This window comes from Artibeus jamaicensis, unplaced genomic scaffold, assembly GCF_021234435.1.
Source record: "Artibeus jamaicensis isolate MK-2021 breed Jamaican fruit bat unplaced genomic scaffold, CSHL_Jam_final contig_387, whole genome shotgun sequence".
Classification (NCBI taxonomy): domain Eukaryota; kingdom Metazoa; phylum Chordata; class Mammalia; order Chiroptera; family Phyllostomidae; genus Artibeus; species Artibeus jamaicensis.
The window spans coordinates 10,328,763-10,472,941 of NW_026521812.1; the positions used below are offsets into that span (position 1 = coordinate 10,328,763).

Consider the following 144,179-nt stretch of genomic DNA (forward strand, 5'->3'; position numbering starts at 1 on the left):
ACCTTCAGTTAGCATTTTCCTGCAAAGGAATAAAAAACAAAGTCTTAATTTTTTTTTCTTAAGGCCATTTTGCAAGAATTCCAGTATATGACCACTTAAGCATTCATCTACATACCAGAAAATAATAATTCTTTCCTTCCTTCCTCCTTCCTTCCTTCCTCCCTCCCTCCCTTCCCTTTTATGTGTATCTCTTCCTTCAACAATATTAACCAAGAATAATTATATGTTTACCATGGTGTTATCTACACAGATAATTCCAAAAGTAGACTTAACAATTACATCACAATTATTCCATTAAAGGGTTTCATAAAATAGTATGGTAGTAGATTGTAAACATACATTTTTACAGAAAATTAAGTTCAGAAAATTGAACACTTTTGATTCAGAATTATTTAATAACTTCATTAGAATGAATGACTGACTGTAAGCCTAGTTATCAATACCTAAGGGCCAAAACTTTTCCTCTGTCTTTGAGGATATGTTTTGAACTCCAAGTGATCATGATAAATTGAAAATATGTTCAGATGGAAAGTAGGAGTAATGAGAAAAAAATTACATGCTAATTTAGAAATGGAAAAATACACTATACAAATAAAAGTATTGAGAATGACTTTGTATGTGAAAGAATGAGAGAAAAATATAACCCAGTCTTGGACTCAAAGGAAAATAAAATGATGGTTATGGCAATGTAGAATAATGATTTTTCAGGGCAGCAGAATAGGCTGTAGGATCCTGAAGTTTAATTCTTCCTTGACACTCACACACAATATTACTAAAGTGCACTACTCAGCAGGGATACATCCATTGAAAGAACCATTGAAGCTTATAGGAAAGTCACAGGTATGTTTGCATTTGTCATATTAAAATTAGTAAGTCTCTTGGAAAAGACTGTCAAAGGGCCCTTAGTTGTATTCATAGCATGACTCCAAACATCATTTTCCACTTCCACTGAGAATGGACTCAAGGAACAAACCGATGGGGAAAGCAAATGGGTGAAGGAAACAGGCAAAAAATGAAAGCTACCTCTCCGGTTTGAGATGATATCAGATTCTCATCCTTCTAAAATGTTGGCAGTGCAGTCCTTCCTAGAAATAGGGAAGAACAAAAACCAAAACACTGACTTGAAAAATCTAATTAACAAGCAGACAGCTTCTCAGGAACTGCAAAAGCATACTATATTTCTCTTTTGACTAGAAAGTATCAGTATATATGACTTATTTACAGATAACATAGAGGCTTATAAAGTATATGAAGGGGAACTTTGTTCTATGTATTCACAGGTTTTATAATCTGCCTTACATCAGAAAGGATTTTAAGTGGCTTACAAGGATTCTGGGAAGATGGCAGTGGTAAAAGCACACTGTTTAAATGTTCTTGAATCATCTCTTAAAGAACAGGCAGGACAACTATGAGAACCAACCCAAAAACCCACAGGCAACACATGCAGCAAACTAGGGAACAAGGTATCCCCAGTAAAGCCAACAATATGAGGAACCAGAGGATCCACAATTACAAGTCTCAAGTGCAATTATCCTTAGCACAGAAGGAAGCAGAGAGAAGTCAGCAGGGCATCTGGCAGCCCTGGCAAACAGGAGAACCCCAATGACCTCTCAAAGGAGCTTCCACAGCCATCTTAGAGAATGGCTTAGGCTAGAGGGTTTCACCAAAGCTCCTCTCTGGGACAAAGAACGAATGTGGAAGACTCACGCTTCCTGACTTCACAAGTTAACAGAAAATGATAGTAATCATGACAGCACAATAATGGGATAAAAGGATATACCACGATGAGAAGAGATGGGTGGGCTGAAAATCTAATTTGGTCATGCAGGGGCAACACAAATGAGAAAACAAAGTCCAGATTAAGCGTCATGAAAATAAAACGAGGAAGTACAGGACTCATTAAAGTAGAAAAAATATCCAAAATTACCACCACCATTCCAAAAATACTGGAAAACCCATTTTTTCTCAAAAATTATCATCAGAAAAAAATATCAAGAGTTGAATCCTATAGAAGTTAATGAAATGAGAGAGAGAGAGAAAGAGAGGGACACAAAATAATATCCCTAAAAATATCAAAAGACACAAAAAGACTGAAAGTATAATCTAATATTTAGAAGCAACCTAAATAAAGTAAAAAAGTAATAGAACATGTAGAGAATAAAAAATAGAATTAGGAGAAACTAAAAAATGAGGTGATTGAAGAAAAGAAAAATTTGAAAAGAAAGGTGACAGAACTTAGGTAAGACTTAGAAAAGAAAAAATGATGCAATTGTAAGACTAAATAGAAAGAATGCCAGAGCAAGTAAATACAACAGTTAGTATCTTTCAAGAAATCAGATGACTTAACAAACTAGAAATAGAAAGGAACTTCCTCAGTCTGATGAAAGGGATCTATGAAAAACTCACAACTAACATCACAGTTAATGGTGAAAGACTGAAAGATTTTCCCCTAAAATGAAAAACAAGACAAGGATATCCACTTTCACTACTTCTACTCAACATTAAATTGGAAGGTCCAGCCAGGGCAATTAGGCAATACAATGAACTAAAAGGCAGCTAGACTGGAAATGAAGTAAAACTATCTCTACTTGCAAATGACACGATCTTGTGTACAGAAAACCCTAAAGAATCAATTAAAAAACATTAGAATTAATAAACAAGTATAGCAAAATTGTATAATACAAATCAACATACAAAACAAATTTTATTTCTGTACAATACATGTGCAATGGACAATGTAAGTGAAAATGAAATTAAGAAAACTCAATTTACCATAGCATGAAAACAACATTATACTTAGGAATAAATTTAATAAAAATAGTTCAAATTGTATACTCTGAAAACTACAGAATATTTGCAAAAGAAATTAAAGACTACATAAATCAAAACCCCAGCTGGCTTCTTTGCAAAAATTGACAAGCTGATTCTGATATCCACAGGGTAGTTCAAGTAACTCAGAATAGGGTCAGAGGAACCGCTTGAAAAAGAACAAATATGGAATTTACCGCCAAGATGGAGGCATAGGTGGACACACTGTGCCTCCTCCCACAACCAAAATAAGGACAACAACAATTTAGAAACAAAATAATAACCATAACTGACAGAAAATTGAACTGTATGGAAGTCAGAAAGCCCAGGAGTTGAAATAGACACATTCATCCAGACCAGTAGGCAGGGTGGAGTTCGGTGGCCAAGCAGAGAGGGGTTGAGGCACAGGAAGCGGTGACGTGGGGTGTGCAAGACCACAGCAGGTGGACCCTGGGTGCACAGGTGTAGGCTAGCAGACCCCAGGCATGAGGCGGCCATGGGCAGACCCAGAAATTTGGCAATTGTGAAGCGAGGCACTGTGCAAGGTGGCTGGTTGACCAGGTGGTCCCACATTCACATGAAGATAAACCAGGTGAAACTGAGGAGTGAGACAGACCTCACAACCCAGCGCTGGGAAATAAAGCCTCAAAACACCGATTGAAAACACCTGTGGGGGTTGATGCATAGGGAGAGACCCCCAACCTCACAGGAGAGTTTGTTGGAGGGACGCACAGGGTCCCAGAATGTACACAAGCCCACCCACCTGGGAACCAGCATCAGAAAGGCCTAATTTACTTGTGGGAAATGGCAGAAAGGACTGAAATCTGACAGAGAGCAGAGCAAGTGTCATTGTTCCCTCTCGGACCCCGCCCCCAAATACAGCACCACAACCCAGCAACTTGTTTGCCCCACCTTGGTGAACACCTAAGGCTCCGCCCCTCATACATACCAGGTGACCAGACTCCCCCCCAAAAAATGACCCAAACAGAACAGATCAAAGCTCTACAGCAAATATAATTAAGTGACAAAGAGATAGCCAACCTATCAGATGCACAGTTCAAAGCACTGGTGATCAGGATGCTCACAGAATTGGTTGAATTTGGTCACAAATTAGATGAAAAAATGAAGGCTACACTAAGTGAAATGAAGGAAAATGCACAGGGAACCAATAGTGATGGTAAGAAAACTGGAACTGAAATCAACGGAGTGGACCAGAAGGAAGTAAGAAACCACCAAACAGAAAAGAATGAAGAAACAAGAATTCAAAAAAATGAGGAGATTCTTAGGAATCTCCAGGACATCTTTAAACATGCCAACATCCGAATTATAGGTGTACCAGAAGGGGAAGAGGAAGAGCAACAAATGGGAAACTTATTTGCATTAATAATAAAGGAGAACTTCCCCAATCTGGCAAAGGAAATAGATTTTCAGGAAATCCGGGAAGCTCAGAGAGTTCCAAAGAAGTTGGACCCAAGAAGGAACACACAAGGCACATCATAATTATATTAGCCAAGATTAAAATGAAGGAGAGGATCCTAGAAGCAGCAAGAGATAAGGGGACAGTCACCTACAAAGGAGTTCCCATCAGACTGTCAACTGATTTCTCAAAAGACACCTTACAGGCAAGAAGGGGCTGGAAAGAAGTATTCGAGTCATGAAAGGCAAGGACCTACATCCAAGATTGCTCTATCCAGCAAAGCTTTCATTCAGAATGGAAGGGCAGAAAAAGTGCTTCTCAGATAAGATCAAGTTCACGGAGTTCATCATCACCAAGCTCTTATTTTAGGAAATGTTAAAGCAACTTATCTAAAAAGAAGAAGATAAAAAACATGTATAGTAAAATGACAGCAAACTCACAATTATTAACAACCACACCTAAAACAAAAGCAAACTAAGCTGACAGCTAGAACAAGAGTGGAGACACAGAAAAGGAGATCACATGGAGGGATAGCAACAGGGGAGTGGGAGGAAGAGAAGGGGGAAGAAGGTACAGAGAATAAGTAGCATAAATGGTAGATAGAAAATAGACAGGGGGAGGGCAAGAGTAGTGTGGGAAATATAGAAGCTAAAAAACTTAAAACACATGGACATGAACTAAAGGGGGAGAATGTGGGTGGGAGAGGGTGTGCAGGGTGGAGGGGAATGAAGGGGGGAGAATGGGACAACTGTAATAGCATAATAAATAAAATATATTTAATGGAAAAAGAAAGAACAAATATGGAAATAGAACAAATATGGAAGACTCATACTTCCTGATTTCACAACTTAACAGAAAATGATAGTAATCATGACAGCACAATAATGGTATAAGAGAATATAGAAAGTCATAATATGAGTCAATAGAATAGAATAAAGAGTCCAGTAATAAACTCTCTCACTGACAATTAATTGATTTTCAAAAAGTTATCAAGACAATTCAATGGGGGGAAGAATAGGTTTTCAACAAGTGATTTTGGGAAATTAGATAACTAGATACCTACTTTGTAAAAGAATAAAGTTGGATATTTCTCTCACCCAATAGAGAGAATTTAACTCAACATTGATCAAAGATCTATTTATAAGAGTTAAAAGTATAAAACTCTTAGAAGAAAGCAGGCATAAATCTTGAAGACCTTGGATTAAGCAATGATTTCTTAGATATGATGCCAAAGGCACAAGCATCAAAATAAAAAGATAAATTGGACTTCATCAAAATTAAATCTTTTGTACTTCAAATTAAATCTTTTGATACTATCAAAAAAGTGAAGACAACCCACAGATAAAAGAAAATATTTGCAAATCACATACCTCATAAGAAACTTGTATCTAAAATGTATAAAAAAATTTTCCAGCTCAATACAGAAAGACAACCCAATTAAAAAAGGACAAAAGATCTGAGTAAACATTTTTCCAAAGATATACAAATGGCCAATAAACACAAGAAAAGTTGCACAACATCAGTAGCCATCAGGGAAATAAAAGTCAAAACCACAATGGCATACCACATTTACTAAGACTGAGATCATCAGAAAGACAGATAATAACAAGTGTTAGTGAGGATGTGGAGAAATCAGAACCACATACACTCATAGGAATGTAAAATGGTGCAGCCACTTTTGAACGCAGTCTGATGGCTTCTTAAAAGGCTTCACTGATTCATCATGTGAACCAGCAGTTCTACTCCTAGGCATACCTGCCAGAATAACAAAATTGTATGTCTACACAAAACTGCTATACAAATGTTTACAGTAGCATTATGCATAATAGACAAAATGCAGTCAACCCCAATGTCATCCAATTGATGAAGGGGTGGATTAATAAAATGTGATATATCCTTGCAGTGGAATATTATTCAGCAACAAAAACAAATGTTGTAGTGGCTGATACACACTATGACTTGAATGAACCTTGAAAACATCATGCTGTGTGAAAGAAACCAAAGTCAAAGGACCACATATTTTATGATTCAATTGACATAAAATGTCCCCAATAAGCAAATCTGTAGAAACAGAGAGTAGATTAATAGTTCCCTAAGGGTTGGGGGGCATAAGAAAAATGGGGACTGATGACTAATCAGTAAGAGGTTTCTTCTGAGGATGATAAAATGTTTCAAAATGGATTGTGATGGTGATCACAGGAGTCTGTAAATATGTTACAAACCTTCGAATATACATTTTAACTCAATGGATTTATGGCATATAAATTATATTTTAATAATGCTAGTATAAAATATTTTTAATTAGATTTTAAAAAGGAATTTTAAAATTAAAAATGAAATGAAAACATAAAAACAGACTCAAAGTGATAGAAATGAAAGGCAAGCAGGTAGGAGCCCAGAGGGGAAAAGGAGTCAAAGTAATGGCATAAGACAAATGCTAAAATATGTAATTCAGTAAAACCTTCTGGAGAAAAAGAAAGTTGAAATGATATATTGAATCACCAGCATTGATAATTATTATTGACTTAAAGAAAAATATCTGAACCCAAGTCACCTACAGAAATAAAAATGACAGTAGATGATATTTAGAAGGGACATGCAAGGGCCTCCTTAGAGGTTAATAATATCCTATCTCCAAAGTTTGGTCATGGAAATACAGGTATTTGTGCTGTTGTTCATCCTTATGCCCTTGAAATATAATAGAAATATTCTATTGTGTGTTCAATATTTACTAAAAGCAATTAGGTTGACTAGCACTGTAACGCAGCAACTAATAAGTGCCTAATAAAGCACCTAGACAAAGTGGGGAAGAATTACTCTCTGATGAGGGTGTGAGCTGTTAAGCTGAGTAACACAGTACTATCTAACAAGTGTTAGCTCTTATATTCAACAGGCACTATCTAAAGTACTTTACATTCATTAGTTAATTTGACCCCCTGGTCAACTCTTTGAGGTAGAGACTATTATCAATGTTTTTCCCCATTTGGTAGATGACAAACCCAAGGTACAAGTAACTTATCTAAAGTTTGCACAGTGAGTTAGTGACAGAGCTGGAATTTTAATCCAGGCAGCCTGGCTTTAGAGTCGATGCCCTTAATTAATAATGCTTCACCCTCTGTGGATTTGCTTAGGCAGGGGTGGCAGTGAGGTGATGTAAGAAAGGTGGGAGCCACGCCAGCTATTCACAAGGACAATAGGGGGAAGGTCAGTCAACCTTTGGGATTAGTTGAAAGGCTAAATCAGGACCAGATTCAGAAATGCCATGAATGCCATGCAAAAAGTGCTGGTTTTTTCCTTTTAGTCAGCGGTAGGTAGTGAACATCTCTGAGCAAACAAGTAATAAACACAAAGTCATGTTTACAAAACGATAATCATAAACTGAGCTGGAAAATTGGGTAAAGGACTAAATGAAGGCAGAAGATCTATTTGGAGACTTTGAGGGGAAGTCAATGAATTTAAAAGAGATGACTTTGAATCAGGAGCCAGAACCCTCAAACACTATTTTTTTCTTTTCTTTTTTGAAATTACATTTATTGAGGTGACATTGGTGACCAAGATTATACAGGTTTTAAGTATACATTTCTATGATACATGATATATTGCACTATGATCAAATACTATTTTTGAGCACAATGCTGAGCAGTTCCCAGGGGAATTTGTGCACAGAGAACCAGTGCCCCCCCCAAAACCATGTCCTTTATAATACAACAGAGTCTTGATCGCTAATGCCTGAGATCTGCTGTCTGAAGACGGATGGATTAGGTGAAGAACTCTGTCTACCTGAGTAGAGTCAGGACCAGAGTTCAACCAAAAAGTGTCAAGAAAACTCTTAACTCTTAACCCTTCATAGCCGACCATCGTTATCATGAGACAGGAGCAGTCTGAGAAGGGTAGCCCGGGTAGGCGAGAGCAAGCTGCTTCGCCAGCAGAGGCCCCAGAGTAATATCTTTAGAAATGGGTTTAACATACGCTTTGCTGCTACAAACCCACCCTGGGGACCAGGCCACACCAACTCCTCATGGACAGGAGTTGGGGAGAGAAGGGCTCCTAGCGCCAATGAGGGTGGTGGATACGGGAGCAGAAAGGAAGGCCTTGACATGAGATCATGATGACTGCTTCTGAGGTGAAGGAGAGAACCCCTCAAAACGAGAGCGTTGAGCCAAAAGAATGAGAATAATGGTACTGAGAGAACTGCGAGAACTGGAAAGGAGTGCTTTCTCTGAGCTGACTACTGTGTTTGCTTCTTTTCAGACATCACGGTCTAGAAAAGCTCACAAAACATAAACAAAATGCCCGATTCCTGCTGTACCACCCTGAAGGCTTCAGTGAAGGCAAATAACTCAATACGCAACTTTCCCTACAAGTCCGTGTTTCTTTTCCTTAAAGAGATTTTCCTGAAGGGGGTGTACCTATAATCTACTTATGTTCCTTTTTAGAAGGTATAACAGGAAATTATAAGGGTTTCTTAATAGAAACAATAGCTTCTACTTCCTAAATACTTACCATGTTCTGAACTTTATGTTAAGCACCTCATACACATTAGAGCAACGAATGCTCACAACAGCACAGTGAAGACTATTATTGTCCTCATTTTGTTAAGGATGAAATGCAGACACTGAGGAGTTAAAAGGTTTAAAAACTTGTCCCAAAATACATAGCTAGCAAATGGCCAATCACACTTCCAACACGGGTCTCGCTTTCACATGCCTTATCCATGGTTACAGATGGTACTCCCCCTGCCTTTGATTTCACTTCTCTGGCATCTGTCATTCTCCTGCTTTCACCCACAGGGGCTGCTAAGGTGGTCACTACAAGATTCCAGATGTCCCTTCATGTAGATCCTAACACTGGTTGCTTAACTGAATTGCTAATCAATCAGTTTAGTCAGTGCTCTTAAGTCCTTTTTTAAATCATGAAGCCAATTAAACACCTACTGTGCGTCAAGCCCACCACTCTGCTGAAGAAACTAAAAAGTGGGGCTTTGCTGGGAGGAAAAGGATATAAGGAGACTTTATAAATGGTAATGGGGAAAAATACAGTAAAGATTAAATTTTAAAAAATAAAAACAGGGATTTTCTATGTCCACAGTTTTTCATCTGTGGAGAGGCACCCTTGAGAAATAAAGTATAGCATTCCAAGATCATACAAGAACATCACTATGCAGAATGCCAGTTAGACCCTTATTACAGCACAATTCTATTCTGTGGTTTCCAACTTGAGTCCAGATTGGAGAAAAGGCTGCAACGAGCATCCAAAATGATAGGAAAAGCTGGGACAATAATCTAATGTAAATTCTTCCCACTGCAAAAGACAGATAATTGAGATTCTTTTTCAGAACTGATCAGATAAAACAACTATATTTTATTGACTCATTCAGTTATTTCCTTTCCCAAATAGTTATCTAGGCCTTAGAACTACAGGTATCATTGCTTCAATTATCTGCTTTGCTGTAGCAGTAGAAAATTAGAATGAGAAAAACATTTCAGACTGAAATCTGAAAATTCACAGACCTGGGTAACCTCAGCCTGAACATGGAACGAAGTACAGCAGGTCCTAGAATAATGTTGTTTTGTTCCATGTCATTATAATTTGATGCAAAACCAAAATTTGATTTCTGGCTGGGGCCACTGTCTGTATGGAGTTGGCATGTTCTCCCCACGTCCGTGTTGATTTTGTTCTGGGGCCTGCAGTTTCTCCCACGACCCAAAGGTGTACACATGAGGTGCGTTAGTATGTCTCCATTGTCCCACTCGGAGTGAGTGTGGGCATGTGTGAGTGCACCCTGCAGCGGAAGGGCGTTCTGTCCAGGTCTGGGTACCTGGGATGAGCTGCTGGGATGGATTCCAGCCACCAGTGACCCTGAACTAGGATGAGGAGGCTGGAAAATAATGATTTCACTTGTTTTCATTAACTTTTCTGAAATGCATGTATAGTGCACATTTACTTCAATGTTTGATATTAGAAGTGTTTTGGGGTCTGATTAAGAACTTTGATGACCTTCTTGTGACTGGAAATAAGCTACAGGAACCTAACTCTTGTTTGTATCAATTAGCTCATGGTAAAATGGGTTTTGTTGTACGTCATTTCCTAAGAAGTGGCAGTTTCCAAGAACCTCTCTGCAACATTAAATGAGGATTTACTATAATTCAGTAAGTCCTCATGTGGAGCAGAGGCGGGTGGCCACTGTTTTCCACTCACGAGGAGCTCGGTGGAGAGAGGCAGCGGGATCCTGGAGCGCAGCGGCTGCTCAAATCCAGGCTCGGGGGAGGACCTCCTGGTCCACAGTAACCAGGTCCCTTTCCAACAAGTGCAATGCAGCAAAGGGTAACTCTTGGTGAAGGTCGTCTCTTGTATAAAGTCTTTAAAACCCAAGGATTTACAATAGTTTAGATTTAGAGATAACATTTCTTGTAATATTTCTCGAAGGGGAGCCCGTTGTGTTCTGGCTCTCCCTTGGCCCTAAGCTGTTTTTCCCTCTTGAAAATCTGCCACTATTATTTAGCCACTATTTTTGCCACTATTATTCCATGCTTTGTGATCTCAAGAGGTGAAACTCACATTCCAAAAGGGGATTTCAGAGCTAAGTGCTGCTAAGCTCCAAGAAGCAGAGAGAAAAAGAGAGAGTGATTTCTTAAAACCCTCCCCATTTTTCTTTCCAGCTTTACCAGCTTTATCTTACAATCACATCACTTAATTTTGGGGAAGAATGCAGAATACCATATCATGAATGCTCGCTCAGACCCCTAACAATAAAAATATTGAAAGTGATGAGGTAAATAACGTACTTGGGGAGGTAGAGACTTAGAAGTAATCTCAACAGTGCACATCTGCTTAGTCTCCACTCATATAACGTTGAAAAGATTCTCACACTACATCATCAGGAGAATGTATCTTGTGATAGTGCCCACTTAATAGAGAATCTATCATTATTCAGATGCATCACTGAATGAAATTTACATCCTACTGTCATAAATCCCACTGCAGCTCTCAAATCATACACAGAGAAATCCTCTGTGTATTGAAATGTACAACACGTTTTTGCATGCTTGGTAGAACACAGAAGCATTTTGTTTTACAAATACAACATGATGGTTTTTATGGGGGAAGTGAAGAATAATTTATCTAGTGGGGGAGGAATGTGATTAGCTTGAATACAGAGTATTGGAAGGACAATAGTCCCGTTACAGGAAAAAAATAAGATTCCATTTTGAATACCAAAAATTAAAATAGCGTCCCCCAGTGAAATCGTGAATTCTCATGGTTGTTATCTCTCTCTCTCTCTCTCTCTCTCTCTCTCAGCAGAAACTATGTGATGAGATACTAAGGGAATATATCAATCATAACATTTGTCAAGCATCCACTGCACGCTCTGCACAGTATTAAATATTATCACTCTTTACAATGCTTCCATACCAGTCTGTACAGCCAAACTCTCTGCGTACCCCTCAACATGCCTGCCCCAGCCTCCTCTGGGGCCTGTACGTGATCTCCAGTGCTGGCATTTTCAGAAGAGGCCAGGGTAGGGCCTGAGAAGATTGGAAATAGGGCCATTTCCAATTTTCCTGCTCCATTTGGGCCACTGAGCAGGAAAAGCCAGGGTCCCTGATAGCTGGATGATGGGTCAATGACCACAGGCTCCAGGGAAATGTGTCCCTTGAACCTGCATTCTCCAGTGCTAGGCCTAGAGGCCAGGACAGGGACTTCTAAAATGTGGAGCCCAGGGCAACCCCACACACCCATCCACCTCTTGCCTTTGTCTGAGGCTACTGCCGTCAACCCGGGTTAACTCTGCTTACGCTCTTGACGAAACAAAACAGCTCCATAGAACACAGTGGGCATTCAACAATTGCTGGCTGAATGAGTGACTGCATGGGAGATTCATTATCTGACCTCTTAGATGTTTATAGGAAAAGATTTGCATATTATCTCTGGAATAAAATTGAAAAAAAAAACTGGAGCTACAGTAGTATCAGAGCTCTGAGCATCGCTGGTTTTCATAGCTGCGACATTTGGTTTGACTTTTCCTGAGGAGCCCTTGTGGCTTAGCTGTCAGTCAAGGCCCTTGTTCCCCAGTGCACAGGATCCAGTTTGCTGGATTCTCCCCCACAGTTCAGGACTCAGCATTCAGCACATGCTAATACATCTCAAACAAGCTGGAGATTATACTTGGGTAACAGGAGAGGAATAACCCCAGGCTATGTTGCTCAGCCTATTTTATACTTTTAGGGATGGATCAAGACGAAAGCAAAGGAACTGAAAGTCAATCTAATCAGCATCAAAGTTTGTCCCAGTAGAACCTTCTGGTAACAAGTTAAGGTGTCATCCATTTGTATTGCCCTTAAGTAAAGTAACCTTCAGAGTAAGGGAGGTGGAAATTTGAGTCTTTTTACAACAAGAGGAAGTTTTTTTAAAAAATACATTTTCTCTTTTCCAATTACAAAAAAATTGTATATACTCTCAGGGAATAATTTTGAAACTGTGGAAATGTATACTGAAAAATCAACCATAATGCCACCTCCCAAGACAATGACAATGAGCATTTTACTGCACTTTTGCAGGCTAAAATCATCTCCAGCTACTCAGTCCTCTTTTCACTTAACATTTAAATAAGTATTCTCTCAAATTATTAAGAATCTCTGGATTCATTCATCAATTTTGATAGCTACATGGTATCCCATTATGCAGATTTACTTTGGGTGAACAGTTTACTTACGAATTAATTCTATTGTTCTCATTGGGGGGGTTTCCTGTTGTTTATTTTTGCTTTTATATTTGCCTTGATGCATAATATTGTGTTTATTTTCTTATTTTGCCTTTAATATAATATTAAAATATTAGAATACGTGCACACGTAGAATTTATTTTGAGAACCAGGCTCCGAATGGTGCGGCTCAGCTGGGCATCGTCCAGCAAACTGAAAGGTCCAGGTGGATTCTGGCCAGAGCACCTTCCGGGGTCATGGGTTGGTTCCTGGTACGAGAGGCAAGCAATCAATGTCTCTCTCTCACATTGATGTTTCTCTCCCTTTCTTCTTCCCTTCCCCTTTCTCTGAAAAATGTTTAAAAGTAAAATAAAATAAAAACAAGTAGGATAACTGGGCTCCTAAATTGCTATTACTAAGGTTCTAAATTGCTTTCTAAAACTGGTTCTTATTTGAACAGCATATTCTTATCCCACCAGCATGAAGTGCTACAGCTTGTTTGAGAATTTGGTGTCTGATGCATAAATATGGCATCTCGCTATTGTTATTTATACTTATAAGGGAAGCAATTCTGAATAAATGGAATTATGCCACATTTCTCATTCCAGTATATTAAAAGATCATTTTATCTAGTTGTTAAATCTTTGAGGTTACTTGTTCTTAAACATTTTCTTTTACTTACTGCTATTTTTAAAATCAGAGTTGGAAATGCCCTTCACTTGGTCCACAGAAAGGGCAGACTTTTGGATGCATAATCAAAATTTAAAATTGACTTTAAATGATTTCATTTTATACCTGCAAACTCTATTTTTGTACCACAAATTCAATCTCTTAAGAACCACAGTGGCTGCCAGTACTAGCTGGAGTTATTGCCTCTTCTCTTAGAAGCTTATCTCAATTTATCTTTTTACATTTATGACATTTCTTTTTTTATTACACTTTTCATTCCCTAAAGTACTGCATGCCATAAGCTTGTTTTTCAAAACTCAAATATTTTGGCAGACGTCAACGAGGATTTTACATTACCATTCAGGCTTGTTGTACTTAAAAACAAACAAAAAAAAAAAGAAAAAGAAAACAGGTATGAGGATTACCAGTTTAAAGGGAGACTCGCTTGCTAGAACAACATCCACACACCAACTTCAGCAGGATGTGGGATTTCTGCCACTGACTTCTTTCCATTCATGGTCTCACTTGTGAACAGTAGAAGCAAAAGGAGCTGGTTGGTGGTCTGTGCCCGTCCAGCCAATGCTGGGAAACTGTCAGGATTATAATACCCCTTTGTTGGTTGGCTTGGCAGCGATGCCAAGAGCTGAATGGGCCACAGAGACTGAACTAGTTATGATGACCGCTGGGTCCTCTTGAACCACCAGAAGCCCGCCCGCCCCCCTCACCGCCCAGCCACCCTGGGATGACGGCACGGAAGTGGAGATGCTCAGAGTCCTCCCACCGACATTCCGCACCCAGTGGGCTAATAGAAAATTTTGACTTTCTGATAATCGATCTAATTCAGTAGGAGTACCAATCTCACTTGAAACTTGCAAAAAAGAAAGAAGATAAACAAGAGAGAAAGTAAATCATGGAAGCGTGATGATGTGTCAATCTCTTTACTGAAATTACATGGCAATTGTTAGGGGTGAGAGTAAAGAATTAAAAAGTAAACTCAGAATGAAACAGAAAAAGAGGCTCTATGATGACATCTATGGGGAAAGTCTGATCGGAGCAATTTGGATCAAAATTATTTTTATGTTTTTTTTTGTCACATCAAATCTGCCAGAACTCCAATTTTCAGATTTAGATGCAGCCCCCAATAACAGGGAAGGAAACTGAAGATTATGAAGCAAAGCAGGAAAAAAGATTGCTAAACAAACATTGTGTTGTTTTCTAACAGCTTTCTTCTAACCCAGACTCCTGGTTTTATTTAAGAAGCCCATAGCCTTTGAAAACACACAGGGTCTTTTCAATAGCAAAAGATCAAATGATGTTAATCAGGCAGTGGGCCCTAATCCTTTAATGCAGCTGTCTCTTTACATCATAAACATTGCAGCTATATAAACTGGAGTGATTTTTATCTCAGTTTGTCCTTTCTTCCTCCTCCCTCTCTTTCTCTCTCCCTTCACCCCCCTACCCTTCCTTAAATCTTAACTTTTGCCAATCTGTACAGAATATGCTTTCTTATACCTCCTTTCTAACCCCAACCAAGAAACAATTAGTTGTGCCTTAGAAGGAAGACAAGAAAACGGGGCAGTAAGTACAGCCCCTGCTCCCTTCCCTGTCCCTGCTCCTCACACTTCGGGTTGATCATCGCAGACTGTGCTCTCTGGTGGAGAGCTCACATCTCCTAGGCTCTGGGTGAAGCTCAGGCTTCTCCCTGCTCCTCATCTGCAATTGCTTTACCCTGATGGAATGAGTTCCACTTCCACAGATGGAAATGCATGTACAGCTGCTAGCAACAAGTTTTTTTCTGAGCCAATCTTTTCCTCAAAACTGCGGTAACCACAGTTGGAATTCTGAATTTAGGCATGTTTAGCCTAAAGAACAAATGGTTGAGGTGGGCCAAAGGGTATGTGACAGTTAGTTGTCTTTAGATACTTGACTTCTTGTCCTGTTGAAGTGGGATTGGACTTCTACAGAAATATAGAACCGCGAGAGCGGTGATTTCTAAAAGGGGAGTGGCAGTCTCACTTGGGAATTTCAGGGACAACCTCCTTTTCCACCGAGATGCTAATGTGCCCCCTGCAGAGTGCCGTTGCTATCCACGGGGGTGTGCCTATTTCTTAAGCATGTTAGAATGGAAAAAACTGAGAAGTTGCCACATCGGACTACAGATTCCATGTGATCAACCGTGCGCAGATAATTCCCTAACTTTTTATTCCTAAAGCCTAATGAGGACCGACATGTGGCAGATGCTAAATTTTCCTTCTGTAAGTGTTGCTTTATGGATGAATTACAGAAAAACACTTCAGGGAAGCAAATCTCATTTTAGTCTAAATAGAATGATCCAATAAGAAACTCTGTCCAAGGTGGGCTCCACGAGAAACAGTGAGCTCTCCATTCTAGGAGGAGTTCAAGCATAAGCTGGGGCCCTGCTCTACATGCTGGAGACTGGACCAGATCTATGAGGTTGTCAGACAGGCAGCCAATTTGGCCCCAGGTCTAAGGAAAAATTCCAACATTTTCTACTTCATGACCATGAAGAAAGAGATTCATTACTTAAAAGGGTGTAAAAAGATGCACCCTGTAATATCATCAGTTTAAACCTTGCTTTCTGGAAGTTGTGTTAAATTTGAACCACCATTTATTAAATCTCAAGTTTTTAATTTCTATTTATAAATCTTTGGGTTTTTTTTTATTGTTGAGAATGACATTTGTATCTGAAAATCTCCCACAACGTGGTCTTCTTCTCTATACGAATGCCGGCACACCTTAGTCCAGAGCTCTGGCTTCCAGGTCCTGAAAGCCAATTTGTTTTACCTGCAGGACCAAAGTCTATGCCTACCTCTTTGCCACATTAATTTGGAGCCCAAAGAGTGGTGCATAAGAGAATTTCAACATTTCTGGAAACACTGGAAATCCTTTAGCATATTCTCCTTCTCCCCCGCTCCCTCTTCTCCTTCCCCTTCTCCTTCTCTTCCTCATTCTCCTTTTAATTCTGAATGAAGTTTCTCATGCAAGGGAATGTGGTACTCCGTAATCACTTCTTTGCTACCCGTTCATTCCACATTCATTTACACTGAACACGTGTGGCCCACGAAGGGAAGTAATAACGTGTTAAGCCCCAGGCCCAACCTTCGAGTTTGCTGTGATGATCTTTTGGCAAAGAGCGCCACCTCTCGTCAGGAAGCCCTGTGGCCTCTGTGGGCCCAGGGGGCAGGGACAAGGTGAATGACGGATCGCCGGCGTTTTTTTACCTTGCAGGCAATGACTTCTTCACCGACAGCAGAGTTCCTGAGCTTGGACAGCATGCTTGTTCCGGTGGGAGCACACAGAGGTGGGTCACTCTGCGTTCTGCAAATGAAACCCAAGTGTTCTTTGTCGACATTTTTTCACTATCTAAGAAATTAATTTTAAAAGAGAGTAATGGAAAATCCTTAATCTTCTCGGTCCGGAGCATTCTTAAATTTTTTGGATCTTCTACTGAAGAAAACATGTCTCTGAACTCGTTCAAATTAAACATTCTTCTCTGGCATTTTAGGGGTGATGGAAGTCTTCGTGGCTCCTCCGGTTACAGGTGAGCAACCCGGGGTCCAGAGTGATGTCATATCCCCACGCCTGCTGACTCCACACCCACCGACTGCTCCCCTCAAGGCCCCATCCCTTGGACAACCTCCCCCAACTTCTGCAGCGTAGACGGCCCTGGAAAGATTGGGACTGTAAGAAAACTCATTGTGAGATCTTAGGCTGTGTCTGAATAGAACTTTTATCTTTATATTTTTATTAGGCTCTGTTTTGATAAAACATAAATATCTCTATTCATAACACATGAAACATGCTCATTCTAAATAGAGTTATATAATTCACTACATGTCTCTAAAATTACTCATGTAAAATTTTTTTAAAAAGTATTTGATGTGTGTGGTATTCTTCTCTTATAGGGAATTTTAAGTGATTTGAAATATATAATTGTATATATTATTCGATCACACAGCTTTTCCTAAATAGCACACTTGATTTTTAACAGAGCCTTTTGGAGATAATGTATTCTGAGTGCCAAGGGAGGAAATTTTACCTTAAAATATATTATCTGCTATAAAGGGATGTTCTTATTGCAGGAGAAAGTCGATAGGCTAAGAACAAGAACTTTGGATTCAAGCACAGTGTCTGCCACTTAGTAGTTCTCTGACTTAACCCAAGTCACCAAACTCTCCTGGTGAAGGGGGGTGTGTGTGTGTGTGTGTGTGTAAGAGAGAGAGAAAGAGATCAGGGTGAAGGTAGGGGAGAGAGTAGGAAGGAAAGCTAAACTGCCTTTCTCATTGGATTCTTGCTCTCAAATCCAGCAATATCCTTGTAAGTTCTTTGAAACTTATAATCAAATTTAAGTCAGTATTACAATGGCCAGAGCATTTGCTCACTGCCATGAAGCATGCTAAATGGACACAGTGTGTTTAAAGGTTAACAGCTGGGCTCTTTGATCTGCCAACTTGGACGGAATCCCAGCTTTACCACTCACTAGCTGTGCGCCCTCTGGAGAGTTGTTGATCCTGTCTGAGCTCGCCATCCTGAGGGGGTGCCAATCTAGTACACATCTCATGGGGTTGTGTTAAGATTAAGTACAGTAGTAAATGCAAGCCACCTACTGGGATGTCCAGCCCACAGCAAACGCACACACAGACACATTAGTTTGTCTTAGTATTATGAGAGTCCTGCCGTTCATATGGTTCTGTGGGGTAAATAACATGGGAGATGGAGTTTCTTAGCCCTTAAAATATTTTACTTGGGTTATGTAGTATAAAGCTCTAGCTGAGATGTCACTTCAAAGGACATAGAACAAATTCAAGTGTCATAAAACAAAATCATTGACAGTAAGGATTTATAAGTATGAGGGTAAACCCAAGAATATATGCTTTTTATTCTGCCCTCCTTACTCTCACCTTCAGAACTAGAACCATGTCTCCTACAGAAGAATTCTACTCCAAGAAAAGAACTGACTATTTAACTAGTGTTCCCAATTATCTCAAACCCTTTATAAATTTTATGGGCTTATAAATAAGTCATATACATGAGGTTTCTCTGAAAAAAGTCCAGCCATTGTTAATATAATGAGAACGGTTTGCACAACATCAGTGTAACCCTGGCAGCCAAGGAGAGTGGACTGGAATGCACATGTGTAACAATGATGATCGCACTGTACTAGTCAGTGAAGGTGGGAGTTGCAGTTTAGTGCGCAGGTGTGCTGTGTGTCTGTTGCATTCGAAGTGACCGAGCAAGTAGAGCAATGAATCTGCATCAATTTTTGCATTGAGCTTAAACATTCCTCTGATGATTCAGAAGGCCGCAGCTATGGGCCACCGGTTACTGACAGTTTTATCACGACAATGCACAGTCTTGCATCACATCTCATGCAGTTTTTTTGGTGAAACATCAAATCACCCAGGTGACTCAGCACCTCCCTCCCGCCCCCGCCCAGCCCAGATTTGGCACTCTGTGACTTCTGGCTTTTCCCAAAACTAAAATCACCTTTGAAAGGGAAGCGATATAAGCCCATCAATGAGATTCAGGGAAATACCACAGGGCAGCTGATGGTGACTGGATCCGTGTGAGGTCCTAAGATGCCTACTTTAAAGGGGTGTCATTGTCCTATGTACAGTGTTTCTTGTGTCTTGTATCTTCTTCTGTCAATGCCTCTATTTTTCATACTATATGGCTGGATACCTTCCGGACAGACTTCATGTGTGTTTTTTCTTTATTTACAAATGATTTGTACTCTAATTCCTCCATTTTATTCTACTTTCTCTTTTAGATTGCAACCATCACAAAGGATACACTTTTTGCTTTTTTCTCACGATGCCCAATATTCAAGTTCCATGGATGCCCCAAAGATTATTAAGGCCTTGGATTCATGTCCTGCCTCTGTTACCTACTTGTTGAGTGACCTTGGGAAAGTTGCCTCGGTCCTCTGAAGTTCCGTTTCTTCGCTCATAAAATGAAGGCAGACTTGCAGAGTCCCCATGGGTTTTGGAAGTTATGCCTGGAAAGCCCTTGACACATAACACATATTGTTAAAATCAGTATTTCTCTCCTTTACGTTATCTCGTGATTATTACCACTATGATGGCTGTCGTCTGCATGTCTATCCTTGGGTATCGGTCCAGATTCCAAGGACTGAACAAAACACCGGCAAAAAGAAACAAAAATCCTGGGAAGTGTGGTGAGAGCAGAAAGTTTTTGCTAAGCTCTAATCAGTGAACCTGTCTCCAGGCCAAGAGGCTGACACCGAACAGGCTTTATTTATCAAGCTGATGAGAGAGAGGAGAACTCTGGTGAGATGGTGCCACCTAGTGGTAGTCTCCCAGCACTACAGGCAGTGACTGTGCTAAAAGAACCGCCCAGGGACCTTCAATTCTGATTTCACTGAGAAGGTGGGGATGCACTGCTTGTTCCCACACCTTTCTCTCTCCCTGTCCCCAGCAGAGCTGTGGACAACACTCTCATATCTGTTCAGCATCCCTTTACTAGTTTGTAACTTCCATATGAGTCGTTACAGTCTCTCTGTTCTCATAACTTAGCTCGCTAGCAAAGAGTCGGAAGTCAACTAAAATATTAATCAATCACAAAGCAAAAAAAAGATCCTTCTTGGCATTTGCAGGTAAAACTTTGGCCTTAATCTGCATTCAGAATCCTTTCCCCACCTGACAAGAAGGGAGACCATGCTCACCTTTAATTATGAAAGTTAAAAAGAACGTGTGATGATAGCGCCCCCTGCAATTACTTACCGACAATAACCTTTATCACAGTGACATTAGTAGGTGAGGCATCCGGCAGGGCTCTGGCCACATTCGGTCCTGAACCCCCACGAAGAGTGAGTGAGCACATTTGATTGCTCTTATGTTATTCATTCACTCACTTATGGTAGAATCTATGAAAAAAAGAGCGTTGCCAACAGGGGAAAATCTAATATCCAATTATAAACCAGTGTCTCCTCCACCTGTGAGGAAATCTTGCTTTGAAGGTTAGAATTTTAGAATCAGAAGGGACTTTAAAAATTAGATGGCCCAGCTCCTTTTATCGATGGCGCTACATTTACCTAACTCATGTTTTTGTGATATTTGTGTTTTAACCTTGATGGCCGTGTTAGGTTTTGTTGTAGAATAGTCTGGCTCTATGGATAAGTTCGGCTGTAAAACACCTTCTACAGTGTGTCATTTATTGGGAGAGAACGGGCCTGGAAGAGAATTAGAAACAGCTGAAGGCACATCCAGGCCCTTTGCTGATCCTGTCTGAGAGGCAGTTTAAAAGCTCAGACAAAGGGGAAAAAGAAAGGACAGAACAGAGGCTGCTGCTGTGGTTCTGGTGGGGGAGGGGCCCAGCCTCAGGACGGGGAGGGGCCACCTGGCAGTTTAACACACGTGATCCTCACTCCCTGCGGCCCGTGCCTCACCTGGGCACGGGAGAAGAGAGGAACGGGTGCGATCCGATCCTGAGCATCTTTGCTTTACAGAAATGCCACGGCCCTTGGGCCAACAGTGTCTCTTCAGTGGAAGATGGGAAACATCTTCCAAATAGACTGTTTTTGTTCATTAAATTAATTTTTTTGAGCTTCCGATTTGTGCCACTCTTCAAGCATCCTGATGGCTCACGCCTCTTCGCTTTGAGCAAGGTGGTTCTGTCTCTAAAATTGGTCTCCTTCCTTACTGCACCAGGCTGCAAGGCCGGACCCTGAGTACCAGCTACACAGTGGCTTGCTTAGCTCTCCCTCTCACCTGGCTCTGCCACTCCCCTCCAAGCCCCGTGGTGGAATCCCTACAAACTGCATAGCTGCTACTTCCCTGCCGGCACAGCTCCTTCTACACCCTTCCAAATCCCATGGCTGAATACCTCATGGCTGTCGGGCCTTCATTTTTAAATCCTGACCCCACACCTCCTGTGTGACCTCACCTGCAACTCCTCCCACAATGAGCTACATTTTCCAGTCCTCCTGTATTGCTTATATTTATTTGGCTGCCATCCCCGGTCAGGGCAAGAGTGACTCAGTGATCCAGGGGGAATCTCTCCCTGGCTACCTCATGATTCAGGATAGATATATCCTGAGAGCCACATCTTTTCACTCAGGGAAGTAGCACAAACTATTAACATAGCTATTAAACTAGCAACCAGCTTGCCATAGGTATGCAAAGTATCTTAAGCCATGTCATCTGCTTCCCTCATTCCCCCAACCATGAGCTGTGAGGGTTTATTCTCTGACTCCCCATTATGGTGGTATGGCTACTGGCAAATACATAAGCCACGGAGTTACGAAGTTTACATTCTGACACAGCACCTGAATAGGTATACAACCCTGGGCAACTTATTAACCCTTTCTGAGCCCTTTTTTCACCTGCAAAAAGCAGATAATGATATTCAGAAAGTTGCGCAAATTAGAATAACATGGTAGAGGTCCTGGTAAAGTGCCTGGCACCAGTGAGGTGTTCTTTAAAGAAAGGCATCATTGTTGCCATCGAATTCCCTGATACCTCTCACAAGCCCTCCCTTCTGTGGGATGGCCAACTGTCCTGTGCTTTTTGTGCAGCCAAGCTCTGCAGGTTATTATCTGCCCTTATGTCTATGTTGTCCTGGTGTTCATGTCTGTTGCTACCACTTGAAATACCCATCACTTGCTGCCTTTGTCTTTTGCCATTCCTCTCTTCTGTTTGTTTCCTCTCCTCCTTCCAACTTCCTCTATAACTCCTGGCTTGAATGCTGATGTGCTTTGCCTTTCATGACTTTTATAAGACACTGAAATGGCTCTATTTCTTCTCCACATCAAACTAAGAGACCATTAATCGCCAAGTGACATCCTGGACCAAGTCCAATCAGTGTTTTGGTTTGGTGGCTTTAATGCTGGATGTTCTAGGTCAGCACTTTTTCTTTCTTTTTAAAAAATTTTATTTACTTTATATTTTGAGTTTATTTAATTTAAATTATATATGTATTATATGATATTTATTTATTATATATAATATATAATAAAATATATTTATTATATGTTTATTGTATATATATTTAATTTAAATTTTATTTACTTTATATTTTGAGTTTATTTAATTGTTGTTCAAGTACAGTTTTCTGCCTTTTACTCCCATCCCAGCCCACCTCCCATGCTCCCCACCTGCCTCCCATTTCCACCCCCCTTAGTTTTTGTCCATGTGTCCTTTATACTTGTTCCTGTAAACCCTTCCCTTTTTCTTGACTATTGGACACACTTTTACTTTTCTCCCACACTTTGATTCTCTAATCCTCCAAGTGCCATACCGTTCCCAATATATGACATTACTGGAAGCCTGGGCTCTGGTGCAACCATGGTGTTACTGTAAAACCTATGGGTTTACTCTGTAATGGTTAAGAAAGTGCTGCTTAGCAATAGCACTTCCTTTAGTTAGAAGTGAAGAAAAATAGTTCCAATGATTAGAAGCTGCATATTACCCATATTTTTCCTAATTCTCTTTTTCACGTGACATTCTACACGTATATTAGTTAACTTGGCTGCTGTTTAACAAGAGTAACTATTTTTCTTTGTTTTAAAGAAAAGTGCTTCCGCTGAGTTTGTGCCATAGTTTCATTTCTTTTTCTGCATTTGGAGAAGGACTCTGCCACCAGGCCTAAGGTGCCTGATGGGCGACCAGGCAGCGGCTCCCAGCAGCAGGTGTCAAGGTCCCCTGTGAAGTCCACCTGCAGTCCCTGTCCTGTTCCTGGCACGTGCTGAAGAGGGCCAAGGCGTGTCTTTGGTCACACTAGAGAGGTAAAAGCAAAGGTCTATCCCATATGACAAGGATGGGGTGACAAGTAGCTAAAAATCCTTGTGCAATTAAGAAAATCTTTAGTGTTGAAGATGGTCATCTGTGGAGAAGAATTGAGGGCTTAGCCAAAAATTTGTGGATTAGAATTGACCTTCAAACAATACAGGGCTTAGGGCACCAACAACCCCTCCTTCCTGCCGGCTCAGGTGAAAATCTGAGTTTAAATTTTGACTCCCCCAAGACTTAACTATTAACAGCCTGCTGTTGACTGGAAACCTTATCAATAACATAAACAGTCAATAAGCACACATTTTGTATATTCTGTATATTATATACATTTTTACAAGAGAGTAAGATAGAAAAAAGAAAATGTTATTAAGAAAATCAGCCCTGGCTGGTGTGGCTCAGTGGATTGAGCACGGGCCTGTGAAGCAAGGGATCGCGGTTTGATTCCCAGTCAGGGCACATGCCTGGGTTGCAGGCCAGTTCCCAGTGGGGGACGCATGAGAGGCAACCACACATTGATGTTTCTCTCCCACTCCCCTTCCCTTCCCCTCTCTCTGAAAATAAATTTTAAAAAATAAAAATAATTAAAAAAAAAGAAAATCACGAGAAATAAAAAAATACTTTTACTGTAGTTACTGAAAAAATCAGTGTACAAGTGGACATGTGTTATTCAAACCCACGTTGTTCAAGGGTCAACTGCACTTACTCAGATAATAATTTAAAACAGAACTCGACACCGTCTTCATACAGGAAGAGCCTTCCACTCTAATCTGGCTGCGCCAGAGGTGACTTCAACCACCAATTAATGGCACTTGGCTTGGAGCCACACTACTGTCTGCCTCCCAGGTTACCTGGAAAGAAGGCACATCTTTCCCGGCAATGCCTCTGGCGTTGCCCTGAGCCAGCACTGGCTTTGTTTACTCTGCCGCTGCTCATTTCAGCAGAAAGGCCCCAGCAGCTCTTCAGTTAACGGCTGGCTTTATGGGGAGACTGGAGCACCCTGACTTTTCTGCTGCCCTGCAATACTGCATCCCCGGCAAGAAAGTGGCCAAACAGAACAAAGCCCAGTCACTTTCCCCTGGACAAACATTCCTTTTGTAACATTCTTTTGTTCCCAGATTTACTGTCTTACATTTGTCTTCTCCGAGCAGAATTGCTGCGCTGTAACCCAGTTACATCCATGATCAAAGCCCTCCTCAAGTTCCCCTCATCTTTCCAGAATGTCCATCAGAGCCAAGCCCAGGAATCTTTTCTTTTTTTAAAAGACGGGTTATGGCATGAAAATTGTATGTTTCCTTTACTACATCGCTCATTTTAATATAAACATAACAAAACTTCTAGGCTGATTATAATTCATCAGCATTGTAAGGAATTTAATTGTAAACACTTCCTTTTTGGATAAATAAAGTGTGGCTTTTTACACTCAGCACTAGTGAACTTTTACACCAGATAATTCTTTGCCATGGGAGGTTGTCTTGGGATTTGTAGGACTTCCAGCAGCAGCCCTGGCCCCTGCCCACTAGGTGTGCACACACGTACACTTTGTGACAACAAAAACATCCCCAAACATTGCTAAATTTTCCCTCAGGGCAAAATCCCCCTGAGCTTGAGAACCACTGATGCGGACCAATTGCTAACCTTTTCATTTATGAAGACACAGCAGGCAGAAGCACTATTTCTTCCTGAGATGTCTTCAGGGGTTTACTGTTTAGTTGGTTCCTTAAGTATATTCATTAATGTTTTCTGGGGAAATTGTCTCAGATTGATCCACCGTTTTCTATTCTCTTGCCCAATTCTTTGAATATAACTTTAGACAATCTACTTCATACAATCAATCAGTTTAATTTCGTGATGATAATTTAATCTCAAGTGAGTAGCGATAGTGGGCTGGAGAGCAGCGGGGTGCCATAGGAAGAAAGATTTGCATGCACACCAACCAGAGCTTCATTTCGATGGAAACTTAGGCCAGTTCCTCAGCGTCTGGGCAACACGGTTTTCTAATCTGAAATGTGGGGTTATTAAGCTTTAGAGGGATGTTGGGAGAGTTAAAATGAGGAGAGATGGTAACAGTATGTCTCCCCAACAGAGGCTCACTAGGCGATAGTCCTGTTTGTTTCGAACACCAAGGCCAAAGCTCTGTGAGCTCTGCCACAGCCGCACATCCAAGCAGCTTCTGCAGCAGCGAGAGGGTTTGCTCCTTTTCTGGTCGGAGATCTCTTCAAGGATCTAGTAAACGGAGAAATCCTCATAACCTACACAATTTGTAGACAGTTTTAGAATACTCACAGACACCCCTGAAGTACAGCTTGGTCCCGAGTGAGGGATCTTTCCAATGAAAGTCTTCTCATTTCATCTTTTCTTTCAGTGGACGCCAGCGAGTGGTGCCAAATCGTTTTCCCTGGGCATTGCTTCGAACTGGCACCTCCTTCTGTGGGAAGAAATGGATTCCCATTTCCCCTAATGGTAGTGGTCAGCCAACAGGTCCTGGAAATAAATCATTGGTTTGGAGGGCAAAGGGCCTTGCCAGTTTCAGTTCTTCAGGAAAGAAAAAGGTGACGAGAGTAGCTGGTAAAAAGGAGCCAAGTGGTCCAATCTGATTAGTCACTGTGTTCGTTTCCTATGGCTTCTGTAACACATTACTGTAACTATACTAGCTTCACATAGCGCAAGTTTACTGTCGGTCAGTTCTGGAGGTAAGGCATCTAACATGGGTCTCACTGGGCCAAACTTGAGGTGCTGGCCAGGCTGCATTGCTTTTTGGAGGACTGAGTGGGGGCATCCAATTTTCCTGCCTTCCCCACCTCAGGGAAACCACCTGCACTCCTTGGCTCATGACCTCCTTCCATCTCCAAAGCCAGTGATGGCCAGGTGACTCTTTCTCTCCTGGTAGCACTCACACCAACTCTTCTGCCGCCCTCCGCTACCTCCCAAGCCCTTCGAGATTACTTTTGGCTAGTCTGAGTAATCCAAGATAATCCTCTTTTAAATTCAGTTGATTAGCAAATTTGATCCCATCTGTTACCACTCTCCTTTGCCTTGTAATGTAACGTATTCACAGACTCTGAAGATTGGCACATGGGGCTTTCTTGGGGGACCGTTATTCTGTGCACTGCATCTGACTTCTTCTTGGTATTTTTGACGACAAGGTAGGAATAAGCCCTGTTAACAAGACTTGATGAACATTTACAGTTAAGAAAAGCAACAAGTTGGCAGTAATTTTTGAACTATCAGTATACGCATGCACTTTTGGATAATAACATCCCCTCAAAAAATCTCTATCTTTAAAATAGGACCCTTCGATAGTTACATATACCCAATTCATATTTTTTCTCAGCAACTTAATGTCTTCAAACTCCTGATAACTTAGGCACCTGAAGAAATTCCTTATATTTCATTACTCAAAGTTAAGACAACTCATGTATTTTGTAAAGGAAGTTACAAATAACAAGTACAGATACCCCTGAGGATTAAATAAAGCTTCCATGATTAAGAAAGAGCTTAAAGAAAATTAAGGCACTGTTGGCAAAAAAAGGGGGACAAATCACTCAGAACACATGAGAGGTCACACCGCATGTTCACTGTCTGGCTTGCGGTCCCATTGCTCCATGACATCATCTCTAGAATGTTCCTCATTATATTCCTTTGCAAGTCAAATATCCTCATCTTTCTTATTCTACTGGATCTTTCATTTGTTTGTTTTCCTCCAGGGGACCTGACTACTTGTCTCTGATTCTTCCTTTATTTAGCACCACCTACCACCATAAAAATAGCTTCCAGTCCATCATGCTAACGGTTTTTAATACATGCTCCTCTGTCCTTGACATTCGGTTATTTAGTCATATTTAATCCTGTTGCTGTACCACTCTTCAAAGCAATTATTTTATGCTTTCTCCTCTCTGCTTAATCCTTCAATGCCTCCTCCCCCGACTCCCAAATACTCTGGTCTCCTCCCCTTCTAAGAGCGTGGTCAGTTTGTACGCCACAGCCCCCTTTTGAAGTTACCTGTGGCAGGATTACTTATCCTGGCCAGTGACATGTAGAAGGGTTACAGCACTTCCAGGGACAGCTTTCAGAAGGCAGGGGCCAGTTCTTTTTTTCAGTCACATCAACGGAGGAGCACAAAGAGTCACCTAGCTCCTTGGGTGAGGTCAGAGGCGCATCCTCAGCTGACCAGCACTAGACATTCAACCTTCAATGGGCTGAACCACTGAGAGACAGAGATTGCTTGTTACTACAACACAGCTTAGTCTACACTTGGCTTTTTCTTCGGTGAAAAAATAGAAGCAATCAGAAGAGAAATCTACAATCTCCAACAACCACATCTACCGTTAATTAGTCAGCATATATTCTTCCTTCCTTCTGTATTATGGGTGAATTCTCCAGGTTCCTAAGGCCAATATTTCATCTTGTACACTGGATTGTATCTTTTTTTATTTACTAAAAGCCATCATTCCAGCATTTTTCTTTTCTGTCTCTTTATCATCAGTTCTTCCCTCTTGACTAGATCCCTCTATCAGTTAATAAATATACCATGCTATCTTCTGTCTTAAAAAAATTCTCTCCTCCAGTAGCCCCACCCATTTTAAATGAGTTGCAATACTTACTCTCATTTTCTCTGGAACCAATTGGGGATCTGCTTGCCCAACTAAAACTGAATCTTCTCTCGTCAAGGTCACCAATGACATTGAATTAGCTAACTTAGGTAGTCAAATCTCAGTCTTTATCTGATATGACTTAGTTGGCCATATTCCTTCCTTCTTGAAATATTTTCCTCATTTGACTTCCAAGACACAACTATCTCTTAGTCCTCTTCCTATCTCACTGGCTGCTTATTCTTGGTCTCCCCCACCCTGAATGTTGGGTTACCCCAGGGCTTAGGCCTTAGATAGCTTTTCTTCTTTGTCCATACTTTTTCTCACCTGGTGGTCTCATTCAGGTTCATGGTTTTACCAACCATCTTCCTTTTTTCTTTTTCCCACTTATTTTTGCATTCATTGGTTGATTCTTCTATGGGCCCTGACTGGGGCTTGAACCTGCAACCTTGGAATATGGGGATGGCATTCTAACCAACTGGTCCCCCCAGTCAGGGCCCCATCTCACCTGCTAACGACACACAATTTTTACCTTTCTCCTGACCTCCAGATTATATCTTTATCAGGATCTGGAAGAGGCATCTCGACATGTCCTGAACTAAACTTCCGGTTCCTACCTTCCCCCACAGCCTGCTCTTCCTGCCTTTTTCTCTAGTTCAGTAAATAGCAACTCCATGTATCCGGTTGGTCAGGCCAAAATTTGTGGAGTCATCCTTGACTCTTCTCTTTCTCTCATTTCCTATGTCCAATCTGTCACAAGCCCTGTTAGTCCTGCCTTTGAGTCCTACCCAAAATGCAACACCTCAGCACCCCCACTGCTGTCACCCTGGACCAAACCGAAACCATCTCTCCGAAGTACTGTTTCAATAGTCTCTGATGGGCCTCCCTACTGCGTCCCTGCCCCTGAGTACTTCCGTATGCTTGTTCACTAAGTACCTTTAAAAATTGTTACCATTGTTGATAGAATTAAGACACATGGTCAAGACAGACCGTGACTTTGGGGGTCAGACAGCTTTTGGGGGGTTAGGAGATTCTTCAGTACTTGAGGCGTTAAGGGAAGCAGTGATTACATTCTGGGATTGTCTTCACTCTCCAGCTCATTTGTGTTGATCTCCTAAGTCCTTGGCTATGGGCTAACTCCAGAGTCCTACTGGTACTTGGGTCATTCCTAATTAATGTCTCCTTTTCGAAGGACTTTCCTAGTGCCTCTGTCCAAAGGTTTATAGTTTGTCCATCTTTAGGTAGAGTTCCTTGTCTTTTCTCCAACTAGACTCTGAGTTATTAAAAGGCAAGCGTTTGGCAAAATATGGCTTAGTCTTCCTCCTCCTCCTTCAAACCCCGCCCGGCCCCTGGAACTGTGCCGATCCGTGTAAAAGTTTGATGGAGTTCCTTACATGGAGTTTAGCAAGTGATGAATACATGTATGTGCCAAGGGCTGTGTCTGCTCCTGGGAGCAGCCACCTACGACAGGAAGGTGGAAGACAGGACAGAGGGTCTGGGTTGAGGAAATGGAGGAGGAGGATGAGGAGGAAGATTGCCAAAGAGAGGAAAGCAAGAAAGAAACGGAAAGTAGGGAGGAGGAGGAGGAGGAGGGAGAGCGGGAGGAAAAAGCGAGGGGGGGGAGGGGAGAAAGGGGCGGAGCCTCGGACCACGCGGCTCTGGAGCCCGAGTCTGGACTTCCCGGCCGCATGGCTCTGGCCTCCTCCGTGGCCGCCTCGAGCAGCGGGGCCCGGAATCTGATGCAGTTTCTGCGGCTGGTCGGGCAACTCAAGGTGAGTGGGCGCTGGTGGGCTTTCCGAGGCTCGGGCGGCCAGGGACGGGGAGGCCGCCCGCCCAGCCGGGGCCTCCGACTCTCTCCGCCCTCCACGTCCGGTGGGCGGGGGCAGGGCGCCCCCCACGGTGCCGCCGGCCGGCCCACTAGGCGGACCGGGGGCGGGTGGAGTAGGAACCGCGGAGCCGTGGCGGCGATCGCGGGGCTCGGCCCAGCCGGGAGGCCTCCCCGGAGGTTCCTGGGGCGCGAGTGGGGCGGCTACGTGCGGGGCCCTCCGCCCAGGCCCGCGTCTGCGTTAAGTACGTGTACGTTTGGGGCGCGACTCGGAGGTCGAGTCGACTTCCGAGCTCTGACTTCAGTCCGGCAGATTATAAAACTGGGTGTTCGAAAATCCCACGGTTACAGAATTAACAAGACTGTGTTTTTTGACAGAGGATTTTAACTAGTGCACACTAGTGATGTCACGTTCATGCACCCCCGCGCCCCCCCCCCCCCCCCCCCCGCTGCCTCCCCATTAGATTTTACTGAATTTCTCCAAAGTTTAACCTCGGAGATTATCTCTTTCCTGTCACTGTTATTATAGTTTATAAAGTTCATGAAATGTAGGCTCCTGAGGAGGAGATGCATTCTCACGGGATCACATCATGATGTGAATAAAAGGAAGAATCATTAGAAATGCCATTATTCCTTCTGCTTAAGAATTTGGAAGTCCATCACTTGTTCTCAGAGCTTTCACCAGCGTTTTCTACTTGTGCTGTCTAATGTGGTTGTTGGAAGGCAAAACTTCCCAAGTCTTGTCGCTATGAAAAATAAGCTTTTTTACACTCTTGTTTTATGTTTAAAGGACTGCATGTGTTCCAAAATATATACATCAGTAGCACAGAGTAACTTGACTGTAGACCTTTGTATTGTATACATGTGAGTTATCCCCCCACCCCTCTCATTCTCTGACCTTACTGGTTTATTGGATTCCAGATGTCGGTCATTTCAGCTCGTTAGGTATTTTCATTTGTTCCGAAACCATTAACCCTGTTTCTATGTCCCATTTCCTGGACTTCTCTTGAAGAGCATAGCAGATAGGCAAAATATTTATTTTTATAAACTTCTTTTTCTTCTTCATTTTCATCAGAGAGTCCCACGGACTGGCTGGGTGTACAGAAATGTCGAGCGGCCAGAGAGTGTATCCGATCACATGTACAGGATGGCAATTATGGCGCTGGTGACCAAAGACGATCACCTTAACAAAGACCGGTAAGCTGTGAACTCCAGTGCTTGTCAGGTGGGGTCTCTGCTCCATGATTATGCACTGCTTTTCATGACAGGTGTGTGTCAAATTCTTGTGGCAGGTTAGTTTATAAATCAAGAAAAACATTTTGAGGTAAACCTTGCAGATTCAAAATGTGGGAACGGGAACTATGTGTAAATGGCTGCAGTTGTTAATAGCACTCTGGGCTTTCTCTGTTAATTGGCAAGGGAAAGAGCCTGCCTTGGTCTCAAGAAAACATATGTGTGGTAGTAGGGTTTCCAGGGCCTTTGAAGCGAGTGTGTTACGTCTTACATTTTATCATTGTACCAGCTCATTGTGTACTTTTTATGGAGTCCCTTTTAGTGGGGTGACTTTTGGAGTGTTATGCACAAGATGTAACTGAGAAAGAGATACTCTCTCTTCCTTCAGTCAAGCAACAGTGTAGAATGCTTTTCTGAGTATAGGACAATGTTCCTAGCAAAATAAGACATTAAGTAAATACCAGATGAATTGCATAGGCCCAAAGCGGTTTCAAAAATAAGCTGTGTTAGAAAATGAGCACCATACTCTGACAGGAGAGAGCACCTGTTTTAGGGACTCCGAGGTGAGCCCTGAGCATCAACTAGGGAGCAAAGTAGAAGGCACAGCCTGCCGAGGGAAGGACGTAGGGACGGAAACCCTGATGGCAGGAAGGTGCAGGTGTACTCTGGAAACGGTAAGTCAGTCCATTTAATTGCAGCAAAGTTTCATTAGGGAGTCTGAGGAGCCCTGTTACTGTGTAGATAGTGTGGAACTTACATTTTCTGCAGATGGTATAAGATGAACTTAGTGTTGAATGGAGATAAATCTACGAGTAGTGCGAGATTTTCGCTGGATCAGGGAGAGCCAGCAGGCGGGGAGGGGACGTGTCCAGGCAGTTTGTTCGTTAGGCCTTGTTCTGCTTTGGTGATAATGGGAACCTGAATCAGACTGGCCCTCTGGGACATTTATCTGATGACCTGCCTTCATTTTTTTTGACAGTGATTATCCTAATCACTACTCATTATCACTAATAACCATAGCCATTTATTGTTTGAACAACATGTGCCAAGATCATAAATTACCAAATTTAATTTTCATACTAATTTTATGAAGTAGTATCTCTTTTATTCAGAAGATAAAATGAAGGCTCATAACACTTAACATATAAAGAAATTTAGTAATTTGGAGAAGGTCACACAGCTAATAAATGTTGGTTGCTAGGTTTCAACCCAGGTCCATCCAACTCTATTCATTTTTCTATAAAGGGCCTCATTGTGACATCTAACTAGTATACTAAGGAAATGAGTTCTTGAATTTTGTATTAGTAACTAAATGCTGTAGCCCCCAGATCACCTCCTGGCTTTGTAATCTAAAGTTATCTTTTTTTTATTTGTATTAATTATTTTCTTAACTATTAATTATATATTCACAAGTATTATTTATTCAAGACCTATTAATCTTAACTTTTCAGCCTGCTCTGTTGCTGGAGCTCTATTGCTCTCTAATGAGAGTCCTTCTCTCATTATCTTTATTATATATTGTTTTCTATTATCATTGAGTCCCCTTATACCTTATCTTTTAAAGTGATATTTGAGAAACCAGCCATTTCTAAAAAGATATAGACTAACAATTTCCTTTGCATTCTCATATTTTGTGTTCAATATTAATGAGCAGTTTTGATCTTGAACCGTTGAAATTTGGCAAAATATAGTTACTTTAGAAAATGCTGCATTAAAATACTCTGTGAGGGTAGAGAAAAAAATAATATATCACATAACTTCAAAATAGTATAGAGAAGGGGTTTGTAATGAATGTAATTCCATGTAATTATTCGCCACTTCTTGCCTGGTCAGATGTGTGCGCCTAGCCCTGGTTCACGATATGGCAGAATGCATCGTCGGGGACATAGCACCAGCAGACAACATCCCCAAAGAAGAGAAACATAGGCGAGAAGAGGTCAGTGTTGACTGTTGACCCCACATGACACCACCAGAAAAACCTGTTGCTGAAGCAAAGCTACATTTATTAGACCTGTTGGAGTAAGGGAGTGCCCCACCTTGTAGGAGTCTTAGTGTCTCACTAAAAGAAGGGGAACGTCAGGGGAACATATTTATCGAGTTTGAGAGCCTGGGATGGAGGAGGTTTGAATGGGTCTTACAAGATGGGCAGCCCCCTGAGACTGTAGAGAGTTTAGGATGTAAGAGCCTTGGGTTGGTGGGATTGGTGAGACACAATCTTAGAGCATGAGCTGCATGTGTTTACTGTATTTTGGGGTTTACAGTCTTAGCTTCCAGAAGCAAGGATTTCCCTGGAGTAAGACCAGAATGGTTTTTGCTGGTTCTTAACCTTGTGTAACACAAGAACAAGGCTCCCAGCCTTGTTTAACACAGGGACAGCAAACTGTTGGTTTCAATTTTCATTAGAAGATGGATGTAGATAACATGGCTTTCATTAGAACAGTGGGAATGTTGGAACTTGAAGGAGTTCTCCGTGTGAGTTAAGCTCTTTAGAGAAAAGTTCTATCTTACAAGTATAATTATTTTTATAATTATTATTTGTCAGATTTTTTTCAGCAAATATTTTTATTGCAACTATTTTTTAAGAACTATGATGGTTATAATTTATAGTTTTTACTAATAGTTCTTAATATTCTCTTCTCTAATACCATTTTATGTATTTTTTTTCCATTTTAAAAATTTTATTCTTTAAGTATAGCTGTACTGCCGGTTTCCTCCACCTCTCCTCAAAGCCCTTCCCACCTCCCTCCCTGGTTCCACACCCCCTTGGTTTTGTCCATGTGTCCTTTATAGTTGTTTCTGGATTTAAAAAATGAGTCCTTTAATTTAGTGTTTAGAGGTAAAGAAAATATTTGTATTAGTAAGAAATGAACAACACCAATAAAACGTGAAATCAATATCATTTTGGGCTCCAACCCCAGAGGCAAAGGCCAAAGAGGGAGATATTAATACCATAATCAGAAGAAACAAGGGAAACACCTTAGAGAACTGCAAGTTCTTGGACAGAAACCAGGCTTGGAGAGCACTGATATTTCGTTGCCTCTTCCCGCCGCTGGCCGGAATTTGAGAACAGAGAGGAGGATCTGAGAGTTGAACCATTCTCTATGCAGATGGTGTTTATGACTAAGATGTGGACGCCCAAACCATGCATCCCGATAATTAAATGAGGGTTTCTTGGCTCGAGGTGGAATGCACCTAATGAGCAGCAGGGAGCATCATTAGCCCAGAGGATAGCAGGCTGCATCCAGAAGGCTTTAGACCAAAGGAGGAGGGAGGAAAAACACTTGATAAGCCTGGGACATTGATTGTTTTGAAGGAGAGCATATATGTGGATGAAATGAGGATGAGAAAGTATAAGAGAGAATTGGGGGGCCAAAAGCAATACTTGCAGCTTGGCCCCTTCCTAAGCAGGATAAAATACAGGGTCTGGCACAAACCATGCCCTTTTTTAATTACAGAATCATAAGCATGTAATTCTGTAACATAACAGTATCATACTCAAATACACCATATGACATTTTAGGTGAAATGTTCAAATTGCTGTCCATTTCGTGAGAGACATTAACGAAACCCACCAACCACACTCAAAGAAGCCTTACTTCTGTTGGACCCTGTGCACTTATAACCCAAATTGGTCGAGGGCTCCTGGTAGGGATCATCAAGAATTAATGGGGAGGAACTTGAGGCTGGAGTACAGCGAGGGCAGGTTATATTCCTTTGTAAAGGGAAAAACTTACTAAGACAGGAGAAGGGTCATGGTTTTATATGGATCTGTGAAGGTCGAAGTTGCCAAAGAACCGAGAGGTTGGAAGAAGAACCAAACTTTATTATGCTAGTCAGCATGGCAAAATGGAGAAAACAAGAAATGTAGTGAACATTTTATAGTGTGCTGCTTATGTGCCAGATAATAAATACTTTGTATATAAACTATTTAATCCACACAGCAAGCCTTTCAAGTAGGTACCATTATTAACCTCATTTCAGAGTTGAAAAGGCTGAAGGACAAAGAGATTAAGTAACTTGCTTGAGGTTCCTCAGCTGGGAAATGGACAGGTGGTTTCAACCCCCCCCGGGAGTCGGTCGTTTGCAGTTCACTGCAGCACTGTTCAGCCTCACCACTGATGTGTGAACAATAAATAATGCTTTCTGGGTGCTTGTCACAAAACTGACGCAAGATGTTTGCCGAAAGCTTCATTCAGCTCAGAACTTTAAGCAGATTGTTGATGTGCTTGGCTAACAGGAAGAAGCAAGGGAAATTTCCTCTCTAAATCTATGCATGAACAAGGCAAAAAAAGTAGGGAAGTGGGTGTGGCAGGGCTCACCGTCTGGAAGGGAAGGTCTGGCACCCATAGCCAGGTGCCCTGGACTTCTGTGGAGTCGATTTCCGAGGGTTCATCTAAAAATAGAGGCACGATTCTGTGGCATCTGCTGCCAAACAAGGAACATCAGCTACCTAAGAGGCCTCAAAATGCAATTCTCATTGTGTAATAACAAATGATATCCCTGAGTTTAGATCCAGAAAACCATTGCTCAATTTCAGGAAGAGAACAACAATATACTTGTTTATTTTTTTAATGGACATTGTGATTTTGGTCAACAGGAAGCCAATCAGTCAGTAATTGGATGTGACCTCCAGAAGGCCGTTCAGTCCTAGATGGCATTTATGGAGATAGACTGTCTGGCTGGAGGAGGCTGTGCTTCCCCTTCTGTCCCACCCTGGTCACACCGCACATCAGTAACCGCATTCAGTGCGGTGCACAACCCTCAGTGGAAGAAAAGTCTCTTCTCAAAGTAGGACTTTTATGTTAGTATTCTCAGAGTTTAGGTTTTGAGTATACCTGCACATACATGTTACTCAGTTTAAATAATAGCAGTAGGCAAACTTATGTGTCTGGAGTGGTGGAATGATATGTTATTTATAAAGAGACCTTTAATTTTTGAAACTGCAAATTATTTTTTCAAGTATCTTGATGAGATTTATGAAAAAGAAGCAAGAAGAGAGAGAAGCATTCTCGGAGAGAATGAAGGTACAAGATAATCTAAGTTTTATACCCTGCGGTGGTATGATGCTACAAGCCATTGACGATGGTGATGTTCTATACATGAGAACAGATTGTTGACGCTGGCAAATACGTTTTCCTCTAGAAGAGGTTGTATTTTTAAATATTTTTCCTCCCAGTAATAAATAAATGTGCACACAGATACCCGTATTCATTTTCATTGCTTTTCCCCAATTCCCTTTTTGATTTTATATAATACTGTTCCCACTTTTATACTGGGAACCATTTGCCAAAAGTGGTTCTTAAAACCATTAAGGTCTTAAACCATTAAGGTTCCTTTTCAAGGAACCTAACCTCTGGTTAGAACTGAAATAGATGAAGAGGTGTAGGATGATGGTGGTCAAGAAATCTGAAGCCATTGGAGGGTAACTTGCAGACCCCGTGCCCCAAAATGTGATATTTTAGAAGGATGCTGGAGCGACACAGAAGTGAAGGAAGTGCGGGGAACGAGGCTCCTGGGACTTCAGAGACGAGAAATAAGCACCGAACACTCACTGCTCTGTCATTCTCGTGTCTCTAACTTTGGGCTTTGACTCGCTCTGGCTTGTCTGTGGCTTCTGTCTCCCAGCCTCTGTGGGACAAATTATGCAGGTGGCCCCCAAGTGACTGGTTTGACTTACATGGCCATTCCTTGGACCAGTCACTGTGGCAGCGGAAATTCTGGCCCAGCTGGGCCACCGCCCACCTGTTGTACGTTGTGTTTGTGAAGGGCAGGAGGGGAGGAGGAGGGGTGAGGCACAGAGGAAGGACTGGAGGGACAATTTCAGCTGGGTGTGAGGAGGTACTTCTGTCAGCGCTGCGTAAAGGCCATTTGGGCAGCCTCTTCAGGTGCCAGGTCCCCATCTCTGGACGTGTTTATGGAGGGAGGACAAGGAGTGTTCAGTGAGGCTGTTGATGTCTTCACATACTTGTCATGGACGGTTTGGCCAGTTACCCTGCAATTTCCCTTTTTTAGCCTCTGAGTCTGTTAGCCTACAAGATGCTATCATAAATTTTCTCTATGTTAATGACAATAACTGCCCATTTGTGTGGTGTTTTACATTTTGCAATAAAAAGATTAACAACAGAAAATGGATGTAATAGTGTACAAAGCAGTTCAGTGAGCTTTGTAATTCATTGGTACTTTCCTATTCTTTCCACTCACTGTTTGTGTCAAACTCTGGTATGCTTATGACTGAAGTTTATGTGGGCATCTGTGATTCATTCCGAAGGTATAAAAGCTTTGGCCTCACCTCTGATATTTCAGATTGTCTCACACCCTCCTCATAGTCCTTTTTTATGTGTGGTGTGCTTCAGGCCACAAAATAAGTGGTTAGTGATGTCCATGTGAATAAATACTTGTTCTTATTTAATGTACATAACTGCCCTTTTTGTAATCCATAAATATTTCCAGTATTCTGCCCCTTTGGAAGTTATTTTAAGGATTTGAGCCCAGCACTTGGCTTTTGTAGATGAGTTTAAATGTGTATGTGATTAAAATAATGCTTTGATATTTTAGGCAGCTATGAAGCAGTTAACCCAACTTCTCTCAAAGGATCTCGGAGAGGAGCTCTATGAACTTTGGGAAGTAAGTATATATGATGGATTGCTTTTTATTCATTGTGATTGAATTTATATGCCTCATCAATGTTTTAGTTAACTTAGATTATTATAACAAGTTGTCTCTAATTTACTACTTTCTGGTGTGTGTCTATTTTTCACCTCTGAGCTGCTGCAGGAATTTCTCATGGGTAACATTTTTTCTTCCTCAATTTCCCCATTTCCCTGGTCACCATAAAACCTGGTGCACAACCAGACTCATGGCCCCTGGATTTCCTGATGCATTGCTGTCACCCCCCCCCCAGCCCTGCCACCCCCACCAACCCTATGCTCACCACCCATTTCTGGTCCTTGAAAATGACATGGGCTTTGGTGGTGTGGTGCTGGGTTTGATTCCCATCTCATTGCTTCCTGGCTCAGTGACCTTGGACATGCTCCCCTCTTGGTATGTTGCCTACCTGTGAACTACGAAGGGTTGCTAGGGCTGACCGAGGTCAAGATGAAGTGCCACCATGATGCCTGACACAGCACTGGGGCTTTGTCAGTGCTTACTCCCTCCCAGTGCTGCCGAGGGTCAGGACTGCAGGGGCAGTGTGGCTGGAGGGAAGGGGCACAGACAGCCACGGTGCTGCCATTGCCCCCTCCTCGGCTGCTTCTCATTGGTGAGGAGGAAGCAAAACAAACCCCTGCCTATTCTAGACTAACAACTCCAACAGCCTCAGGGACAGCTCCATCTAAATACCCATAGGAACCGCAACTCAGCATGGCCCTCACTGTCTGTGGCCATTTTTATTGTTTAAAAACTTTTATTGAAAAATATAGAAAACTACACAAAAACCAATGTGTGGCATAGTAAGTTATTAGAAGAATAACTTCCTTGCAACTCCCATCCGTGTCAGGAGTTGGAACTTCGCCGTTCTCCCCAGATGGCCTTTTCGTACCTTGCCCCAACACAGCCTGTACTTTTCATGGTGGTTGCTGAACTTTTTTATGGTTTTATCACCCAAGTGTTCATCCCTAGATCTTTTAGTTTAACAGTGTCCATTTCTTTTACAACGAACATTTTTTATATATCCTTTAATCTACAGTTCTCTCCCCCCTTTCTTTTTCTGCACATTATCATTGAAGAATGCAGTCCATTTGGCTTGTAGTTGAGTTTCTGGTGGCATGGGTTTTGCCAGTTCCACGGTCACGATGCAGAGAGAGGTCCTTATTTTCTGCAGACTTGCAGCTGTGTCCAGAGGCTGGGTCAGACTCAGGTGGGACCCTTCTGGCAGAACTGTAGGTGGTGGTGGATTCTTTCATCATGCAACACATATGTCTGGGTTACCTTGGTGCTTGTATCCCTCAGTCCCTTGGTGTTACAGAATGGTATTCTAGTGTTTTTATTTCATTTTCACTTTGTAGTGGAAATAGCTTTGTTACCAGATGCTTCTCCTTCATCTACTCTCTGGTTAACGTCAGATGAGAAAGCTGTGGTGAAAGCACTTGACTTTGCTGGCTTCCTTGATAGCAGGAATGGCAGGGTGATTCAGCCTCATTCATCTTGAACAAGCCCTGGCCAGACGACCGGTTTTCTTTTCAGTTTATTTTGAAATGGGAACTGTTATTTCAAGACCACAGTATGATACTAAGGATGCTTATTGCTGCTGAGTTCATTATTATTTCTGTACTTTTTAATGAACAGAGTTTGTACATATATGTATATATAAGATAGCTTGTGAATTCATAGTGGTATTTCCAATTCAGTTTGTACTTAGTCTCTTGCATGTTATGTTGCATGTCTGTCTACACCAGGAATCCTGGTTACGTAATCTTCATCCTTCATTACACATGTACCATCTCAGAATAACACTTGTACACACCACCATCATCAGTTCTGATTGTTGAGAACAGTTTTAAAAATTGTTTGCCTTTGCTATCTCTATTCTCTCCCTATTTTTATAGTTGTACAATATACCCACATTGTCAAAACATTTAACCATTACATACTGTGACCCCTCTCTTTTTAAACCTCATTTAACCTCAGTTCTGTAAGTACCCGTGTGGTTGATGTTCACCACCGGTCCTAATGTCAGTCTCTCCCCAGTCGTTTTGGTTGTCTGAAACCGGTTCTCCCGCAGGTTCTGCAAGAAGGGCCACAGGAGTAGCATTCCCTCAGTGTCACATGTCTGTAATAGTCCCTCTGGTTCTTTAGGCCTGAAGGTCAGTTACAGCTGAAATGAAAACCTTGGCTCCCAATTTCTTTCCTGGAGTATCTTAAATGTGTAACTTCCATTTTCTTCTGTCATAAACCATTGCTGTCAAGGTGATTACAATTATATTTTTGATAGATGTCAGATGTACTTTTTGCATTTGTCTGAAGGACTTTTTAATATATGGCGGTTTTTTTAGAATATGTCTTTGTGGTGTTGGCTATTCTGGGTTAGTGTCCTGAAGAACTTAGTGTGCACTTTCAATATATACTTTCAAATATTTTTTATTTAAAAAAATTTTAATATAACTTTTTCTTTTGGTGTTCTTCTCCCCCCAAAACTCGTGTATGTTTGTTCTTCTTTGTTTATCTTCCGTATTTATTACCTTCTCTCTATTTTTTATATCGTTTTCATTTCTTTGACTTTTAAACCTCCTTTTTGATTTCTGTTTCTCTTGTAGGATCATTTATCGTGTTTGATTATTCTTGTGTTCCTTATTACTTAGTCTTTAGTTCTAAAATGACTTTTTCTTTTACTTCTAATTACTTTTATGTTGCTCTTTCATGTCTTATCATTTTTAATATCTTTTGGAAGTAGTTTGTTATATATCAGATTGCTTTTAAAAATAAGGATATTGTCCTGGTGTGAATTGTGTGTAGAGATGTTATTTTACTTTTTATTCTCTTTATCTCATGGTTAGCTTGTGTGGAATCCGACCATCCAGATTCACCATAGTATCTGCATTTTGTTGTTGTTACTCATTTTGATATACAGTTACGGTAGTTTTCCTGGACTTCCGGAAAGAAACTTGGTTCAAATAGCTTTTTTAACTTCACAGAGCTTCCTCTCCCCCCCCCCCCCTTTTTTTTGGTTTGTTGGTTTCTTTCATGTAAAAATGTGTTGGTTTACTTTCAGAGATTTCCTGGCTTTGTTCCCCTTCGTTCCTCTTATCTGGACTTTTTCTTCATCTCTGTGTTGCTTATCCCATTCGATTTAGATTCAGCTCTTTCTCCTCATGACCTGGAAGGGGCCCTGCAGGTCAGGTTGGCCAGTTCACCAGGACTGGGCTTCTATCAGCTGCAGTTGGAGTGGGCAAGTTTCCTCCAGTGTTGGGCTCTGTTCTCACATTGTGATACTACTATGAACACCCATCATCTTAGAGGTTTGAAATCTCTAAGAATTTAGAGAGTCTCCCATTCTTAGGTCCAACAGATGCCCCGATGCCCATAATCTCTTCTAATTGCTCCCAAACAGACCTGATTGCATGCAGGGGTGGAGGTGGTTTGTCCCACTCACGTATATTTTGTGGGCAGTGATATGAACTCCAGCTCTGTTATTGTTATCCATGGGGTTTTGGTGTTGTTCTTTCTTTGCTCTGTAGAGTTTTTTGTCTTTCTGCTTCTTCTGTTTTGCTCCCTATTTACTTTCCCAAGCTAGAATCTAGGACGTCCTTTACGACTCTCCCTTTCCCTTTCTTGCACATTTCAGTTTACTTTTTTCCCCTCACCATTTCTCAAATCAGCCCACTTTTCCCCATCCTCATTGCCACATTCTCGTAACTTCTCTGCTCGTCCTACAGAGTTTCAAAGCCTGACCTGTCTGCGCTCAGCCTAGCCATTTTTCCCGCAGCAGCTAGAATGCTGTTTCTAAAGTGCAAATCTGATCACGACACTTCTCACTGGAAACCATTCAGTGATGTCCATTAGCTGCAGGATAGGCTGAGACTCGACGGCCTAAACTGCAAGGCCTTTCAGGAGCTGGGTCCTCGTCCACCTTCGGCCTCTTCCCTCTCACCTTCCTGCCCTCCATTCTCCATCCCGCCGTTAGGAACTGTTTGCAGTGAGTTCCCCAAATAGGCCATGTTCCTTCTTAACTCCAGACTAAGTTTTATCCGCAGTCCTTTTCTCCCTGCCCTGCCTCCTGGTTGGAAAGTGAAGTCAAAGAATGCCAGTACCATTACTTTTTGAGAGAAAAATCCGGTGATTTATATTCAAAAGGAATGTGTAATTTCACCAGAACTTACTGTAAAATGTGTTATTCCCCAATGACCCTGTAATCTTTTTTTTCTCACTTTCAACAGAGAAAAATTCTAGACTCCTATGCATTTATTTTTGTTAAGTAGTGAAATTAAATTGATTAAATATAAATATATAAGTATAAATACAATTAAACATTTTAATTAACAGTAAGTATAAGTGCCTTTGAAATTAAACAGGTTGTACTTGCTTTTACATTAAGATGATTCGCCTCTACAATTTTGAGCTCAATCAAAATTCAAATAGCTGCCTTTATAAGAATAAGGCATTTAGTAGAAACCAAGAAACCTTCAGCAATTCACATCACATTATCCTGCCAAGAAAGTGTGACAGGTTCATTATCTGAACACATCTGGGGTGGAACTACAAATGAAAACTTTGCAGGGAAGCCAGTTGGGAACACTTTGGTTTTAATAGAAAGGACAGTGATTCTATGTAGCATTAATCGGGACCTGTGGTTGTGGGACATGTGTCACGCTCTAAGAAACAGACCTTCTGTAGCTTCTTGTTTCAGGTTTGCACTGAGGAGGGAGGGACCACTGGAGGAGGAAAGGCAGACCCCCTGTCCGTTACATCACCACCTCCCGGCCACCAGCACGCGCCCACAGCACCGTGTGAAGAGTTCACAGAGCCTGACTGTGCCCTCCAGAGGCATAGCCCAGCGAGACTTAAGTCCTCCCTATTTAGAAAGTGAGGTCAGAGATTCCAGGCATAAAGTGGTAACCAAAATTAAATGAGAGAGCCAGAAATTCAACTTGAGAAAGAAAACTAACATTAAATAGGGAAATAATTTGAGAAGCATGAGATGAAATATTAGCTTGGAGTTAAAAAAGACGTAAACCAGTTGGATTAAAGAATAATGATCTGGAAGTGAAGACAAGGTACTTGAGAGGAAGAAAAATGCTTGCCCGTGTCCATGTGAACAAGTGAGACTTGGAGGCATCTGGTGGAACTCATAGCATTGTGAGCACGTGCTCCTTGCAGGGAGCGATGACGTCAGCTGTGCAAGTGCAGGTGACGCATCTCTGTGGGGGGTCGTGTACTGTGGAGAAATGTCGGCAATTCAGAATGTGCTTTTTAGCTGGGACCCTGATTCCAGGTGCCAGCACCAGAATTTTCCTGGATTACCCTATCACACAAGCCCTAATCATGCTGCTCTAATTGTCCCTTCACTTAGGAATATGAGACCCAATCTACTGCAGAAGCCAAATTTGTGAAGCAGCTGGACCAATGTGAGATGATCCTTCAGGCGTCTGAATATGAAGACCTTGAGAACAGACCTGGGAGGCTGCAGGACTTCTATGACTCCACAGCAGGTGCTCAGTGCTGTTTGCGGGGGGTGTCATTGCAGTCTGGCTTACTCCTAGTGCAGTAAATACATTCATTATGTTAGTGAATCCACTGTGGTCGCCCTCCTCCGACCCTTCCTTGGGAGCAGGGAAAAAGGAAAAGTCGGGATTCATTTGGGAAGGGGGCTGGTGCAGGAGAGCGTTGCCGTCCTGGAGTCTGAGCACCAGGCTCAAGGTCACACCTACTAGCCGTGTGCCCCTCGGCAGCCTCTTAGCCTCTCTGTGGCCTCTGAAAAATGAAAACCATAGTACTTACCCTACTTAAGTCATAGGTTGGTTTTGAGATTCAAGAGAGAATTTATATGATAGTGCGTTATCTGTAGTTGCTTTATAGGTGTGAGGTCATGTAAGGCAGAGGTAGAAATAGAAATTTAAAATAAGAAAACCCCAAATGGCTGAAGTCACCACACCAGTGTCATTAGAGGATCAGTGTCATTAGAGCACAGACCTGGAGTCACATGGCCTGGTTTGAATCCTGGTTCTGCCACAGTATCGCTGTAACCTCTAGTAAATTACTTAACCTAGTTCTGGGCCTTAGTTTCCTTATTTTGAAAATGCAGATAATTACAGAATCTACTTTGTAGGGTTGTGTGAGGTTATAGTGGGTTAATTCATACGAAGTACTTAGAATAATACCTGGCAATAAATAAGCCTTAACTGTCTTCATTTTGATACAGTGTTGATGGGTGAGGAGCTAAGTACTCTGTATTAGGGATAGCTGGTGCCCCTGTCCCCGCCCCCCCCAGTGCAACCCCACCTCCCCTGGGCGGTTCACACCCAGCTCCACCTCCTTCTTCTCTGAGAGGAGACAGAGATAGCCTTGCTGGGACCTCTCAGGCCCCTCCGGTGGCCCAACAAGATAAGAAGGGCCCACACAGGTCACAGACTGGTGGTCCAGAACTTGATTTGCATTGTAATGAAGTTGATTTGATTTTCCTTTCCTCTTTTCCAGCCCCACCACCTCTCTGCTAGGCATGGCTCTTGTCAGCTCTGTGTGGGGCTGTTGCTGTAACCGCCCAACTTGCCCGCCAGGCTTGCCAGTTCGTTCTGTGTTCTGTGTGTTCATTCAGCGTTTTCCTCCTGTAGTTGTAGGTATCATCACATGTTCGTTTTTAAAACTCCTGTGGCTGCCTCTTCCTGAAAAATAAAATCCTGGCAGTGTTGAGTCGCCTGTACAGCTGTGCAGCCTGAGGCCACTTGCCTCTCAGGTTTCCTTCCCTAACTCTCCCTGTCAAAATTGTGCTCCCTTCTTCTTGCTCAGGCCCCACTTGGTCTAGAGCTTCCCAGACTATTTCAGTCTGACTTGCATTCTTCTTAATGATGCTCTGCCTTGGGTCTCTTCCCAAACCCCCACCCGTTCACCCCCATCCTTTATAATAAGCTGTTGGAGGGCCAAGACCAGCTTTGTCTCATCTGTCTTTGACATAGGTGGTGCTCAAAAATGTTTGCCTTCTGTTTAATAGAATAAAGGTGCAAACTTGGGGTCAGCAAACTGTGGCCCAGGGGCCACACTGGCCTGCTGTGCCTGCTTGTTTAAGTTTTTGTTGAAACTGCCACCCTCATTCTTTACGTATTGTCTCTACTACTTTTGTGCTACAACCGGACAGTGGAGTAATTTGCAACAGAGATAGGTAAGTTCACAAAGCCTAAAATATTTACTGTCTGACTCTTTACAGGAAAGATTTGCCAGCTGTGTTATAAGTGGTGATTAGGTTCTAAGATAGTATATTTTGTTAGTAATGTAACTAAAATACAATTTTAACATTATCTTCTATTTTGACACATTCTCAAAACCCCCCACCCAAAACGAAACATGAAAATACTAGTAAATTTTACAATGTGGGCACTTGAAGGGTCATCTAGTTTCAGCTCCACACTTTACTGTGAAAGAAACTTGAGCTCGGAAAGAGGGTGACTGCCCATAACTGGGCCGAGATTAGGATTCACTGCTCTGAGTTGCATTTCCCTATAGTGCCTTCTTCCAGAGGCTGCCTGGTCAGGTTTCTCCCAGCTCTGTCTCATCAGTGGTTCTTTGCCAGATTCTCATCCTTATGTGCAGAGGCAGCAGGGGTGACGGAGCATAAGCTCCAGGTGGTCCCCTTTGTCCCCTCTCCAAATCAGAAGGACGGCCTGGGAATGGTGTTTTGTGTTGGAGTAAAGCATGGGACAGGTCACAGGATGGAGCCCCCGATGATCAACATGGAAAAATTGATGTATTCTCTTGTCCTTATCTTTTTGTCTTCTTGCCTTGCAGGAAAATTCAGTCACCCTGAGATAGTTCAGCTTGTCTCTGAACTCGAGGCAGAAAGAAATGCTAGCATCGCTGCTGCCGCCAGTGAGCCACACTCCTGAGACGTTTTTCTGCAAGCCCGAAACAAACATTGTTATTTTTCCATTGGATGCTGTTGTGTTGCCTGTTGGTCTGTTGATTTCCCCAGATGTGAGTCTGTTTATTTTCAACTGCCTGGACTCCAGCAAGGAACGTGATATAATTGGGCCACAAAAGAAGCCGCAGAACAGAATGTGGTCGTGAAAATGCATGGGTGAGGACTTGGGGGCGGGTGTCTTTTTATGAACTAAATACATACATTTTAAAAACATTAAACTTTGGCATATTTATTGGAGATTTTTAATCCACTGAATTTGTATCCTACATCCCCAAGGGCAAGATTCATTGAACAGTGGAAAGTTTAATTACGATTGCTTTTAAGAACAGATTTTTCAGCTGACTTACTGGTAAGGATCCAGGAAAATGAATGTACTATCTCCTCCGATGAAATGCTGCTTTATTCATATGATCACTCTCTGGGCCAGATTTTTAATTTCACCGTGACCCGTTTTAGGCCTTTGATCATGGACTTGTAAACCTGGCAACAGATTCAGCCCCTTCTTCCAATTCTATTTGTCATTTGGAGGTAAAAATTGGGGCATGTCAACTGCTATTTGTTTTCCTCTGTGTTTTTTTCCCTGTCTGATTTACAGATGTTCACACCTTGACTATAGAAATGTATCACCAGGTTAGAAATATATAAGAGTATTGGTGGGGTCACTAGACCTTATGTAGGGAACATATCAGACCTGGTTTCTTCCCCTCATTTTCCTTTCGTAGGATAAATAATCTGTCCACTGGCCTTTAAATGATGCTCAGCCATTGAATGGCAAGGAAGGGAAGGCTGTTGGTGCAGCCCTGCCCACTATTTTGCACTGATAGGTTTTTATGTAGAAGATGATGCCTGTCCCTTTAATTCAAATGTCAGTTTCCATTTGAAGAAAGCCTTCAGGCTGGCATGGTGAGAATTCTAGGCAGCGTTTCTTTGGAAACTCTTTGCAGTCTCCATGGATACCCAATCTGCAGGAAGCAAAGTGCATGATCTCTTCAGAAGCAGCACACTCATGTACGTACAGCTAGCTGCTCTGTGTTGAAAAGAGCAATGCTGTTTTGCATCCAAATACTGTCCACATCATAGAAACCGTATTTAAAAGGTGATAAATGGTTGGAAAGTGTGGTTATTATTGGAGATATAGTTGGTAGGAAAATAGAACTACAGCTATCACTATTGGAGTGTTTTCTCCTGCCATGAAAATATGCACAAAAAATAACTTAAGATAAGGCTCATATATTTACAACTGAAAGATTACCTGTGGCCCTGGAGTTTTATTTGCAATATTTTTCCTCATGTATTTTTCATAAATTTATGGAGAGACTTTTAGCCCTTTTACTGGGTCAGATTTAACACTGGTCACTTAATCATTATCAAGGTTTCCATTTACCAACCAAGTGGGAGTTCACACAGACCCACAACCTTCCTTACTGAGGTGGTATGTTTAAAAACAATGAAAATGTAATGGTGCTATAGATAAAATATCATAAAAACAAAATGAAGATCAATGAAAATAGCTATTGAATTTTGTAGCTACAAATAGCTTGAATAGCTATTTGTAGACATCAGTTAATGTCTACAAATATATGAGCATTATCATTTAAAAAATGCATTTTTCTTGGACGATTCATGCTACTTGCCTGGAATTGGTTTTCTCAATATCAAGCCGTATCATTGTGATGCAGAGTAAATAATTATTTCTGGGTTGAACTCTTGATTCACAAACTGGCTGCCATACATGGAGAGTAAAGAAGCCAGAGAAGGACACAGACCACTCTAGACTGACTGGTGGCGGGTTTAATAAGTAGCAGAACTTGCATACGGGGCTCATCTGGGGTGGTCACAAGATGAGTAAATCTCTGCACCACACATCAGAATCTTTTAAGTTTATATTCTAGAAGCTGCTTTTTGGGGTCAGTCATGTATACCATCCAGATGGTCTCAACGAGGCATTACTCTCAATCCTTGAAAGAACTCCTAGTATGGGAGCAGCGGCCAGAACCAACATGCCCCGGATGGGTGTGAGCGAGAAGCCTCTGATTGCCCAGGTCCAGCTTGCAAGTCGGCCAGGAGTTAATGTCCTCTCAATGACCTCCTCCCACATGAACTCAAAAATACTCTTTGTTACCTCCTTATAATGAGGAAGAGAAACTACCTCACTCAAAAGGAAGAGAGCAGAGGGTAGGGCCACAGGGTGGTGCTCCCTGCCGAGTCCCTGGGGCTGACTGTGGGTGGGCGGCTCTTTCCCCAAAACAATTCCTTGTTTTCCCCTTGTGGGCTAGTCTTTCATTAGCCGTTACATAATTCTCAATGCCCTTGTATTAGAAAAAATGTTGACCCTAACAGAACTTCTAACCTGTTTATCTGAAAGTCTGTAATACAGGCTCTGGGATAAATGACTGATGAAGTGTGTGGTGAAAAAGCATCCTCCGTAGCCAGCATTTTTATTTAATTAGTCTTCATATTCAAAGTGAGATTGAGGATGATTTCTGTGGGAGATTGGTGATAATTTTTGGTTTGCCTTAACACATACTCTATAATATATTAAGTAAAAATGTAAAGGATTGCATATCAGAAGTAACCATAAGATTTTGCCAGATAATAGTTTGAAATTATATTTGAACACCAGGTTTGAAGTTGCTTTACATTTTACAATTAAATCACTTAGTAACTTTATTACCATCTTCCTTTATTATATCCACCCACATTCCAATTTGATAATAAGTGAGAGGAGAGTGTTGAGACTGGTGTTTGCAACCTTATGCACCATTGTATAGTGAAGTTCAACAAATTTCAAGCTGACAGGTAGCTCTGGAACAATATACAGTGGCAGGGAGAAGCTCACATTCTGGTGTCCTCATGTTGACCACCGAAAGGCTGGCATACCAAGACATTGCACGTAAAGCGCACAGCTCTGTTGTCCGTGGTTCAAGAGCAGACTTACAAGAAATTGTGTGATTTAGGGTAACATGCAGATTTCTTTGCTGACACGACCTACCAACAGTTGTGGTTTTTATGAGATGTGAGTTTAAAATAAAGTTGCAGCATAAATTTATAATATTTTCCATCAGAGCAATTGCATTTAAAAAGTAGAAAATGTTTAATTTACAGATGGCTTGCTTTAAAACAAAGACAGTTTATTTGTAAACACAGTCCACATTGGAATTTTTGATTATTGAGATACTGTAGTCCCCCCTTGTCTGTTTCCAGACCCCTACTGGATATCAGAAACTGGATAGTATCCTTATATATACTGTTTTTTCCTGTGTATACATCCAGTTTATGGCTTCTCTGTGGCATATCCAAATTGCCAACCTCATCATTCCTGCCCGTCGGGGCCCATATTAAATAAAGTCAAGGTTACTTAAACACAAGTGCTGTGATACCCAGGCAGTTCATCTGATGGACAGTTACTAGTGACTAGTGGGCAGGGAGCACATACGCGGGGAGATGCTGGGCAAAGGGCTGGGTCATGTCTCTGGCATGGTGAAGAGGAATGGCTCAAGATTTCATCAGCTACTTAGAATGATGTGCAATTTAAAACTTATGAATTGTTTATTTCTGGAATTTTGCATTTAATATTTTCGGACCGAGGTTGATTGCAGCTAACAACCTGCAGAGAGAGAAACTGGATGAGGAGACCAGTACACATTTTTTGTTGTGGTGTCATTTTGTATACACGGTCCTGACCAGAAATTTTGATTTGCCAGTGAAAGGCTATGTCTGTTGTGTGGGAATGCTTTATCACCTGAGGAACACTTCAACTTACTGTATGTGAACTTGTACATGCAAAGTGAGGGAGGAACAGGCATCTCGTGAGTGACCAGCTAGTGAGGAAATGAAACCTGTAGCCTAAGACTACCTGCCTACCAGCAAGTGGTTCGATTTTTTCTAATCAATGATGTGGCTGGTTCATACACACACACAAAAAAAAGACTACTCATGTCATAGCTGTTATATTGTTCCCAGATCAGAGTTATTACTGTATGTAGTTAGCTAGATGTTAATAAAGGAAAGACAGCAAAGGGAATCAGATATTGAGCTTAATAAACTGGGAGCACAAGCCTGTTTGATTTACCAGGAAGCTACAGCGTCACACCCCAGGGATGATAGCGTTGCTCCACGAAGGGCATTAACCCCCATCCCTTTGCCCTGCTCTGGTACCTTTGTTGGAGGGCTCAGAGGAAGGTGCTCGATCAAAGAGGTCCTGTCAGTCTGTTCTAGGGGGAAAAAGGGATTGTTTGGGAGGTGGACCAATCAAAAAGCATCCGAAAGCTGGGAAAATTCATTGGTTATTTTGAAGAAGCACCTGGTTCACCCTAAACCCGAGCACATATAATACCAGGGAAACAGTTTTCCCTCTCTATAACACACACATTTTCTTTTGCCTGGGAGCACACAACCATTCTGATCCAGCAGCTACTGGGGCGGATGCAGAATCCGTGGGCTCCAAAGGACTGAGCTTTGATATGAAATAAACTCTGGGCCTTGGCTTTTGTCTTGGCCTTTTCCATGCCAGGATAGAAGGAGATGGGACATCGGAAACCCAGGGGGCAGCTTCCATTTCCACTCAAATTTTTCCACTTCACAACCTCCCGTGCATGTGTCCTTGGGATGCTTTACTTGCAATCTGTGTAAGAGTCCAATTTCTACTGACAGCAGTGTAAATAATTAGAAACTTTTCAGTTAGTAGAGGTGACGTGAACATAGCTTGTACAAAGCTGATAAAAAATGTGGTTTAAATAAATTTCGGCAACACTAACTTTCTTGTTTTCTTATCCAATTTTGATACTGTGTTTTCCGATTGTGAGTCTGAAACTGTTGTGTGCAGAAATTGGTTGGCGAATGAGGATATTTGCTTATAGTGCCATAATTCTGCTTTTTTTTTTACAAGACAGTGCAGTATCCTGAATGTGGTAAAAAATGTGATGGTGAGTGTACAAAAGATGACTGTTTCAAAGGCACTGGGCAACTGCGGATGGGCAGAGAGAGAGAGGAGTACCCACAGGCACCCGGGGATGAGCAGCATGGTCACAAGCCAGTGGGATGAGGTTTGGCTCCCACCAACAGACTAGAAGGATAAATCAGGGAGAACACCAGTGATCCTACTGGCAGGGCTTCTCCGTTCACATTTATCCGCTCTGGTTCAAGTTTACAGACCCATACCTTTATCTGCTAAGAGTCCTGGCCTGAGAGATTATGTGACCCTGAACCAACTTGATTTTCCATCAGGTATACAGATTGTCCTGCTTCATTAATTAGAATAGAATTTTTCAGATTGATTTTATTTCACTGTGTCCACTTCTACTTAATAAATTTAAAAAACATACTAACTATATATATAGGCTACATGTGTACTACGTGGATTATATGTTATAAATACATATATTTAAATAGATACCTAAATTGTGATTTTTTGTTAGAAGATCTAGTCGCTGTGCATTAAAAAATGAATGTATAGGATGTATCTCTGTTACCCATTTAGAAGAAAAGAGAAGCATGTAATGTGCAAGGTAAAAGTTACTGAAGAAATATTATTACATTAACATGATGCCTTTTTCATTCATGTGAGCGATTTTGCGAACTGTAAAGGGTCCCACACTTTGGGTTCGTCCATTTTTCTAGCTACTATATTCCCTTTGCTGATATCCCTTACATATTTGGCAGTTAACCTGAATTAACTACTACTCTATGTAGATTGGAGAGAATTTTAGAATTGAAGATTGTTTTGGCATCCTAAAGTAGCTGAGGTTGTACTTACTTATATATCCTCTGTCATGTTCACCAGATTAGCAGTAGAAGTTCATTTTAAATAGTGTCTGCAGAGCGCGGGCCTGCGAACCAGACAATCGCCGTTTGATTCCCAGTCAGGGCACATGCCTAGGTTGCAGGCCAGTTCCCAGCAGGGGATGCACGAGAGGCAACCACACATTGATGTTTCTCTCCCTCTCTCCTTCCCTTCCCCTCTAAAGATAAACAAATAAAATCTTTTAAAAAATAAACAAATAGTGTCTGCAGAATTATAGCTACCCCCTTTTAAGGTCATAAATATCCCTGAAGACTTAAAGAAATTAAGAATTTAAAGTCATCATTAGAATCAATTATTTTAATTGCTTAAATAACAGATGTAACTGATGTAGGTGAGGGGGACCACAAGCAGTCTGGCGAAATATCCAAGTGTCATCCTTTTGCTGGAGGACAGACTGACTCCGGTGGACTGACTGAACGGAAACGGGGTGCTCACTCAGCCTTCAAACACATGCGCATTGTAATGGCATCCAAGCAAATATCACAGCAAGTAATTAATAGCTCACGTCTGGAAAATAAGTTTGAATTACACAGAGAAGGGTCATGACCAAATGTGTACCTGCTCAAATCAGGACATTTTAAAAGATGCCGGGTGATCTGTGAATACTGAAGAGTGTGGTCAGTGGTCCATGATCCACACACATATAAATGGAAATCACTTTATTAAACTGTGTGGAGAGCCTGTTTGAAGGTCAAGGCCTGGGTTTGCTCAGTGAGATTTTGGTCTTCATACGCGTGTGCGCGGGTCAATGGCCGCTGCAGACTGGGGCGGGCTGGCAGCCCTAGCACTGCAGTTCCTCCTCTGCCCGCCGGGGGACGCTCCCCGAGTCCTGCGCGCTGGCGTGGGCCGTGGAGCTGAGGACCTCTTCAAAGCTGCCTCCACTGTGGTTCGTCCCGCCTACTTTCGTCTGAAAGGACACAGACACAAAAGTGTAGTTCATTTCTGTCATGTTTTTATAGCACTGATTATTTTCAAGTTCAGCAATACCTTTTTTTTCTTTCCTTGAGAGGGTTTGTAAAGGATGTAAAGAAGTTAGTTTGGTTTAGCAGAGGGCTAGGATGTCATCCATACTTGGGTTCTGGGGTTGGAATAGAAACTTTCATTTTGTACAATTTTGTGAACGTTCTGTTTGTCTCTTGTACATTCAAGATTCTCAGTCCCTTCAGGAGCATAATCAGATCTGTGGATTGGCTCCATCTCCTCACTCACCCAGAGAAAGGTTTTAATGAACAAAAACACCTGGATTTAGATATATTCCTTCAATTTTACAAATGTGTGGACATTTTTCAGTGACTTCAACTTAGGTTTTTTTACTTGAGGTTTAACAAGCAACTGCGATTCTGACAAATGTCTCTTGAAAAGGCAGAGTGTTTCAACTAAACATGATTTCTGGTCTCTGAGAGTTAAAGATGAGTCTAGTCTTAAGCACTGGTCACTTCTACCTCTTTTAGGTAGTTGCTTTTATAGGAGGTATATATCCCCTATAATGCAAAGTTACAATGTTTTACAAGCTTCCATTTTCATGTACTTGTTATTGGCTAATAAGAATGGACTTAGGAAGAAATCAATTTATAATTAAGAAATATGGTATACAGTCTTTTATTAAAGTAAAATATTACTTTGAAAAATTCCACATTTAAAAGGTCTTCAAAAGAATATTTAATTACCCAGAATGCTTAATGAAAGTCTTATTAATAGTCACACTGGCCTTTCTTTAACTATTAACCATATGAAAAAGCACTCTGAGGAAAAGAAAGGTAAAGAACAGATAATATTGCTGCTCTCAAGCTGCTGCCTGTACCTCACTGTCACCAAAGTGGTCCCTCACAAGAACTTAAACCACACCGGGGAATGAAGGTGTCTGCCCACTGCCTGCTCTGCCCTTTTAAATCTTAACCAGGGTTAGAATTAGTCCAGTCATTGCAAAACAAGCACGCACTTTTCTCTAATTGTCACCAAAATCCCACTCTACTTTTTTTATTTCAATTACTAAGTTGAATTTTTTCCATCTGCTTGAGGTTGAGAAATTTGTTCTGGAAAGTGACATAAATATTTTAGGCTTGGGAATCAACCAATACTCAAATTAGGCATTGTGGAAAGCAGCGAAAAATAGCATAGGTGAATGAACGTGACTTTCAAAAAGACTGGATGAACACCAAAGTGTAAATATCTTATAATTTGATTTTCACAAATATTATTTTTGTTTCTTTTTTCAGCCATTAAAGAAGTATAAAAACCATTCTTAGCTTACAGGCCATTCAAAAGTAGGTGACCAGCTAGATTTGGCCAACATGCCTTAGTTTACAGGACTCTGGCATAGAACATTGATTGTTGCTCTAATCAGTGTTATTTTAGCACTGGGAGGAAGGAGGTAGGTGGCTTTCAATTATGTGATTTTTTTTTACTATGCTTATTTCTTTCCTGAGAGGAACAAGATTAACCCAATTTAATTTACTCTATTAATAGTTACCATTCTTCTCTATTTAACTTGCATTCTTTTTTGCAATAGAAGTTCCACACAGTATTGAATCAGATAAATAGAAATTACTGATTTTTTTCTGGGCTTTGTTCCATTCTTCTCTCCTACTTAGTTTTTCATTTTCTCACATCAAAATAGAAATACAAAGAAGGAGGGAACGATGTGAAATAAATCAGTTTGGTGAAGAGGAGTGAAATAAAGGAGTTTCCTATAAGCATGTGGGGTAATGAGTACTCACTGCAATGCTCTAGGTACGGACCTGCCTCTAAGCACAGATGCGAACAATAACCCCCTCCTGGATCCTTCCCTTCATAACAGTTTTTTACCCAAGAATGTGCCACTTTGTCCCCCAAATTATAACTATTCTTTGCAAAAAATTTTATTTGATTAATGAATTGGGCTTCCTAATCTCTCATAATAAAAGAACTGGTTGAAAGGATGCAAAGAAACATACATATCTTGCCTTTTTGCTTAAAAACCAAGCTTAATGCAGTGTGTGAGAAAGGACACGTGGCATATAGACCTGCAAAGGATCTCACTCATCCTTCCTGATTCAGCCTCAGGATCCACAATTAAAGAAAACCACGGAAATTTTGTAAAAGATTTAGGACAGAAAAGTAAACTATGCAGAAAATAAGCTATATAAAGAAAGGTTAGATCCATTATTTCATCTGGAGGAAGAAAGGAATGAGAAATTTGTTATTACTGAAGAAGTGGGAGGTTTTACACAAAGCATGGTCATTAGCTATTCTCCATTACCTGGGTGGGCAGAAAAAGAGGAACTAGGCATTGACCGTGACTTAGGAAGCAGGTGGGATGTGAGTGTTATTAAACCCACGGACAAGTGCCCGCTTTGAGGAAGTCTCGACACGGGCTGTACCCAGGTGGCTGAGTTAGTTCTGTGCATGCTCGGAGGAGCACACAGGCTCTCCACCTCCCATCCCAATGAGGTGAGAAGGTGAGAAAGTGAGGGCTGAGCATGTGGGCCAAACACTTAAATCACAAAATCATATGTGAGACATGAGCTTACCAGGTTTCTACAAGCAAATGAAAATAGGTTGCTCTTTATTCTTCTTTTGCTTCTTCATAGCTCCTTCTTCTAAAGAAAACCTAAAAGGTACAACTTCTCCTAGGTCAGAACTTGTCTACAAAGCAACAGAATCCATCCTCTTTGGAATGTCTTAGGCTGAGAATCAAATGTTGAAAAATCGACTCCTAGGATTTTTTGAGCCTTTTGTTTTGAAACTAGATATTCTAACAATAGAAATGTCTGAAATGTTGTATATCCCTCCCTATCAAAAGTTTTCCCTATGAATGGGGGCAATTTAATGGCTTTTACTGGTCACTCAAATGATGATGTTGACAAGCAGAAGCATGAAACTGCACCACTAGAGACTGCTGGAAAATGAAACCAATGAAGGCACTTTAATGAACAATTCATTCCTAGTGGTTTATAAGAACAACTTTGTAAGGACACAGAAATACTATTTAACCCTGGTTTTATTTATAGATTTCACGTGAAGACTGACTCTGCAAGGCTGCCTTCTTCACAGCCCCACATGCTGGCAGCCTCCTCTTTGGGACTAACCGCTGTCCTGATTCAATGGCCCCAATGACATAAAATTCACTTCATCTGTACCTTAAGACTTGTGACAGTTGTCTCAACCCTCTCCTCAAATGATTTGAAAGTAGGAGAATTCCTAAAATAACAAAAAAAGAGATGTCAGCTCCAAAGACCTACCTGTCCTAGCAACTATGCTGTCTGACTTCCGCTCTTGTCAACATCACTTCCGCACCAGAGCTAGCTGTCAGCTTGCCACCTACACCAACCATGTTTCAACACACATTTCACTTCTGGTAGGTTTGATCCAGAAACCATGACTTGACATGGAATTTTTCTAAGTAAAATAGATACTCAACTGTAGAATAATATAGCATTTGTGACTGGTACAAATGTAAAAATTCCACGGTGCAGTGAGTCAAAGGAGTCATATCTGAATTTTTCATTCACTAAGCATCACTATCACAACACTCTCTGCCCAGTTCTTTTTACATGTTTGTTAGCATGAAAAGTCTATCTAAAGAGTGGCTTAGTTTTTCCACCTGGAATGTTGAGATAATTTATTTCAGTGAATGTGAGACAAGACAGAAGTAGCTCAAGAAATAAAAGATTTGTAAATATTTTTTCTTTTCAATACCTTCAAAAGTAACCACTTGGTCAATGTCCATAAAGTAGTGTTTCTGAAAGTCAATGCTTTGGTCATTATAAGTTGAATGTTACTTGTTGGAATGGTGTTACTTGCATATGGTATTTTTCTTTCTGAAGACGATATACCTATTTGTTCACTTACCAGAGAAAACCTTCACAGTCTATTGACCTTTTATTTGTGACTCATCATTGTGTTACATAATCTTTATATCATTTGTAACTACAAGCATTAAATACTTCATTTTGGTAATTTTTGGTTTCCTATACTGGATTTGGCCATATAATGTGATTTAATGGCATTATCATTAAAATTGGTTATCACCAAGTCCAACTAGAGAAACTAGAACTGAACTAAAATGTGTCTTTTTTAAATAGTTAAGTTAATCATCTAATGCAATTTCAAGGCTTTATATATTTATTTACTTTTGGAGGGAGAGGGAGGGAAAGGAACATCGATCAGCTGTCTCTCACATGCCCCCAACTGGGGGCCTGGCCACAACCCACACATGTGCCCTGACCTGAAATCAAACTGGCAACCTTTTGGTTCATAGGCCAGTGATCAATCCACAGAGCCACACTAGCCAGGGCAAAAGTGTGTCTTAAATCTTGTATCCATGTCAGCTTTCAGCAACAATGATTGTCATTGTTTTCAGATAAAATAATTCAGTTGATAAGTCATGTAGGATTCTCTCTTGAGTACAGAACATATTAAATAAGAAGAATGGCCTCGAGAAACATCTGAAAGGAGAGTGGCTATAAAACACAGGCTTCATTGTGAAATGTGGGATGAAGCACAGCTCTAATACTATCAATAGGAAAAGAATGTCGAGGGTATGTTTTTAAGTGCATTTGGCTTTGTTAGGGATGTCTCCCGAGACCCCGATGCTCCGGATGATCAATAATGTGTTTGTGTTCTGGCTGCATGAATTCATAATGGTGAGATCAGAGGGCCCGAGCATGGTATCACGTGTTGCAGTTGATTCAAACATGAGTCAAATTCCCATGAGTGCTCCACCATAATACCTCTGTTTCATCAGGAAATACTAGTGAAATTACACTTGAATGTCTCAAAAGTAGACACTTACTGGCATCTGACTTCTACTGCAAGCTGTTTGGCCAAGCCCGCTCACATGACTGCAGTCATCGTCAGTCACATTATACCACATCTGGGCAGACAGTTTACCTAATGGTTCATGGGTATGTGAGGTGAGTAAAATCATTTTCTTAAAAGTTACTTTTGGGCAACTTTATGGGGACTGAATTTGACTCATAAACCACTAGATGAATTCCTGGTTCACAGAGCAAAATCACTTCAATTTTATTGCAAGCTCCAGTTAAACTTTGACAAGTAAAGAGCTAGGAGCCTCAGGTTACACTACCCAGTCTGTGTGTCTTTATGCCAGAGGGAGCGAGTTACTCAAACACAGACAAAGCAATCCTGAATCTGTGCTCTCCACCACCGAATTAGGGAGAGTGAACACTGTGATTAAATTCCCAACGTACCCGAATAACCCCAGTTTGGAAGAGACCTCACTGGACAGGATAAAACAGGCATTCTTTTAATTAAATTACAGTAGAATACATGGTAGAGAACAGGGAGAAACTGTTTACTCAGATTTAATTATGTCATATACAACTAGCAACTTTTAGCACTGCAAATAACCCCAAAAAGAACTTGGCTTCAATGCTTTCAACCTCTTTAGAGTAACTGAACCCCCTCTGTAATGTATCCACACCATGATACATGAGACAAAGCAGGTAGAACTGGCACAGATTTAACTGAAGTGGGGGAGGGTCCCAGAGGCTTGATTCCTACTCCCCCACAACACCATCACCATGGCAACCCAAGGCAAACACCTTAGGAACAGCAATAAATCTGGTTCTAGCTTATCTTGTTGAAAACATGATGAAACTTATATGACTGAGGTGAGTCTTTTAAGGCTGCAAAGTTCACTCTTGGCAGAGTTGGCCTGCAACCTGTATCCTCTGATTCTCAATCCAACTTTCATAGACTCTATTACTATCAGCTTGATTTTATCTGCTGTATTACAAAGTTGAGCAAACGGGAAGCAGAAAAAATCTTTTTCAGTTCTCAACTAGCCAATAATCTTATTGTTCAATGGATACCTCACCTTAATACATACCTTAAACTGTAGTTTTAGAAAGGATATCCTTTCTAAATCTCCTATCCTTTCATTTAAATTTTCTTCCAGGCTTGTATTTAATTCTAGGGGTATAAGAAACATATTTCCACTTTTGCAAGTGTGCTCAGAATGTTCTGGGCCCTGTTCTAAGGGCTTTCCAACACAGGTTACTTGGTTTATACCTCACAACTACTTGAAGGAAGTCTTGTTTCTCCCACAGTCAGTGTCCAGAAGAGACTGAGGATTGAAGTGAGTTAAACAACTTCTCTCAGGTCTCACACATCAGGAGCGGCTGAATTCAAGCTAGTGTGTCTGGTCAAAAGCCCAAGCTCAAAGCACCTTTAGTACTTGTACAGAGTTGTCAGCCTTTTCTCGTGAGGACCATCAGAAATGAGAATAAAGTAGGTCATGGTACTTCCTTTCACATAAAGACGGAGGAAAAAACCACATGGCACTTCCTTTCACATAAAGGAGAAAAAAATCGCAAGGCAAATATCAATAAACTAACACTGCATACATATTTGGCATTAATATTATGTAAAGTAATTTACACACGTTACCTCATAGCAGGCATACTTATGGAATGGCGGATGGAGTAGCTTCAGGGCAAAAGCAGATTAAAGGGGAGAAAAGAAAGAAAAAACACAGCACAATATAAGTACATGAGAAACTCCCTATTCACAGTTCTAAAATAGCAATCTCAACTCTCTGAAGTATTTGCTGCCCACCCCACCCAGATGATATTTGTTTTCATTGGGTAGCATGAGCCCCTGTTGATTACAAGGGTCTAAAGGAAGAGTAGGTGGTGCCTAGTTGCATATTATTTTCTTTCCTGTAGGTTCCCTGTAGGCCAGGGAATCTGAGGAGGATGTTTGGTTTCCTCCAGGTCAGCCCAGTAGCCCCTGGACATCCTCTTAAGGTCCAGCTCCTCCACTTCTTTCTCCTGGTCAAGAAGACAGGAAAAGCTTATCCAAGAAGTAGAGCTGGGTAGGTAAAAGCTAATCGTTCCATTGTAGAGAAACTCTCCAGAGGAATATCTGTAGCTAACATTCTAAGACAATCAAGGAAACACATGCCAGGCAAACAAGATTCACACAGTCAGACAGAAGAGCAGGGACTTCTGCAGGGGTTCCAGTTCATTCTATAACATCGGTACCATAATGGCAACACTTCCGAGAACTCGATGACTTTCGATCTTCTCACCTTAATTCAACTGTAGCTGACTCACTTTCTCTGAAATTAATCGCCTGCTATTTCTACATGACTTCCACTCAGTAATCAGGCTGGGTGGAGGAAGAAAGCAAAATGAAGTCCATTTTTCAGGGCTGGCACTACCCTGTTACACATTCTAACACCATCCCTGCTTTCTCTCCTCCCAAGAAGCGACTGGGAAGGGATCCAACTCATCACCCTTCCCCACTGGTATCCACTGAGGTCATCGGTATGGGTGGCACTTGACTAGAATTCAAACAAAAAAGGATAAAAAATTCCAGGGATTCTTATGGTCCTACTTTAGATACTCTATTTGGAAATGATAGGCAAAATATTGCCTCAGAAATTATGTTAAAAAGAATTACTAAAGGCATTCATCAGCTTTATTAAACTATTAATCACTTTAAATACAAGTTTTTAAAAAGTATATAGTAAGATTCCAGCTAAAAAAATTAAAAAAATTAATTCAGAGGCCTGGCCTGATGTCTGCACACTTCCTAACACGTGCGCTTCTCCAGGAACTTTCTCTCCCTCTTCAACTTCAGAAGGTCCAGAATCTAGTCCAAGATGAACCATCCCCAGGAGAAACAGTTACAAGGTGTTCAAAAAACATGAAAAATAATTTTCTGCTTCTTGACCTTACTTTCTAGAAGTTCTCTAAAAATGCACAACTCTCAATATCCACATTCTTTTTTTCTTCTCCTAGGTGGACGACCTCTGCCAACATAGAGAGGTACGGTGCAGAAAAAGAGATTCGTAAGAGATCGCTCAGCAAGTGACACAGGTGTAAATGGTTGAGAAAGAGATAACTATGTGCTGAAATAAATCCACATGCATTCGGTGCCCTTTACTCTAACTCCCTGGTCATGGACACTCTCAGGAAAAAGACTGTTTTTTTTTGCTGAGGCACACCTACAGTGTGAAAGAAACAGTGAGCTCTGGAAAGCAAGGGACACCATGGCTGGGCAGGGGAGTGGCAGGGCCCCGGAGGCAGCGCTTACCCGATGGAGTGAGACCTGCAGCCGGGCCAGCACAGGAGAGAAGAGCAGGAGCAGAGTTAGCGCATCAGGATGCACAGAAACAACCACGCTGGCCATTGTCCCCTTTCTCAAGAGCCCCAGCACAGATGGCGATTCACGACACTTTTTGAGTCTACTGACTTTTTAATGTCTTGTTTTACCAACCTGTTACGAGTGCTTCTAGCTATTATTCTCATGGATATGTAATGATGGTGAAACTCTAATAAATTACGTGTCTCCTCCAAAGATTCTATCTGCACTAGATCACATGCAATTTAAACAAATTCAATGAGAAATTTCAAGAAGATGTCAATATTATAAAAATTATTCTAATAGCTTACATTTCTTCAGAGAGCTTTCATAAATGTGACTGCATTTTAACTCTACAGGGAACATCTTAGTTAGGGAGCTTTTAACAATGTTATTTCATGGATGGAAGACTAAGCAACTAAGCAACTCCATGACTGGGCTACGGGGACCTCACTTAACGGCAGTTGGCTGAGAATGAGAATCTTGGCTTGGGAAAAATTACTTATTCTTACAAAATATTAAAATTAAATGATATCATAGGGCTTTTCATTCAATTATTAAAAGGCCCAAATAATAGGTTTTCAAAATCCATATTTATCATATTTAAACCAAAAAGGGGTGCAAAGCAAAATGTTTATGATATAATTTTTAAACTTCCTCACTATCATTTCATAAACTGACAAATTAATTTGAACAAAAAACATTAACTTTTCTCAGTTAAGACTATTTATTGGAGTAAATTTAAGCAGCTTTTAAGTAGGCTTTTTATCCTTTTAGCATAATTTAAAAGTAAAAGTTCTTTGCAAAACTCATTGCTTTCGCAAGGACTTATCCTCATTTATATAAAATGTTACATAGTGTGCTTAGAGAAAACTACAGCTCTAAAAATAAAGGCCTATGAAATACCACAGGGCCATTACCTGCGTCTCAGTAACATCAGCTCCATTTCCTAGTATGTTTAGCCACAGTTCATAATGAAAATGTTGTACCCTCTATATAATAGGGCACCAGTTAACAAACTATTTAGAACTCCTGGGAAACAGGTAACCCACTGCACTAGAACAAAGCCGCGCAGAAGCAGGAGGAAAGGCAGTCAACGCATCCTTAGTCCTGTCCCCAGTTAGTGCATGAACACAAGTACGTCAACACAATGCATGTGTAAAACTCAGTTACTACTTAGAAAAACAAAGAGCAAAGCTTTTATGAAATACAGTGTGCTCCTGTTAATGAATTCCTTCTCGTTTCTGTCATAGGGTCCGCCTTGTAACTGAGACGGTCACTTCTTAAAGATAGCAATTAGCATTTATCGAGTACTGAATACCTGACAGGCTCCCTTCTGCTACTTTTAAAATAACTCAATGACATAGTTACCCTTATCCCAATTTCATAATTGACAAAAACCCCAGGTACACGCGAGCTGAGTAACCTCTGGCTTTCTCATAACCTGACCCCTTGAAGTCCAATCACTTACGAGGCTGTTACTAATGTAAATTCCTAGACTCCTCCCAAGGGCCACTGAGGCACAATCTGTGAGAGGAGCAGTCTGTAAATATGTATTTTAAACAAGATTCAGTTATAAGGTCCCCTAAGGATGTAGAAACACTGAGGTCTCAGTGTTCAAGTGAAAGGTTTCAAGTATGTGGAGAATGAATTTTATAAACACAGCTAAATTTATTTCCTTAGATATAACAGATAAGAGGGTCTTTCCTATTTAAGAAATTATTCATTTAGTTTACATAAATGTTGTAGTGCCATTGAAATGACTGAAGATTTTATTTGTATTAAAATTAATGTTAATTAATAATCCAGAATGTTTACCTGTTAACCACATGCTGCCTCTGAAGAATATCAGTGGTTTTGTTATGGCATTATTAGTAAAAATGCTCAGATTAATGTACATGTACTTACTTAACTCTAGCCTTATGGATGCCAAATTGTTGAGATGGTACATTGATACTGGGCACACAATCTAGCAATATTTAAAACCAAAATAACTTAAACACAAAGACATAAATATTTGTGTCTAGGCATCAAAGCTGCAAAGTAATTAAAAATTAATAGTTTAAGAATCCAAAAAAATACAGATCCTTTTAAAAGAAATTTAAAATGTATTTTGAAAGTTTTTAGAGAATAATTTGATTTCTAAAAAATGAATTTGATTTATTATAAAGGAAAATCTTATAAGCATAAGAGCTAAATTCAAAATAAACCACGATAGGTATTTAAATGAGCAAAAAACATAAGAGTAACAATTCTATATAATTCCTTAGCACATAATATAAAAAAATGGTCAACACTACAGTGTTTTTCTGGTGACTATAGTGAGGACATCTGGTTATCATTTCAAAATCTTGAAGTTCACCCTAATTTTATATAATAGTAAAATATGAAAATAACTAAAATGTGCAAGGGGACTTGATCAGAAGTTTGGCTACAGCTATGCACTGGAAACTAATGCAGTCACTAAAAATGAAGGTGCAATAGACAGTTATTGACATGTTCACAATATTGCCAAAGTGAAGGAAGAAAACTACCAGAAATATATATATATATACCATGAGGTACCTTTTTGGAATAAAATAATACTTACGTTATATAAAACCATAACTAAAGTAGTTTATCAGAGCATATTCCACTGAGTGCATATTGTAACTTATTGTTTAAGTTACAATAATTAAAATTCAGTGTGTGCCATTCTTTTGAAATCCCCCTTCATCAGCAGTGACTGAAGACATCCTTTATCTTCTAGTCACACCGGATCGGATCCCAGGGGAACAGGCATCTTTGAAACTAGGTGTCCCACTGAGCTGACGTTCAGTCAGAAAATGTCCTAATATAATAATTTGTCTCAATCACCAATTTCTGCCACATAATATTTTAACCCAATTTAAAAAAGAATATGTTGGGCAGACCAGCCAATAGGCAATGCCCTCCACCCTCAGGAAGCCACGGTTCTCTCCCACTATACCTCATGTCTCCAAACTTCTTGCTGATGGCTGTTCCAACATTGCTGAATGCAGCAGTTGCCTTCTGTCCTGCGTGACTCAGGGTCTCGTGTGTCTTCTTGTAGCTAGAAGTAAAATGGAACAATAGTTTATATATCATGATCGCCCATAAAACAGTCATCGTCTTTCTCTCCTTACTTTGAAAACTGCCTTTTCTAAACAGATTTAGAAAGAAGATGACCCACAGCAGTGATTGTTTCTAGTCATTGTTTGGGAATGATGGGTTGGCTACCACTCATCAGAGGGAAAGTCAGACTGTTAAATTTGAGTTCAGGCAGAACACAAGTACTCAAGTACAGGTTTGAATGTACAGATCTTTAATCACAGAGTGGAGCTATTCTGAGAGTAAACAGCCATTCTTAAAGAAATGTATGAATTCTACAAAGAGACATTGGCCAATAAAAGCTTTAGCCATCAGAGGTTGTACAGAAATTTTAAAACACATATTTCAAAGGGCAATTGAAGCTTTTACTGTCACTGTGGGTAAAATGAACCCTAACAAGGCAAAACAAAACTAGTATTTAACTCAATTTTTTATTACTTATATCAGAATAAGAAAAGCACATAATTTAAGGTGACAGTGGCTTTTTCAAAACAGTTTTAGGGATTTAGTACTTCAACAATCCACCTGTTCACGTGGTCTAGATTCCTGCTAGACTGTGTTTGTGTCCCCAGTGGCTGGAGAGACTCAGTAAATACCGGATGAATAAATGGATGCTCAGAAGGTGCTCCTCTGTGGCTCTGACCCGGGAGTTGTGGCAGTAAGAACAGAGAAGAGTGGGGTGGGTCACCGAGACATGGGGCACAGACTTGACAGGAGGTGGTAAGTGACAAATAGAATAAGATGAAAAGGTCAGCCTGGGGTTTTGAGCATAGTACCAGGAAGAACACTGCAGCTATAAGTCTGAAAAACTTCTAAGAGATATTCAAGTGGGAAACAAAAGACACCTAACCTGAGGGAATTAAAAGAAACCAACAAAATGTTTTGTATATCACCTCCCAATATAAGTCATTAATGCCATACACTTTAACCTTACACAGTACAGTATGTCAATTACATCCCAATGAAACTGAAAATAAAAATGTTTTGTATAGATTTTTAAAAACTAATTCTCCTATGCACATAACATCTTCTTCCAATATGTGCTGGGCCCAAGTAAATTCCCCCAAAGCTGCCTGTTCAGTCTGGAACACTTGCATTATTTGGTACCTCTGAGCAGACTTTACATTGCATGAAAACAGTTGTGCGGGAATGTCCCTTATCCCTCCATCCTCTCCATCCGTCACAAGTCTTGCAGTCCTAATTGCACTACTGTGCTTTAAGAAAATGCTTTAAACATGCCCCTTGGTCTTCTTCAGGACTGAAATTACTTTATTAACGAGGTATTCTATCACTGTCTTTTTCTTTTGCAGGAAGAAACATTTACAACATTACAGCACTGTATGATATTTATTTACGCAATGCCTTTTTTCAGGAAGTATAAATATCCTATTATCCAGACCAGTGATTTTTGACTGGTTTGTGGCAAGAATTTTTAAAACATGCAATACCTGGCTATTTAGTCAGGGTCACTGACCTCTTTCCCGTACACTGTCAAATAAAAAAAATGACAAGAGCCAACACAACAATAGCTACCTAATGTGAATGAATCAAAATTATACCTATTTCTTGTCATATTGGCAAAAATATATATTTTTTGGTGTGCCACAGAATTTTAGTCATTAGTTTATGTGTGCCATGGGAAGCAAGAGATTGAAAAAAAGCTGATCTGGATCATAAAGCCAAACCAAGTTATTCATTATTCAAACAGATGTTTCCTAGTGAATATGGAAAGACCGAGGAAAATAAGGGTCAAAGAAGAATCTGGCGAGTAGGAGGAAATCTGTCCCCCGAGACAGCCATGTGAGTAGGAGGGGGAAGGGGGGCCCCAGACGGCTCTGGGGTCGAGCGGCCAATGAGATGGGAGAAGGTGGAAGAAAGAAGTAGCTTTTGGGATGTCTCCCTATGTTGTTTGCTGTGAAGGTACAAAAAATACCAGCTTGTTCAAAGTATAATTTCATTTTTACATTTTACTAAATGACTTTGGGGTTTAATTTTGGGAAAAAATTTATGATTACATAAAACCATGGAATTTCGGGCAGTAAACATATGAAATAAAATCTTAACATCTAACTTGTGATGTAAGTGATAAGGCAGCTAACATAGTACTAAATGTTAATGATCAGAAATAAAAACATGAGCCATTACTACAAAGTTTTTGGGAAGCGTGATCTTGAAATGACATTGCCAAGAATTCTTCAGAAGAAACATGCACCAAATAGGGCCCCAAAACCGTCATGAACACTTGGATTAACTGGGCTTATAAATGGTCTTTAAAAGGAGTGATGGAACAAAAAGAGGAAAGGACTCGTGGACATGGAGAGCAGTGTGGGGACTGTGGGGTGGGTGCGGGGTGGAGGCGGGTGTGAGGGGCCCTGTTTTTTGTAGATTTCACACATAAATGATACCATGCAGTAACCCTCTTTCTCTCTGACTTATCTCACTTAGCACAATGCCTTCAAGGTTTATCCATGTTGTCAAAAATGACAGAATTTCCTTCTTTCTCATGGCTGAATAATATTCCACTGCTCACATGTACCACCCTTTCTTTAAGAAATGAACAGCATTTAATGGCCAGCTCAGGTTAGCTGTTTGGCCAGCACACCAACAAGGGGATCTTCCGTATGTGGAGTGGGGTTCCCTGAGAGGTATCCTACTGACTTTTTGTGTAGATTCCTTTTGTCTTGCCTTCCTCATTTAGAAGTCAGTGTTATAAAATATAATCAAAAGGGAAAAGCGTGTCTTCCTCTAAAATGTTTTGCCTTTTCTGCACAAAAACGGAATCTAAAGGTTCAACAATCTCTTTGCAAGAAGGTATTTAATAGCACAAGTATATTTTGTATTATGGAATTTAAGAAAAAGGGCATTACTTTAATGACTGCATCTGCATCAATTCACCAAAAATACAAAAATATTGAGGAATATTTCTCCAAAGGTTTTTTTGAAAGTGTTATTAAAACATAAATTTGCATTTTGAATCTAAAAAACAGAAACTGTTTCCTGCCTTGCACAATAAGATGAAAGTTGAAAGGTAAGAAGAATGAACAACTGTGAGAGACTGGCTACGTGCGCTTTTAAAATTAGGTCTTTGATCTTTACTGGCACTTCTGAACTCAGTGGTGTTCCAACAGACTCCCATAAAAAAATAATCATTACTGACCACAATGGCCTGGAAGTCTTAGAAGCACAAAATCAAAGTCATAAGGTAGACTTTAATTTTTAAGCACTGTGCATTTTTTTAAAATGCTGAATGTAAGAGTTTTGTTTCTATTTATAAAGGCTAAAGTTATGAACTTTCCAAAAGATGGCATCGTTTGAATTCCATTCCAAAACCTTCTCCCTTTTGTGGACCTCCCATCTGGCCTGTGGTACAACTCACAGGAGGTTATCAGCAGGAGAATCTCATGGGTTGGCAAAGGCTGGACACATTAAAACGAAGCACCATCAGATTAAATGGTCTGCAGCAATGCTGCATCTCTGAGTCCCTACTCCTTCTGCCTACAGAGAGTTTCAATATCTCCGGTGGTTTCCCCACAGCCAGACCCCAAAGCCGCACACATCCTACGTATCTCCTTGAAGCCTAAAGACAACATAAAAAAACAGCAGAGATCATTAAAAGAAAAAGGATGGGGAAATATTTTGTGTTTGTTCTTAGATTCACTCAAATCAAGGCATGTGAAAAACTATGACAAAAAAACAAACAAACCAGCAACAGCAAACCCTGGACGATGGTGATCTCTGAGGACCTGCTGTTGTGTGGCTATCTTTCCAGAAAGGAGGTAATTTCAGTGTGCTGTGTAGTTATTCCCACTCATCCATCCTACTCCAATCTGAATCCTACCAGAAGGATTCAAACTGACTACGACTAAGACTAAGACAAATCGACAAAACGACTAAAATATGCTAAGATCTTTCATTACCATACCACCAATTTTTTTCATTATTAATCAGACTAAATAGGTCATGATTACCTAATCAGTATGCAAAGGATTGCCTCTAGGAATCACAGGCAATTCTCTGACAGCTAAAATTCTTTTCAGTGCTTTAAAATCTACTTCTACCCAACCTAATCCCACACCAATTCCCTCCCACTGGAATTTTCATTGTATGAGGTGCAGGGCTTGTCCTGGAATGGGTATCATGGACATTAACAGCAGGGATTTAATTAATTAATGGAGAAAATAGATTTGTTATCCCCCCAACATGTGATTAAGAATTTTTCTCTTCTTTCAGCAGCCAAGAAAAGAGTGTGGGAGGAAAATTATCTTGTTGATAGGTGAACACCTCCCTCTTAAGAAAGGGATTCTTTTCTACAAAGGAAAGTTCATGTCATCTCTAAAGGTTAGTGAATCCACACTTGCCTGTATTTATTACATAATCTCTGAGGAAATCTCAACAGGTCTTACAGCTTTCAAGATATTGATTAGTATGTAGATGACTCCTGAATGTCCATCTCTGTCCTTTACTTTCTCTCTGAGTTGTCCTCTCAGTTGATAAACTTGTTTGTCTACTGGGCATTTCAGACTTCACACAGCCAAAACAATTCTTGGGTCTCCCCACCATATCTGACTCAGTCTTTCCTACAACAGTGAATGTGCCTAAAAAGTGTCAGACATGATCCTTGTGGTGCATGAATATTAACTCATTGAATCCTCACTTACAATGAAACAGGGACTAATCTGATCTCTTCCCGCAGATGCAGGGAGATCTAGATTTCAACCTAAGACACTGGAGTCCATAGCCCATGGTTTTAACCACAGTGCTATACTCCTACTGTGGTAAACAATGCCCACATTCAGCCAGTAGCCCAAGTCAAAGACTGGAGTCAAAGTTGATACTCCTATTTCCCTCATCCTCCACTCCCCAACCACTGGGAAGTGCCATTGGCCTCACCTCCAAATCCTGTCCCCTACCTGTCCACCACTCTCCCTCATCATGATCACTGCAAACTGCAGTAGTTCCATAAACGATGTTCCCATTTCCACTCTTGCCTCCCCACTCTTTCTGAAAGATGAATCAGAACAGGTCCCTTCCTGCTTCAAACTCTCCAACAGGATCTGAGCCCTTGGAAGAAAATCTGCACTTGACCCCATGGTCTGGGAGGCCCCAGAGGCTCTGACCTCTCCTCTCACTGCACTCCAGACACAGCACTTTCTTTGGCTCCTGAAAACAGTAAAGCTAGTTCTGGTCTCTGGGTCTTTGTAGAAATTTTTGCAAAGCTCTGAAAAACTTGTAAGCCTGAAAGCTCTTACGCAGATGATCACAAGAGGCTTTTCCTCATCATTCAGGTCTCAGCCCATAGAGACCTCCCAGGGTAGGATTTCCCTGACTAGGAGCCAATCACAGCAGCGTCACCCTCTAGAACATCATCCTACGCTACTTACAACACAGCACTTCCTGGCACTGTATTTCCTTATCTGTTTCCCTTTCAACACACAAGGAGAGCAGGAACTTTGTCCATCTTTCTGAAGACTATATCCTGTGGGTTTAGATGAGTCTCTGGGTAATAATGCCTGAGAGTAGATCCTCATCAAAGTTGTTGGATAAATGAATTGTCACAGCCCCTTTAATGGCTTTTTATTGCCTGTGGATAAAAAATAACTCTACTAACAGGTGCTGCAAGGCCACTTCTCCCTGCCCCCTCCGCAAGACCAAATAACTGGACAACTTGCCATTGCAAGGAGCCCCCTCTCCTATGGGTCCTCACCGGGCTGGACCTCCCTGAGGAGGCTTCAAAATTCCGACTCATCTTCAGAGTTCTGCTGAGACGTCTCTTGCTCAGGAAGCCTTCCCTGGAAGCCCAGCAAGGTTCAACCTCATGCTTCCCAACCCGACAATACCCCGTCCTTCACACTTAACTTTTGCCTGGTAATTTGTAATAACCTATAAGATAAACAAAAACAAAAAAAAAACTCTGTTTTCCTGACTGGACTATAATTTTATGCCCCAGAGAATAAATCTATTCTATTCATTCAACAACAAAAAAACCTTGATACTAAGTAGGTGTCTGACTATGAAATCAATTTGTTTTTCAAACATGGGAAAAATACAAACTACATATTCTCCCCTGTGTGAAGAGGCTAAAAGCCTTCCTGGAACTTGCCTGCTCCAATTCCAGGTCCCAGGAGGACTATGAATCCCCCCCTCCCTGCCCTGTGGCCCACCCTGCCCATCACACCTGGAGCGAACCTGAGGCACCCTCTGCCCATCTCCCTGCTCCCTCCTTCCCTCGCTTCAGCAACAGGACAGCCAGAATTCCGGGCCCTGCAACAGGTCAGCTTGTCCCAGCGGTGTGGTTAGGGAGGCCAAGCAGAAAGAGCCAGCCTGGCTCTCACACCCAGAAGGACGTTCAGGTCAGTGTGACATGAAGCCTCCAGACCTGGACTAAATACAAAGGTGGCCAGACCCAAGGAATTGGAGATTGTCCCACCTTATGCTGTTAAGGGCCATTAACTGGTGTAGGCCACCAATGTACAAAGACACAGGCCGAACTACTGACAGATCAGCTCATTTAATTTAGTGCCTAAAATCCAGCTATGCTTTTCAGGAGACTGTTCTTAAGGTGTTGCGATATATATTTGAAGTTTATAAACATCAGTGTGTGGTGTCTTATCCGTTTCTAAAACTGTCCTCATCAGGTTCGGGAAGGTTGGTTATTAGCCTCTGCAGATACACTGCTGGGCTCCCTGGCTCCATGCTGCCCTACTCTGGGCTGTGCCCCCACCCTGTCTGGACGAGCCCTGGGGAAGCACGAGCACAAACGCCTATAGGGTGGCTCTCTGTTAGGGTAGGAGAGAATATTCTCCTTTCAGGTGGAAACTTAAGGAACCACAGTGGGGAAGCAGCAAACTCCTTTCAGAGGCAGCTCCTCAAACAAAGGCCACCTTAACACCAGAACAAAAGGTCACAGACTTTAGTTCTCAGGAGCAGCAGGCAAAGTGAGCCCCCAGCAAGACAAATAATTGCTATCCATCACTGGTACCTCTTCCTACTACCAGGCCTCTCCATGTCCGCTTACAGTTTTTTGAGAAAACATAAAGAAAAAAATATACATATTAAACAAATTCTTGAAAACATATAATAAAGAGAAAAAAAAGTCTTAACCATACAATTCCCTAAAGGCGGTCTGAGTGAAAATGGGATTTCAGTGAACAAAGTTTAATTTCATGAAGGTACTTTATAGAGTCTGCTCACAGGCAACATATTTAATGATTATCACTTCCCCCCACTTTCAGAAAAAGTATTTTTTTCTATCCACAGTACCAAGTCACCGTCAGCCTTGGAGAAAAAAATACAGAAGGATGGAGAGACAGCAAGTTAACAACAATTTGTTGCTATTCCGCTGCTGTACTTACGCAGTAGTAGTCTGCATGTCGTGCCAGCTTTTGCTGAAGTTCTGTTTTAATTCATTCATCAGGTTCATGCCCAGCTTTTGTTTGATCTCAACCAGATGCCTTTCTTTCGCCGATAAAACTTGCCGTAATGTTGTAATTTCGTCCTCTAGCTACAGGCAGGAAGGAGAATGGTGGGGGAAGATGTCAGACCAGCTGAAACACACCCCTCGAGGCTTTGCGCTGAGGCAGACTTTGCACCCTTTCATTTCTTTTCGTTCCCACCCCAGGCTATCGCAGAGATCCAGTAGCACGGGTAGTTCAATAGTGAGAAATGGATTTTTCAGTTTCAATGATTATAAAAGCAATCACCACTGCTTGCGAGACATTCATTTATACAGCAAAACACAAACAAGAAAATGAAATCGCCTGTAACGTACTGGAAAATAGCCATCGCTTACTTTTTTGGTTTCTAACCTTCCAAACATTCATGCAGACACCTTGATTTTGCCAAGCTAGTATCTTAGGCAGGGCGGAACAGGGAGAAGAGAATGTACATAAGGGAGAGATCTGTGTTGCTTTTTCTTTTTTAACAATTTTATTGACACATAACAGGCTGTATACATTTAAAGTGTACAAAATGTAGGTTGTGACGCAGGTACACTCCTGTGAAGTCATCACACTCCAGATAGTGAACATATCAATTCATCGCCTTCAACAGTTGTTTAGGTCCTCTGTCATTCTCCCTCCTCCCCCTCCCCCTAAGCAGCCACTGGTCTCTCTTTCACTAGCATTTACTTTGCATTTTCTATAATTTTATATAAATTGAGTCACACAGTATATAATTATTCTTGCCTGGCTTTTTTCACTCGACCAGTTTCTTCACATTGTTTGAGGTCCATCCAAGATGCTGCATTATCAGTGATTCTTCCCTTTTTATGGCAGAATAGTATTCTATTATACTGACTCGCTACCATTTTTTTTAATCCACTCACTGACTGCAGCACATTTAGGTTTGGCTAATGCAAATAGAGCTGCTATGAACACTCATGAACTAGGCTTTGTATGGACATGTTTTCTCTTTCAGCATTCCGGGCATGTCCGTGACAGTGTTCCTGCATGAGACTAACATTTGAATTGGCAAAATGGGTTGAGCAGATGGCCCTTTCAACGTTGGTGAGCCTCACCCAATCAGTTGAAGGCCTAAAGAGAACTAAAAAGGTGACTCTTCCCCAAGTCAGGGAATTCTTTCTGCCTGACTGCATTTGAGCTGAGACATTGTGGCATTTTTTCTGCCCTCGTGTTCAGACTGTAACATCAGCTCTTCCCGGGCCTTGAGCCTGTCGGCCTTCGGAATGGAGCTGTGCCACTGGTTCCCCTGCGTCTCTAGCTTGCTGACTATAGATCTTGGAACCTGCTGGCCTCCATCATCACAGCGGCCAATTCCCTATAGTACATCTATTTCCATTTGCTTAATGTCTTAGTGCTTCTCTTTCTCTGGAGAACCCTGACTAATACAGAAGAATGTTACACTAAGACATTATCAGTTGTAAACATTAGCTTAGTACAGAAAGAAGAGAGGTTTTGAGGGAAGGAACGGACAGAGTCTGTAAGTCCAGGAGACGGGAGCTTGAGGGCACTGCGTGTTCTTCCCGGGGAGCCCCACAGCCAGGAAGAGAGAAGCACTGAGGGAGGGTTACAAAGGGCGCCTGAAAGCCGGGGCTGCCTACCTCGTAATGCTGCTCGGCATGTTCCTAATCCTATTCATGCCCATTTTTCTTGAGTCATTTTATCAAGGGGACATTGGCAGTTTTCGATTGTTACATAACATGGATTTACAGTACTAATGCCAACACTTCACCCTTTTCAAAAGCCAAGTCACATTATGGAATACAAAGCATGAAATAAAGCTTAGTGAAATGAAAGTGGGAGCAGGATGTTAGGAGCACAGAAATATTGAACAAGCTTATTGAAAAAGGGAGACAGAGGAAAAAATCCTGAGAATGGATGTGCGAAGTCCTCAGGGATGCCAGGAACAGCTGGTAATAAGATGAATGAGGACAAATGTCTAATGCAAAATAATGTCTTTAATGGGAAGCTTATAAAAAGCATAATCTACTTCTGGCATTTACATATATGAATATTCATAGAAGCTATAGCATAATTTAAGTTAATTATACATCCGATGGCACATCTGCTATGCACAAACCACTGCACCAGATCAGAGGTGACACTGGCCTCACACTGAAGGAACTTTGAAAAACACATGTATTCTATGGCTACAATCACAAACTAAAGACTTAATTGTGTTCACAACAGATTCCTCTTTTAGAATGCAGACTTGGTCCAAGATGTAGACAAATTTGGGACGTTATCGGCTTGTTCTATGTCTCCCACCAGAACATGTCTTCCTATCACCAGCACTTGGTAAGCACACGAGTGTGCTAGTGGTGTGGATGAATGAAATTAGGAGTTTCCCCAAAGTCTACAGGCATCGTCGTAGGAATATAAACAACAGACGGAGAGGATAGGGCAGCAGGGCAGGAGCCAGCAGAGCCGGAAGGCAGCAGGAGAAGCTCCGGAAGCCATACAGAGGAGTGCGCGAAGAGGAGAGAGGCGCACCCCAGGACCCCTTTTAAGCAAAGCAGTCAGAGATGAGAAGTCCTTGTACGCAAAGTTCTGGGGTTAGATCACGGCCATAACTGACTGGCTGACTCAAAGGCAATCTAATAGGCAGGCTTCTGAGGTGTTCTGTTACCCTCTTGGCTAATAGACCCAGTGGGATCTTCCCTTGGACACAGAGGGGTTACTTGAGACCAGGGGTCCCAGAAGGAATCTCTGGAGAGTGGAAGCAGAGGAGATGAGCATTTAAAAGGTGTCTCAGTTCCTCACTGGGCCAGTGGTGGGACTACGGAGGCGGTTCTCTGTGTGTCCTTGTCATAATTAAATCCTAGCCCCTGAGTGCACGTGTGTTTGGAAAGAACCTGATTGCGTGTGTGCATGCACGTGAGTGCTCACCAGTCCTTGTAGACAGGCTCTGAAGACAGATTTAAGAAAGAATGAGCAAAGCAGAGGTGGCCTGAGAGGGAGGGAGAAGACATGAAATGCAAAGAGGGAAAACAGCAAAGATATTCTTCTTTTGCTTTTCACTGGGCAGGGGCAGCCTACAGCTGTCCATGGAGTCACAGTGCTAGTTGGGCAGGATGCAATAATGCTTCCCCATCCCTGAGGAATCCACAAATAAGAGATAGCAAGCATGGAGGCTAAACTAACACATTCCGAGGGATGAAAGCACGATTCCTAGTAACTTGAATAAGTAACAGGGGTCCGGTGTTATTTCCAGAAGCCAATCTCAAAAAGCTTGAGGAATGTGATGCACTGGAAGCTTATTAATGTGGCCACGTAAAATGGTAATTTCTGAGAACACTGCTGGTTATTTATATTCGTGGCGTCTCCAGTTAGAACTCAGGCTTACTTTCTTTTGATTATAAATACATGCTCTCTACTGAGCACTTAGAAAATATGGAATGCACAAAAATACACTGATATATGTATGTATGTATGTATAACCCAGTAATCCCAGAACCTAAAAAAGTCAAGTCATTTTATAAAAGCTGGTCTGTTACAGAGGTTATACCTGAACTTAAACTTGGACTATTATATGGAGCTAAATTTTAGCACAGAATCAGTTTATCTACACTGATCTACAGAATATAACTTTTGGACAGCACAATTGACATGAACAGGTCATGAACCAGAACTCCAGGCTTTAAGAAAACAGGAAGCTGGCAGAGTCTCAGATAAGGCTGGCTTTGGTCAGTGCTCTCTGGAATGAGTGGCCAAACTGAGGTAAACTGAGTAGTTCTGGATCAGCGGCCACAGACAAACCCAGCTAAAGAAGCAGGCTATTTGATTTGAGGTATTGTGCTTAGTAAATTAATTTCTGCTGTACCAGAGGAACAAGCTGCTCTTTTATTTTATAATGAAATTATTTTAGGGTGTGTCTTCTGAAAGCTCCTGGAAAATCTTCAATATGAATATGTGCAATCACGAACACACACAATCAGAATATTAGAACTTGAGGAGTCTACAGTGGACAAAGGGTGAGGGTAAGGTGGATCTCAAAGCTTTGTGCCCAGCCAGCAGAAGAGGCCAGAGCCAGAAGGGGACAAAGCCTTTCTTCCAGTTGGACCAGGAGCTTCCTGCCCTCTGAGCCAGGGATTCAGACTGGGGAGGGGATGCTGGCTTCATCCTTCCTGCCCTGATGCTTATTCTACTTGGAAAACTCCCTGTGTAGGGCTCTTTCTTCCTGTGATGTAACCAAACACTCCTTAGCAAAGGGTATAAGGGTTTTGCATACAAAAGGCTTGAACAAAGACTTGCATTCAAGATGAGCCAGGCATCCACCTCACCTCTAAGTCCAGATGCCCCAACAACAATCTAAGAGCTAATGAAGCCCACATTCATCTCAGCTTTCCTCTTTATCCCCAGAGCTTTATTTTTTTCTGCAAAATAGCACACAACTCAATTAATTCAGTTGCTTTATGATTGACTTTTCATTACAAAACTAAATCATTTCAAAGTATTTGTTGAGCTCAGTTGCTGAGCTAAAACAAGAACTACTCTTAAACAGCAGTTTGTATTTGCACAAAGATCTTGAAGAAATTCCACCAGGTTTGTAAGTGATTCATCTTTCCTGCAGTATTGTGATATGAAAAAGAAGAGATGCATTTCTACAACTATTGTTATTGTTGCTTAGGCAGCATAACCATTCATTTATGTACTGTAACCAACAAATAATGGACAATCAGCATTGCAAAATACCCCCCAAATAAATCATCTTCCAACATATGATTTATTAAATTATATTGAATGAATTATAACCATTTTAATATGAGACTTATATGAAAGAAATAGTAACTCTCAAGATCCAGAGATAGTCATAGCAACAACAGAATTACTACTAAACATACCTGAACTAATTCTGCCTTTAACTCTTGCTTTTCCTCCTCAGAGAGCATGCTAGAGAAGTCGGCACTGGCTACTGCGTCTTCATCTCTTTCTTGCAGTGGTTCAGTCTCCAACAAACCTTTAGGCAATATCGATAAAACATAGTGTGATTTTTTAAATGAGCAAACAAACAAAATGAAACAAAACAAAAATGGACTCATAGAAACAGTGACCAAAAAGACGGTTGCCAGTGGGAGGGGAGGAGGATTGGTAAAAAAGGTAAAGGGGAATGTAGTCATAATATTAAAGTAAGTTTGGTGGTGTGATCACATTGTAAGGTATGAAAATGTCCCATTATTATGTTATACACCTAAAACTAACCAAAGTAATATAACATCATATACCAACTACTTAAATTAAAAAATTTGAAGTACAGCATGAAGAATATAGTCAATAATATTGTAAGAACTATGTATGGTATCAGGTGGGTACTAGAATTATCTATTGGAGGACCATTTTGTACACTGTATAACTGTCTAACCACTATGCTGTACACCTGAAACTACTATGTCAACTGTGATTCAAAAGAATAAAAAATTAAAAATCTGTAAAATGAATTTAGCCAACTTGTATATACACAGTTTGAAAGATACATATACTGACCCTCTCACTAAAAAAAATTTAAACATTTCAGAAAAACATCATTGTCAAGGTGTCATGAGCTTCCAAGAAGGTAAACAATACTAAGAAGTTAAAAAGCTAAGTGGGGAGCCAGAGATGTAAACAAAGTAAGTTTTCATTAGTTCTCCTTTTGCTACAAGGATGAATTCCAACCTTAGCTTTCACTCTCTCTTGGGGTTCAGGGGACAGAGAGTAAAGTTCAGGCCCACCTAAGGAGAGGAGTTTTAGGTGAGACCCCCACCTCATTCTGCCCCCAGGGCTGTAACCTAAGAGTGAGGTGAACAGGAGACAAATACTGTCGGTCCACACAGCGACTGCAAGGCTGACTCCCCGCCATGAAACACGACACTGAATGGCGAGACCCAAAGATCATCCCCTGAGAATTCAGAACCTTGAAGGGGACTGTGTGTGCACTTGCAACTTGAATGCTCCTACCTAAATGGTCCAAAGCAACCATGTGATAAGAATTCAGGGCCTGAAGCCCTTTTCGCACTTTGGATGTGGCAGTGTGCAGATATGGAACCTGGAGCAGCTGCAGCTGTGAGGACACATCACAGACATACGAATTCTGGTAGAGGGGAAATGGGAAGTGCCTGGGTTCTTTATGACATCTTCGTGCCACAGACCAACCAGGCAGAGTTCAACCTCTCACTTGCTATGTGACAGAAATGCCTTATTATTAAAAAAATGAGGAAGGTTTCTAGTAGAGTCCCTCAGCACCTGGCCAACTCAAATGCGCATGTTCCCTGGAGGGTCTGGGAACGGACCCACTCATACATGGAAGCTTCATTATGATGTATGTTAAGACAGGGCTGGCATCTGTACATCCCTGTGGGGAGGAAGGTTTTGTAATAAGTTTTCTTGGAACAAGCATATCCATAGAGAAGAAGTAAAATTGAACACCTTTACCATTCAGAAAAGTCAAACTGTAAAGATTATAGAAGACAACATAGGAATTTACACTGATGAATCTCTAGGTGGGAAGGATTTCTTAAGATACGAAAAAGGACAACTAGGAAAGAAAAAAATAAATACAATTAAAACTATTTCTTCATCAAACACAATGTGGAAGATGAAAAGGCATGCCACTGATTGGAAGAAGATATCTGTCACGTGTGCAACCATCAAAAAATTAGTTCCCAGAACATAAAAAATCTCTACAAACCAAGTTTTAAAATGTTAATAACTCAATAGAAAAATGGTTCAAAAGACTCAACAGATTCTTTATAGGGAGAAATCACAAATGGTTAATAAACTCAAGAAAACAAGCTCAACTTCATTGATGTTTGGGGAAATGCACAGGAACCCATTTCATACCCACTTGACTAGCAATAAGTTAAAAGTCTGACATTAGTGAAAATTGGTGACGTTGTGAAGGATGCAAAGCCTCAAAATTGCTGACAAGAATAGAAATAGAAAGAGGTGGAAAATAATTAACATTATGTAATAAAGTTGAACATTTAAACACCCTACAATCCAGTAATTCCACTCATGTATTGGTATGTACCTGAAACACACGTGACTATCAGAGGTTATGAATAAGAACTTTCATGGTAGCAAAACACTGTAAGTCATGCAGCAGTCCACAAACAGGAGGACCCATCAGTGCACCCTGGTGCATCACACAAGAAAGGCTGGGCAGTAGTGAAACAAGTGAACTACAGCCGCACACTCTGCATAGGTGAGACCTGGGAACCAGAGACCTAGTGAAAGTTGCAGGCACACCCAAAGTGCGGTTTGTGTGAAGTCTCCAAAACATGCAGCAGTAAATAAAATATGGTTTGAGAATAGATTTACGAAGGAATGCAAGGCAGTGATAAAATAGCCAGGACCCTGGTTTGCTCTGGGTAGGTGGAGAAGGAAGGTGGAAATGGGGGAACCCGCAGCACCTCCCTGCAGGGTTAATGGCAGGGCTCCATTTCTAGGACACTGAATTTCTGTGCATGAGTATCCTCCGTACTTTAAATGTATTTTCTAAATGTTCTTTTGTATGTTTAGTATTAGTATTCAATAAAACAATTAAAAACATATTTTGTCAGAAGTCAAAAGAGAAAGGTCAGTAACTATCCTGCAAAATCAGAGCCTTCTAGTTAAAGAGAGTAAAAATATGGCCCAACCTTCAAAGCTTCTCTGAAGCTGGCCTCACGGTGGAGCCCACCGTAACCGCACCTTTTTGTCGGAATCAACAGTGTACCTCAGCACCTTGTTTCACTGCTGATGCCCCAACACGTCAGCGAACACGGCATCTTGCTGACCCAAGTGCATCTGGTCCTTGTCCCCTCTGTGGACTCCATTGCTCAGTAATGTCCTTTTCAATGAGTGATACTTGTTTATTGCAGAAGACAGGAGAATAAAATTGTCCATTTCTAATTAAAATCACTCTTATTCACATTTCCCAGAAATAACTATCCTTTTGGTCCCTCCTTGCTAATGTTTCTTCTACTCATTTGTGCATGCTTTTTATATATTTTATATGCATTTACTGTTGTGAACTTGATTTATTTACTCTTTCAATAGGATATCATGAAAATCCTTCATGTCTAAAACTAATGTACTTTTGTACATTTTTTATGGTTCTACAGTATTTTGTCTCATGCATGATGGTAATTTTTTCTTTTTCATTGGGAAGCTGCAGTGAATATCTCCTAACCAGGTCATCAGGCAAAATTTTGATGATTTGGTATAGACTGTGCTACTGAGTCAGAGGGTGAGGACTTGAACCCCCGCTGCCTAATCACTGGGCAGACAGGCAGTGTCAAGTTCATGTAAACATCAGAAGCATAGGAGAGTATCTCTAGACCCTCGGTACAACGTAAATAACCCATTTAAAGGGGGAAAAACCATGGCCATTTGTTTCTGCTTGTAAATATTTATGTTTACACGTGGCCAATGTAGTTTTAGTCAGTGTTCCAGGACAAATGTCTCAATCGGGAAGCAGCTGCATTCCAAGCACAGGTTTAAGGGGTGGGCCAGGAAGGTAACAGTGTGGTAGGTTAGGAAACTGTGTGGTGGGAACCTAGGAGACGCTCTGGTTTGCTCCCCAACTCAGCCTGGCCCCGGGACTTAGGGATGTTGCTCAAATTTAGCTAGAACCCAGGTTCTCAAACTTCTCTCTTGACAACGTGAGAGGTCATCAGCCAGGCAAAAGCATAGACAATAGTTCCAGGTTCCTAGACTTTTCAAGACATCAAACACCTTTACTATCTTCATATATTCCAGGAAGAAAATCTGAAATCACCTTCACTGATAAAACATGAATTGGGAAACTTCTAGTGCACGTAGGGAAAGATGGAGTCCCACATGCAGCAGGAAGCTTCTATTCAGCACCTTCCATGGACCAGGTACATACAACTCATAAAGTGAGATATTCTGCACTGGCCTTCAGCTCTGATCTGGTGTGCGTCCCACATCTCAAAGATGTCACAGGTTTTTCAAAGTCTCAGTCCCAAAAGCCAGCCATTCAGGAAATCTGCCTGGAGGCCAAGGTGCTAGTTAGTTCATGTCTAATTAGAATGGTCACTTTGTTCATTCTCATCTTTGAAGTTAAATGACGACTCCCCATCCTCTTTTTCTACTTACAAATTTACATCCTGCTACAGTCTTTTCCAGTGGGTGTTCCCTGAGTCCCACAGTTCAGCACAGGGAGCTCAGCACCGGGAGCCATGCACCCACGGACAAAAGGAAATCAGGGTCTGCTGTTTCTACCAGAATATGCTCCACTCACGGGGCTAGTGAGGCAGCAATCAAATCATGGGGTCAACTGATAATTTCAGAATCAGAATAGGTGAAAAGTGGAATTGGTTAAAAAAGTAATTAACCAGTGAAATTAAATCAGAACCAGAAGAACCAAAAGCAACTGGTAAGAGATATCAAGTGGCAGATGATAATGAGAGAAGAGCTGTAAAACCTGTATAAAATGATCTAGTTACTACGGAAGCAGATATTAGAAGAGATTAAAAACATTTTTAAAAATAAAAATAACAGGCAAAACTGTTCAGAAAACACGATTTTGTAGCAGGTACTGTACGTTATGAGGCAACTTCGTGAATTTGGTTCTCTTTCTCAAATGCCCAAACCATGCCCCTTTTGTATGGTGCAAAAAAAAGCACTAAAAGAGACAGCAGGAAGTCAGGAATTCCACCTATGAGGTTGCTGCTCTCTAGCAGAGTACACTGACCTCAATGACCTCATCTATAAAAACAGAGGCTTTACCAGGATTTAAAAATTAAATGACATTTAAGCAGACATGTGAACATGTTTTAAAAATTTTAATTTCCATACAAACTGTAGCAGCATATTGCTGAAACTGAGGGTAATGGTTTTTAGGAATATTAATGAGCTATATTCTCTTTTGCCTCCCCAATAATGTGTTATTTTCCTAGCTGATGTAAGGTGCCCATCTGTCTGAAGGGCCAAGAAGCAAAAGAAACACAATGAAAAAAATTAATATTCAGATTTTTGGCATTTGAAATTATATTGGCCAGAAAGATGAACAGCCTTGCAAAATAAGCAGTTTTCCTAGAAGAGGATGTTCTCCAATTTTTATTTTCCTCTTTGTACATCAAAAGCCAACCCAAAGCATACAGTTAAGGATGTCCCACTTCAGTACACAGTGTACCAGGACTGACAGAGGATGGATGGGCCTCCTCCTCCTCCTTGGGAGGCGGTGGGATGAGGGAAGGGAGAAAGCAGAGAGAAGCTGACATATGTGTGTGTTCAATCTTTCTCTTTGACCTGGACCCAAAAAGATTTGTAGAGGAACCTGCGAAAGATGGTTTGCCCCTGCAGATCCATCGTCTGCCTGCTTCCACCCTGCTTTGTGTCTTGGGAGACTGATGTAAGGATTGCACTGTTTCCTTGGTACTTCTGTTTCTGGCCCCAGTGAGGTGACGGGGCAGAAGAGAGAGGTGGGCAATGTTCATAGCATATTGCCTCCCTCCCTGCCAGGCTGGGCCATGCGTCGCTTAGCTTTTCACTACCAAAAGCCACAGTAACTATTTGGAAGCCCTCTTCTACAGCTCTGCTCTTGTCAAGTTCAAGAACCCCACCCTCTTGTTCAGCCCAGGGACTATATTGACTTCCTGTGCTGTGGTTGTGAGGAGCTTCAACATCCCCTGTTGGTTTCCCTTAACTCTTCCCATCTTTATAATAGTCTCTTCATTAAACTCTCTTCAATCAGGCACCTCTTTTGAAAACGCCATCTGTTTCTTGCCTGGCCCCTGACTAGTGCAGGAAGGCTGCCCCAATTTCCTTTTTGAATTGTAGAAAAAAATATCTTTCAGGCTGTCCCACACAACCAACCTGGGGCACAGACAGACACATGCCTGTACACCGGGCAGGTGCTGGGGGATGGCAAAGATCGGTCCTTGGTCTTTAGTTCCCCAGTGGACACTTCTGCAGTCAGTTAACCATACATGGGGCCCAGAACTCCCCACAGTACTTAGGAAGAACCTCGCCACCTTGACAAGGGGCTGGTGCCCCTGCAGCCAGCACCGAGGCTATGGGCCATGGCCAGAGGTGTGAATAGAAGAGGTGGGAAAAATTTCCCAAAGAAGGTCAAGGTGAACCTGATTCAGCTTGGTAAAGCTACTGGCCCAAACTCAGCAGAGGAAGACAAACTCAAGAGTAATAACCACTGCCACCAACACACCATTAATGCGCACTGTCAAGCACTCCGGTGGGTTAGGTCATGGCTTCATACACGTGACTGAAACAGTAGAGACAGTTGTGTGTAAGTTAAAATGAGTACAAACTATGATTTCAGATGAGTGGCCATATTCTGTATTGTTGAAAAAATATATAAAAGTTCCAGAACTTGTTTTTTGGGGGTATCTTTTATCTTAGTTTTTGAGTTCTTTAATTTGAAAAATATTTACTTTTTAAAAAAGTATGTATCACTTACATCTTCATTTTCATTTTATTTTATTTTCATTGAATGTATTGGGGTGACATTGGGTAATAAGATCATATAGTCAGCCTGACTCCTGCTCTAGAGATAGACATGGTCTCTACCTTTCACGGTTGTTCCCTGTAACCATGTGTGGAAGGATAGTCCAAAAAGAATGGCTGTCAGTGTATCTTCTTGCAAAGTGGGCGGAAATGCAAGAGGTCTACTTAGAATCATAGTGTACAGGTGGTTTCTCATTTTGCAGATGAAGACATTACGGCTCCAATGTGAAACAGCTGACCCAGCTCACGTGGTTGGTGAACGATAGACTTGAGTGTTGACTGCAAGGCTGTCAGGTTACAGAGTTCGTGTGTTTTCAACTTGACCACAATATCCCATGTAGAGGTGGAACAGGAACTAAAATGTCTGCCTCTTTATCCCACCCCAGAAAACCTTCTGCTCAGTAAGACAGCCTCATTGAGGGTCAAGTTCTGTAACTTTAGCATCTGTAGTTTCCCCACTACTGAGCATTGTGAAGAGTTTAGGGTGGGCTTACGTCTCCTAAACCCTCTCAAATAGCACTTCCCCAACTAATGTTTGCTGAGTTAATCCCCTAGGATAGAAAATCAAACTATCAAGTCTTGATACCCTTTCCAAGTCTTTTTGCCATCTGTCATATTTGCCTACACCTTTTGATTTTAATTACTGTGACAGTGATTCAGGCTTTATCCCTACACACAGAGACAACTGAAATCTTAGCAATCTCCCCACCGCCCGGCCTACACAACACTCAAATCAATATTTTGAACACATTAGTTTCCTCATGTCAAAACTCAGTTCAGAAACATTCAATGGATGGCATCGCTTCCAGCCTAAATTTGAAAATCGTTACACTAACACTTAACTGATGGTTCCAACTAGCCTGCCCAGGATTTTCCCACCAAGCTTCCAACCAGCCAGGCTGCCATATGCAGTGTCCCCTCGTCACGCTTTATTCAATCCCATGCTCTTGTGTCTCTTGGCTTAAAAAGCCTCTTTCCTCTTCCTCCTCAGTCTCTCTTCTAAAAATCCTACCCATTTGCCAACAACACTAGAATAACAAGTAACATGTTATATGCTTTAATATTGACCTAAAGTGCTGACTTTTTTGTTTTCTATCCATCTTACTATGTACATTACTATCTATAACTCCTAAACGCCATATGTAGTCTGAGCTACAACTTGCATTATAAATTGCATTAAGACAAATAATAATATATATTACTATAGTTATAGTTAAACAATTTTATGAATAATTATTTGGGGCACTGTCTTGTAGAATTTTATTGTTCTTCTTAAAATATAAACACATGAGTCAGCACTATTAATAGCATTGTTTTCTAAAGCATTGGTTTCATTTAATAATGCAGCTTAAAAAAGAAGTCATATCTGTAGTACTCACCTTGACTGTGTACTAATCAGGAGAATAAAGAAAGATTTTATGTTTTTTATTAAGTATTTCATCAGAACCTGTTTCTAAGATTGTAGTATGTTAGATTAAATTCTTACAATCCATCTTTCGGCTTTTAAAAAAATGTGGCGTTCGGTGGCAATCCAAATGCAGGCTGATGAAAAAAGACTCTAGTGTCTACATAAAAATTTGTGACTGGGCCCTGGCTGGTGTAAGTCAGTGGATTGAGCTTGGGCTGTGAACCAAAGAGTCACTGGTTCAATTCCTAGTCAGGACATGTGCCTGGGTTGCAGACCAGGTCCCCAGTGGGGGCCCTGTGAGAGGCAAGCACACATTGAGGTTTCTCTCCCTCTCTTTCTCCATCCCTTCCCCTGTCTCTAAATAAATAAATAAATAAGTAAGTAAGTAAATAAATAATCTTAAAAAAAATTTGTGACTGGCCAAAACCAAATTTTGGCTAAAGACGAAAGTGCATGCTATGAGGTAGCCATCAACAAATACATGAAAATATGTCTTTCCATTTCTCATTCAGCCATATGTACAAGGTCTTCTGATGCCAAGAAGAAACATACTTTGCTATAAAAGTCTCAGGCTAGCTGTGTACTGTTGAAATCACCAATATTCAGTACGATGCTGCAGATAACAGAAAATACATGGTTCGCACCAGTTAAGCATGTAGCGCGTGGCTCTCAAGGGTGAGCAAGCTTCGAAGAGGTCAAACTGAATGGGGATGCACAAAAACCTAAACCATCATTTTTGTGGCTAAGGTCTGACCAGAACTCCTGCTGAGCTCCAGGAATAATAATCCCAGAAAGACTCAACAGGCTGCAGTACCCAAGGCTTCCCTGGTCTCATGCCAACCCATGGCTTTAGGGTGCTCCTACAGGCACTGAGCACTGTAGGAATTTAAGATGATGGGTAGGACCAGCTCACCCGAAGGCTACAGCGACACTGCCCAGAATCTTGGGAGTGGCTCGCTTTATGACATCATTTTACTGGGCTAACAACAGAAACTACCACTGCATTAATGCACAGCTTTGATTACTGTGTAAGACCAGCTGGCCATTCAGGCTGGCATTCCAGGCTGGCTGCGTATTAGAAAAATACCATATTCCAAGATATAGTATATAAAGCTTAAATTCATATCATTCTCTGCAGTTTTTAAGGTCCAGCAATACTGCAGTGATGGGCCTCTTAGAGGACAGTTTCTACCAACAAGTCTCCTGGGAGACTGATTTGCCAAGAAGACCAAATATCATAGGGCACATTCTATCATCTTTATATCCTCAGAGTAAAATCTACTTGAGAAACCAAAGAAACAGCAAAACATTGTTGGTAAGGATTAGGACAACTAGAGGGAGTTAGATGACTTCAAGATATTGTAGCACTTACAATGTATTTTAACTGCATTGTTGTCTTTCGCCTTTAGAGTATCACTGTTAACACTAGTTGCTCAATAAGCAATTGTGGAATAATTTAATTAGTTATCATGACCTAACATATGCAATATTCAAATGCCTATAAATTAAATTTGATGCAGTCAAGGAAGCACCTCTCTTCTTGTACTGTTAAAGATAAAATAACTAAGACTTACAACCCATGCCATGGCCATTGAAAGAAACAGCAAATACTATGTAACAGAGGAGGAACAGCTGTCAGCTGTCCCAGTAGCAACACTGCATCTAGCCCCTTCAAAAGCCTCGTGAAGCCAGAGGCTAGCTTTCATCCTATTGATGTTCTGTCTGAGTTTACACCTTTACATTCCCAAATGAAACCACTGCTAAGCCTCTATTTCCTCAAAAAGGCTATAAGTAAGTAAAATAAAAAATATTAAGACAAATTAGGATCTTCATGACCAGAAGGGTGACCCTAGAATGTGAACTGCTTTGGGTAGTGAAAACACCTACAGCAGGATTTCAAGCAACACCCCGGTGAATTGAAAACGAGCATGTACCCAGGACTATTTGTGGTGGAAAGGTGTCTCTTCATGTCACCGGGACACAGCTGTGCTATGCTTCCCAACCTCCATGTTAACTCATGTTTAGGATACAACAATGAAAGAAAACTTTACTTAACTGCCAATGCTATAGAAAGTTTTGAAAAAATTGTTTTGTAAATAAGTCAAGGGAGCAAGTATAGAAGGCACAGGTTTTTTTTTCAATGAAAGCCAGAAACACAGCAGCTTAAGTCCTTACAGATGATGGGGTAAATGTGTTCTTCCAGGGGCTGCTTCTGAACTTCACTCCAGTGGGACCGACTTCAATCACAACTGAAGAAGGAGTTGCTCAGACCTGCACTTTTATTCCTCATAAGGGGTCACATGACCTCATCCACACCAATGGCTTTTCCTGGTTACCAGCATCTCAGTGACTATACTCAAAACTATGGAAGTCAATTTTCAATTAAAAGATGTATAATATTTATGACAAATTGTCTCGGCTTCAAATAATGTAGCATCTCGGCTTCAGATGCCATCGTTGGCACCTTCAATCCCAAAGATGTAGGCATTTGGGATATTCTGCCCATTTCAAATCACTCTTTGCTGCTCTTCAAAGGCATGGTTTGACACACAAACAAAGTAGATGCACACTACATAAAACAGCAACTCAGCCCAAAATAACACAAGAACAAAGACATAAAAGCACAGCAGCCACAAATCTGTGAATAAAGAAAGCCAAACAAATGGAAAACCAAAAATAGCTGATGTTCCTGGTGGATAGACTCTGGGAACTTCCTTTTCTGAATAAACACCTACATTGCAAGAGAAAAAAATGAAAATGTTACAGGAATGTGTATAGACAAACCACACATATGCAGACCATTTCAACCTTCAAACCATCCTATTTTCTGCATTTCCACCCCCTCGCACACCAACGCCCACACTTATACAAATTTACTTCTCCTAGAACTTGGGAAAGAAGTCAAACGTGACAAAATATAAATCTCATAATTTAACACCCTGCCTTAGATTGTTGCCTTCAGCAAGAAGGGAGATGGTCTCATTTATTTTACTAAGAAAACTAACTCTAGGATAATAAATTATTCTAAATTCAAATTCGTTACCAAAAAGAAACACTTATTTAAAGAAAAAAATCCCTTCTGTTTCTCTGTCTTCTCCTCCCATCCTCCTCCTCCTTACACTATAGGACTTGAGAACTGGATTTTCCATTCATTAATTTGGTGAGTTGTCCCCAAGCTATAGCTCAGAGCTCTGAGACCAGTGTCCACCTCCAAGCCCTGAAGGAGTGAGACGGACAAGTCTGTGTCTGCGATCAGCTTCACTGGGCAGGTTACTGGACCTCCTCTGTCATTCCTTAAATGCTCACTGGGCTTTATAGCATGCTGGGCCATCCTTTAGGGCAAGTTCAGGAAAACAGTAAAACCATCCCTTTTGCAATGGAAGACCTCCACTATGAACATGAAGCAGGACACAATACAACTCTCTCCCTCCAAGGCATTTAAAGAAGGAGTCCAAAAGACCTCTTCAGACAGGCTGGTACATGTCAAAGTCCTCTAGTCCTTACACAACATCAAGGCTACAGTAGGGATGATGTCATGAGGGCAACATAGAAAGCTTGGATCCATGGCTTTTGGTCCTGTAGCCTAATTCAGAGGCCTAATCTTTTAAAGAACACTGATCAGAGGTATAAGCAGTTTTCCCTGTACTTTTAAGCCATCAGTTCAGTAATACATTTCTCCAGTTTCACTTATCAAATCTTTTGCATTTCAAAGAAATGCTCTTGACAATGTGCAGGAGAAACTCTGTTTTTATCTTAAAATCTGTATAGAAAAATAAATGCTAAAAGAGATGAAAATATGTATTTCTGAACTATTAAATATTTAGCAAAAATAAATTATGCAAGAATTAGAGAAGTTTAAGGTAAGTCATACACAAGAAAATGCAACAGCCAAATGAAATATGAAAAGACCTTATTAGTAATAAAGGAAATGCAAATTAGAATCACAAATATATACCATTTTTTTCATCCACGAGAGCAGCAAAAATGCAAAAGTTGGATAACAGTGTGTGTTGGCAATGTTGTGGAGAAATAGGTCCTGTCATATATCACTGGTCTCTGGGCTAGGACAGCTGATGGTAAGACTTTGATTCTGCCATCCCATTCTTGAGAGTCAATCTTATAGAAAAAAAAGACTGCCTAAGAAGATAGGTTTTAGATATTTACTGCAGCATTGCTGGTAGTTGTAGAAAACTATAAAAACTTGGATGCTGAGCAGTAGGGGAATAAATGAGACAAGTACAGTGTACCCATTATACTATGGTCGAGTTATTAGAACTAATGACCAGAAGGAATGTTCACTGTATTTTGTCAAATGTGGAAAGTAAATTGCTGCGTCGTGTTTGCACATAATCCATTTAGGAAGAGGAATAAAAATGGTTGGGAATGTTAGTCTCATGAATACAGCCTTTGGATCCCCACTTCATTAAACAAGAAAGGGTCTTGGGCCTGTGACACTTCCTACCAGAGATACAGAGCCACGGGCCTGGGGCCAGTTTATCACCTTGTGAGGGAGTATCTTTCCCCATTTCAGGTTCAGTATGTGCTCCCTTGTTCTGCTTAAGCATGGGGTGTCAAGGACCCTCAGGCACACCCCTAGTTTTCAGTATTTCACACTCCTCAGGGGAGGGGGAGGGATTAGAGTCCTTCCCTCCAATGTTGATAGTGGTAGAAAGGAGAGGGGTACAAGTTGGCCAATTGCCCAATCACTTGCTAGAGATACAGGGGGGACCTGCTGGCCACGACATACTGATGCATACTATTGAAGCCGATCTTGTTCTGTTTCTTCTCTATGCAAGTAAGGGCTTGTTTTAGCCTGTTTAAAGTAACATCTGATTTCCACTATTTTGCTTCACTGTTTTCTTTGGCAACTCCAGCTCTAAGATGCAACCAAGAGCAGTGTTTGGATTCCTCACCTGGGACTGGTACACTGAGTTCTGCTCTTTCGGGATTAATAACTAGTACACAGTACTCTGTTTAACAAAAATACCATATATGTGAATGGGAATGTCCACGTGTTTGTATGAGCACTGAGAAGGGTGAGGAAAGATACATACCAAATTGTATGCTGGTTACTGCAAAAGGGAGAGATTAAATAAGGAGAAGAAGACTGACTCTCCTTCATATACCCCTGTAGTACTTGGCTGGTTACAATAAGCATGGCAATGGACTGCATCTTTGTGTCTCCCCAGATACATATGCTGAAATCATAATCCTTAATGTGATGCTGTTAGGAGGTGGGGCCTTGGAAGGTGATTAGGTCATCAGGGTGTCGCCCTCATGAATGGGATTAGTGCCCTTATAAAAGAGGCCCCAAAGAGCTCTTTGGCCCTTTCCACCTGTGAGAACATAGTAAAAAGATGGCCTTCCATAAACCTGTCATCAGATGTCAGCAGCAGCTGCTGGAGTGTCCCACACTTGTAGACACACAGCCTTTGCTCACATCTGAAGATAAATGATTACTGAGGAACATTCAAATACTAGGTCACATTAAAAGAAAATCAGGTCATTTGAATTATTGAGAAGCCACATACATCTCTGAGACTATTTTCTGAAAATATTTCTGATATTTTGGGTGGAAATTTTCTCAAAAAAATATGTACTTAAATCTGTGGCTAGTCAATTTTCAACACATTGTTAACAAATGACTGAAATCTAGAGCTGTTTTTAAAAAATAGAAGCTCAAACTACCTTAAGAATTTATTAATGGAATTTATGCCATGCTAAACATATCTGAGAAGCAGGACAGGGCCCAAGTTCTCTTTTAAAGACCTTTTTAGTCAGCAAACAAAATGAAAATATGCAAAGGAGATGACCAAAAGAAAGCCTTCGACAATAACCATTGGTTTTAAAAGGGTATATTCCTCTCAAAAAGGCGTGGGAGGCGGAGCAGCGACAGCGGAACCGACCATGACTGCTGGTCGTCTCCTGCGTCCCCGGGAAGGCAGCCCAGGCGGTCACGGAGGAGACCTTCACCTCACAATGCAACAATGTGGAAATGCAATGAAAGTGAGCTTTAAAAGGCGCCTTATGACTGTAAAGTGTTTTTATGCATTAGGTCATTTAAAACTTTTTATCAACATCTGATTTCCACTATTTTGTGATGTAAGTATTCACTTCTATTGAAGGCAAGATAAATTTAAATATTTTTTCTTTTAGAGTTTCATTTGACTTGAAATAACACTCTATAGGCAGAATTTAACTAGTGACCTTTTTGTGATGCCATGCAAATATCAGCAATTATTTAATAAATCGTACAAGTCTATCAAAAATTTCAAACTTATTGCAGGTAAAATTTAAAATCAATAAAATCCAACTTTAGATTTTATAATCCATAGTGTAATAAACTAGTTTAGTTAGAATTGCTTATTTAAGTTTAAAAAATCATTTACTTTCTTTTTAGAATCCAGAGAAAGCTCTCTTTCACCAGAATTGGATTTCGGTTCAGAGCAGTGTCTAGATTCTACTGTCTCTGCCTTCTTTGGTGCCAGACGAGGTCAGTAATCTTGGGGTGTCAACAGTATTTTAACACGCTCTTTCATCCTTAGGTTAAGGATGAAGAAAAATCAGCCTTGTTCTTTTTTCCTATGACTATTTGGCTGGATGTGTTTCTCAGCCTGAGCACTATTGACATTTTGGGCCAGAGAATTCTTTGTTTTGCCCTGGGCATTTCAGGATGTTTAGCTGTACACATAGCTTCTAACAGCTGGACACCAGTAAGAAGCTGTTTTCCTCCAGTTGTGATTATTAAAAATGTCTCCAGACACTGTCCAAGGTTCCCTGTAGGACAAAATGTAGCCCCGTTGAGAAATATCGAGGAAGCTCTGATTCCTCACAGAGACAACCAGCTCCACATCCACAATCGTGGCTCTGGGCACGAGCTGACTCTTGTCTTCACAGTGTGTCAGACGTTACGCCAGGAGTTTAATGCACGAGTCCATATGGGTAGGTATTACTATCCCTAATTTAGGGTTGAGAACATTGATATTCATAGAGAAACAGTGGTCAAGCTGAGCTCTCCTGCTTTTTCTATATTCAGGGGACCTATCACCTCAGCATGTCCCTGGACCTCCCAGCTCCAGAATTTGGTCATGTGTCTGTAGACAGATTCCCCTTACTCCATGCACCCAAGCATGAGTGTGCCAGGCCGGAACTGGAGCAGCCACTGCAAGCAGAGATGGAAAGTAAGGCAGGGGAACTTCTCAGTTTTTCCATCTCCAGTTAGTAGGTGAAAAATCGCTGAACCTCACCACTATGTGGTTTAAATGCTCCACAAGACAACTGGGGATATAGTAGGTACCGAAGACTCCAATCACCTTACGGGGTTTAAAGCACTCCCAGTGGCTGAGAGCCTTCTGAGTTGCCCCTGCTCTAATCAGGACCCACTGGAAACCGGCCGCAGACCTTCTATCCTCGAAGACAGACAGACCTGGGACTCCTTCTCCTCTCAAAGAGCCAAACAGAGTTCAGGGTCATACTCACATTAGTCAGAGAGCCAGGGTCTTGGCTTAAAGCCCAGGGTATAGTCCTAGTTCCTGGTGAGGCTTTGACAGTGTTGGCCGTCTCAGGTCCTGGTCTCTGCTTATTTAACTGGAGCCCCAGGCTCACTCAGAGGTCCTGGGCTAGATGATCACCTGGACCAGAGGCGCTGGCCCAGCTGTACCCACGTGGACTCAGAAATGAGATGCTGTCAACCACACCCTGTCGTGACATCCCTACCTCCTCCTTTTATTTCCCTGTTTCTGGAGTCAGTAGTGACCCTGCTATTTCAGGTATGGACACCTGAAAATGGCTTCTTTAGACCCTGAAAATAGATGATGCTGCCCTCCCCTCTGAGGTGCAGTAAGCTTCAATTCCCTCTGGATTTTTCTACTTTCAATACGTACACTTTTGCTTGCTTAGTTCCTGCCACTCATCTGAACCCTCAGCACTTAAATGAAAGACAAAGCAAGTAACTTGGCAAGTGGTTCTGATCTTTTGGGGTGCATGCTATTTCAGAGGCACTCTTATTTCTGAAGTGTTATCTAACTTTAAGAAAACATTAAATTATATGTTGTTTTAGAAATAGCAAACTTAAAGTACTAAATACTTGATTAGTACTTTAATTAGTACTTGATTTCTACTTTGGGTAGAAAATAGGCTTTGCTTTTTAAAAAAATCCTTTCAAGTATCCTGCCTCGAGAATTCTGAACCTTGCACCTAACACTGAAATGTCTTTCCTTTGGAGGCTGGTGGGGAGTCAGAGGGGTGTGTCTCCTGCTTTGAGGGACAAACATTTCCTTGAAATTCTCCCTGGTAGAGAAAGAGCTCAAAGATGGACATGAAAATGAGTTGCGGGAAAACAAGGAAAGTTACATTTCATGTATTTCTTAACCTGTGAACTTGATTCATACCCACTCTAGACTGAATGGGATTTGTTTGTGAACATGTGTGGTTTAGAACGATTTAATTAGAGATTATGAAGGGAACAGATCTACCAAGATGAAAAACTAAAATGAGTGCTGGGTTTAGAAGGTCAAAGTGGTAACATCTTAAAAGCAGATTTATTAGGGAAAAGGACGTCTCTCTAGAAACTTCACATGGGGGGGGCGTGTGTTAAAAGGAAAAGGGTGCCAGCTCTTCTCTCACGAGAAGGATAAAACACTTCAGGGAGCAACATTTCGAGTCCAGTTTAGGAAATAGTTTCAGATCATAAATTTAATGTAGCTCTTTATGGTCTAGAAAAGTTGTGAAATCTTTGCTGCAGATCCTCAATGGGAGATTCACCACGTGATTATTCTAATTAAAAGCACAGACATGGCCAGATATCACTGAGGAATAGTTTAAAGGCTTCTGGGTTTTGTTTTCTTATTTAAGAAATCTTTCTTATTTAAGATTTAGAAATATGACTACACCTTTGATGTCAAGGGGGATGAATTCTAATGCTGGGTCTGCCGCCAACTGAGTAAGAGGCTCTCAGCAGGATTCTCACTCATCCTCACTCACCTCTGCATCCCACACATAAAGTGAGGGGGACATCATGTCACACTTAGAAATCTGTTTCAATACTATGGTGCTCAGGAAGCAGGTGATGAGCTTAGAATGAAGTCTGTTATCAAATACACAAATATGAAAAAAATTCTATTTTCATGGAAATCTGTTGTACGATTTAAGTTGGATCAGATAAACATCAAAGACATATTGTGAATCAAAAAAGCATTTATTTCAACTTATTCACTACCATGTACTTTAAGCTAACAGAAAAATAAACATTTAATATGTAGCCCATTTCTTTTTTGTAGTACGTTTCTTGAAAATAATTTGGTGATTGTTCACCTTCCACTGAGATAGAAGCCTGGTTGATAATTGTTTACATTGCCTTTATTTGTAGGGCAACATACCAAAGCTTGTTTATACATTAAAGCTATAATGACGCCCTTACACAACTGAAACTGTAATGAAAACTTTGGAGCTGTCTCAGTTATTCCTGCAGCTAATCTGAATTCACGTTTAATCTTACTGTTACCTCTCTGTGGGCTGTCCCAGGATTAAGGATACGAGATAAATACTTAAAATAGAACATAGAAAGTCTTAAACACAAGCACAGCTTCGGAAGCTATGGAAAACTTACCTTCCTTGTTTTCCTGAGTCTTTGATGAGTCACAGAGCCAAGTTTAAAAGCATCATTCCAGGCCAACTGAGTAGGAATATCGAGGTCAACCTTACACATCTGTTTTCCAAAGCCCCACAGTGAACTGATGGGCCAGTGATGTTGAAACCACCGATTTTAAATAATATCCTATGATATAAATGGCATCACTGTCAGCCATGTACAGCACATTTTATATCTGCATGAAGTTATATATATATATGTATTTCACTTTCTTTTTATAAACTGGGAAGCAGATGCAGGGCACACCACAGGGTAGGAAGCAGCCCAGTGCCTCCTGGGAACACCTAAGACAATGGTAGCCGGAGGGAGTCAAGGACACTACTGTGACCAAGCTTAAGCCCAATGCCACACAGGTACAAGAAGAGGCTGACCCTCCACACCATGGTCACCAGCCTTTCCCAGGAAGGTCAGCAACAGTGACATCCCACAGTGACATCTGCTTCTTCTGTACTGCGCCTGCAATTGTGAGCAGCAGATTAGTGCCACTTGGCAGGGCAGCCCCCAGGAATGGCCTCGAGTGACACAGGCACCCTTGTTACAGCATTGACAGATATCACCAGTGCCTTCTACTGGGAACTAGTTGTTGGGGGACTTGTTACAGGTCCTGAAAATACAATGATTCGTGGAGTAGACACGGCATCTGCTCCCAGGATGCTTAAGAGACATACTGAGCAGACAAGCAATAACTTGCCTGGTTGTGATGGTGCTGTGGCACACAGTGACACAGTGACTAGAGACACAGCTTCGGCAGTTTGAGAGTTCAGAGACAGACTCTCTAACGTGGGTCAGTTGTGCCGGTCCCGAGAAGGAGTTGTGTGTTAACCTCCAAAAGAAAAGAGATTCCTCTCCTTGGAAGGAGGAAACAGCTAGTTTGAAAGTCCTATGTTAAAACTTGTCTTGGACATCAAAGGATGCGCTTGTTGACCAGAGCAGCCCAAGATGATAATGCTGCTTGTCTGGTACTATCAGGGAATCCCATACCAGTGCCTTTCCCCTAGACCTAAAGTTTACTTAAACTATTTTAAAATGACACGTTTTATACAAACTCTTTCTCTCACTGAAGGGTGATACAAAAATGCAGGACACCTAATCTGCAGAGAATAGAGTAGAGGTCCTCAATGTACCCAGCTCACTACAAATCAAGAAAGAATATTATTAAAAGCTTTACCCAAGATCTAAACCATGTACTATTAGTGTTACAGAACACAGGTCCAAGAAGGCCATGGGGGTGTATGATATACTATTACCAAAAGGACCCCCACTAGGTTTGATTGTCCATTGCCTTAGGAAAGATGTGTCTCAATGCCAGAGATTTGTGAAAAGGAAAGGAAATGTTTATTTAAAGCTATACAGGCTTAAAGTGACCTAATGTCTTCATTAAAATATCAAAGTATTTTTGGATACCACAGACGCCCACAGTGCCTCCTTCTCCCCTTGCCCTAATTTGGGTACTGTATCTTAGGAAAAGAAGCAAATGTCTGTGATTCAGGCTCCTGACACCATCAGCTGCGTCACTGTCCAGGCAGGATCTCTAATTAATCCAAAGCCATGTGGCACCTTCTCATGGCTTACTGGCAAGACTTCTTTCACCCTTCTTCCAGGCAAAGTCTCTCCTGCTTCCCAGGCCACATGGCCAAAGGGAGCACCCCAAAGCCACGTGGTCCTCTTCTACCAAGCTGCAGGGGTCCCTACTGTGGCTAAAACCACATGGTTCTTCTTGGCAAAGCTGCAGGGAGGGGGAGGTCGCCACTCTGCCAAAGCCGAGTGGCGGTTCTCTGCATGGTGATTCCCCCTACCCAAGCTGTGGGGGTCCCCACTCTAGCAAAACCACATGGTTCCCTCACATGGCTGCAGGGGTTCCCATTCTGCCAGAAGCACCTGGCTCTCCCACCCATGGCTGCTGTGCCTACATTTTAAATTCCCGGGCCAACCTTCCTCTGCAGTCTTATTTCTGACTCCTGCCACGATTGGTTACACCTGCCAGCATTCCTGTATTATTCGAAGTTTACTGGGCTGCCATCAAAGTCTGGGCAGGTGTGGCCCCATGTCATGGAGCCAATCTTCTCCAAGCTTTCACGCAGGCACCGTAACCTGGGGGACCTGCCCCTGGTTATATCTTGGAAGGCAAATCCCTTTCCATCCTCTTGGCTCAAAGCATGGCCACGGCTACTTAACATATCTATGCAGCCAGTTAAAGGTTATAGATCTATTAAATGACCATGCCATGAATTAGCTGCAAAGCCATTGTTGTTCAAAACAGCCCTGCATGTTCCTGCTCCATGTGTCCCAACATCTGTTGGTGGGAGAAGGGGTGAGGACATCTTATATGTTTTTCTAATATTTCCTAGACACCTTGAGTTCTGGACCCCATTCCAAATTTTTATTTGGGCCCCCCTTCTTGGCTGCACCCTGTTACAGTAGCACAGACAAGGGAGGCTTAATTTCAATAATGAATCCTGAAGGTCTTCATAAAGAAAAGTTTTGATTTTGGGCTAACAAATTGAGAGATTTTTGACAGGTCGAGACAGGGAGGGAGATCACGGAGGGAAGAGTTTGGGCAAAGAATCATAAGCAGGGAAGTTCGGGAACAGTAAAGGAAGGAAGAGTTGCTCATTATCTGGGGTGAGGCTTTCAGGGAAGGCCCGGACCTGGAAAGGCGGTGGGAGGGGAAGGAGGCAGTAGGCAGAAGGCTTCTGAGCAGAGGAATAGTAGGCTAAGAGGTATTTTTAAGGAGGAAAACGCATGACAGCATGCTTCACGGACGACTGCAGGGACTTCAACCAGCTTTAAACAAAAAGCTGAGAATATGGAGTTGATGCTGCTTCCAGATCTTTCCCTGCTGTCAACTGCCATTTCTAATTGATACTAAACCAGAAGTTGCCAAAGGAAACTAGTAAGTCACACTTAATCCTATAATATAATTGAGTAAATAAGCTTGAAAATCCCAAGGTGTCCCAGTCAGCTTTTAGGGACAAAAAGGCATGGGGCCTTGTACTAGCTGTTTATGTTTCATTTACTTTTCAGGAAACTTTTTCACAGAATTCTCTGACTATATAGATCATGACAATCTAAGACAGATGATCTATAAATTGAACTGTCTGTACTGTCCTCCAGGAAAACAAAAGCCCTTTGGGTTGCAGGCTCCTCGAATGCCTAGCCCAGCCTACATCCCCCCAGGCCCCAGGGCACACCCAGAGGCTCAAGGAGGAGTCACTGCAGGCGCAGGCACAACAGCTGTGCACTGGCACTAACGCCGATGCTGGCACTTGGCGGGGAGGGGACGTCCATGCCGAGTCTCTTCTCATGCAAGTGTGAATATATGTTTTCATGTATATGTGTTTTCCTTATGCATGCTTTCCAAGTATACATGCATTTTATGTATGTGTTTTTTATACATATAGAAGTCGTTCTGCATCCTTCCTCAGCCGTCTGCCACTGTACACCACCCAAAACCGTGCCACCAAAGAGAAAACTCCACAGACAGGAAGTCACGGAAAATTTGCTTTAGGGTTTGTCAGCCCTCCTTCAGCCCACGGGTTCTCAGATGTTTTTCTATTACAGTCCTCCTGAGGGCCACGGCACACTGCCGAAGAAAGAGTGACTCAGTGCAGCAGTGACCCTCAGTGGCTGGGACAGGCACTCCCCAGCCCCAGCCACCCGGGAAAGCAAATCAGACAGAACAGGGGGAAGGAAGGGAGGTGGAAAATGGAAAAGGGGAACAGAAGCACAGCAGTTGGGAAAAATTCCCTAAGTCCTTCGGCCACACTCGCCCCAACCCTCTCCCACCCCACCATGAACTGAGAATCGGAGTATAACTTGGGGATACGGCCTGTTGAATAAGATGGACCCAAGTCTAGTGCTAGGGACACAGTTATTAGCTGAAAAATCCTGGCCATCTCATTTAGTTTCTCCAAGTTTCACTTTCCTCACCTGTAAAATAGAAAAAAATAATAGTAACTATCTCCAATAGTTGTTTGGAAGATTAAATGAGATAAAATGACATCAACTGTTGGGCACAGTGTCTGACACACAAGGATAATGAACAGATGGCAGCAAGGACTGAAATAAGCAACCCGCCAGGCAGAGCTGAGCTGCCCTGTCGGTGCCATTACAACCAGATGCTTACCGCGGAGGGTGTGGATGCTAATACAGTCGTCCGAGAAATCAGGTGGGACACTTGGTACGGACCCAGCTCCCACCATGTGGGCCACACCTTGGGCTGGCTTCATCAGTAAGGCCCATGCGGGCGTCAGATGCAGAGCATGAGAGAGATGCACCCGGCAGGGGTGCTGGGTCGGCACAGACGCAGGCCCCCCACCAAAGCAGACCACAGCAAAATGCTTGGTTGGTGTTTGCAACGGCTGCTACTATTCTCTTTCCTCTCTGGCCTGTTTATTAACACACAGAAAAGTAGATTCAGCAAGCTAACAAAATGGAGTGGGGGAAATCAATGCTTATTTTCTTAGCAATGAAGCTGGGCAGCCAGATTCTCTGTGAGGTGCTGCTACACAAAAACCCGGGCCCTTCTTTGTTCCACAGGAGGTGCTAATAGACAAACGAGGGCTCTCTGGCGACAGCTCGTCCCCTGGTGACTAGGTAATGTCACAGCAGGTTTTCTCCATTAAAGGGGTGAAGTCTGAATGGGTCACATCACATCTACATGTCCGTTTCTCCTCCTCCTAACAAACTACTGTTCAAGCTGCCAGCAGCAAGTACATTTCTGGATGCAGAACACAGTTTGATTTCTACAGATGAAGCCAAAAGAACTGCAGGGAGCTAGGATCAGCTGGGTTTGAAGCCTGTGGCCTTAAGGGCAGGTGACGATATGGTTGGGTGACAGTCATATGCCCAGAGCTAAATGGCTGGTGTCCTGAGGGCTAGTCAGGTTCATCAGAAAAACAAAAATTTCCACTTGGAATCAAAGCCACCTCAGCCCCTCCACTATTCCTGCAGAACAGTGACGGCAGGACACTCTTCCCCTCCAGCCACACAGGAGACAGTCATCGGGACAGCTGGGGGCTCTGTCGGGTCCCTCACTGAAAATGTTCACTTTGTTTATGGTTTTACCTCGATTCTGCCTTAGAATTGCAGGTTCCATGCTATCACACTGTGTGTATTTGGTCCTCTTTCATTTTTCTTAAACTTATCTTGTTTAAAAAATAATAGTTCATTGTGACGAGGGGTGCTATTGTCCAATGAACAGAATAGAGAGCAAAAGCACAGGTGTCTGAGGCATGAGGACTGAGATGTCCCACAGTTGTTACTTCCTTTCTCTGCCCAGAGTTCTCTCTCCTCAGACGGTGGGGGAGCGACACACTCAGGGTGTGTTTGGCCTCATCCTCAAATACGTGCACTCTGTTTTTCTGTTTTTCCCAACAACATGGGAGAACAGCCAGCCAGATGGCAAAACTGCTCTCCTCGGGCGTCTGTCTCCAGTGCCGCCGCAGGGAGAGCCGGTGGGAGGGGGGCTCCTCTGCACCGTTTCAGTTGGAAGAACTAACATCCTTTACCCAGTTTTGAATGCATCATAATGCCTGTTCCTAAATGAAGGGAAAAACAATTGAATCCACATTTTCATGGAACCTACGAAAGGACATTTGGTCTCTCTTCTTCACTTAGAAGACAAAGTGTGGAAACTGTGCTGCTTGTGTTCACGGAAACACATCCAGCAAGTGGACAATGGGCGAGAAGCAAGCATCTAAGGACAGTTGGTTTGTTCCTCTGCAAAATTGTCCACTAGAAAACAAGGCACAGGAAGGTCGCTGAAGCAAAGACATGGACAAGATATCGTCTGAACAGGCAACCAAAGACACACACACACACATACCAGCAGCAAAATAAAACCCTAAGGTCGGCAAGGAATTATTCAATTTAAAAGAAAATGTTACTTATCCTTTGGAACACAGCTGAATTAAGACTCCACATGACATCTCATACTATGTAATACAAATCCCCATAGTCAAATGCAGAGACGAAAAGAATGGATGATTCCACGTTATTCCCTTGGTACAGCAGGAGAGAATACATCGAGTACTTCTTAAAAATCTAAAGCATGCTGATGTCACGATGATGGCGCTCAGTCCCACTGATTTCCTGTCATCAGTTTGGCTGTGGCAGTGACTCCCACATGCCACCTACCTTAGTACTATTTTCAGAGAGAACGGAAGACCTAGGACTTATTCCAAAAACGGAGCACCAGAGGCTAGAGTCTGCTTCATTTGGGACTTGTCACAGATTTGGTGTCTTATTTTTTTGGACATCCCTACAAACCAAGAAAGACATGTTACTTCTTGCCAGTCACAAAGTCACAGCTGATAGAAAGAGACCAAGTTATGGCCACTCTAGTTCACAAAACCTACTTCCAATCGGCACTTTCAGTTGCTTTGAGGTGAACTGTTCTCAGCTACAGAAAGAAGGGGCAGATGTAGTAAGAGCAGAAAGCTCTACCTATACCTCCTTCCTCTCCTAACTCCCAATACCATAATGTTGCCAGAGAATTCCATTTGGGAAGGAAAATGGAAAGGTGAGTTTTCCTTTAATTTGACTTTCTACATCTCAGCCTCTTTCTACCTCTTTGTTAGGTATTTTGTCAGTTGCGGTTATTGTACTACTGCTTTTACTTTACATTCTTCTTTGTGGGCTGCTTATTAAATACCTTGAAAAGTTTCCATTTCTTTCAAATACTCATGCAGTAAGGAAACAAAATCAAGTTCCTACAGTATCGGATTTGGAAGTGCTTCAGATTAAAAAGGAAATAACAATGAGGCTGGTGAACAGGGGCTTATGGAAAAACACCGAGAAGAGAGAAGCTGCCAACTTCCTCCTCTGCTCTGTCCCCGTGAGGCTAACAAACTTTTGGCAACACCCACAACATCAAAGGCATGGATGTTAATCACTAGGGGAAAAGGTTGGGTTGAAAATAAAGTTCATGGCAGGATGTAAGAGCCTTTCTTTCCTAATGAATATTTTTAAATGCTTTTAATACACATCTTAAATTAGGAATACTATAAAAGAACGACACAGGCAGGGTCCATTTTCTGTGCTGTGTCTGTGCTCCCAAATCTAGTTAGCTATGACACACATCGTTTTCCCTGGGGGTCAGACTAGAGGTCAGGCTTTCCAACTCTTCCCCTTCTACACATCCGCCCACCTCTGTGCTTAGTACCCGCACAAACCCTGCATTGAACCGGAACGCACAATTCATCTTCCTGGTCTAATTTTTTTCAAAAGATCTTATGTATTTATTTTTGGAGAGAGGAGAAAGGAGGGAGAAAGAGAGGGAGAGAAACAATGATGTGACAGAAAACCATCAATGTGTGGTTGCCTCTTGTATGTGGCCCGACTGGGGACCAAACCTGAAACTCAGGCATGTGCCCTGACCGGGAATTGACCTGTGACCTTTGGCTTTGCAAACAACACTCAAGCAACTGAGCCACACTTGTCAGGGCTGATCTTATTGATCTTAAGGGGAATTAGCAGTTTTCACAACTGGGGTAATTATTGTAAATGTACATATTTAATTGATCTTTAGTTTAGTATAGAAATTCTTTTTTCCAACTTGAGTATACAATTTTCAAGTGGAAAAGATAGTCCAGGAATGCTTGGGGCAGAGGTGTAATCAGTAGAGGTACCTTCTGTTTACAGTAGGATGGCCAGCCTTCTCACGACAGCCACAACTGCTGGGGAAAAATCGTTAATGTAAGGAATAAACCACAGCAGTAAAAAAGTGTTTGCCTCATTTTAAACTAATTCTCTAAAGGTATCACAGTGCTTCACTTAAGACTTAAAACGACCTTAAAGAATCTGCTGTCAGGATGTCTTCCATATAAGCTGGCCTTATTGGCATGGGCTAAATGAAACAAAACATGCCTGGGTCTGGACCTGACCTTCCAGAGTAACTGCCTTGCTAGCCAGTGGAAATCTTCCAACCACGCATGCAGATTTGATAGGACTCCTTCGATGGAGTGTTTTTTTCAAACCGAAGGTCACTGCCCCATTGAACGGGTCATTAAGTCAACCTAATGGACTGTGATGAGCATTTTTTAAAGGAAATAAAATAAGGTAGACTAGAATAGAGTAGAAATTATTAGAAATGCACATAATAAGGACAAGCAATGGTTCATGAATTTTTGTTTCCACTATAGTCATAATTATATATATACAAAGGGGATGTAGACACTTTTAGCTACAGTTGGAACACAGCTGGGAGAAGAGGAGCCAACAATACACAAAGACAGATCCACTAAGGAATATAAACCTGCCTTTCCACTTGGACAAGAAGTTGACAAAGTAGCTATTTTAACAGAGGAGAGAGGAAAAGTTTCCGCTGGGACCATTGGCAGCTATGGTAACTTGTTCCGAAACCTAACCAGCTGTGAAGGCCGTGGTGAAAGGCACCAGATGTGTGGGTAACTGTGGGATAACTCATCCAACAGGCGATGCCACAAAACCCAGACACCTTCTCAGCTGCAACCTCCAAAACAGTATCTCCAACAATTATTCTTAAATGCAAAATGTTCCCCTTACTCCCGCCTGTAGCTCCAGCTAAAACACTCTTTATTCTTCAACACCATAATAAACCTTAGCATGTGAGGAGGTACAAAAATAAAAGTGTGCCTGACAGTGTGTGGATTTAAGATAACATAAGACTTTGTTTATTTTTGACAATGTGTGCATTTACAAAAATAAATATATACACCCATGCTCTCTTTGCCATTATTTGACAAAAATGGAATATTTATACACTCTGTATCTTGCTACTCTTACTTCAGAATTCATACTAAATATATGTGCCAAATGGTACAATTGTAACTCATTCTTTCAACGACTGCTGAATATTTCATGGGGAGTAAGCGCTGTGTGCATTCCAACACTGATGGACATTTATTTCATTTCCCCTTTTTCTGGGTGGATAGGCACTGTAATTAGTGTTGCAATGGCCATCTTGGTGTGTGTCATTACATAAAGTAATTTTAGTTCCAAGACATTCCAAGAGAATTTCAGTTTTACTAGATGTTGCCCAGTTGTTTCCAAAAAGACTGGAGTAATTCACACTCCACCAGTAACATGTGAGAGTTTCCTCTTCTTCCTTCCTTCTCGGCAGGTAGAGTCATCATACGTCTATCTTTTCACCTTTCTAAGGTATAGAGCACAATATTATGCTGATCCTGAAATCCGCCTTTTTCAAAAGTACCTAATTTGAGAATCTTTTCATATGCTGTGGCCAGTTGAATTTACTCTTCTGTAAACTGTCCATTCAAAATATTTGCCTATTTTCTTGGTATACCAAATTATTAGATTTGTTTCTATTTTATTGATATTAATCCATTAACTACTAAATATGAGGAAATTTTCTCCCAGGTATTGTTTGTTTATTGAATCTCATAATACATTTTGTCATGTAAATATTTACAAATTGCATATGTTATAAGATGTCTGTTGCATTTTTTGTGTACCTTCTGTGTTTTTGCTCTTGGCTGAATTGGTCCCCCAGTTATTGTACTGTACATAGTCATCTCATTTTTAAAAATATTTCCATTTATTTGTTATTGTAAAGGTTTTAATCTACATAAAATTCATTTTGTAAGGCACAAAATAATAATAGTCAAACTTTATTCAGATAGTCAAATGTACTAGCACTTGTGAATAAATAAAGCCTATTTCTCATTGAATTGGCAGAATATTTTAAGACCCATTCTGTCTCCACCGTGTGGTACTTATGTTAATACCATGCTGTTCTGATGAAAGTGAGTTTGTGGTATATGCTCACGTCCCATAACTCGGCTTCTTCCCCAGCCCAGTCGTCTTCATCCTGATATCTTGTGTAGTCTCACATGTTGATTCTTCTGTAGGGACCCTAAATGCATCTTATCCAATTCCAAAATATTTTTGCTGGGACTTTAAATGAAATGACATTAAATATAGTTATTAATTTATCAGTTCATAGGCTGGTGTTCAATCCACTGAGCCACAGCGGCCTTAATATAGTTATTAATTTATCTATTGAAGTTTTATATTCTCCTTGGATCAATTTTGGTAGTGCATATTTTGCTATACTTTTTCTGGTTTGGGCGCCAGGAAACCTGGCCCACAGGCCAAATCTGGCCCCATCTATTTTTGAAAATAAAGTTTTATTGGATCATAGATATGCCCTTTTGTTGTTATGATTTCTATGGGTCCTCTGGGCTACAGTGACAGAGGGTGACAGAGACTGTTTGGCCTGCAAAGCCTAAAATATTTACTGTATGGAACTTCACAGAAGAAGTATGCAGATTCCTGCTCTGTTTTAAATTTATTTTCCAAAAAGTTATACAGAATAACTTTTTGGAAAATACTATACATAGTATTCTTCAGCTTCTAAAATTTCTTCAATATTTTAGTTATATTTTCTTTTTTATTTCTAACTTCACTCTCTTTTTTTAATCCGGGAAATAGGTTCACAAAGTGTTTGTATCTTTTCAAAAATTAACTTTTGAATTTCTTTATCCTTCCTGCTATTTTCATTGTTGCCGTTTCTGGTTTTATAAATTTCTGCTTTCATCTTTTAATTCTCTCTTTTTTGAGAGTACTTTTTTTCTAATTTCTTAGTATTAACTTGTACTATTGGTAGATACTCTGTCTCAGATTTTGGAGGGTTCTCTCTTTCATTGTTTTGTAGATATTTTAGAATTTCATTTTGGTTTTAACTTTGGTGCAAACATGTTTCTAACTTTCCACGCTATTAAATATTTTGAGTTATATTTTAATATTTATTTCTAATGTTGCACAGTAATTAAAGAATGTGGTCTATAAAAGCTCTTCTGATTTTTCAGCTATTCTTTGGGTCAAGTGGTTCACGGATTTTTCTAAGTGTTTAATGGAAGCAAGGGAGTTAGGGAAAGAACATGAAGTTCTACATAAAGTTTTATAGTATATTCTGTTAAATCAATTTAATTGGATTGTTCAAGGCCCTTCTGTCTTTACCTGTTATCTACTGTTTTACTTGTTAAAATACTCCAGTATAAAACTGAATCATTGAACAGTTCTCACTGCAACTGTGATAGCTTTTGATTATGGATTTGGAGCTAAATGCCAATTGGGCATAGACTTCATAGACTTTTATGACTTCATAAATTGTGCCTCTTTCTATGGTTTTGTGCTTTCTTACTAATTTAATTATTGTTCTTCATGTTTTATTACATTTCCTTTTTGCCTTGAATATTTTTGCCTATCTCCATCTTCCCTCAACCCTAAAAAAATAATGATTAAATATATTTCTTATAGTAACTCTCAAGTATGTTTTTATTTTTATGCCAGAAGCCTCTTTTTTAGGTAGGTAGGATAGCTTTTATATTTTACACAACAAAAGTTTACTTGACTTTTTAAATTTTGCATTTACAGTTTACTTTGTTTTTCCTCATTTTTTCTCTTTACTATTTTGTTGGCTTGGTGAAGTTGCTATTCATTCTTTTTTCCTTTTTTAAAAAAAAATTAATTTAAAAGTTGCCCCACTCTTTTTAATTCTTTAAGTTGTTGCCTTTCCTTCGCAAATACTTGCATTAAAATCTTCTGAAAACAAATGCTTAATGTTAGTTATCAGACAAAACCCAAATGTTTGCAACCTTATACAAACAAATCACCAACTATGTCTTCCTTCCAGATATACTTACTCCTGCATTGCCTCCCCCATACCCTGTAAGACAAGACGTGAATTCTCTCTGTGTGTGGATATGCCGGCCTCCACTGCAAAGCCCCAGCAGCTGGACTTCTTGGAGCCACAGGGCCGTCACGTGACTCTGGTCAGAAGCCTTCACAGGAGATTCATGAGAACAGAACTTTGGGATGCACTTCAGCCACCTCTGTTGTCCCCGCATCCAGGCACAGTCTTGAAGCCACTGGCTTTCTGTGGGGGAGGTCCCCATGTCCCCCTCCCCCCCAGTTCACAGTGGGACTCATTCATTGAGCTGCTGCGAACAGGAGCAGGTGGAGCACAGTTCTGCAGCCAATGGCAGGGGCAGCAGCTTGGTGACAAGGCAGGTCCCAACAGCAGTGGCTTCTTGACGCCAAATGCTTCTTAATAGTGGCCATGACAGCAGCAACACTGGGGGCTCAGGTCTGGAGAGCTGTTGCTGAAATCTCAGTCCAGAGTCCACCACTCCAGCCACACAGGATCCTGCGTGGCCACTTAACAAGGTTCTGGAACAGATTCTTCCTGTTTAAAGTAGGTGGATTCTGTCCTCTGCAGTTGGACCCCCAACCATACTCTCCCTCTCTCCCCATAAAACTCACAGATTTTACTGAAATAATAATTTAGTGCTTTTGGTTTTAGACAAAGTTTCTCTTTCAATATGTCTTTTCTGTATCTAGAACCTATAGATAGCTCTTATATTATATATTACCAATTATTATCATCATTTACTAACCAGCACTGGAGTGTCAACCAAGTTGTTAGAGACTGGTTTTGTGGGGGGAAGATGGTTAAAGCTTAATCCCTGGCTTATCGTTCTATAGTCACCTTCACAGATTTTACAAATGTTTCACAGTTTTATTCTCATACAGTCCAGTGATGCTTTGTTCACTATGATTAAAAGCATTCCCCTTATGATCTTCCAGTCGATTTCTATAGAGGAACAGCAGTGACTTCCACACATGCTTCTAATCAAGGCCCTTCACCAGGCCCTGTTCATCTTCCCATGCCTTTCCTATCATTTACATCCTACCATTTCTAACCACAAACTTGGCTCGAAGCTCACTCCTCCAACAGGTTCTCCTCCAGCTCTGACCCCGGCTGACCCCATCCTGAACTTTCTAGATGCTTCAGTGCTCTAATGCACCTTCGGTGCTGTTTCCCAAATTTGCCATTCATTCCTCTTCTTCATTTCTATTTTTTTATTGTATAATGACTGATTCTACTGGAAATTCCTCAAAAAGAGAGAATTTACCTTTTTGGCTATCCTCATAGTTTATAACACAGTGATTGGCATAAAGTCTCAAAACCATCATTTCTTGTTTTCTTAATCCCCACAGTACACGTGTGCTCATATGTGGTATATAAACATACATATATGCACACAGTAACTTTGAGTTTTGGCGTACAAATTACTTAAACTATCTAGGCCTCCAGTTACTCATCTCTGAGATGGAGACACTGTCACCTCCTGCATGGCTATGTTTTGGAGAATAAAACTTGGGATCCTGAATGGCAATGCCTAGTTAGCAGCTGTCTGGGGTCTCAAGTAAGGAAATTGTGGGAATGATGTCTGACAGCCAAGCCAGTGCTCTTGACCTCCTGATTCCCTCAGCGAGTAGCCAAAGCAATGTAGTCTCTTAATGTACCCCAAGAGCCAGAGTACTTTAAGGTGCTGCACCCAAGGCCTGGCCTGTCACCAGCATCCAGATGGCAGGTTCCCTCCCTTTCTACTTTCAAACAACTTTCAAAAACCACCCCCTCAACAATCGTCTCCTGACTACGACAGAGGGAGCCTTTTCTTTCTACCTCGCACTCTCCAAAAATGCAACTCCTACAACCCTTCGCTCACGACTTTAGCTCACGACTCCTGAAAAAGGTGGCTTGTGCTTATATATGGCCAAAGTGACACAACGCTGTGCAGCTGTTCAGGGTTTAGATCCTTTCCCTGGGCCCCTAAGCACCTTTGATGTTTGCACAGTTGCCTTAGAGAAAGCACAGTGATGTTTACATTGTTACATTGGTCTGTATAATGCCCAGCCAACTAACACTTTGGCAAATACTGGTTTAATAAAGGCACCTTGCGGTGACTCAGCATCTATGCCTACTTGCCTTCCCAGGGACTCTTGGTCACGATTTTTAACTGTGGTTTCTGCAAAGTACAGCTGCAAAGGAGCATATAGTGCCTTTCAAAATCCAGAAGTGTCCTAGGGGCAGCTCTGCCCATAAAGACTGTCCTGATTGGGTGATTTAGACAGAAGTTACCAGGACAGAGGTGGTCCAAAGCCAACTTTCCAAATGAAATGCAACTGCCCAAGAATCTCCCTAACTTCCCAGAGTCTCTTTAGATCCTGCAATCAGTGCACCATCTAATACTGACTCACTCCAATTCTCCTGGAAAACCCAGCCTTTGACAACAAGAGAAGAGAGAACCTGGCCAAAGACCTATGGTTCATTCCATCCAAGATAAACGGAGAAGGCCTGGATGTTCATAGTATGTCTGCTGACACATTTTAGCATCTGTTCTAGTTTGTCATTGTATCCCCAGAATCTGCACATTGTCCAGCACACAGAAGAGTTCACCAAATGTTTGTCAGCAAACAAATATTATCATAAAATGACAAATGATTCCATGCAGGTCTGTCTTCAGTGCCAGTATGAAACACCCAAATTCTGAGCTGTTCCGCCTCTGATATTTAAATCCCATAATGCTGGTTAAGTCTTGGTTTGGTTTCTCCTCTCTCTTTATTCAATAGAAAACAGACAACATGTACAAAATAAGGTAATACAGCAGGTTTGCCTCGACACTACCTCTGAAATGGTTTCCCCTGGATAGGTCTGTTGTTTAATTTCTCTGGTTATCCCTAGGTCCTCCAGAAGACGTATCTTATTATATTCCCACCTCTCAGTCTTCCTGCATTTTGGTCCTGGTATTGTTACTTGTACCAATTTAGAACACATATTATCAGGTTCGTTAATTAATTGATACAAATTAATTACTACCAGGTGTAAGTAAGTAAGTTAATTACGACACCATGTTCACTACTTGGTTCATTGCCATCTGATTCTTCACCTTCCTGGATCTTAAAGAGAAAACAAGCTATAGTCCTGGACCCAATGTCTAAGATTATTTTAAACCATTACTGCCCCCCTTTTCTGGTTCTAGCTTTGAAATCTGCACAAGAGCTGCACCAGCCCCCTGCACATCCTTGTGAACACTCACAATTAGATGGAGGGAAAAGCAAGGGAAAGGGGTGGGTTTAGAGGGCCGGGGGGTGGGGTAAGGAGAAAACACAGACAACTGTAATTGAACAACAATAAGATAACTTAAAAAATAAAGGACTGTGGTAATAGCAAGTCATTTGGCTGTGATTCTGTGGGCCCCAGAGAAGGAAGCTGGTGTGATTTTGTTTCTTTATTTAAAGAACTCCAAGAAAGTAAATAGAAAATATTCTTGATACCTGAATGTATCACTAGAACGGACCAGGAAACTGTTTTATACTGATGTTAAATATTCCCACTTCGTGTTTTCAGCTGTAAGTTGAATTCGCCAGACTGAAGCGATGGGGCAGGGTGAACACTCTCCTTCATGTTCTCCGATCAAGAAATGGCTGTACTGGTGCGTACACACACCAACACACACCAAACTATTCATGTATTTTAAATGCAGGTAGTGCATTTAATTTGCAGACTCTAATATGTAATTTAGTAACTCAGTAATTTCAGGTTAAAGTAAACTTTTGCTCAATTAAAAAACATTATAAGCCATGCTTGGCCCTAACTGTGCCCAATTAACCAAAGCAGGTATTTTATAATTATGGGAAATCTACACCTTCAAACACATCTGTCTTTGAAAACATAATAGTACAAGCTTGTCTTTCTTTTCCTTCCTACCCTCCCTTCCGTCTTCTCTCAATGAAGTTGAATGGGTTCATGATGGCATATATGATGAACTAATAACTACATAAAAATAAAGCAGGGCTTGTGCAGCAGCTATTTTAAAGGACAGAGGGAAACTGAGACGTGAAGATTCCCAAAGACTCTGAGCATAACAGTTACCCACGAGACAGCGCAAAATGAAGAACAGCCATAACCAGACTTTGGGCTCAAGGTGATGAGCAGGTGGTGTGGGGATGGTATCAGAGTTCAGTCTGGTGGCAGGTGCAGGGGAGCCCAGACTCCAGGGAGAAGGCTACTTTTCTTGTTGACATGGCCTTCAAACACCCTCCCTGGACATTTTCCTGAGATGCTGTCCCCCAGAGCAGCACGGCACTCTTAAAGCCATCTCCGAATTTTTCTCATATTGCTCAAACAAGGGTCTCATGCACGAGAAAGAAAGACTCACTTTAAAGAAGAGCTGCCTTCTCGGCATTTTGGTGCATAAAAAGATCGCTGGTATTCTGAGTAAGTAAAATGAAGGAATGAGAAAAAAAAGTGAGTTAGTACCATAGAGTGAAAAGAAATAAGAGATCATTCTGCTATGCTGAAGCGATCCCATGACAAAGAAGGTGTGCGTTAAATATATACCAGGTTCAACACTGAAAAAACAAAATAGTAGTGCACCTTACATTATTGTAAATCCTACATAGAAAGGAATGTTCTGCCTGGGAAATGCTTTAAGCGATTTTTAAAGTAGACATTCAGCTACTAATACTAAGGAAAACTTGTTCATACAGTGATTCTCCGTTTACAAAGTGCTCGTACAGCTCCTACTCACACTTGAGAGGTTTCTGCAGTCAGGTGCCTGCCTGGGTGACTGTCTCTGGGCTGCCCTCACTCTCCCACCTTAGCCAGCGTGTGCTGAGGGTTTACTTGGGTTACCAGCTGGGTGTGTTCTACACCACACAGTGATACATGAGAAACAGAACAGAGCTAAGCCATGGTGTTTTCCCTCCCGAATTTCACCGTCTCCTGCAGAGCTAAAATTGATCAGGAAAGTGGCCAGGGAAGTTGTGTCCGAACTGCAGGACAAAACCACAGGGATGCCTGGAACTCAGTCAGCTGAGTCTGTTAAAATTGAGTGGTTTGAAGAATGTGAAGGAATCCAGGGTTCCCTCGTAGGTCTTTACAGTTGGGTGGAAAGTACGCTTACATTTTGTAAGAGTCAGAGAAATATAAAATCCAGCCAAGTGATGTGGGGGCTGCAGGTTTCCGTCCGGACTGGCGGCTGTGGCCACTGTAAGTTCAGAGTGTTCCCCTGCTTCACCACTGGGAATGGAGCCCCAGCCTAAATCTCAGGTCCTTGTGCAGCCTCCGTTCTGCTGGGAAGTAACTTGACGGGTAACTGACCACGTCTCTGTGCAGAGTATCAATTCCAGATGCCACGGCAGAATCCTCCACAACCACTCTACCCACCCACACATTTCACAGCCCCCTTCTTCAACTTACTGTTCTCCTTAGCATTTACCAACATCTACCATACTATGTCCTTCATTCAACTTATGTTATATACTTTTTACCTCTTCCCTAGAATACGAACCTCCTGAGAGCAGACATTTTTATTTTAGTTGCCTGTGTTTTTCTGGAACCTAGAATAATGCCTGGCACATAGATATTTTAAATAATTATTGAATGAAGAAATAAAACCAAAGCTATAGAACTAGTATATTTGTGGGAAGGCATCTGAATATTTGGTATTTTATTTTATGTTTGAGAGAATTTGGTCTATTGAGAGACTATCAGGCTTATAATTACAATTTGTTAAATTCGATAATTTATTTCAATGCGATTTTTAAGGGAAATCCTACAAAATTTGCAACTAATGTTACAACATTTACGATAATTTTAGAATTTACTGTATTTACATATTTAATTTTTAGATTTAAGTTCTTGGGGATGGTATTCAACTAGCAAATTGAAGTTCTTAAATATGAAATTAAGTATATCGGCCACATTTGTATGCTAGTTCATATCCTAGTGCTTAAATATCACTATTCCAAGTTCTTTTAAAAGTAATTATTAATATTTACTAATTTTATAAATTGAATATTTGCAGGCTGAACTTTAAAGTGTAAGTTTTCTGCATCTGACTTTAGTGAAAAAAATGTGAACTTTTAAATGAGCAACCTCCAGGAGGACAGGGGTCCCAATCGCCACAACACACAGGGCAGGTGAGGGGCTGCTCGGCAGGTGAGGGGCTGCTCGCAGGTGAGGGGCTGCAGAGCAAGGACCGCAGGCTGCGAGGCAGAAAACCAAGCCCCTGATCCAGCGCCCTTGCAGATGTGACACTAGCCCACGCCAATCCCCTGCTGTTTTGGAGTGCTTTCATCTGCAGAATGAGGAGACTGTATGAAGTCTCTCATTAATTAAGTCCCTCCCGATCCTAAATTATGGTGCTGCTTCTTAGGGACAATCAAACAGATCCAAATGCCATGGGAGTGGAGAAGAGAGGAGGCTTACTTCCAGAGGGAAAATCAGGAGCTCATTAGTGGGACCTGACAAGTCGCAATGCGGGGAAACAGCATTTGAAGTGGATGACACCACCTGAGCGAACATGGGGAAGCAGAAAGTGGGTTTGGAAAACGGGGAGTCAGATAAACACCTGCTGGTGGGCATGTCATCCGGTCTGGCCATGGGAGCACTTCACCACTGTGCTGAGGAATGTATGTCATAGCTCAGAAACGAATGCATGAGTGGCCACTACCTACCATCCTCTGCTAGGATGTCAGAGACAGGTTCACAGCACAGTGATAGGATTTAGTTGGGACCTAAACACATAATCGAGTCTCAAAATTATTATATCTATTTATATTAAGATTAGATTTTACAAGAAGAATGTGCTTTAAATTACACAGGGGTTTCTTGGATGTTTACTTAAAACGAAGCTTTATACTCCTTTATAGAATAAGGCTAATGAGGACTCAACTATCATGTTACACAATTCATCTTGAGCTCCACAAAACAGAGAATCCCCACATAATGTGATATTTCTGTAAAAGATTTCCTCTGCCCTAAATTCTCGACGAAGCCAAAAATACTCTCCATGGAAAGGTCAGTGAAATGCAGAGAAGAATGGATTCATCTTCATCAATATTTCAAACGCTAGCCAGCCCTCAGTGAGGACTTGGGGGAGGTAGCCCATTCAGGGAAAGAAGTGTTTTTCTCAGGTTTAATTCAATAACCGCTTGCAATACACAGAATACTGGTTTTAAGCAACATGTGGGCATATTTTCTCATGCATGTCAATGAACTAGCTAATCAGAGCAGGCCACGTGCGTGTGACAGAAGAAAATGCCACCACATGATTGTGGGTTTGGTTTCTGTAAATGAGACTTTCCTCTGCCCAGTTACGATAATTTAACAGGTGTGGCTGACCCAAGGTTTTCAACTGCCTGCAGACGAGCTGCCCAGGCGAACCATTCCCAGAGGCAGTGGGCCGCAGCCCTCTCCTCCTCTGCCACGTTGGACCCTCCGCACCAGGAGAGCGAGCAAAGCACGGACCCAAAGCACTGTTATTTGCACGTCTCATACTGAGAGTCTAAGTGTGTGCTCAGTATTTGCTTAATGGAGATGGGGAGGAACTAAGTACCTATTTCTTTGTTTGGAAAATCCACATCAGCTCGCCAGTCAGTCACCACTTTTCCTTTGAGCTGCCCCACATCAGAACTCTATTTGCACAAAAATGTTGATTATGTGCCACATAATTTATATTAAAGATGTTGTAGGGGAAATTAGAAATCATTTGTAGCATTTCTTGGGAAAACATCACTAGAAGCATCTCTTGTCCCCAGTTTCTCGCCTCAGCTTCCTGGTATCTTGTTCTCTCTTCCACTCTATTTATTTTTTGTCTCCCTAGGACTCAGTCTTTGTGGGCCCTTTCCTGCCTCTCCCCAGTTTCCCCCTTACCTTTTCCATACACCTTCACTGTCATTTTCTTCAGAAGAGCAACTTAGCTCCATCTTAATGTTGACAAAACTCTACTCCATGGTCATCCATGATACTAGTGACTCAGTACTATTCATTCTGTCATTCACCATTTTCCCCATGAGTATTTACAGATTGCTTTTCATGAACCAGTCATTTCTAGTCACCAGGCATATGGCAATGAAGAAAACAGTCCAAGTCCCTGCCCTCAAGGAACTTAAATGCTCATTGGGAGGCACAGAAACACGTCATTATGCACAATATAAAAGGACACAGTTCTCTGAAGAACAAGAAAGTAAAGGGGATAGACAGTGACGAGGTCACATCTATATGCAATTTATACGTGTATATATACACATACATACAAAGGTTTTATCTATGTCTTATTTTTAAAACATCTAAAATAGCAAGAGCAGAAATTTGTATTTGTCATTAGAAGCTTCTCAGGATACTCAGAAATCTTAAATGTGCTGCGAAGCAACCAGCACCAGAATCTTCCAGGTCCTGCCCTCGAGAGCCTGCACCTTTCTCTATGGACTTTGCAGGCTTTTCAGCAGCTGCACTGCCCTCACCTGCACCCCGGCCACAGGGACCCCAGTAAGATCCGCTCCGCACGTCCAGCATGTCTGAGCTCTACGAGTAGGAGAGAGTCATGTTGCTGCTCTGTCCCTCAGTTTCCTCGTCTGTGAGAGGAGAAGGTCATTACCTCCCCAATGACTTTGTTGTATTTATTAACACGATTTTTTAAATTTCATCGCATGGTATCTGGTATTTTTAAAAAACACTCAACACTAAAATATTATTGTTATTATCACCCTCAATGTGAATCAGTTCTCATTAGCACTGTAGTACCCTAAAAATTCCACCGGGATGGAAATAGGTCATCTTATCAGTTCTCTGTGCCATGACCCACAGGAGGACTCTTCTTGGCTGCCCTCCCCGAGAAGATGACCCCGTCAAATTCATCTTTGTTTCCTGTTGGCAGGTGCTGCCCTGTGCAGGCGGAGGGATAGTGCGTAGGAGAGTGGTGGCGGTCATCCTCCGGACGTGGATGAACCTAACATTGAATCCTGCCTTCCTCACTTAATTTTTCTTACCTACCATTCCCCTGTTTATAATTGAGTTAAAAGTCATGGCATCTATCCCACAGTGTTAAATAAGGATTCAATAAAACAATGCATGTCATGTTCTAAGAGCTACTGCTTTATGCTACATGTTCTATGGTACTAAGAGCAACAGCAAACATTTAGGAAGTACCACGTGCCAGGTACTGTTTTAAGAACACTGCTTGTATTCACTTGTTAAATCCTCATTACAATCCTGTGATTTCGGTGCTGTTATTACCCTCACTTTACATATTGGAAACCCAGGCCCAGAGAAATGAAGTAACTCGCTCAGGGTCATGTTAATGGTGACCCTGGAAGGCTGAAAATCCAGGCAGTTTCCCTTGATTCTGCAATTGTAACCACTACTCCCTGCTGCCTCTCAATACTAAGTGCTTGTCAACTATTTGCTATTCCTATACTAATCAATAAATAGTTGAAGTATTTATTTGACAAATCAATACTTGTGAAGTACTTATTATTTACTGTATAGCTTTCTAAGTGCCAAATCTTTTCATAGTCACTCTCTTGCTGCTAAGTTTCATAAAATAACTTCTCGGATTCTGCCTACCAAGAGTATCAAGAAAACAAGGTGTATATTAGGGGAGATAATTCAAAATAGGTGCCCATATACCAGTGATTTTCAACACTGCTGTGCTACAAGAATTTTTAAAACAGGCAATACCTGAATATTTAGTCAGGGGCACTGACCTCTTTTCTCTTAGATTATCAAATTTAAAAAGATGACAATAGCCAATACAACAAACGATAGCTGTCCACTGCAGTGAAAGGACAGCAAACTCACAGTTATTAAGAACCACACCTAAAACAAAAGCAAATTAAGAGGACAGCTAGATCAGGAGTGAACCATAGAAATGGAGATCTCATGGAGGGTTAGCAACAGGGGAGTGGGAGGAGGAGAAGGGGGGAGAAGGTACAGAAAATAAGTAGCATAGACGGTAGGTAGAAAATAGATAGGGGGAGGGCAAGAATAGTATGGAAAATATAGAATCTAGAGAACTTGAGACACGTGGTCATAAACTAAAGGGGGAAATGGTGGGGGAGGGGTGTGCAGGGTGGAGGGGAATGAAGGGGGGAATAGAACAACTGTCATGGCATAATCAATAAAATATATTTAAAAAAGAAATCAAAATTGTAGTATTTTTTGTGTGCCATAGAACTTTAGTAATTGGTTTATATGTGCCACAAGAAAAAGATTGAAAATTGCTGCCATATACTATACTATTTATCATTTGCACTATTAGATTTTATGAGAATTTTAATTGCAACAATAGTATATGATTTTTTGCAAATGATTGACTTCATCTTAAATATATGTCACTACGTACTTTGCAACTTCAATTTAGAGGAATATTAAAACAATAGGAGGTAGCTCCTAGAAGAGAGTAAGGATGTTCTTAATACTACTTTTAAAAATCATGATTCAAAATGTCTAACACTTAGCTCCCATTGTTTGAGGTTTACAGTTATATTGGCTGAAATTTATACAAGAAAATTTTTCATTGAGTAATCGATCCCTACAATGTAAGAGATTTGGCTGGTTGCTATTTGGCAGGGGAAGGCAGGCTTACTTCACTGTTTTGAAACACAATAACATACTTTGTTCACAAAGCAAGAATTTGTTTTCAATGTGGCATTAATTAAAAGGATATAATTGTATTTATTTTTCTAGAGCTTCATTCCTTGCTTCATTTTCTATTCTTATCCTTGTTTACTTCATTTCTTCTATTTCTAAATTATATTTTCTTGTTGCATTCCATACATCTCTGTGAGTCACCCTAAGTTCTTCCTGGAACAAGATGAGGGTAAAGAAATGTCCTGTGAGTCACGCACAATGTAAGATGCGCACGGAGTCTTTATGTTAATGGGATTTACCATCCGGCGGGAGCGATCTAACAGGTATCACTTCATGTCATTCACGGACTTCCAAAAGCTCTCTGACTAGAATGTCTCAATATAAAAAAGTTAGCTAGTAGGCCCCCAAACACATCAAGGTCCTTACGTACATGTGATTAAGAATCTTGAGATGGGGAGATGATCTTGGGTTACCCATGGGGGGCTCTCAAGGGAATCACAAGTGTTCTTACGAACTGGGGGCAGAGGGACACCTGAAACAGAGCAGAGGAGGCAACGGGGCCGCGGAGACAGACACTGGAGCGATGCCGCCAGTGCACAGGCCGACAGCCACCAGACGCTGCAACAGGCAAGACGCGGGTTCTTCGCGCGTCTGGAGGAAGTGACGGCCCACTGACACCCTGACTTCGGTGCAGGGATAGTGGTTTTTTATTTCTAGCTCCAGAACGGTGAGAAAATGCATTTCTGTTGTTTTAAGCCACCAAATACATAGCAATTTTTTACAGCAGTCATAGAAAATTAAAGCAGCTATTAATCTGAATGTAAACTAGGATTAAGTGGAGAGAAAAAATTTCTTTTAACATTAAAGACATTGGGAGAGACAAAAACAAAGTTATTACCTAGAAAAATAAACTATTGTAAGGCAGTTTAAAAAGATCAGGGACTTGTTATTTTAAAGGACTACCACATGCTTCAGGAAAATGCTACGTTCTTCACCAAATTCCCTCTCTAATGTATCCTTCTATCACAGCAAAATTCTCTAGTACCAGGAAGGCAACCCGGACTCCTGGCATTGGGTGGGCCCCCATTTCACACTCTTCTCCAGCCCTTTCTCACCAAGTCACTTGGCTCATAGTCCCGCTTCTGAATTTTTTGTTCTACCAGCCTCCCAGGATGTGTCCTTGTTTTGCTGAAAGTAATCTTTTCTTTTACAAAGTCGAAGGACATATTTGCAGAATTTCGCTTATGGAAATGTTTCTAGGACTGGCTGCTGCATTTATTGAACTAAACAAGTATTTGCAAATGGAGTCCACAGCACCTGGCTGGTTCCTGCAAAGTGCAGGGCACATGGCTGCAGCTGCGTAATTAAGCTCACTCATCTTTGTTCTCTCTAGATCAAGAGTAAGAAAGATAAGCCATTACCACTCTAGACAGTTCTAAAATAAGCTGCGCTGATGATACAAACTTGCACAAGACTCTCTTAGAATCTAAGAGTCAGTCTCATGCAACCAGAAAAATATGCCATCTTTCATTAAAGATGAAAGAAGATTTCATCTTTAAAGTAAACTATAAATATTTTGTGAATAGTTTCATTTTTAAAAAACTTAGATGAAGACAATGAGGGAGGAGGGTTGAATGTGGGAGATGGGGGTGGGTAGGGCAGCGGGGAATAATGGGGGGGTGGGAACAACTGTAATTGAACAATAAAAAAGGCATTAGTTGGAAGGCGAATGGAGAATTAAGCCTAAGCCTGTGCAATCATTAAAATATAACAAAAACAAAAAATAGCACTTTTTTCTATAATTAATAAAAATGATTTGCACCCAGGAAAGTATGTCAAGGGTCAGGAGGCTTTTAATCATCAGAAACCACTGCCTTTTTCTACCTAAATTAAAAAAGAGAAATAAAGCAAAAGTTCTGACTCTAAAACTATGAAAAGTTTGATGTGGATGAAATGCGTTTTGAAATCTGATATACAAAGCATGTTGCTCCACCCACTACAGCGAGACCACAGCGACGGTCTCTGTCCTGCAACACTGCGAGTCCTTCAGGTGCTCTGGGCCGCGGTCTCCTAACCTGCAAACCCAGGGGGCTCATCTGGCAAGAGCTGCAAAGGGCCTTCCAGCTTTAAAATCCCACCCTCAATTTTACACCACCTTCCAACTACAACAAAAAAGAGACAGTATTCTTCCCCATAAAGCATGTAATAAAAACTGTTTTATTTAACACAAAAAACCTTAAATGATTTTAAAAATGGGCATTAAAATAAAAAACTTAAGGTACTGAGAAAGTAAAGATTTCAGAGGCAAATATCTATCTGGTTGTAGAAGTATAAAGTGGGCATCAGCTCTGACAACAGCCTCCTTCATTCCCAATCAAAGTAAGGTTGATTTTCTTCCGAAATGTTTCTACATCCTGTTCGCTTTTCTCCTCGTGGCTGACCACCACCCTATCCAGGTCTCTCGATGACTATTCTAGTTGCCTTTTAACTTGTCATCCCAACCACTCAGGTTCCACCCACTCATGAGGGAAGGGGAAGAGTGGCAGAGAGGCCGGGGAGGAGAGGCGGGGACCCAGGTTTCATCTATCCTGGAAAAGGGGTAGGCTTCCAGCAGTATGGGGCCCCCAAGCGCTAGCTCTGCTACTCATTACCTACTTTGTGTACAAGGAATTTCTTTACATCCTGTGTCTATGTTCTCTCTATAAAATGGGAATGAGAACACTGTCTGCCTCATGGGACTACTGTGCAGAAGAAACGAGTCAACATGTGCAAAGCACAAAAGACAGAAACAGGTGCACAGTAAACAAACCTCACTATTTTTATCATCACCTACAGACCTACAATTTTTCAGGCTCACCCTGCACTACAAGGCCCCCTTTTCATATCATAATCACAGCTGCTATTTCACATTTTATCAAATAACTCTCAAATTAATGTCTGTCTCTTCCTCTACTGCTTCCGCTTCAGGAAGCAGGAATCATATGTTTGCTTCTCCTACCACAGTGTTTGGCAAAGAAAAGCACTAGAATGTTTGTTAAGTAAATCTCTCGAGTAAGGCGAACCATGACACCTGAGTTTCCAATCTGCAGTTTCAGATGTCTTCAGAATTAGTTTTTCTCTAACTCGCTAAGTAACGGAATGACCTGGAAAGCTATCAGACATACCCATGCCCGGACCCCAGAGATGCCAGCTTGATTGCTCTGCGATTAGCCGCAGCCAGTATTGAAAACTCTCCAAATAATTCTAATTTGCAAGTCAGGTTGGAAAGCCCCAGTGCTGTTCCCATCTGCTTCAATTCGGGAGAGAAGGCTTCTCAGCCCATCTCCGCTTTTGAATTTGACCAACCTCAGAGGGGTTGAATTGTTTCTTATTTATATAATGGGCAGCTTTATGGGCAGGACCTTGGCTCACGGAACAAACAAGGATGGTTCGCATTGTTCAGACAGTTGTGATCCTGGCGGCAAACCTGTTGGATGGCTCCAGGCCCCTGCACCCCCCAAACCGCTCACATTCGGTACGCTTCTGGCCCTGAAAGTGAGAGCATAGGAACCTCCTCTTCTCTTATTTACCTTAAAAGTCACCGCAGAGTTCCTTACACTGTGTAAGAAACGTGTGGTGTTTGTTTTTACAGGCTGAAGAAAGCAGAACTCAACCCACCCCTTCCCGGAGTCGTTCCCGAGGTGGACGCCAGAGTCAGCGTTCTTCCTCCCAGTCTCGTGCTTCACATTCTCCCATCTCTGCTCCTTCCCACAGTCCGTTTACTCCTGTTCCTGCAGGGCTCCATCGGGCTTCCCTAACCCCGTCCCAGTGTGATCCCAGATATAAGGATGCCCTCCGAGAAGCCACCGCAGGCTCCTCCAGCTGGCGGCCCCGGGACTGGGGAGCTGGGAGACTGGACCACGGCCGGCCGGGCGCCCGTGCATCTGGGGAGGCACAGGGTGCTCCTGGACCGCGGGAAACCGGGACACAACGGGTTGGTCAGCTGCAGATCGGCGGGCGGGCAACGCTTTCCTCGCCTGGGAAGGCCGGTCCCTGCGCGGCCAGCCTCTCCTGTATCCGGGAGACCTGGGTCTCCCCGGAACCACCACATCTGGGCGCCCCGCGCCCAGCCCATTACTTGGGAAGCGCAGGACGCAAGCCCACCGCTCAGGGAGAGAGAAGTCGCTCTCCCTCCCCCACTCCCCGCGGGAAAAAGAACAAAACGCGGATCCCTAAGCCGGCACAACAGGTCCTTTGGGCACTTGAGAGGTTCAGGAGCGGGGGTGGCGACGAACGGGGAAAAGAGACGAGAGTATTCCGTGGGCGTATTTCCCACGGAGGAATCTCTCCACTTAATGTCTCCTTGGTCTCCAGCCCCAGAGCAAACCCTGAGGTTGGGGAGCAGGAACCATCCCGCGGGCGTGGGTAGGAGCAGAGTTGCAGACCTGTGAAGATGGCACCGGTCCGCTCTGTCCGAGAAGTTAGGTGATGCAAGAAAAGCGCCTTGATGCGCGCGGCGGGGCTGGCCCTCGGGGCGGCCGGCGACCACTCACCTTGTGCCTGCGCCTCCATGGTGGCCGACTTCGGGCTGAGGTTGGCAGGAGCGCGCTCTCAGAGATTCAGACAGCAGTGCCCGAGGTCAGAACGCAGCTGGCCCAGCTGCTGGCGCCCTCTCTCTGCACGCGCGTCCTGAGCTCTGAAGGCTGGGGAAGAGCCTCGGGCAGCAGCTTCTGGTTACCTCGGCTCCCAGTCCACCTGGCCTAGACCGCCTTGGGGGGTAAAAAAAAAAAAAAAAAAAAAAAGGCCACCGGTGGGCGCCACCTGCCGACCACTCTGCGCATTGGGTGGAGGGCGCCCCCTCCTGGCTCAGGCCCCGTGCTCAGGCCAAATAAATGCCTCGCGGAGCTGGAGTAGGCCCTGAACTCGGTTGTACCAAGGCAAATACCGTGGGAGAGAGGAAAGAGGGAGGATTTACAAAACTAAGCAAGTATTGCTTCTGGGGGAAAACTGTTCGGTTTTTGTTACCCTCTGTAGTCAACCTTTTTATCAACTAACCAATATGTAACCTTGTTTTCTGTGAGTTTCTGTTTAAAGATATGTTAACATATATTGTTGGTTAACTCATTAACCTTTTCAACGTGTGTATTTTGTCCCTAGGACGCTAGACAGCAGTTCAGCACTGTGCTGGGGGCCATTTTAAATAGCAACGCCCAGCCCTCCCCGCCACCAAGTGCACAAAAAAAACGGTTTAATTGTAGTCTGTGGAGAGGGTACTTGTTTACAGTATGAAAGCTGAAATAAGAAGGTAGAGTTCAGCCTTGTTTAACCTCAGCTGGGAATGTGTACGACTGTCCACCCAAATTTTTCACAGCTCTGCCAATGTCTGGGGATGGCCATGAAAGTGCTATATTGATTTTGGTGTCGTAAATAAATTTTAGTGATGAGGCAAGTTCACAAATATGGAACTTCCAAATAAATCAACTGTGTATATGTTTTCTAATTCAAATACCTGCCCTGGCCAGTGTGGCTCCGTTGGTTGGAGCATTGTCCCCTACCTGAAAGGTCCCTAGTTCCTTTCTGTCAGGGCACATACCTAGGTTGTGGGTTCAATCCCTGGTCGGGGCACATGTGGGAGGCAATTGATCAATGTTTCTCTCTCACACTGCTGTTTTTCTCCCCCTCTGTCTCACTTCCTCTCTTTCTAAAATCAATAAATATATTTTAAAAAACCATAGGCCATGTCTGTAGGTTGATAGAGCAGTCACATTTTCAAGAAAAAACTAGAAATGTACAGTTCTATTCCAAGCCTAGCCTGGCAATTGGACTAGAAAGCATAGCAGGGACTAAGAAACATCAGCTCACGTCTCCCCTGCTCGGACCCTTAGCTGTTACAGACCTCCCCCTTTTCCTCCCACCAACACGATCTGCATCTAGAAAAGGAAATGTAGTGTTTATTTGCACTTGGTCTTGGTTTTCTACTTTTTTCCGTTTTCTTTTTTTTTTCTTCAACTAGATGGTAAAGTCTGTCAGGGTCAAATGTCAGTCCCATATTGAGCCCCCAAAGTTCCTACCAAAGAGCCTTATACAAACTCATAGCTCAAAAAAAAGATTTAGTGAATAAACAACTAATGGACCAATAGGTTCTATTTTATCCCTGCCCAAGTTATTTCAAAGTATAGACTTAATAAACACAATGTACTTTTAAATTTTTGCTTGAGAGAAGGAACACTCATGAGTTCCTGGCACATGCAAAACCATATCAGTGTTTTTTGGTTATGTTCAAGATATCCTTGATCTGTAGTCACTGACATTAAAATTGCTCTTTAGAACACCAAGCATAAGACTTTTTAAATGGCTTTTTGTGATACTGACCATGGATGCACCAAGTGGTAAGTCAGAATCAGTGCTTTTAAAAAACACAATCAGTGATTAAATCAGTTTTAGATTCTGTTCAGTGGTTCTGGTGCTCTCCACCCTGGAAATTAAACACCAGGTTAGGCTTGACTCCCAGCTGTTAAAAGAAGTTAAAAATAGTCAATGACTTTCCAGTTTGAGTCATTTAACCTTCACCTAAACTCTGATTCATTTTTCTGATTCATAAAATTTTGAGGTACTACCCCTTTAATATAATTGTTTATAATAATAAAATATTGATATTCATTAGAAATACTTATTGAATATTCTCTGTGCCAGGGACTGTGGTAGATGTAAGGATACAAGTGAAAGCCCTGTTCCTTTTTACACAGGGAGATCACCGTCTGGGGAGAAGGAGGGATAAACAGATGCTTTATAAAGCCATGCAATATGATCAGTGCTGTGCTGGAGGTGAGCCCAGGGTGCACGTCAGCAGTGAGGGAGGTCTCCTAACTCAGACTGCTGGAGAGATCAAGGAACACTTCTTTAAAGATGTTTGACTCAGCTGAGTCCTGAAAGATGAAGGAGTCAACCGTGTATGTTGTGTGAGCCCCCAAATAATGGTTTAGTCAGGGAAGACTATTGTGATGTCTCTTTTCTCCTTTACACTGAGGGTGGTGAATTTTCTCAACTTCCTTAAAGCTTACTGAACAGTTATCTACCTTCTTTTGTTCTTCATCTTTGCAGCTACTTCACAGGGGAAAAAGGGGGTAAGTGTTTTTAGTCTATGCGGTAACATTCAGTCCTGCAGAATTGATCTTCTGCAGAGGTGGGGATGCGGCAGAAATCATAAATGTCCAAAGTGTAATGTCCATCAGTTCTTGTCTAACCAAGTTCGAGGTCATTTGTAACATAACACACTGAAGGTGCCCTTGGGAGATAGGCGGGGCACAGACATGAGAGGAAGCAGTAGGAAAGGACAAATGAAGTATGTAGCTCTGGCTCACAAACATTATAAACACTGGAGGAGAACATGGACTTTGGGGCCCATTACATTCTTACACTGAAAATGACTGTGTAACCTAAAGCAAGTTTCTTCGTCTTTCCATGCCTGGGCTTCTGTATTTTGTGGCTAGAAGAGGTGTTAATGGATGGATGGGTTCTTTCCCTCCCGGCCCACGGGGTGCCGGGCTTTCTAGGGAAGGTGGTCCCCAGCCCTTTCCTGCATCAACAGCACCCAAGGGGCTTTAAAAGTTTTCTGATACTTGCCCCAGTCTCCAGATATTATGATTTGCTTTTTTTTTTAATCAAGAAAGTTTCCACCCAGGTAAACAGAAAATAAGGAAAAGAAATATGAGCAGTAGGAGCAAGGGCTTCCCATGCCCCCACCCCACCCCTGCTTCCAGGGGAGTTGGGGAAGGAAGAGAAGTTCGAAAGGGAGCTTCGTGTGTGCCTGCCTGTGTCTCTCACCCTTTCCTCTCCCCTGCTCTTCAGAGCAGAGAGGTCCTGACTGCAACAGCCCCATCAGCAACTCTGATAGCCAGATTGCTTTGAGGACTGTTAGGAGAGAATGACTGTAACTTTGTATTTCTCACACTTTTAAGTGGTGTAGGAAAACATCTAGATGTTTCCTTGAGCCCCATGTGGGCTCATGTGAAGTTGGGAGAGAACCAGCTAGTGAACCATCATTTGCAGGAGGCTGCAGAGAGACCAGGGAAGGAAGGGGTGCAGCAGAGTCCCTCAAGAAGTTAAGAGGGGCTGAATGAAGGGAGTCCAGCTATTTCCTGTGGAGACCTCTGCCTGGCCAGCTGGCCTGCTGGTACCAACCACATCATGCTACAGAGCAGGGGGAAAGGTAGTGGGGAGAATTTGGTGAGGTGTTGCTCCAATAGGAGACCCAAACTGCCTTTCCCCGACCCTCACAAACTCCTCAGTCCTCAGGGGAACTTAGAGCATGTCTCCTGCTCAAGCCCACCAGCCAGAGGGATGGCCGTGGAGGCCAGAGGAGATTAGTGGGCTACAGTCTTGCCAGGACCACTGAGGTAGAGAGTCAAGAGGTGAACATCAGATGATTGTAGCCTGAAGTTGTAGGGTGCAGAACGAGTCATTCCAAAACGTCTCTGTGTTATGTGGATTATTTTGAGCCGAAGGCAACAGAGTCCCTGCAGGCTCAAGAGAAACTTCTACCCCCCACTCTCCAACTACTTAGAATTTTAGCTAAGGGGTTTACCCATAATAAGAATCACCAGAAATAACCTCTTTTGACATATCCATGTGGTGGAAAAATATTATTAATTACTGAACATTGTCTCTTTTTGTTACCCTGAAATGAAACTCTAGGGTCCCAAGGTGCCTTACCTCATCCTTAGCTCAGAATGTCATATATACCAAATGTCCCTTTTTGTCTCTGAACCTCTTATAGATGCAGGGTCTCTGACTCTGTCATGCATGTGGGGTTCTTGTGTGTACAAATTAAATTTTATTTTCTCTTGTCAGTCTGTTTCATGTTGATTTGATTATTCAGTCTGTTATGAGAACCAGAGGAAGGAAGAGGAAATTTCCCCTTCTCCACAAGGCCATTATCTAGGGTCCACCAGGATTTAGGGGCTCCTGAATGTCTGTCAACCTCATCCAGTTAAATAGGAAGTCATTTGGTCTCATCTCTTCCTCTCAACTCCCACCCCATACTCCACAAAGAGGGGCTGGTGCCTAGAAGAGAGGGACAAAAAAATCGTGTTAGTTTTTCCTTTGTAATTTTCCAACACACATGCACAAGCATGCACACCCACATGTGGAGGGAGAGAGAGATGGAGAGAGAGCTGGAAGGGGGACGTAGAGAAAGAAAGAGAGGGAGATTTTCTAAGCAGTGCTGAGGGAGGGGAGGAAAGATTTACTCTGAGGCTGAGACAAGACTGGATCACATTCCAGTACAAGACTGCTGTACTAACCAGAAACTAACTAAACTCAGTGAAGCCAATCAGCTGTCTGCAAAAGAGCCATTTTCAAGCCAGTTGGAGGAACACATATTTTATATTTATCACTCAAAACTTGTGACTTCTCAATAAATTGGTTACACTGTATGAAATCCTTTACAGAAAACCTAGTGTACACATTTTGTTTTTTCCAAGTTCTTCAAGTATTTCTACACATATTTCCTGGATCCATCAAGTATGCATAAAAATTGAAATTATTTAGAGGATGAGGGTCCCTTTTTGCTCATTATAAAGAGACATATTTAAATGAACCTTGACATTCCTATGTACATGAGTGTTAATGCTTACTCCTTTATACTGTAAAACTCTAAAATATAAAATCACGTTTAAAGACTAATCTTTTTCCATGCAATATATATATTTATATTTTAAAAAAGTTTTTTAAAGCTGTTTATTACTTTTTTTAAAAGACTGTTCAAAACAATTATTTGCCTTCAGTCTTCAATTCAATTTGATTCAGTAAATCTTTACTATAAAATCAGTTAAATTTAGTAAAACATCTTTTGAACTTTGTTTTCTCACCTTTTTTCTCTTTTTTAATTGTTATTCTACTACAGTTATCTCAATTTCCCCCCTTTGCCCTCCTCCACCCATCCCACTCCCATCCCACAGTCAATCCCCACACCGTTGTCCATGTCCATGGGTCATTCCTACAGGTTCCTTCACTGGTCCCTTCCCCTTCTTTCCACCTTTAGGCCCCTCCTCTCTCCCCTCTGGCTGCTGTCAGTCTATTCCATGTATCTATATCTCGGTTCTATTTTGCTTGTTAATTCATTTTGCTCATTAGATTCCTCTTATAAGTGAGACCATATGGTGTTGATCTTTCACTGATCTTTCACTTATTTCACTTAACATAATATTCCACCATGCTGTCCCAAAAGGTAGGAGCTCCTCCTTTCTTTCCGTTGCATAGTATTCCATTGTGTAAATGTACCAGAGCTTTTTGATCCACCATTTACTGATGGGCATTTAGGCTGTTTCCAACACTTGGCTGTTGTAAATAGAACAGCTAAGAACATACAAATGCATAAGTTCTTTTGAATTAGTGTTTTTGGAATTTTTAGGGTATGTTCCCAGCAGTGGAATTGCTATGTCAAAAGGCAGTTCCACTTTTAGTTTTTTGAAGAAGTTCCATAGTGTTTTCCAAAGTGGCTGCACCAGTCTGCATTCTCAACAACAGTGCACTAGGGTTCCCTTTTCTCCACATCCTCACCAGCATTGTTGTTTGTCGATTTATTAATGATGGCCATTCTGACAGGTATGAGGTAATGTCTCATTGTGGTTTTAATTTTCATTCCTCTGATGGCTAGTGATGTTGAGCATCTTTTCAAATGTATGTGGGCCATCTGCTCTTGGAGAAGTGTCTATTCAAGGTCCTTTGCCCAGTTTTTAATTGGATTGCTTTTCTTCCTGGTGTTGAGTCATATGAGTTCTTTATATATTTTGGAGATTAAACCCTTGTCTGATATATCATTGGCAAATATGTTCTTCCACATAGTTGGCTCCCATTTTTATTTAGATGATTTCTTTAGCTGTAAAGAAACTTTTTAATTTGATGTAGGCCCATTTGTTTATTTTCTCCTTTATTTCCTTTGCCCTAGGAGATATATTGACAAAAATATTGCTATGTGGGATATCTGAGATTTTCCACTAAGACTTTTATGGTATCATGACTTGTATTTAAGTCTTTTTATCTATTTTGAGCTTATTCTGGTATATGGTGCAAGTTGGTGTATGGTCTAGTTTCATTTTTTTTAATGTACCAGTACAGTTTTCCTAACACCAGTTATTGAAGAGCCTGTTTTTACCTCATTGTATGCTCATGCCCTTTTTGTCAAGTGTTAATTGGCCACAGAGACATGGGTTAATTTCTGGGCTCTCTATTCTGTTCCATTAATCTATGTGTCTGTTCTTATGCCGATACCAGGCTGTTTTGATTACAGTGGCCTTGTAGTGTAGTTTTATATCAGGTATTCTGATTCCTCCAAGTTTATTCTTTTTTCTCAAGGTTGCTAAAGCTATTTGGGGTCTTCTTTGGGTCCATATACATTTTGAGGGTATTTGTTTTAGATCAGTAAAATATGCTATTGGTATTTTAATAGAGATTACATTGTATCTATAGATTGCTTTGGGTAGCATGGACTTTCAATTATGTTAATTTATACAATCTGTGAACAAAGTATATGCTTCCATTTATTTGTGTCTTCCTGAATTTCTTTATTCAGTTTTCTATGGTTTTTTGAGTATTGGTCTCTTACCTCCTTGGTTAAATTTATTCCTAGGTACTTTATTTTTCTTGTTGTTGTAGTAAATGGGATTTTTTTTGCTAGTTTCTTTTTCTGATAGTTAATTGTTGGTGTACAAAAATACCATCAATTTCTGAATAGTGACTTTGTATTCTACTACTTTGCCAAATTTACTTATTAGTCTGAGTAGTATTTTGTTGAAGATTATGGGGTTTTCTATGTACACTGTCATGTCATCTGCAAATAATGACGATTTTACTTCCTCCTTCTCAATTTGGATGCCTTTGATTTCTTTTTCTTGTCTGATCACTGTGGCTAGAACTTCAGTACTATGTTAAAGAAGAGAAATAAAAGTGAACACATTTGTTTTATTCCTGCTATGAAGGGAAAAGCTTTTACTTTTTGCCCATTGAGTATGATGTTGGCTGTAGGTCCCTTGTATACAACCTCTGTTATGTTGAGGTGTGCTCCCTCTATTCCCACTTAGCTGAGTGTTTTTTTTATCATAAATGGGTGCTGGATTTTATTAAGTGCTTTTTTTACTGTCCATTGATATGATTACATAGTTTTTATCTTTCAATTTGTTTTATGTGGTAGCATGTTTATTAATTTGCAAATATTGTACCATCCTTGTATCCCTGGGATAAATCACACTTGATCATGATGTATTATTTTTTAAATGTATTGTTGTATCTGGATTGACAATATTTTATTGAAGATTTTAGCATCTATGTTCATCAGACATACTGGCCTTTAATTTTCTTTCTTTGTTATATCTTTACCTGTTTTGGAATTAGGATAATACTGGCCTTGTAAAAAGAGTTTGAGAGTCTTCTCAAAGACTCCTCTTCTTGAATTTTTTTTTGTATTAGTTTGAGAAAAATAGGAGTTAGTTCTTTGTTAAAGGTTTGGTAAAATTTGCCTGTGAAGCATCTGCTCCAGGTCCTTTGTGTGCCAGGAGTTTTTTGCTTACTGCTTCAATTTCACTGGTTGTTATTGGTCTATTCAAGCTTTCTGCTTCTTCTTGATTCAGTTTTGGAAGATTGAATGTTTCTAGAAATTTATCCATTGTGCCTAGGTTGTCCAATTTCTTGGCATATGGATGCTCACTGTAATTTCTTACAATACTTTGTATTTCTGTGGTATCAGTTTTTACTTTTCCTGTTTTGTTTTAGGTTTTATTTATTTGGGTCCTCTTTCTTTTTATATTGGTGAGTCTGGTTAATGGTTTGTTAATTTTGTTTAACTTTTTAAAGAGCCAGCTCCTGGATTCATTGATCCTTTGAATTTTTTTTTAGTCTCTATGTAATTTAATTGTGGTCTAATCTTGATTATTTCCCTCTACACTCTCTGGACTTCATTTGTTGTTGTTCCTCTAGTTCTTTTAAATGAAGGGTTAGGTTGTTTATTTGAGATTTTTCTACTGTCATTAGGTAAACGTATATTGCTATGAATTTCCCTCTCAGGACTGCCTTCACTGTGCCTCATAAGTTTTTGGTTGTTTTGTGTTCATTTGCATTTGTTTCCAAATACTTTTTGATTTCTTCCCTGACATCATTGTTAACCTATTTACTATTTAATAAGATGTTATTCAGTCTCCATGTATTTGAATGTTTTTGAGTTTTTCTTTAATGTTGGTTTCCCGCTTCAACCCATTGTTATCTGAGAAGATGGTTGGTATGATTTCAGTTTTCTTGAATTTGTCAAGTTTTGTGCTGTACAATGTGGTCTATCTTTGAAAATGATCCATGTGCTTTTGAAAGAAATGTATGTTTTGTTTCTTTGGGGTGAAATGCTCTGTAAATATCAATTAAGTCCATTTAATTTAGGGTATTATTCAATGCCTTGATATCCTTGTTGACTTTTTGTTTGGACAATATATCCATTGTTGATACTTGGGTGTTGAAATCCCCTATGATGACTGTATTGCTGTCAATCTCCTTCTTAAAGTTCTCCAAGATTTATCATATGTATTTAGGAGCAACTATGTTGGGTGATTGTAATATATGTAATATGTGATTACATATAGGTAATATATGATTACATATGATACAACTATATGTAAAATATGATTACAAGAGTTATATCCTCTTGTTGGACATCTCCCTTAAGTAATATGTAATATGGACATCTTTGTCTCTTGTTATGGACTTCGTTTTGAAGTCAACTTTGTCTTATATAAGTATTGCTATCATACTTATATAAGATTGGGGCCAGTTTTTTTTAAATGTCCATTTGCTTGGAATATTTTTTGTATCCCTTGACTTTCAGCCTTTGTAGATATTTTATTCTGAGGTGGGTCTCTTGTAAACAGCATACATGTGGATTGTGTTTTCTCATCCATTCAGGTATCCTGTGTCTTTTGATTGGGGCATTTAATCCATTTACATTTAAAGCTGTTATTAATAGATATTTATTCACTGTTATTATTTTCCTTTTTTGCACGTGTTCCTCTCTCTCCCTCTCTCTTTCTTTGTTCATCTTCTTAAAGCAGTCCCTTTAGCACCTCTTGCCTTTGAGCCTTTTTTTTTTTTTTGGTTTCTCATTTAAACTGGAAGGTCTTATTTTACCTTCCATTTTAAATGAGAGTTTTGCTGGGTAAGAGTAGTCTTGGTCGCAGGCCTTTGGTTTTCATTACTTGGAATATTTCATGCCATTCCCTTCTGGCTTGTAGTGTTTCTTCTGGGAAATCAGCTGATAGCCTTATCAAAGCTCTCTTGCATGTTACTAACTATTTTTCCCTTGCTGCCTTTATGGTTCATTCCTTGTTTTTAAATTTTATCATTTTTATTATAATGTGTCTTAGATTGGGCTTCTTCGGGTTCATCTTGATTGGGGTCTTCTGTGCTTTCTGAAATTGCATGAGTTTTCCCCTCATCAAGTTAGGGAAATTCTCTGGCATTATTTTTTTCAAACAAGTTTTCTCTCCCTTGCTCCTTTTCTTCTCCTTCTGGTATCACTATGATGCAAATATTGTTATGCTTCATATTGTCCTGCAGCTCTCTTAAGCTATATTCTTTCTTTTTGAGTCTTTTTTTTTCATTTTGTTGCTCTGACTGGGTGTTTTTATTTTCCTTTGTCTTCTAACTTGCTGATTCAATCCTCTGCTTCATCTAGCCTGTTTCTATTTCCTTCTAGTGTGTTCTTCATTTCAGATATTGCATTCTTCATTTCCTACTGACTCTTATTCATAGTTTCTATGTCCTTTTTCATGCTTATGTAGTTCCCAGTAAGTTCCTTGTAATTCTCACTGAGTTCCTTTATCATCTCTATAATCATTATTTTGAATTTTATGTCTGATAGATTTCATGCCTTCATTTTATTTAGCACTCTTTGGGGGGATTCCTCCTTTCCTTTTGATTGGGTTGTTTCTTTGTCTCCCCATTTTGGTGACTCTTTTTATTTGTTTCTGCATATTGTATTGATGTGCTTTGATTCTTTGTATTTGTGGAGTGGCCTTATGTGGTAGGAGAGCTGTGGGGCTTGATGATGCAGTCTCTTTGATCCCCTGAGCTGGTTGTCTAGGGATGCCCTTTATGCTACGTATGTGGGTTCTCTTGTTATAATTGGGTTTTTGTCGTCATTGGCTTGTTCATTGGTGGGTTCTCCCTTCTAGCTGGCTGACTGAGAGTCACAATTCCCACTAAATCTTCTATGCTTGTATACAAAACAAAACAACACAGCAAACATCACCCAACCAGTGCCCGCCAACCACTGCCATGATGTTAACAACAAATGCACTAAGATTTATAAAGATGTAAAGAGAATAAGAAAGAAAAAAGAATATAAGGTGATAATGGAAAGAAAAATGATTTTGAGAGGGTAGAAAGAGGAAAAATAATGAGTATGGAATGGAAACAAAGTGAAGAGAAGGAGAAAATAAGATTTATAGTGTAAATAAAATAGGGGGTGAATAGAGCAAAATGGAATAAGAAAAGGGAAACATACAATATGAGATTTGAAAAAAATAAGGAAAAATGGGAACTAAATTTAAGAAAAACAACCACTGCAGTGATATACACAACACATGAGCAAAAATTAATAAAGGTGGAAAGAGAATAAGAATATTATAAAAAAACAACAAAAAGAAAAAAGACTGTGAGATTTCTAAAGGATAGGAAAATGATTTTGAGAGGATAGAAGGTGAAGAAATAATAAGCATAAGGGTAGAAACCAGGCTAAGAAAGAGAGAAAACAAAATTTACAATGAAAATAAGAGAGGGCAGGAGAAATGCAAAATGGAGCAGGACAGGGGAACAGTAATATATGAGATCTACAATTTAAAAAATGAAAAACTAGGAATAAAACTGAAGAAATGCAACAACCCCAATATCAATGACAACTGAGCAAATATTACTAAAGATGGAACAAGAACAGGATATTATAAAAAAGGGAAAAATAATGTGAGATGACTAATGAAAAAATGGTTTTGAGAGGATGGAGGGAGGAAAAAATAAAATTTAAAACAAAAAGAAGAAAGAGAGGATGAAGGTAAAACGAGGTAATAGAGGAAAAGAGTAAAATAGGAGATTTGTAATAAAACTAAAATAAAAATAAAAAATATGTATAAATAAAATTTAAAAAGTGATGAAGTAATAGGAACAAAATTAAAGACAAAGATCAATGTTAAAAAACTATGCAGGAGAAAACATAACAAAAATAATTTAAAAAGAATAAGTTGGGATTCATCTCAGCAGAGTCTAGTGTATGTTTGCCTATTGTCTTCTCCTTCAGGATCTGTCCCTCGTATTGTCAGCTGGTATTTCAATGTAGCTTTAGGCAGCCTTTCCGAGGCTACAAACAATCTGCAGTCTGGCTGTCTCCTTCAGGCTTGACTGATCCTCACTGTGCTGCCCTGCTGTCTCTGTACCGGTAGGAGGCCCAGGGGTGGTTCATCTAACCTCCGCAGCACCACCTGTACCGCCTCCATCTGCCTCCACAGGGCATTGCTGGTGTTATCAGGAGGAGGTAATTCCTGGTTCTCTCCTGGGAAGCACTGTTCAGTCCTTAGGGAAGATGGTTGGTGTGCTCCTCTACCCCCGAGCCACAAGTCTTGGTCTGTCCCAGATTATTTCCAATAATGTGCAGTTTTGGATAAATTAGCCCTCTGTTTCATGTGAGGGGCAAATCTGTGTAAAAGGGTCAGCTCTTTCCTGCTTGGTGCTGCTGGAACCAAGAGCAATCTTTAGAAACACCAAAAGTTTCAGCAAAGTTTTAATCTCAACAGAGAACCTTGAACCTCATTTGTTATATTCATTCCTAGGCTCCTTGTATTTTGTTACTATTAAAAGAGTACCTTTATAATGATAATTTCCAGGTTTTTGATGTTTAGAAATGTAATAAAAATTTTAATATTGATTTTTCATTCACTAAACTTGTTAAATTCTCATTTTTTGTAGATACTTTTGGGTTATCTAGGTAGATAGATGATCTTAAAAAACAACTGTTTATATATCTAATTAACTATCACCCATCTATATGTATTAATTGACCCCTTCTCAGTACAAGAACTAAACAGAAGTGGCAAGTATAAACATTCTTGCCTTCTTTCTATATACATTTTGTGTAAAATGTGTAAGCATTACAAAAGTGTAAACATTTTGTCTTCTTTAAATTACAAAATTTAAAGCAAAATTTCTGATTTTTAATCATTTTAAATTAGTATATAATAATTTTTTGGTACCAATTCCTTTCAGTTTCATGGTTTCTTAGGTTTTCACCTTGAGTAGATGTTAAATTTTTTGCAAGTGATTTTTCTTCATCTAGTGGGTTAAATATAGTTTTTATTGAATCTTTTATTATAGGGAATTATATTAATGCACCCTCCAATATTAATCTGCTCTAAATCCTTGGGATAAACCCAGCTTAGCTTGCTAATATTTTGTTTAGAAAATTTGAACCTGTATTTGTGAGGGACTTTTTAAGAGGGATGACTAGCTCTTCACATTTGTCTTTCTTTCCTCTAGTACAGGTATGGTTTTAGATTTCCTTCTGAGGGTCACTATGCTGAGAGCTCAAATTTTGCCATGTAGCACTTTTTAGTATTTAACTCTAAATAATTTTGCATTTTATTTTTATTTCTTTTTTGACCTAAGAACACTTTTAGAATTACGTTTTTAGGATCTACCTTAATGAGATGCCTTTCTGTTTTTTATTCTCAATTTAATTTCATGTGTTTAACAAATATGTTCTTTTTGACATCACCTCTTCAAAATTTATTGAGATATACTATATTGTCTAATATACATTGTTCAAACTTTTCATTTATGTTTAAAGGAATGTATATACTCCCATTCATAAATACGTACATTCCATTTAGATCAAACTTGTTTACTATGTTGTGGAAATCTTCTATATCTTTATTGATTTTTTTCTGCACATTCAGTCAATTATTAAAAGTTGTGTGTGAAAGGTTTCATTATAATGGTGTAGTTAATGTCTCCTATTTAGAAGACATTATATCCTTCCAGTGAAGTTAATTTTTTATCTTTGTATACTGACCCTATTTAGCCTTGAAATACTGCTCAAGCTAATATTAACATAGCTATGTTATAATTCTTTGGGTTGTATTTACCTGATAAAACTTTCCCCAACTTTTAGCTTCAGTCTTTCTCTGTTGCCTATCTTGAAAAACATGCTGTGGGGTTTTGTTTGTTTGTTTGTTTTATACAGTCTGACAATCTATTTATTTAACATTGTGTGTAATTACTTCACATAGAGTCATTTATTTCTACCATCTTCCTGTGTACATTTTTTATTCTGAACCCTGTCATTTTTCTTATTTCACTATTTCCCTGTAATTGTTTCAATATGTACACAATAATTCTATTCTTTAATTGATTTTAGTTTTGCATGCATATTTAGAATGTTTAAAGTTAGGCTGTATGTGTGTGAGAGAGAGAGGTTGTTCTCTGACACAGTCCAAAATAAAATTGGTAATGTATACTTAAGTCAATATTCTTAGTTTGGGTTTTTTATTACAATATGAAAACATGACCTCTAATAGTAAAATGAAACACATGGCATTCTTTTTGGCTTTCACTTACCTGCCCAACCTTATCTGTAATTAATTTCCAGACTTAGCCCTTCATTTCAGGGGTTTATTGACCAGCCTTCCTTCACCCGAACGTCCTCTCACCCCTCCCCATGCTCTTGGCATGTTTTTAGAAAGGCCTCTCCCACATGTGTGTGTGTATAATCTCCTTGGAAGTAGGTAGTTTTGTCTCTTTTTTACAGACAAAGAAAACGAGTCTCATTTAACTGAGATTATTGGTGACTTAAGTCAGACAGTTCATAACAGTGCAGCTGGGATATGATCCCAGACTAAATTCCTCAACCTGTGTTCTTAACCCAAATAGCGGTCTGCCTCCAATTTCTAATTTCCTTTCCCTCCACTCTTGGGAACAATTATTGTCACAGCTCATACACTAATAATGTCAGAGAATAGTCAGTGAAACTCTAAACTAAGAACCAAGTTTAATGGGCTAAATTCACCTAGAATAAGTGTTGTATGGTATTCATGGAAAAGTTTGAGGGGAAAAAGAAGAACAAAACACCCTGGCTTGCTCTGAGAAATACTGGCTTACCTCTGCGTCAGGACGCTCCACCTTCTGTATAATGACACCATTAACCAGTCCCTTGTCTTTCCAGGGGAGGAAGAAAAGGGCTGCTCTATTCCTGAGCTGGGTTGGCGGTTTAAAGCATTCACTAGGGGAATGAAGGAAATCAACATAACCCGACACACCGCAGGAGCTCTCCAGCAATGTGACATTTCAAACCAGTTCAGAAAAGGAAGATGCTTAATTATCCGCCATGACTGTCACGTGAGCGTAGCAGCCGCATAACTGCTGGTGAATAGAATCAATCTGAGAGCAAACGGGATCCATCGAACTGCTTGAATAATTCAATGTCTTGTTAAAAAAAGATTTTCCTCTGCTTTTAACTCTTCTTATATATTCAAGGAGTTTTGCTTTCTACCTTAGTTTTTTACAAAAGTTCTACTTCTAGCTCCAGACCACCGTCGCTGAACCACCGCGCCGCCCCCATGTAGACGCACAGGCTTGCTCTGGCCATGACAGCTCACAGTGAGCAGATCGCCATTGATTTCTACCACCGCGCACACTCGAATGCTCCGCCCAGATCTGGCATTTTCTATGAGAGCTGCATGAGATCTGAAGTACACAATGTAATTATTTGAGTTAAGAAAAATTTTTTCTATAATTTATATGCTGCTATTGAGCATTTATTCCACCTTTTATTCAGACATCATGGTTCTATTTGCTGTTACCCAGACTTGCTCGCCATTGTACTAACTTCTGCTTGGCACCTGATATCCTTATATCATTCTAAGAAATCTGTTCTTCCTTCAGTACTTTTTGTCTCTTAGATGGTTTCATTTCTTCCAATAAACTCCATTGCTTAATTTAATGAGTCTTTTTTTTAAAAGAGTATAAATTGCTGCCTTTTTATTTGTAATGCCCTAAAAGTATTTTTAACCCTCATGGTTTCACACTTATGACAAATTCAATGACTTTTTTATGTTCCTTCGTGTTCACTATGGCTGATTCAGCATAATCGAACTCATTTGGCGGCCTCTAATTTTTTTAACTTGTTTTTTTTTCCTTCAAGTCAGTCACCATATTGGAACCAATGAGCTATTCATTTTTACTACAAAAAAACGGTTCATTGATCAAAATTTATTTTGCATGGTATTTATATATGTTTTCCTAAAATAAAAACAAGTAAGGCAGCACTTTAAAAAATAAACGACTCCAAGATTAAACACACTGAGAAATATGATTTTCCCTTTATCATAATGATAGAAAACTGGCTCTGGAAATATATTTATTTATATTTAAGAAATAAGTTAGTCTAAATAAAAATATTAAGTAACAGCTCATTTGAATATGGTGAAATGACTGTAAACGGTTATACCAGAAGGAATCAGTGATCTAAGCTGAACAGATTCAAAATTGCAGTGCCCAAGATGAACACCAGAGAGCGCTACATCATAAGCACTTTAAAACTAAAGCATGTCTTATAAAAGATGAGCTCATTTCAATGACAACAAATCCAGTGATGATAATAGCTATCACTTCTTGATTATCTATTTTGTTTTAAGCACTTTGCTGGGCAATTTGCATATGTAAACTCATTTATTTCTCACAGTATCTTTTAAAATTAGCAATTATTATCCCAATTTTCTAGATGAGATAATTAAAGGTTATTTTGTTTCAATTTGATCTTTTGAATGTGATATTGTTCCATGTGTGCATGGTGCTAAGGCTTTGATGTAGGTTATATAAATTACAATTTTTAAGAATCTTGTGGGTTAGATTATACTGCATTTCTTTTTTGTAGAAGAAAGAACTGGGGTTTAGAGAGATTAATGAATTTGCCCAAGATTACCAGTTATTGGTGAAAGCCAAGTCTGTTTAAAGCTAAAGCTTTGGATTTTACTAAGCCAAACAGCTCCTCAAAGATCTCACAGTAAATGCTTTCTCTCAATTTCAACCTGCTTCTCTTCGTGTACGTTAAACACATAACACTGACTGTACTAATTACAGTGGTATATAGTAGTGCGGTAGTAGATTTAAAACGTAACAGCAATCGTCATACAAACCACAACAATGTCGATACAACTGTTGGAAGTTGATCACAATATTATTACATATATTTATCAGGAAAAAAGAAGCACAAGAATGAGCCACTAGACTTAAATAAACTCACCACTGCACTCTAGATGCGTTTCATGATATAATAAAGTGACTTGTTACAAGGGAAGAGTAAATTCAAACCTAGAACCATGTTTGGCTACAGCACTATGGGTCATTTTAGAAAGGCAAGAACTAAATACCAAGAGAGTACTCTACTTAACAAGAGAGAGGCACAGTCAAGGAGGGGTTCCAGGGTAATCATTATAATTCTTATGGCTTTAATTTATGCTGCTAAGTACATTTCACTAGCACCTAGAATGTTCACTGTCAGAAACTTTTATTTTAGTTTCTACTAAGTAGAAGTATAAAAAAATTTAAACTGTGAATTTTAAAATGGGATTGTAGTCCCACATTAGACTATTTACTTTACTAATAAATCACATGGGAAAACATGCATAAAATAGTCCTGGGTCCTGACAGCAAAAATAATTATTGAATTGAAGAACCAGCCTTTAACTGTACTTGAACAACAATAAAAATTTTTTTAAAAGAACTGGCCTTTGCAGAGGTTTCTCCCGCTCTTGGGTTCTGGCCCTTTGAAGGAACACTCTGTCTGGTCTGACGAGCCTTTCTGTATTTGGTCACTGGATTGTTCTCTAAATTGGTTGAAGCTTTTGGATCCTGTTATAAGTAAGATTTTGCAAATTGTGAGAAGTTATAATTGATATAATGACTTCGATAGTTTGAACCTAGGCCAAAAATGACAATGTTTGAATTGGAAAACACACTTGTTTTTTAATGGAGAACTTTGAAAGGATGGGAGGGCTACTTGCACTGCGTGGCTCCATCCTTGAACCTGGGCAATTTCATGGTTACACCGGCGAGACCTTGACAGACTGTCATCACTATTACCTGAGCTAACGTCCTCTCTGCTTTCCTCTCCATCCTTTGGGTTGGCGGGTGGTGGCAATACTACTTTCCTCGTATTTTTGAGTCTATTTCTTCTTAGAAAGGTTCCTATGCATAGTCACTTTGGAACCAATAAATTATTATTTTTAATTTGAATTTATTTTTATTATTTTACAAAAATACAATTTGCAAATTAGTGACACCTTTACCACACGTATCTATGCATGTGCACACGCGCACACACACATCCATACCAGTGGTGTGCCAGTAAACCACCTCTCTGCTCCACCCTCACTCCCAACTCCCCACCCCAAAGGCTCTGGTTTACATAGTTTGCCAATTTCTGCAGTGTAAACCCCCATCTTTGCCAATTCGAAATTACCAGCATGGTGTCACTGAACAAGTATTCTGGAAGAGATGAACATAATTGATTCTCCAACGCTGATGGAGGCCAGCCTCAGGGTATGCACAATACACATAAAGGGCTGTGTGTGTGGGAGGGTATATTTAGACCCACAGTGCTGTCTTGACACCTCTGTGCTCTCACATCTCCTCAGTGCATCCTTTGACTTCAGCCATGCAAGGGCCATCAGTTGCCAAGAAGTGAGTCCTGGCAGCACCCTCCTCAGACTTCCATCCTGGGAGCTCTCTGCCTCTACTTCACAGAATGCCCTTGACATTCAGGTGCAAACATGGAAGTATGAGCAAGGTACTATCTCATGGAGCAATCCTTAACTAATGGAAATCAGAGCAGAGATGTGGATGAGCATCTCTGCTTCTGTGTTTGGGGTGGGCAATTGTGACACAGTCTCAATGGCTCTTTAGAGGGTCCTGTGCAATAGAGCACAGAGCCTGGATAATGCAGCCTCGGGTACGCTCTCCTGCCTTCCCCAGGCCATCCCCCCAGTGGCTCCCTTCTATTTCTTGAATTCACATTCCCAAACAAACTACTACCTTCCAGCAAGGTCTCATCTTGGGCTTTCCTTTTTTGGCAGGTGCAGCCTGAGATTCTAGGCTTATTTCCAAGGCTATATAATGACAGTGATTTGATTAAATATAATCACTTCCAACCCCACCAAGTAGGTCACAAGTTAATGTTTGTCTACAAAATGCTTAATTTGTCTTCTTTTTAGTTTAACTGGAAATTAAGACCATTTGTCTTAGATTGTAACTTTTAATAAAGAAAAGATAGCTGTGTAATAAAATCTAAATGGTTCCTATAAAAATGAGAAATAGTTGCAATGCAACTGTTTAATAACATCAATTGTCTTGAACATTTTCTATTTAAGGTATCGTATACCAACAAATTATCAATGATAAATAAACTACTCAGTAATTTACTCAATGACAAATTACTCAATGACATTACTCAGTAAGTTGTCTGTTTCTCCTGCCCACATCTACAAAAAATTAATTCTTCTAATGACATACTAGAAGTATATGTTTAAGAGGACATAGAATTCTTATGTAGTGTAGGAATTTAAAATGGTTATGAAAACAATTACCATAATATTAAAATAGTCAAACATTGTGATTAAGTTAATTTTCACATCCCTAACTAAAAAGAAATATTAATAATGGGCTCAGAAAGTAATTTTAATCCATAATCTTTCTGAATTTTACCTTGGTTTATATTATTTTTGGCTTAAGTTTAAACTATTTAAGTGTGGTAAGATAGCTATTATGATTCATGTATTTTTGTGTTTTTTATCTCTTTCAGATAGCCAGAAATCAAAAACTTAATATTGGGGTCAGCTAGTTCAAATAAAATAAAACAAGAAACACTTTAAACATACAACATATCAAATAGATAAGACAAATATAAAATTTAAATATTCTTGAAAACTTTAATGGGAAATACTCAAATACATAACCAGATAAGTAATATATTTAATCTAAGTTGCTTATTTAGAAAAAAAATGATTTTAATTTTTCCCAATTTTAAAACAGAACATTTGAACACCAAATAAGGACATGCACATAATGAGACTTTAGAACATACACAAAATAGAAGAAAACAAAACCCACTCTAATATTATTTTGGTGTGTCACTGGGACCCGGTGTTTTTAATTTCATCTGCCTGTGTGCACTGGCCCAAATAAATGTAGAAAGTTTGCAGTATAAAAAGAAAAATAGTTGAATATTGGACTGACCAATTTGGAAATGGGAAGCTAATGCTGAAAACCTGACTACACAGTGGCGGCTACAGATTACATACGGACAAATCACAAGATACCGTGGGTTAAGAAGATAAAAAAGACGAACAGTGAAAGGACAGCAAACTCACAGTTACTAAGAACCACACCTAAAACAAAAGCAAACTAAGAGGACAGCTAGATCAGGAGCAGAACCATAGAAATGAAGATCACATGGAGGGTTAGCAACAGGGGAGTGGGAGGAGGGGAAGGGGGAAGAAGGTACAGAAAAGAAGTAGCATAGATGGTAGGTAGAAAATAGATAGGGGGAGGGCAAGAATAGTATGGGAAATATAGAATCTAAAGAACTTGAGACACGTGGTCATAAACTAAAGGGGGGGGAATGGTGGGGGAGGGGTGTGCCGGGTAGAGGGGAATGAAGGGGGGAAATAGAACTGTAATGGCAGAATCAATAAAATATATTTAAAAAAAGATACCATGGGTTAAGGGTTTCAGGGTGTGCTGGGAGCTGATTGGTTGGAGGCCACATAAGGGTAATTGTTCATTTCTTCAGGGTTTAAGGGCAGTTCAGAGGGCTGCTCTCATGTCCCTCTGTCTGGCATCATGAACACGTAGCATAACGGTAGTTCCACCTTAGGCCTCAGGGTCTGAAACACAACTTCAGTCAAGCTGTCATCTCCAGCCTGCTAGAGACTCCAACCTTGTGGCTGTTGGTCAGGTTCCTGGCTGCTGTCTTCTGCTGCCTTGGGGTTGTTGATTATCTTAGGGAAAGGCTGGGTTTCTAAGGAATATCTATTATCTATCTATCTATCTATCTATCTATCTATCTATCTATCTATCTATCTATCTATCTATCTATCTATCTCTATATAGAGAGACTAAAGTATATATTTATATCTATATATCTAGATCTATCTTTATATATCCTACTCTCTCTATATATATAGAGAGAGATGCATATGTGTGATGTATATATATATGCATATAGAAATAGAAAATTTCTATTTTCATATGTATATATTATGCCATTATATATATGGTAATATTATGGCTTTTCTATTTTCATATATATATATATATATAGAGAGAGAGAGAGAGAGAGAGAGAGAGATGATTTCTAGAGCTAGTGTTTAAAACTTAAGTCAGTCAAAGTTGTAAAGACCCTCAGTATTAGGTGTGAAAACATTTTTTCTTTTTTTTGTGTGTGTATGTAAATTTTAAAAGTTTTAAACAATTTCATTAAAGCACAAATGACATTAAACTCTTAAAGTATACAATTAAATGCATTTCCACAGACTGTGCCTGGAAATCATGACCACGACTGAGTTAAGGGACAGTTTCCAAAGTTTCCCCGGGTCTCTTTGCAATCCATCCTCCAACCTTTCTTCTCTCCGCCTGGGATTCTGAGGGCACATATATCAGAACTTCCCATCTTGATCCACAGATCCTTAAGGTTCTGTATATTTCTCTTCAATCTTTTCTCTTTTTGTTCTTCAGATAACAATGATTTTTATTGATCCATTGTCACATTTACTGACTCTTTAGTGTGTTATCTCCATTATACTTCCAAACTCATCCAGTGAAGCTTCCCAAAGATTATATTGTTTGGTTCTAATTTTTTGTTTGTTTGTTTTTTAATAGTTTCTATGTCTTTGCTGAGCTTTCTATTTTCATTCGTCTTCCCTTTCTCAGCTTTATTCCCTCCACAATGCCCCTCTTGTCCTGCCTTTTTTCTGTGGTTCTGAAGGCAGGTAAGTTGGCAGAGGTTTCTGCAGAGTTCCAGCAGCTGTGCCCTTTGAGACCCTGCCTGTGGGACAAAATCGTTCGAGGGAAGCTAAGACCCTATCCACCTTGGGGTAGTGGCGTTTGCATGTTCGGACTCTGCACCACACTCTGCCTGGTCTTGTTTATTGTCAGCCTTTTCGGGCAGCAAGTTTTTATTTTTGTTGTCTGCAGAAGGGTGAGATCAGTTATTGGGGGATTGTATCACTGCAAAAGAAATGCATACTCTTCAGGAGCATTTGTTTTGTTTTATAAAATAATGTTGAGATGAAATAAAAGTATCATGCAAAAGGCTTGAATTTTATAATAAAATTGTCTACCAATAGCTTTAAACACATTTGTTCAGCCTCACAGAAGTTTGGGGTTAAAGACTTGGGGCCTCATTTTGGTTTATTTAAGAGTAACAGCGGTTTGAGCTGAGAGAGCCATCTGGAAATAGGTCCCAGAGGGTCATTTGGTTGCATTTGATATTTCCTAGTTCTGCTCCTGGACACATGCCTAATGAATTAAATTATTGCAATTTTTCAGGCTCTCATTAATGTGTTTGTATAAACGATAAGAGCAAGAACGGTGTTTTTAAGGGCTCTTAGCAAGAATATGACAGATGTTTGAAGCTGTTTCCTAATGACCTGGTAATTGTTCAGCAACAGTATTAGAACAACTGAAAGTGTTCTAATAGAAACAGTTTATTGCCTGAGGTAGTCTTAAAACACAATCTGATTTCATAATTACTGTTAGTCTCATACTGAACGAAGTCTAAATACAAAGTAGTGGAAGGTAAGACCAGTTGTATCAACAATCAACGCTTTCTAAATACCTTTCATTTAGCAAAACACCACCAGTATTTATCCATATAGTACACATTTAATACATAATCATCATGAAGCAACTCTGAGAATAATGAAATGATTCTGAGGGTTTCTGGGGACCACAGGAAACTCGGTAGTGATGTGTGTGGTGTTTCGTCCACGGGTTTACTCCTCGCAGGACTGAATGGTTCTTGCAATGCGCCGGCAGCGTGATTCCCAAGGTTCTTTGAGCAGCCTTTATTCTCTTTGCTCAGGATTCCAGCCTATGGCCTCCTGGAGTTAATTGCTGCCACCCGCCTTTCCTTCAGAGCCAGCTGCTTTTTATGGTCAAAGGAGATAAACAGAGGCTCAATGGGAGATCTATTTCTGGGTGTTGAAAGGGGCTCTGTGCTGCTGGTCCGGGGGGAAGTCATCTAACCTCCCTCGTGGGGCGCCTGGGTGAGTTTTGGGGGCTGCCATCCTGGTGCTGGCACTTCCTGTGCCCAAGTTCTACAGTGGCTTGTCTCAGAGAAACAAACCTTAAAACATTTGAAAGGATGCAATCATGTCTAACTTGAAAAATCAAAATTCTAATTTAGAAAGACACTATGTGTTAATTCAAAGTTTGCTGGCCAGAATGAGAAGCACATTAATGGGCGCGGGGGTGTCACAGTTACAACCCAGCAATTGTTATTTCAATAATAACTTTCTCCTAGTCAAGAGCTCCCTGCTTGAGGGAAGGGAGGAGGGATTTCCCATTCACTGAATACTGTGTTGGGGCTCCTGAATAACAGTATCCACAGCATACGTAGTCCTCCTGTGCAGTTGTTAAAACAAAATTTAACTTTTTAAAACTGTGAGAGAAGTTTTTAATTGCTGCAGTTTAATTTTGTTACATGTGACTGTTGCCTGGACATGATGCTACAGTGTGTTAGAGAGCTGGTTTCCCCATATTCGAGGGGAGAAAACTTGGCTGCAGAGAGACCGGACACCTGGTCCAAGGTCCCAGGACCCGCGAGCAGGCAGTGGAGCTAATTGGGAATGCAAGTCGGGAACAAAATTCCTAGGTACAAAGGTAGCACTAAGACAAAAACTCTGTTTTACAATGATTTTCATTTCTGAACAGAAATAGCCTTATGTCTACCAATGATACACATTTAGATGTTTTTCACTATTACTAATTGATTATACAAAAATGCCCTCAGTAAAAGGAAACAGAAAAAATTTCATCCCAGCTCCAGGAAATAAATGAGCAGTCCAAATGATTTTCTAATTAAATGGAAGCTGCCTATATTGCTATTTAATAGCTGTTTAGACTCATTTAAATTAGGGATCACTTTCACGAGTGGAAATATGCTTTTGAATTTCAATGCAACACATGTAGAAACTGGCTCCAAAAAGTTAGTTGACTTTTCCAATGTTAATGTAAGATGTTTCCACCATTGTACCATAACAAACAGTCACTCATTTCTCTAGAAGGAAAACAGTGCCTGTGTCAAACGGGCTTTACGTCCTGGAGAAGATCCCCCTGCATCCTAGA

At 40.9% G+C, this 144,179-nt stretch overlaps 2 protein-coding genes across 8 annotated transcripts; one reads left to right on the plus strand and one right to left on the minus strand.

Moving 5' to 3' along the window:
- Window positions 1-29,604: 29,604 nt before the first annotated feature.
- HDDC2 (HD domain containing 2) lies at window positions 29,605-45,796 on the plus strand. Its single transcript, XM_037139621.2, has 6 exons — window positions 29,605-29,729; window positions 30,858-30,979; window positions 32,849-32,951; window positions 37,571-37,639; window positions 43,020-43,158; window positions 45,446-45,796. The coding sequence occupies exons 1-6, from the start codon at window positions 29,646-29,648 to the stop codon at window positions 45,541-45,543; spliced, it is 615 nt and encodes a 204-aa protein (XP_036995516.2). The 5' UTR covers window positions 29,605-29,645; the 3' UTR covers window positions 45,544-45,796.
- Window positions 45,797-51,666: 5,870 nt separating this feature from the next.
- Window positions 51,667-120,517, minus strand: TPD52L1 (TPD52 like 1). 7 transcript variants are annotated; one of them, XM_053664721.1, is made up of 9 exons: window positions 120,308-120,517; window positions 75,884-75,999; window positions 70,935-71,083; window positions 63,443-63,544; window positions 60,427-60,441; window positions 58,774-58,812; window positions 55,500-55,560; window positions 54,891-54,970; window positions 52,212-52,288 (listed from the first exon to the last, which is right to left on the minus strand). In XM_053664721.1, the coding sequence occupies exons 1-8, from the start codon at window positions 120,324-120,326 to the stop codon at window positions 54,926-54,928; spliced, it is 546 nt and encodes a 181-aa protein (XP_053520696.1). In that variant the 5' UTR covers window positions 120,327-120,517; the 3' UTR covers window positions 52,212-52,288; window positions 54,891-54,925. The 7 variants fall into 7 exon arrangements, with proteins under 7 accessions (XP_053520695.1, XP_036995517.1, XP_036995518.1 ...); XM_053664720.1 differs by lacking the exon at window positions 54,891-54,970 and having other exon boundaries at window positions 51,667-52,288; XM_037139622.2 differs by lacking the exons at window positions 54,891-54,970; window positions 60,427-60,441 and having other exon boundaries at window positions 51,667-52,288.
- Between the last annotated feature and the right edge of the window lie 23,662 nt (window positions 120,518-144,179).

Excerpts from the sequence above, each read along its gene's own strand:
- HDDC2 (XM_037139621.2), top strand. The coding sequence starts at position 29,646 with ATGGCTCTGGCCTCCTCCGTGGCCGCCTCGAGCAGCGGGGCCCGGAAT. Across the intron at positions 37,640-43,019 it reads AGCTCTATGAACTTTGGGAA|GAATATGAGACCCAATCTAC; the intron begins GTAAGTATATAT and ends CCCTTCACTTAG. Across the intron at positions 43,159-45,445 it reads CTTCTATGACTCCACAGCAG|GAAAATTCAGTCACCCTGAG; the intron begins GTGCTCAGTGCT and ends CTTGCCTTGCAG.
- TPD52L1 (XM_053664720.1), bottom strand. Across the intron at positions 71,084-75,883 it reads TAAAGGCAGAATTAGTTCAG|CTAGAGGACGAAATTACAAC; the intron begins GTATGTTTAGTA and ends TCCTGCCTGTAG. Across the intron at positions 55,561-58,773 it reads ATAAGTATGCCTGCTATGAG|GAATTCTCCTACTTTCAAAT; the intron begins GTAACGTGTGTA and ends TTGTTATTTTAG.